Source organism: Vigna umbellata, chromosome 1 (assembly GCF_029865625.1).
Source record: "Vigna umbellata cultivar VRB3 chromosome 1, Vumbellata_1.0, whole genome shotgun sequence".
Taxonomy (NCBI): domain Eukaryota; kingdom Viridiplantae; phylum Streptophyta; class Magnoliopsida; order Fabales; family Fabaceae; genus Vigna; species Vigna umbellata.
Window position 1 is genome coordinate 55315484 of NC_142165.1, and position 144179 is coordinate 55459662.

Sequence of the window (144179 nt, forward strand, 5' to 3'; positions counted from 1 at the left end):
CCTCTCTGCAAGAGTATTACCCCAGATGGGTCAAATCCATCCATATCTTGTGCATCATCATTGAACTTAAATATTTTCAGATTCCCACAATACTTTATGACCCGGTCAAAAATATTTGCTGCTATTAGTGAAGTATATATAACCATGATTAGGGGGTAAATTTTGTTGAATCCTTTCCCGAAAAAGGGAACGGCGTCATTGATTCTTCCCATTTTCTGCACAAAAAACAATTAAGTATTTCAACAACACTAGAGAAGAGGTCAGGAATCTAATTAGCTCAGGTGAAGCTATTTTGAATAATGTGCAGTAACAGATTTGATGTTAAAATCATTGCAGAAATTTTCATGTTATCATTCTTATGGTTGTTTGATGGAAACACTGTCTTAAGTTTCTTGCTACTGTTTTTATAAGAGTTAGAATACATAGTTTCTCTAGGTATATAAATTCAACCAATCCATTCCTTTGTTATCCTCAAATTTGGATGAAATTCCTAGACAATTATCATTTAAAGAAACAATAGACAAGAAGAGAAGATCATGACTTTAGAACAACAAATTAGGCACCAGTAAATAGTAGAAGTACTTTCTCAAAGACGGTTTTTCTATTCCCTCCAATATTTATGAGATTGAGAAAGTTGTAGGAGATGGGTGGAGCATATCTTGCAATCATCCTAAAAAAAATATATGCAAAGGTAAATAATTTAGAATGATTATAAACTTTACACAAATGATTAAAAAATGGAATATTTATAGAAAGCGACTTACGAGCATATCATAAGCAAGCTTACTGAGCTTGTTTGTTTTGGAGTGAGTGAGTAAAACATCATCGATCCCATTTTAAACAAGGAATAATATGTACAAATACACATATACATCAAGGGGATGAAAGCAGCAAGCTGCGAAAAATTCAAGCAGTCGTTTATCAGGAAAATGAACAAAGAAAACTATTAATTTCATGCATGACTCTACTTAAGCTGTATGTAGGTGGCAAAACCGAAACTTCTACAAATGCTTCGTCTTTCTGATAGGAAAAATTGTCTTTTCTAAACAAAATTATCTCATGCACAAATGATTTATTACTATTTCTTTTAAATTTATTTTTTAATTTATGAATAAACAATTTTTTTTAAATGTTTAGGTAAATAACAATAAACCTTCTACAATGAATATTGTTGATGATAAGATATTAAGTATATTATTAGAACTTCTTAAAAGTTTTTAGAAGATCATAGAGCTCTCTATAATTATTCTTATAAGGTTAGTGTTCCCTTTGTACAGATATTGATGCATTGTTTTAAACTAATCTATTGAATAAAAGATTTATTTCTTTTATATTAATCTTAGGTACGGTTATTTTTAGAGTTACTTAAGTGCCATTCTAGTATTCCAAGCGTTCCACTTGTATAGGCTTTGCATAGTCACAAATCTCAATGTCATACTTTTTTTATAGCAACATGAAGCAGAGAGTCGCAAGTGACTACTAAAAAAAAAATTTCCTCTCGAGGATCCATTGGTCATATTGAGGGAGGTTGGTGCATCTATAAGTATAAACCCAATAGAGATTTCATGGGATGTCACTATTTTTAGAAGACTTAGTGGCATATACGAATCTGATTTGAATGAGATCTTAGCATGCAAGAGTTAAACATATCTATTTGTAATTATGGATGTTGTAAGTTAATTTTTAATCTTTTTTTGTTACCTTATACGCATCGAGGATGTTATTAATGTATAAACTTTAGTTACTTGCATGGTTTGTGCTTGGAGCGAGGAATGAAGATACATGAGTTCATACACATGCAATCAATCGGTAACTCTTTTATAAAAAGACAAATGTACATGAACAATACCATACTGGATGGAAATAAACAAATTTACATTGTTCTATATATAGCTTAGTAAGTTTATCATTATTTAATAAGTTATAGTTTTAGATTTTTAAATATGTTTTTAACTAATTTTGAATGCAGTGGTCATTGACAGCTACTAGTATTGATAGGAGGAGTCTAGACTCCACATATATTAGTTTTCGATGATGAATGATTTAAAATGATTAAGAAATTATTTTAATCATCCTTGCACAACAAAATGACATAACAAGTGTTTAAATCATTAACATGTTAGTGCTAGATGTATTAATCATAAAATGATTAATTAAATAAGCCTAAATAGATTGAAAATATAGGTTTCTAGTAGAAATAATCAATTACATTAGTGATATAATCCATTAGATTAAGCTAGAACACTTTGAATGCAAAATAGAACAAAATGCTCTGTTATAATCGATTATAAACAGATTGAAAATATAGGTTTCTAGTAGAAATAATCAATTACATTAGTGATATAATCCATTAGATTAAGCTAGAACACTTTGAATGCAAAACAGGGCAAAATGCTCTGTTATAATCGATTACATTAGTTACCTCAATTAAAATAGAAAGAAAAACATAATAGATTACACTATTAATATAATCAATTAAACTGTGACAATATTTGATTTTTCTATCTAAACCAAATTTGAGACCTGACTCTTTAACATTTTCATTGGCATATACTAACATTCTCTCTGAGTTTTGAGTACAGGTTTTCTCAAGAAGCATTCTTGGAGGATTTCAAGCTTTATTGGTGATCAAGCAATCAAGAATTCATTCAAGATTCATTGGACATCAACTGTTCTGATTATTTTGCACTATAGGAGTGTTATACAATCGGGTTCTTGTACCTTGTATTTGATTTAGCACTTGTGTTGGGTAGGTCAGGTTAGAGAGTGAGTGTTTCCTCTCTTGTATTGTTAGAGATTGAGTGTATCATCTCTTTTGTTGTTTGAGAGTAAGAAAATCCTCTCTTGTATTTGTTGTTTCATATTTGAGAGGTGTGAGGATATCAATTGAGAGCATTATTGTATTCTTGTACTCAAGTATTGAATAGTGGATTGTCCCCAACCTAAAGTTGTTAAGGAAAGACTAGATGTAGGCTTGAGAAAAGATGAACTAGTATAAATCTTTGTGTGCTTTGATCTTTCTTTCATCTTTCTTTGTTTGGTTGATTCAAATATTTTTGTTTATTGATTTCAAGATTAAAAGATCTTCAAAGATTTCAATAAGATTTTAAAATCCAATTCACCCATCTTGACTTGAGATATAAGGACTACATTTCTAACAATTAGCACCATAGCAAATAGTTTAATGTTCGTCCTCACGAGTATTCGTTAATCATAAAAAATTAAAATTAAAATTTAATTTATATTTTATTAAGTTAAATTTAGTTAAAATTTAATTTATATTTTATTAGATTAATTTAATTAAAATTGAAATGTAATTTATATTCAATTTAATTTATATTATATTTTATATTTTTTTGTAATTTTATTTATATATTTTTAAAATTTATAAAATATATATTTTTAAAACCCGTACATATATTTTAAATGGATATTGAGTAATAGATTGAATTTTTTTTCTTTGGTTTCAGATAATGCATAAAGTATTCGTGTCCGAACTAACCCATTATTATTCTAATTATATGTGGACTTTAGTTAACAAATTTTTTTGTCAAAGGTTTTTTCAGTAAATAATTTTATGATCTCACATGCGAGCTAGAAGTAATAGATAGGAGTAATAGATATTCGTATTCATCACCTTGAGGGGATGAATTGTTAATAGGATATTATGTATATTACTAGAAGTTGTTAGAAAGCTCATAGATGATTCTTCATATCTTTGTAATTTTTACTATATGTTAGGGTTTTCTTTATATATATAGGTTGATGTACTGTTTCAAATTAATTAATTAAATAAAAAACTTCTTTCTTTTATGATAATTCTTTCAAGTAATATCAATAATTCGAACTCACAAAATCCGATGGAACTTCATTGAATTATGGTATTAATGACTAAGTGAAACTTGATTATCATAGGAAAAAATATAGCATTGACAGCAGAAGAAATTAAGAAAATTACTTTATTTCAAAGAAAAGTATATTGGAACAAGCCTACATAAATTACCTGCACAAGCACTTCTTGCTGTCCAGCAGCGTGTACTAGGATAGAGAAAAGGGATAAATCAACTCCACTGGTCAGTATGGTAGCCTCTGCTAATAGAATTGCAAATGACATGACGCCCAATATAACAGCCAATGATTTCTCAACATGTTTCCATAATATGCATTTCCATAGAAACTCTGATAAATTTACATTTCAGTCAGATATAATGCTTCTGTTTATTACCTAACAAGAAACTTTTTGTGCACATCCAAACTCTAATACTTTTGTAAAAGAAAACAAAATGACTTCATTGTGATGTAGAACATCTAGATAGCTTTTATATTTGGGGACATAGATTTTATTGTAAAGAGATCAGTTTTAATAATAAAGTATAACCAGTGAGTCTATTGGTGACAGTACAAACATTTATCAGAAAAAGAGTAGAAATAGCTCTCATAAATTTAATAAGCGGAAAGTACCACATGTTTCCAAAAATGCACCTACTTTGCCTATGCGTTCAGGCCTAAAGCATGAAGTATATTTCCTGCAACAGGAAGAAAAAATTACTTTTAAATATATCTTTAATCTCACAATAAATAGCAGATTCTCTCTCCCTAAATAGCAGATTCTCTCTCCCTATATTGCTTTCAAATTTGTTGGCTAGAAGAACCCTTTTGTCTCACAAAGTTTGCTTACTACTTGCATAATTTGTTCACTGTCAAAAGAACAGACCATGAAGAGACTGAAAAATGAGAAAAGTGTAGGTTAAGACAAACCATCCTGTAATATCACGACGCTCATAATTCTTTATGGTATCCTCCAGCTCAAGGGCTTCTAAAACAAATTTTGTGTATTCACTGCAAAAAGATAACAATAAAGATAATAATAGTAAGATATTCATAACACAGATTTACTTAGGACATGCAGAGAATATGTATCTATTGAAAATAAGAGTATTTCAGTGAAGTATTATGGTATGTTGTATCAAATGGCATTTCAGAAACGAACACATCATCATATAAACTAAACTGTGTACAGCACAAGAGGACATACATGTACAAAAGATCAACTCATTAACCTATATTTTGCTAGCCGTGTTGCATTCAATTGTCAAGATTTCATGCAGTTTCAAGGTATTTCAATGAGGCAAAGGATTTTCTTAGAGGAGAAGTCTTGCATAACACTGGACCAACTTCTATGTATCAGTGGCTACCTTCTATATCGGTAGTATTGTTCACGAGCTCTCTTAAGACGACGTCTCAGTGATGCCATAGATTTTTCATCTCTGTCATAATCCATGTCACTTTCTCCGAGTCTTCCACCCTGTGGTTTGAAGGAGGGGTCTTCCTTCAACTGGAAAAACCAGTTATTTGAACATGTATATATCAGCACAACATTTTGAAGCAAAATAGCAGCATGTATAAAAATACTTTACCATCTGAAGCAACATTCTGTCAATTATATTCATGTAGGGTCTCAAAGAATCCCGCTTGGACATTTGCTTTGATGTTGCCTGTGTGATCTGACAATGGCACACCATGAAAAATCATATCTGCAAAGAATAAAGGATAAAAAAGAAAGCATTTCTCTTTATCATTGCAATGCAGATTTGCTTTGAATGTTACTTATCAAGATGAAAGAATGGCAAACTTTCTACAGGTTTATTGCAGTCCTCAAATTGAAATTGGATCAATAATGATTGATATTGCAGGGCAGGATACTTAAAATTACATGGAAAGAGACAATGAATGCAAATTCAGAAGGCTTTACAGAAAATGGAAATTTAATTGTTAGAGGGTCATTGATTGTAGACAAATGGTACGAATGGCTTACAACAATAGCATTTGAAAAATTACGATGAGCATCATCTAATTTGACTGCCATTTTTGCAACTTTATGTGAAAGAACCTTTTGCTCAATGTTCCAATCTGCATTCAACCAAATGCCCTTTGGAATTTCACTCAAACCAAATCCAAGTAGAAATGCACCCGTAACCAGTCCAAACGTATTGGAGCAAGCCATGGCAAAACCCGAAATATTACCACTCCTGAAAATTATGTAACATAAAATTTGCAGATAACTAGAAGTGTTCACATCCAATGATTCAAGTAAACAAATGAAAGATAACAGAAATATAAAAGAAAGAAGCAGACCAATAATTTTTGTGTAAAGAAATCAGTAAGATGACTCCAAATAGTGCTACAGAACCGACAGACAGATAGAATACAAGGTTGCCGTGTAAGCTGGTCCTCAATCTTTCTTTCACTGTGAAGTCTCCAGCATCTTCATAACCCTGAATAGTGGGAACCACAGCCCTGTTTAGAGAAATAATTTAATACAGAACTATGAGTGTGTATTTCTATTCACCTAGCTGCCATAAACATCCTAAATATTGCACAAAATTTCATATCAACTAGGATAACTCATGAAAAAAATCAAAATGTTGTCAATTACAAAACTAATGGAAATATTCTAAATGTCGGTCTTATAGCTGCTACTGCTTCTTTCCTCCATGTGTGTGAGTTTATTTGTATATTTAACATGCTATAACTAACAAGGAAACAAAGGGTAGCTTAAAAGGAATTTGAATTTGTGTAGAAGACTTGATGGAAAAACATACACAAACATCATATAAAGCTATTGAATTTCAGAGGAATTAGAGTCAAGTGGGACCAGATTATACTGAAGCAGCTTACCATGTAAGTAAGAAGGTACTCCAATATGACAAACTCCATAAGAAGGAAATTGCTCCACTCTCATAATTATTTAGTGCCTATCAATGAAGGGAAATGACTTGACCAAGTTGCAGTGAATCAAATACCGAAAAGTAAATATCTGTTAATGAAAGAAATAAACTCTATAACTTCATTCTATTTCTTTATTGATTACTACTCAACTAGAAAGCCATTTTCTTTTCAATGTTTAACTCTATTTCTTGTCTCATGTACAGAAACAACAAAAACCATAGAAAACTGACATATATGTGTATGAATTGACAAATTTGCATAGAAATACCGTCCAAATGTCTGCAGGGACGAGGATGATGATGGAGACAGAGCAGAACCAGGTGTATGCAACGGTGAAGAACACATATCTGGGTACATCAGGCCCAGAGAAATAACTCAAAGTAACAATGACCATGCCAATAGCCACGGGCAATGAGAACATATAGAACACCCACATTTTAATGTTACACTGTCTTAGGTTTCACGTTATGCATGCATGCATGTCCCTTTTGTTTTTTTATTTTTTTATTTTGTATGTCAATAGTTTCCTCTCCTTTTCCAATTTGGAAAACAATGCAGAGAAGATGGGAAATTGAGAAAAGAATGTTATGTTAGGACCTAAGTTGAAGAAGAAGGAGAACCGGTCAAGAGGACCCCTATTTTGCTCTTCACTACCTCATTTAGCATGCTATTTCTCACATGTTTCATCTCATTTGTAAATTTTTTATCATTTAAACTGTGTAATTCTATAACATTTTATGTCATTTTATAATTATGACATTTAACTCTATTTTAACATGATTTTATTTTTATTTATTTTATTCCATGTTTTTTATATTGTATAATAAATATAATTACATGATCGAATGTACTCAAGTTGGATAAATGTAAAAACAATTGACAAATCCAAACATATCTCAAAATGATTAATATTCATGTTTTAAATCTTAACATCTCTTAAATTCTAACTGACCAATCGTTCATCCCTATAATTTATCAAAGATGACCCATTATATATAATTGGTGGCAATACTGCTAATTATTTTTGTCTGTGTTTTCTTTAACAGAACCCTTTTGAAAGATGATTGGTCTATATCATTTCATGGGGTAAAAGTCTAGTCCTACTTTGTGATTATTGTTGACCCTGATTGTTTTCCCACATAACATAAATTTAGGAGAGATGTAGCTCATATTTTAATCACAAGTCAATAAATATATATAATAATAAATAAATAAAAGTTTGCATATTTCAATTTCGTCATAACAAATATTTGAGTGATTCTTCCTGCACCTCACTCAGTTCATCCTACACCCCCAAATTTATCTGTTTGTCCTTCATTTAATAAAAAGTCAAAACGGTAATTAATGAATTTAATTTTTTTAACTCCAACTATTTTCCTAACTCCCAACCACAAAAATATTTGTTGGTTATAAACCCTGAGGTGCCCTGTTCTTCGTTTTGCACTGTAGCACTTCACTGGTTTACTGTATTGTGTATTGAATTGGATTGAGTTGTGGTTAAAATTCTCGGTCGGGGTGGTGATAGTGCTGTTGGAAGATTTGGAGATATACTGTGACTGCAGGAGGAAGAGGAAGAAGACACTGTGAGGTCCGGCGAAGAACACAGGTACGCAACCGCACTTCGAGGTGCGGAAAGACCCAGCCACACTTCGAAGTGCGTTTTCTATTTTGAGTGCGGTTATGTGTTTTTTTATTTGCATGCTTATTTTATTTTGTTTAATCTTTTTTTGTTTATTTGATGCATTTTTTTTATTTATAGTTATATTACTACATTATTAATTATTTATAGTTATAGTTATATTTATAGTTATATTACTACAATTGTATTATTAACATATTATATACAAAAAAATAATTAATAATGTAATAAAAAATATTCAAACAAATAAAAAATAATATAAAAATTTAAAAAAATTACATATATAATAATTAAATTATTACAAATAAATTCAAAATAATAATTATTATTTATTTCAATAAAAAAGTTTAATTATTATTTCAATTTAAAAAAAATTAAAAAAGTTAAATAAAATTAAATACATTATTATTATTAGTATCTACTGGTTCACATTAGTATCTAGTGACTATATAGTGTCAATAAACCATTTTACATTAGTATCTACTCATATAAAAAAACCATTTTACAGTAGATATAGTGTCAATAAAAATTGAAAAAAAATCATAACCAATATATATGCCAACAAGCACATCAAAAGATTTCAACCACACATTCAATTCAAATAAACAAACTAGTGTCAAAAGCCTATTATTCTCTATACTGGATATCAGATCACATACATACAGAGATATTTAATTAAAAAAACTAAGTTTCAAAACGAAGGTTCAAAACGACATTTGAAAAACGCAAAACGCAGTTCTTCTTTGCCGCAGATCGAAACGCGGCGCTGTGTATGTGTGCCACAGATCGAACTGCGGTTCGTGCTTACCGCAGTTCGAAATGCGTTTATCCTTGCCGCATATCGAAATGCGGTTCTGATCCGTGCACCTCCAACGAGCTCCGAATACGACCCAGCAACCGAACCAACCACATATTACAGCAAACAAATATAGTAGATGCAAGCTACTAACCTGGACGCCAGCTCAGATCTATGAGGAAAACGAAGGAACGCGAGCAGCTTGGGATGGCAGAGACAACACGGAGAGAAAAAGAGGGAGGAAGGAGGGAGTGTAGGTTAGGGTTTCACTGTGTGAGATGCGGCAGGGAAGAAGGGGAGTTAAAGTTTAACTAAACTTTTTAAATTTTCTCTCTCCTCGTTGACTGTGACAAGGGCACACTTTGGAATTAAATTTTTTTTGGAGGTGCAGGACGAGGGTAGTGAGGTGCAGGGAGAATGACTCCAAATATTTAGGACCTTTTAACAACACAATAATTATGTTATAAGTTGTAAGGTATTTTTAATTGTACTAGATGTCATAGGACAAATGACTATTTTAGTCTCTGTATGTGTAAATCGATAACAATTTAATCCATGAAAAAATATAAACTAAACATATTTTAGTTATACAACATCTTTCAACTTCTTATATTTCCTACTTTATCATGAATAATAGAAGCCTACACACTAATTTTTATTGTTATTTACACATCTCATTTCATTCATTAGTAAAGCTTGAAGGATTTCGCTCTATGATAAATCCAATTTTCTTTGTAATCTGTATAGTTTGTTGTAAAATATTAAAGAATCTACATGTGATCTGATTTCACAAAAAAAAAATTCGTAGCAGCAGCTGTTGTTGTGATTCTAATCAACTAAGGGCTAACACTGAAAGGCGGCTGTGTAGTGGAACCATCTTCTGCTTTCTGTACAACTCTTGATTGTTATCAATGTCATTCAGTTTCTTCAAACTCATTTGGCCACAAGAAGGGCAAGAAAGTAAGAATTGTTTCGAAGCCATATATGCAGAAGAAAGTGTTGGTGACCAGAATGTTATGGTTTTTCACCCCATAGTGCACATTACTTCCTCTTTCCACAAGCCAATCTTCAACTCAATATTGGCCATGACGTAAATGTTATTTTTCTAGCCAGTACTAGGCCTAAGGCCAGAGCAACTCCAAACAAAGCATGCAGCCTTACACAGAAGTACTTAGCCATGAAAATCTTATTTTTGTCCTGAAAGATACAACTTACGTTTAGCAAAGTACAAGAAATACACCAGGGAAACAAAAACTCAGCACCAGTCTTTCACTTGCCTTGTGATTGTCTTCGACAAATCTAATGACCAGGTTTCCCATTGGCAAGGTCAATGCACAAAGGAACTAGTACAGTCATATTCATAACCAGAAGAACAATCATTAGTGCATGGTCCAAATTAACACAAACAACAACTATAACCGTAAAGAAGGGAAAATATCATAAATGAGATGCAAAAAATGACTAAGGTTAGAAGTACATACTATACAAGTGAGAGGAAGTGCCTTGCTTAGACCAAAAGCAGCCAAAAGAACATAAAGCATCAAAACTGCCCCTTTCACTACCTCTGCACCTTTTTCAGTGCCAAGTCTAACCTGAAAGAGAAATGGAAAATAAGTAACATAGGTAGATTTACATTGTTAACTTGAACAAGAAAAATGTTAAATTAAACGAAGTGCATGTACCAATGGTGACATTTTCCCAACCTCTTTATCTCCTTCCACCTGTGGAGTTCATAAAAACATGCCACCTAATCAATGTTACTCAAAACCATAAAATAGAGAGTTCAATTACAGAAATGAAAGTACCTGATGGAAATGACTGCAAAACAAGATAAGAGATGTTGTGATGCCAACAAGAATTGATGCAGAAAGAACTGTTCCACTTAAAGGGACATGATTCATCACACTGTCCAAAACATTGAGAATCAAAACCATGAAAAATCAAAAGTTAGTTAGGGAATTCTAATTAGGTAGCTGAAGTAACCTTGCACCGCCATGTAGTAAATAAAAAGCATTAGTAGCAAAGGGACCAAATGCTGCAAAGCACAAGGGCTCTCCCAGCCCCTGGTAGCTTAACCGAAATGGTGGACACTGCAACGAATAGGGCCAAGCAGAGAAATTTAAAGTTAATGACTCCTAAATAATTTTCCAACACTATTCTGAAGTCGGTAGAAACTTATACCTGATATATATAGCCACAAATAATTGCACAAACAAGAAACAACATTGAACGAATGTTTTTTTCTGCAACAGCAGTCCAAGTCAGCCCAGCGAAGCCAAGAGCAAGGCACAAGTACGCAGCAATGAAGGTTCCTTTACGACTGCCCAAATTCAACATGAGGAATAATCAAGCTGAGTTATTTCTCTGTATTAAATACAAAAGCAAAAGAAGACAGAAAGCACCAAAACCAAGTCTGAGAAAAACTCACCTACCGACCAGGTTTACAACTGATTCCTTTTTGTTCTTGTCAACTCCAGTGTCAAAATCATGAACATCATTGCTGTCATGGCCATGCATAAGAAATTAAGAAATATTAGTATATTCCTTTTATGAACATTAAGTATTTGATAAGAATGATCCATAAGAGTAATGAAGCGGGAGCGGGGGCCAAAATTGGTAGTAAATTCATAGTAAATTAGTACCTGTTAAACTTGATAGAATGAATGGTTGAAGAACCACGTAAGACATTTTGTTAGTGTCCATGTTTTTACAAGTTTTCAACAGATATCTAGCCTGTCATTTGGGTACTAGCAGTTTATATTACATTTTGACTGAAAATTATGGCTTCCAAAAGTTCGAATGATTTTGCTACCAGAATCCATTTTCATTACATATATTTAAGAAAATATGGAGATTTTGTTGTGTTGAACAATCATTTACTTCTATTTCGCATTCACTCATTCCATCCGTCGGTCTCAAACAGTATTGAAACTTACCTTAAATTGAGCCAGGTAATAACAAGAACCGAGGAAGCCAGGAGAACAAAATAACATCTAGCTGAGAAGATCCCTGTCTGCAAATACGCTGCTGCACTACCTACCTATCCATAGAAACCAAGATATAAATTAGAAATTCTCTTGCTCAGTTTCACATGCAGGATAATGATGGAAGAATCCAGAGAAAGACCAATATCAATGGAACATAAGTCCAATTTATATAAGGGATTAACACTACCTCATTTCTTCCTTATATGTTGCTCAATATTTTCATTTTTCACTTAACGTAAGACTTAGACTGAAGTTTGAATTTCCAATAGATAATGATATAAAACAAAGCCTTTAAGATGGGGCATTGCTTAAAATGACATGAATTCCCAATGAGAAATATGATAATCTCTAATTCAAATACTATAAGCTATGGAGATAGGTTCAACATTAACATGGGAAAGGGATGGATGGCCACTGGAGGAAAATCTTCTCTAGAAACTTAATATGCTTCAAAATATCCTTCCTTCTGCCTAAATAACTAATATCAGCCTTCTTCCAGAGGCAAGCAGAAAGATGTTACTCTGCTAAAACAGAATGACCTTGTGCACAGAGATTTACCTATGACTCGCATTCAACATTTTTAAATCCATAAGAAAAAAACTATAACACTTGATAATGTTATTATTCATGTAGTATTAAGTTGAAATCATCGTGGTCTCAAACTACTAAGTGTGAACTCCTATCTCAAACTCATGCTCCTGAAAAACCTTGTTAGAAGCTACTCTTGTTCAACTTAAAAGTTCAGATTCTCACAGTGAGAGGAACGAATGCAACAGAGTAAATTGGCAACTTGATGGCTCTCCAAATCAATGTTTCCTTTGCAATATCCTCCTCAGTTTCATCGCCAGAGTCTCCAATGAAAGAAGGGGATAACTCCACTCCTCTTGCACATAACACATGTTGATACTGTTCAACTTGCAACCTTCCTCCATATCTCCTATGAAAGACTTTCACAACACTACATGTTGATCTCTGCTGGCACCTGCAAATCAAAGTTCTGTTCAACACGGCATTACAGAAACAATTGACCTGCTATCTTTCACTTTCCCATTTTTGTTGATGAACAGATAGAGAAAAAGGAAGCTACTTTGTGAAGTAGCGCTGCAGTAGAATGTGGTCATTGAGTCTGTTGAAAGCAGAAGAAGCTTGGGTTACTGCCATGATCATCTCCAGAAGGGTCTCTGAGAAGGGGCGAGTGAATACTGTGATGAGCTACTTGAATTTGAGAAAAGCAGCAGAAGAGAAGTGATGAATAACTGAAACTGAAAGTGAAAACGCTTTTCTCAATCTTTTTGCATTGAAGAATCCTATCTCCTTACAAATTGCAATCTCTACATGGACCACTAGAATACTGCCATCTAAGATTAAGCTTAACGGTGGGGCCATATTCTGGTGACAAGACTCACAGGACATTATTAATTAATCAAAACAAAACAGTACTGTGTCATGTCTCATTTAGTTAACAAAACTAATAGCTTATATTTTTTTTTTTCACTCTATACTAAATGATTAAACATATCATAAAAAAAATTAATACGTCCTCCACGTCATAAAAGAACAACCAAAATATTTATAATTAAAATATCTAATAAAAATGTACGGATGAAGTTTGAACAAATATATTTCAATATTTTGATGAAATATTTAATATCATCACTATTTATTATTCAAACCAACTAATTTAAAATTTTATGCGTTAAGAAGATGACCTTTTATTTTAGGAAAATGATACTTGAACAACCTCTTTTGACAACATTTAGACACGGGACAGGTGTCTAAATGGGATTGGTCCACGTGGAAAATCAAAATGAAAATGAAATCTGACGTGGAAAGCGGGTGTGCAGGGTTTTCAAGATCTGCGTTTCAAATTTGAAATTGATTTTGGAAGAATTGTTGAGAGAGAAGCGCGAAGGTTGAGAGGGAGACTGTGACCTAGAGAGAGAGGCCGAGAGAGTTGGAGAAAGGGAGTTCGAGAGAGAGAGTGGTCCGACGAAGTGCTTGCCGGAGTGCCCGCCGGACAACGTTGAAGGGTACCGATTCACGGTCGCCGGTACCGATTCACGACCGTTATCGATTCACGGCCGCCGCAGCTCCGAAGTTGGCCAACGAAGCGAAGACGGAATCGTATTCCGTCCGGCCCAGCGAAGTAGGGGCGCGTTCAAGGTCTCGCTTCGTCCCACCTCCTTCCGTCCCTGTGTTGGAGTGCCGCCGGAGCATCGCCGGAGAATCGCTGGAGTGTGGACTGTTCGGTGGACGAAAAAGAGGGGTTTTCCGGGTTGTTAGTCCAACCCACACAATTTTTCTTCGTCTGTGTTCAAACCGGCACACCTTGTGTTCACTCAAGGTTCGTTTTTTTTATTCGAGCGGATTGAAGCTTTAATATAATATATGCATGATGTTGTTTGTAAGCTGTAAAAATATGACTTGTTGGATGGCGGTGGAATGTTGTTTATGTATGATGGAGGTGGTTTGTTAATAGTATTTGTTGGATAAATTAAATGTGTGGTGATTGATACTATGGACATGAGAACATAAACATTCTTCCTTTGACGATACTGAAAATGTGTCTCCAAAGTGGGAAAATTTATGGAATAGACTTTTGTAAGTTTTCTTTAAATTAAAAGATTGATAGACAGTCTTGGTTGCATCTATTATTTCATGAGGGGTTAACTTTAGTTGGAGGGAGATTTGTCTTATTTTAGATGCAGTGTTAGTAGTAACAATTTATCTTACGTAAATAGAAGGTGCAAGTGAAATGTCTTGATCAACTGCAGTACTTATCAATTACTATGGGTGCACATTAATAGAGTTTCGAGCTACTGGATTTTGATGGTATACATTGGAAATAAGGAAAAAATTGTTTGATGTCACCACTGTTATTATATTTAAAAGCTAATAAAAGATTTAAAGGTTAACGAAAGGTCCCTCACGGAAAATGATTTATTTAAAATAAATAAATTAAGCTTATGGTGGTAAGACCTTTAATGTATGTATCACTTTAAGTAGTGCTATATGTATAAGTGTCTGATTGAAAAGTAATTGTTAAGAAGTAAAACAGGGTCTTTATTTAATATTATAAGGATAAGAATATTCAAGTGTTCTTAACTAAATGATGATATCATGTTTAAATTTTAGATGAATGATATTAATTTTAATGCTTTAATTATTGTATTTTGATATGGTATATGCTTTGTGTATAGGTGGTAAACGTTAACTCACCCATACTTTTCTGTTTGCTTATCTAGAGATGGAATCAAAACCCCTCATACTCACACCATGGAGCTTAGGCCTTATATTGAGGAACCCATTTCAAATGATGCAGCATCTTTAAACTTTATGTCTCTTGATCTTCGACCAAGAGTCATACATGATTTTACTGTCTAATAGAGATGCAGTCAATGAATGTTGGAAAACATTAGAGTATCACTATGCTACTGCTGATCGAAAAGCTGCTTCATTGCATTTATTGGATCCCTGGTCCATGAGGTAACCTACAAGTTTATCTTCGGTGCACAATTTCAATATTTCTCAATTTTAATGCCTTATTTCTTAACCAATATTATATTTTGATATCATGGTATCAGTTCAAACTCTGAATATGGTAATTGTTTATTGTTAGAGAGAATGATCTATTTGTTGCTTTTAACTATCTTAGAGAGAGAGAGAAAAATTATTGTAAGGTGTTCTAAATCTCATTGACATTGTAATTGTAAGTCTTGGAATTGATGTGTACTTTGTATTTATAAATTGATTTAGTAGTTTGGAAAGTAAAGTTGATTTTGGCTTTTTGCAGGCCCATAATCTTGAATTGTTTTTTGGACATTTGTTTAATCGTTACAAAGACAACAAACCGTTCTTGTAGGTTCAACACGTGCATACTTCAATCCAACCGAACTCGTAAGTTTTTAATCTTGTTTTTTTTTTAATTATAATATTTGTTTGTTTCATATAAGTAACATTTCATTATTTGTATTTTGGACTTTTTTTGATGTAGATATGATTGTGGAGTTATTTTTTTGAAATTTATGGAGTTGTGGGATGTTGTTCAGAAATATGAAGGCAAAACAATATCCAATTACACTAGTGTAAGTTATCAACATTTTCATGGTGTGTCCCTTTGATTGAACATTGGCATTATATTGATATTGTGTGCATTTTTTTCTTTGTAGGAGGAACTACAAGAGGTTAGGGAGAAGTATGTGTGTGATTGGATTTTGGATGTTGACATTGTGTGGAGGAATGAAGTGTTGCAACATTTAGGGTTGTTACAAAATGGATAGTACGAATGTCATTTATGGATTTCTTATCACTATTTGAAATTGTGATGATTAGGTTTGAATGTACATATTTTTTGTTACAAATCATCAAAGAAATGTTCAATAAATGACATAATCAATGGTTGAAGATCATTTGCATGTCCAATAAGTGTTAAAAAAAATTCATTAAAAAATCAATGTCATTTTGAAAGTTGAACTATCTCTGCAAAAACTTTGCCTGATTTCCCCACTTATTTGGTCTTTGCTACCAATGTTGTTTCTGTACAACGATTTTTACAAAGAATGGTTCCTTGGGCATTGTCAACACTCAATTTCGTCCGGGTTGATTAATAAATTTACTTTCATCATAAAGAAAAAATAAAATAAAAAAAAATAAAATAAAATAAAATAAAAAAAAATTAATAAAAAAAAGAAGGAAGAAAGGACGTTCGGCTTTTGACTGTTGCTGTGACCGTTCGTCCTCAACTGTGAGCCGTTAGGACGTTCGGTAATTCTCGGCTTCTACCGCTCGTCCTGACCTATCATCCTCACCAACCGATCGTCCGCTGCTGTGCATCCTTATTCTCCAAACCTTTAGGACGGTCGGCATTTCTAAGCCTCAACCGTTCGGCCGCTGGTCCTCAACGATCGTCCAATCATTATTGACGTTCGGTTTCTCCCACTAGGTGCAACCGTTCGTTCTTCTTGACCAATATCAATGACGTTCGGCAATCATTAGACTCAAGCGTTCCTGCACTCGATCACCCGACTTCGCCGTTCGGTCATCCTTGGCCCATGTGCTTAAGCGTTCTACCGTTCAGCCTTGCAGAGTTTGGTTTTGAGCGATCGGTCCAGTATAGCGTTCGGCAGATTGTGTGTTGAGGCGCTCATCAAAACAGAGTCAATCTCGAGCGTTCGGTCTGTGTGATAGTGATTTTTGAGCGTTCGGTTTTGGCGTTTGGGGGACTGTTAGCGTTCGACCTGGACCAGTTTGTTTTACCTTGTGAACGTTCGGTATGAGCGTTCGTTCATCTTCGAGAACGGTCGTTCGTGTGGCACTCCCGTATTTGACCGAGCGTCCAAAAAGTAGTGGTGGCTTTTAAAATCGGTCCGAGCTTTCCTGCCACTGTCCGCTATTAGCCATCTGAAGAGCCACTCATAATATGGGTTTCTGGCAGCGTTTTCAAAAAAAAAAGGGGGAAAGAAGAGAATCAAGTTGCTGGACTTCACCTGAGTCTGCCTCCCATTCACCTGGCTCCCACTCACGTTCAACACCCTGCCTCCCACTCACCTCTGCTTCCCACTCACCTTCGACACCCTGGCTCCCCAATAATAAAATGTGAATGCATGATGGATACCAGGAAAACATCATGGTATATCTATAGTTGAAAATTTCTGCTACAAAAATGATTCTAAGACCTCATTTATTAGATTAATTTTTGCTGCAACAGGACTATAATACGAGTGTTGATCCATGAAACAAAGAATTCAAAGAGTGCCTGACAATCATTAATCAACTAGCACTGGCTCAGTTTTTTTCAGCCTATTTTGAAGCACTTTGAACAACTTGTTAAATGGTAGGTGTAGTTTTCAAAACTCTGATCAATAATATGATATTCAGAGAGCAATAATTCAAATCATCAATAACAAAAGAAATTTTTATGGAAATATAAGAAATTGAGCACACAATATTGGTAGAGTTCCTTACAAAAAGTTCACAATAAAACTACTTACTAAGCATGAGGGCCAACGTCAATACAAAACATTAATAAATTCGATAGGACTTGAGTTCCAAACTTGATTTATTGGTACAATTCAGAGAAAAATTAAATAAATTAAATAATAAGCCAAGTGAACAAACAAAGCCAATATCCTGGGATCAGTGACTGACTAATAAATTTAAACAAGTTAACAACAACATGGTAACACTGACTGCCTCATGGTTGTTTTGAGGATGAAGAAGCAATATCCTTTTGCCTTTTTTTGAAGCGGGAGTATTGCCGAATCTTTCGCAGCAGAAACAGAACGAGTGCAACAAGAGAGACAACACCACATGAAAGATATAGGCCCCAAAAGCTAATCAAGTGAAGCTGATAAGGCTTGGAGTTGCTTGTCCTTTCTTCAGGACAACCCATTTTACAGAACCACCTCTCCTGTATCCTATGACGACCTTGAGAAAGAAAAAGAAAACAGAAACTATTAGACTTTGGAGTAAGTTGTTTCATTACGATTTTTCTTAAACAGGGTTAAGAGGCTGAACTTGAAAAACAACAAAATAACATGGATTTTCAACCCCTCTTTTTCGTCCACCGAACAGTCCACACTCCGGCGATGCTCCGGCGGCACTCCGGCACAGGGACGGAAGGAGGTGGGACGAAGCGAGACCTTGAACGCGCCCCTACTTCGCTGGGCCGGACGGAACACGATTCCGTCTTCGCTTCGTTGGCCAACTTCGGAGCTGCGGCGGCCGTGAATCGATAACGGTCGTGAATCGGTACCGGCGACCGTGAATCGGTACCCTTCAACGTTGTCCGGCGGGCACTCCGGCAAGCACTTCGTCGGACCACTCTCTCTCTCGAACTCCCTTTCTCCAACTCTCTCGGCCTCTCTCTCTAGGTCACAGTCTCCCTCTCAACCTTCGCGCTTCTCTCTCAACAATTCTTCCAAAATCAATTTCAAATTTGAAACGCAGATCTTGAAAACCCTGCACACCCCCTTTCCACGTCAGATTTCATTTTCATTTTGATTTTCCACGTGGACCAATCCCATTTAGACACCTGTCCCGTGTCTAAATGTTGTCAAAAGAGGTTGTTCAAGTATCATTTTCCTTTATTTTATAATTCATCTACCTATATCTTTAAGCTAATTTTTAACATTAAGATTTGTTTTCCTTTGTAAAAACGTTTATTCTAATTCTATATGTTAAATTATAATATACATTTTTCTAAGAAAAAATTTACCTGACCTATTTATTTTAATATTTCATTCTCAATATAAAAAATACTCTTTTAAAAGAAAATTGCATTATCTATTTTTGAATTAAAAAAATGCAAACAGATTGTTTCTTTCATTCTTTTTAATAATTTCCATAACGATCATCAATAAAAAAGCTGCCATTAGGACAGAAAATATTTAATGACTTTTTTGAATAAGCATGAGAACGCTTGTCCTAATAAAAATACTTGTAATAAAACAAAATTCGACTTCACCTAGTGATGTGTTGTAAATTTGTTAATAGTTGCATTTAATAATGTGTATTTTATATTTCTATAACATTCAATAATTTCACATCGAAATTTAAATATATTTTTTCTTTTAAAACACTTTTTAATAATAAAATTGTAACCGTTTCACACTAAAAATGAACAATATATTTAAAAATATTAAAAAGTTTATTTGTTTTTTCTTTCGTTCCAAAATATTAATTAGTTTATTATTTTTTTTTCCGTTTCTAGATTTTCTCAAAATCATATTCAAGTCAAAGATTTCTTTGCTTTATATATAAATAATACATAAACATAAAGTTTTTATCTTTTTCTCTTATTTGATTGTGTTTTCTTTTTGCCTTCTCAATATCCATCTATCCTAGAATCTATGATATCTTTGTTATCTTCACAAGATTTTCGCATGTCATATCTTTTCATTGTCTACTTATCTACCTTTGATCATCCGAGTTGCACCAACTATGACAGTTTTTCTTAGTTGTTGGTGTGATTGATCAATTGGATCAATCTTTGAACCCTTCTAGCCTCTTTGACTTACACCTTAGGGAAAATTCAGGTCTTACTCTTATTTCTCATATTTTAAATGAAAATAATTATTCTTCTTGAAGCAAGAACATGAAAAGGGTTCTTCACCAAGAATAAGCTCAAGTTTATAGATTAAGGTATCAAGAAGCATCAAAGAACCAATCACTTGTTTGATGTCTGAGAACGGTGGAACATGATGGTTCTTTCTTGATTATCAAAACTCTTTCTCCACAAATTGCAGTAAGTGTTTATGTAGAAAATACTAAAGATTTATGGGATGAGCTAAAAGAAAAGTTCTCCAAAGGAGATTACTTCAAGATTTCAAATTTGTTTCAAGACATTCACTCGAAACAAGGTGAAAGGAATGTAACCCAATTTTTAAAAAGTTTCTAAAAGGCCTGAATGACACTTAAAACACCATGAGAACACAAATTATTTTAATGGAACCCTTCCAAGCTTCAAATGGATCTTTTCCCTCATCATGTAACAAGAAAGGTAAGAAAGACAAGTAATTAACATCATCAATCAGAATACAAAAACACAATTTTGGCCAACACTGTTGATAAACAAAATCATTGGAAGCAAGAACAAAGATGAAGGTCTCAAGGACCTGGTACTAGCTCGTGTGGTCAAGAAAGAGGAAGTGGAAGAATTCTCAATTATGGGAAACAATCCTCCAATTGCCATAAAATGAACCATATTGCGGATGAATGTTACTCCACACATAGTTATCCACCATGGTATAACAACAACAATAATCACAACAATTAAGACAGAAGGGAACAAAATAACTAGAGTTATGCTAATGTTTCCAAAGGGCATTATGCTTCTATAGAGCCCAAACCATCCAATAAGCCAAAACTCAATATTTCAGTTCCTTCACTCCAAAATAGATACAAAAATGGTTAAAGATGTTAGAAAACAGGGACAACTCTTCTTACTCACACAACGTCAATCAAGTTCAATAAAATACACTAGGAGACAAACAATGTATTTTTTCCAAGATTATAGACATAAGGACCTCTAATCATGTGACTCATGAGAAAAAATATCTATCTCATCTTTATCTTTTATCTTTAGTTAGTTTGTTATTATATCTTATTTGTATTTTAAGTTTAGTCCATATTTTTTCTATTATAAATAGAAAACTCTATCTGTATATTCAACACAAAGAAGATTAATCACATACATAATTTTCAGTCTATTAAAAAAAGTATATTTTGTCATAAAATTAAACTCATATCTATCAAATTACCAAATGATTCTTTTGTTACTGTATAATAACAACATGTAGAGATCATTCAATTTTCCAAAAATTTTATTATTTTTAGTGTCTTATGCATCCTGATTTTTTCCTTAACTTCATAAGCTAAATCACATTAAATCATGACGTTTTAAATACTATCCTTTTAGTAGAAAAAAATATAAATTTTTAAAAATTATTATGAGGGCGAAAGTTTGAATTTTTAAATAAGTTTAAGATTTATCATAATAAGTTATAATTTTTAAAATCATTATATGAGTTAAAATTTTAATTATCAAGAAAATTTAACACCTAACATAATATTATATAATTTTAATCTTTAGAATTTTCGTATGAGTAAAATTTTTATTATTAAACAAAATTAAGAAAGGCATGATAATTTAATGATCTATACTTGGAAAAAAATATTAATAAAAGAGACTTGTACACTAACTTCATAACCAATGAAGGCGAATGAGTTATATACATGTTATCTATGACAAAGATACACATAGATATATCATGTATGCATCCAATCAAGTTATTTTAGAAAGCGTATACAACAAGAACATGTATATATTTACTTTTACCTTAACACATAATGATATATATTAGACAAATTTAATAATTACCATTTATTTTTAAATTTTGATATTTCAAACCGTAAATTTGTTTGTTGATGAAGCTGCTGGGCAGAGGAAATTAAAATCCCACAAAAACAGTTCAGACATTTCATTTACTTAATGGGAGTGCAGGTAAAACATTGGGGGTGCAGGAAGCAATAGCGGAAAACAGATCTTTTCTAATATCTCGATCATTGGGCTATAAGTAATTAAAATGGACAATTAATTTCCTTTTCCTCTTATAGCTTTACAAATAACTTATGAGGAAATTTTTCAATTAAATTTATCATATTTTGAATAATCATTATTGAAGTTCAAAACTATAAAGCTAAAAGAAAAATACTGATATCTTTCACTGATGATAATAAATTAAAAAGGAATACATGTTTACTACTTAAAAGATATTAATAAATTAATGATTACTTGATCTTGAAACATAAAGGAATTGAAATATAAAAAAATTAATTAAGTAGTACGTACATTATAAATTAAACTTCTTAAAATATTTTTTATTAAAAAATTGTGTTTTATTGAATACTCAAAATATTTTTTTATTTTTGTTTAAGTATTCTAATATTGGATTTACTATGAGCATAATGAAGTGATTATTATTTTTTGTTTTCTCATATTTAATTTCCTTCAATTTGTAATTTATTTCAATTCTTTAATAGACTAGTTCTTAAAGAAAGATAACCTGTGTCATTAAAGAAACAAATTAATTGACGAGTTTGAGGCAAAATTATATAAAAATAACAATCATATCTTCCTAATAACTACAAAAATCACATGAAAAAATATTAAGACAAAAAATAAATAAAAATTAAACACTTAATAAAACAAAATATTTTAATAGAATATCAATTAAATCAAATATAAATAAGTAACAGTATAATAATGAAACTAATTTAGTTTTAATGAAACTTAATTTAAAATGGTATGAAGCGTTCTTTTAAATAGTTCAATTATAAATACAATTTAAAGTGCTTTAGTTTATTTTAATAAAAAATGGTTCAGTTTAAACAAGTTATTTTGTACACTCTAAACTAGTGTTTATAGTTTGATACATATAAAAGTTTTCAAAGATAATTTTGAACCACTATAAATAACACATTTTTCTTATAAATATTGATTTATTTCCAATTCCACATGAAATATTAGAAAAAGAAAATTCATATATTCAGCTAAATTTATTAACATGTCTTAACGATATTATATATATATATATATATATATATATATATATATATATATATATATATATATATATATATATATTTGGTAGAAATGCTGTAGAAGTTGGTGTTGAACATTGACTCTTATTAATGGAATAGTAGTTTCTTTGATTTGCCTAATTCAATAACTAATTATAATTTTGGCTAAATCCTAACTAAATTCTATCAACTTTCTCTTCTTGCTAACTAAATTACTGTTCCTATGCATATGAAGTTAGTTGGATGTGGGTGAAAGATTATTTAAAAGAAATATATTTTTTGTAAATTGATCAAGTGAATTTATTTCTCTGTATACTTGTCAGAATTTTTATGATTGCTGTTAGATTTAAATAACATCAATTGCGATCGACTTAAGAAGCATCTATGAATTTTTTTTCAAATATTTATTGTTATAAATCTCACTAATTTTCGGTAATTATACACAATCATGTCAATGATATAATCACAAAGAAAAAATAAATAGTAACATTCTCTGATATGCATTTTTTAAACAATATTAGTTAAATTGGTAAATACTAAATTTGAAACTTCACATAGTATTTAATATTTTATCATCTATAAATTTTAATAATTTTTAACAGATAATAATAATCATGTATATTATAAAAATATGCTGATAACCTCATCCAAAGCAGAAAACTGTGACAGCCGCCTAATGCACGGATAAACTCCGCCCCACCTGCTATATATTAATTCATTCTTTCTTATTCCCCAATGTATAGGATAATTCAAGTGAAAAATAAAACTAATAATAATAAACCATAAAATCTTATTTTGGTGATCAACCTTACAAGATATATGTGTAATTTTTTTTTAAACAGTTATAAATTATCTATCAACTTTATTAATATATGATTTGTGTTTTAGATTTATAATTCTCACATATATTAAAATATTTGATGACTTGTAGATTATATTTAATAATCTGATTGTTATTTTTTTTCAGTGGACCTTCTAAATAGTATGTTGATATTGAATTCTTAGTAAATTTATAATTAATTATTGTAATATATGATTCTCTAGTCAACTTAGATAAAATAGTAGTCAAAAATATTAATAAAATCATTCATTGATCAAGTAACTATACTATATAAAATTAACGGTCACATTTAAACAATGATTAGACTTAACAAAAATTAATTTATGTAAAAAATTATTAACACTAACTAATCATGATTAGATAGTTAGTAATTCAAATTTCACTTTCAAAATCTATAGATACTAGTTTAAGGTAAAGAGGTAGGTGATTGGATTTACTACGCATTAACTATTGAATTCATTGAGTCTTTACTAACTTTGGTATCAAAGTACCTTTTCTTTGTAAAAAACTTTCTAATTTGATTGAACAATGTGAAGAACAAACTTCAAGATACTCAGGACTTAATGTTTACAGATAACCTCGACTCCATAACCGAAACAATTATAAAAAAATCAGAGATATAGTGATAAATGTAGAACATTAAATTATTCTTAAATAATGACTAATATTAGTAAAACAAAATAATTAACCACTATAGTTACTAATTTAAATACCAAATATAATGAAAATAGTTTCTATCATAAATAAAATATTTTAAAAAAATGGTCTCTAATATTAACTATTAAGGTTTTAGTTATTAAAATTAGAAATAAATTTCGTTAGTAACTAAAACTTTGACCACTGATGTTAATGACAAATTTCGATGATGAATTCCTAATCAATTATAGTTTTTTATTTATAATAGAAACTATTTTAGTTTTCAATTATTTTTTTTACAAATTGGTATCTAAATTGGTTAACTAATTTTTTTATTATTGAAATTAATCATTATTTAATATTTTTTTAATTAACTTAAGTTATTGTAACTTTTAACAAATTAGTTTAGTTCTGTTCTCAAGTTTAATTATTCCAAGATGTGAAATTTATTGTCATAGAAGTTGTGAACTTAACCAAATAGAAGATTATATCACATCTTGGAATTATAATAAAAAAAACAAAAATTAATACAATTTTGATTCCTAATATTCATGTTATTGTATTTAAATTTGTGCTTCCTTAATCTCATCAAATAATAATAAAATAAGGTCTCTTAATTTGCTATCCAAATTTAGTTTTAGTTTATTCATATCAAATACTCCTTGTTAAATTATAAGGGATAAAGTAAGAAAAATATATTATTATTTCTTATTAAATTAAAAAAGTGAAGTAAAAAACATACATTAATGCGGTTTTGGTGTTTTAACTTGTGTAATATGCTTTAGTTTTGAAGAAACTAAAACATATAATAACACGATTATATTTTTGAAAATTTTGTGAATTTATAGGTTCTGGTTGAAAAGAATCAAAGTCATTTATCTTTTTTTGATGTTAATTAATAGAGAATCGAGGTTGAAAGGTGCACTTAAATTTTCAAAATGTCTCAAAAATTGTGTTTTTTTTAACCAAGATCAGATATATCTCACCCAAGATCGAATACAACTCGACTAGGGTCGACAAAACTTGGCCAAGGTCGATTACATATCTTTTTTTACTTTGTTTTTTTTTTTCTACACAGGTCATATGGTTTGGTTATTTCACCAACAGATGTCATATCTACTTTTTGCTTTGGTTTCCCAAGCAACCAAGGCCAAAATATTGATTAAAATTTCAAAATTGTCACTGTTTTTTTGAATAAGACATACAGTTTCTGTTTTTTGAACAATCGATGTCATATCTTGATAGAGAAATATCTCCTGAAACATATATGAGAAGAACTTAAGGAAGAACATTTGCAATTCAAAAGATCTATGACAAGGTCTAATATCAAAACATGTCTCCTTGAATCGTATAATGTTCCATGAAGGAGGGAATTTAGAGAACATGAAGATCATAAGCACAATTGAAGAATAATTTAGGAAATTAATTAAAATTGTAATTTTATTTTAATTGCAAACAATTTGTTTCTGTTTTAATTTTTTAAGTTATTTTTGGACCCGATGTCTTTGAGCTTTCTTTTTGGATTTCTGAGGTGTCTATATATAAGGGCATCAAATACATATGTAGACACTTTTGAGTCATAATATATGCATTTGAATTTTTGAGAGAGGATTCTCTTAGTTCTTGGATTAGAACTTTGATTCTTTTCAAAGATTAACATCTTTGTGATGAATCTCCACTTGACTTATCAATATGCTAGATTGTGGCGTCCATCTCTGTCTTGTTATGCATTCTTCTTTGATTTATTTTTGTTGTGCCCCTTGAAGAGTCAAATTTAGAAAAGATCGTACTTTTTTTTGGACAAGGTCGTAGCATCTGGGATCTAGAGCAAGGTTTTGGCTTGAATATCCTTTTTTTATCTTATTTTTCTATCATATGTTGCACTATTGTTTATGAATCTTAATCTATTAAATTATATTTCGTCTTTTTTCTAGAGTCTTTGCGTTGTCTCATTTAACTCTTTTGGTAGTTCTATAATTTTCTAATTTTATTATTTTGTGTCTTTTAAAAATTCCCACTAGTGCAATGAAGGGAAATGACACCGGTTAATTTCGCTTATACGCACCGGTTCTGCAACCGAGGCATATACAGACGAGGTAAAAAATGATAAGCTTTATGCCTAGGTTCTGAACCGAGTCAAAAAAATGTGTGCTTATGCCTCAGTTCACTCCACCCGAGGTAGTATAGGGATGGGTGCTTATGCCTCGGTTCAAATCTAACCGAGGCAGTAAAGTGATTTTTTCTTTTTCGTCATCATCAGCTGATATTGCAAGCTCCAAGCAAACATCAAAAGGAATAACTCTTCAATTAATCCCTTTCTGGCGACCTCACTTCAAAAATCGAAATATGCAATAAAAGAAATGTATAAGTAGCAATTATACAAAAGTTATAGCAGAGAATCGAAATTCATGTATGAACATATATACATCTTGAAATCCATCAACCTTTCCACCCAAAGCCTTGTTTTGTCTATGCTCCTCTAACCACTCACTTACAAGACTATCCATTTCCTTGGTAGTGTCTTTCATGGCCTTCTCATGGCGTCCAAAATCAAACCATCTCAACCAAGGACCATCATCTCCCACTGTGAACACCCCGAAAAGACGCATGAACTCCTTCACAGCCTTCACACATCTCCCTGCCTTCTCATCATCCACGGTTCCTAAACTAAAATATCGCTTTCCCAAAACCATTTGAAGAACAACGTTGAATATCAAATGAGAAAACAATTGATGGAACCCTGAACTTCTAACTCCACTAAGGCATAGCCACAATCGAAATCAGAGAACCCAGAGAATCAATCAAACAAAAAACACAATCGAAATCAGAGAACCGCAATCCGCCACGAAAGCTTTCGTCTCCTCGTCGGCCTCGGCCACGACGTCAACCGCCGCTGCGGGGGAGGAAGAGGAGGAAGGGAAGTTGACGTCGCTTTCCCATGGAGCTCGCGTCTTCGGTGTTAAGTCCTCCAGCATCCACGACGTTTCCCAAGCCTCGTTCCCGACGAAGCCTCCCTCTCAGCAACATGATCTGGAGCGGCTTGGCGACGGCGATCTGGAGCGGTGGATCAAGAGCGGCGGAGGCCGGCAGCAACGACGGAGGGCTCGCTGATCTGGAGCGGCTTGACGATGGCAATCTGGAGCAGTGGATCTAGAGAGGCGGAGGCAGCGGAGGCAGCGGCGGCAGACGCAGCAACGACGTGGGCTTGCCGATCTGGAGCGGCTTGGCGATGGCGATCTGGAGCGGTGGATCTAGAGCGACGAAGGCAGCGGCAGAGGACGTACAACGACGGAGGCACGAGGGGAGTGAGAGCACGAGGGGAGTGAGTACGAAGAAGAGAAGAAGAATGAGAGACCACAAACAGAGAGAAGAACTGAAAATGAAGAGTTAATGTGAGAACCGAGTTAGGTGGCAGGAGTTGTATGCCTCGGTTTCGTCTAAAACTGAGTTAGTAGTGCCCTTTAGGCATCGGTTGCTGGGCAACCGAGTTAGTAACTCTTATCAGACCCAACAGCGGTCAGCGGAGCAGGTTTGGACAGAGTTTTATGCCTCGGTTTTACGTAGAACCTAGTTAGTAGCATGCTTTAGGCACCGGTTATGGGACAACCGAAACATATATTTAAGCTATTATTACAACTCTGCCACCGCACTATTATACGCTTCGGGTTCGCTTAAACCGAAGCGTATACTGCGCTTTCTAATCCCATTTTTTTACTAGTGTCCTTAAACTTTTGTCTAGAGTTTTTTATTTTCTTTGACCTCTTGAGTCAAAACTTAGATCTCGTAACGTTTTTTCCATTGTTTGTTCAGTCTTTGCTTAAGCCATTGGAGTTTTCTGCCAAGCATTAAAGGGAAATTGAGTGGAAAAAGACAATGGAGTACTTAAAAAAAGCCTATTTGTGTGATACATGAGTGACATTGAGTGAAACACTTAGATAAGCCGTGATGATTAAAATATATTCTGTTATTTTGTTTTCCTAACCTTTTGGAGGATTTATCATTATTGAACAATGCAACATATTGTCACAGAGACATCCTTTTGGAAGTTGTGTGCTCGTGAGGTCTTGGTGGAGAATGTCAATGCCTTGGTGTCTAGAATTATAAAGTTGAATGATGAAATTTTTAGTATTAATTCCCAAGGGTTAAATCAAGTGCCATAAGATGTTCCAAATGTGAAGGTGTGGGCATGAAAATCATCAGTGTCCTAATTGGAATGAAAGTCCAACACTAGTGCAACTAAAGGATACGACAACAGTTGTTTTGGAGTTATGACAATGGTTGCAAAACTGAGGTATATTCAGGCGAGGTAAAAATGTGAGACTTTTCGCCTTGGTTCAAAAATCGATGCACAAAAGGTTACGATTTTGCCCTAGTTCGAAAACCCCAAAGTAATAAACCAAAAAAAATTTTGGATCTATTGCCTCGGTTTTGGTTCCAACCGAGGCCATAGACCTTTAAAATTAATTAATTAAAGGGTCTATGGCCTTGGTTGGATCTAAAACCGAGGCAATAGTCCCTTTTTCACCTCAATTTTTACCACAATCATTGTCAAAAGTCTCTTTTTTAATAAAATGATCTTTCTAGTTTTATAAACATTCCATATCACATAAATACAGAAACACATTAATAGACCTGCACATAAAAACGAGTATCCACAACCCAGAAATACATTCCTGCATATAACTATTTACTTGTGATTTTTGATTTTGATAGCTATGATTATTATTTTTGAATGACATTTTTTTTACCACTTTTTGAAACTCCTATTTCAGGGGAAAAATTTCAGGAGTCCTTATATTGGGTGAATTTCAAGTTTAAAAATTATTTGGATTCTAGATCTTTCAATGATCCAAACATTCACTCTAGTTAACAGTTTTTGCATTATTATATATAGATTTGGGGTAGGGCACATGGCAGGGCACTGCCACATTCTAGTGTCAGTATTAAGTGTTATTGTCTTGATTTCAATTTTGTCCTTATATTCGTCTCATTGATTTAATTTAGTTCCAATTTTTCTCAAAAAATGGAGCAATATTGTTCTCTCCAAATTAAGACAAAATTTGTTATTTGTATAAAAGTTATATTGATATTTTTATTAAAATTAACTTTTTAGCATATTGCATTATTGTATATTATTAATCTATCATTTGTTAATCATGACTTTAACCACTAAATTTTGATATAAATATTAGTATAACATTTATACAAATATTGAATTCGGTCCCAATTAAAAGAGGACCAAAGTTATTATTTGTATAAATGGTATTAATTTATTTATTTTTATAAAAAAATTAAATAATATTATATTAGTTTTAAATAATGTTTTCTTGTAAATATATATATATATATATATATATATATATTTAATATGTTTTAATATTATAAAAAAACATGGATTAACAAAACATGAATTGATAATAAATAATAATGTAATATGTTAAAAAATTAATTTTAAGAAAAAAAATGGGTTAAATATGTTTTTAGTCCCTAAACTATTGGTCGTTTCTGGTTTTCGTCCCTCTTTCAAAATAAGGTACAATTTGGTCCTCATTCTTTTCGAAACGTTAGTTTTAGTCCTCGGAACTTTGGTTTTAGTCCTCGTTTTGTTGACTAAATGAGGACCAAATTTTTAACGGTGTTAGTTTTTGAGGACTAAAACGAACGTTTCGAAAAGAATGAGGACCAAATTGTACCTTATTTTGAAAGAGGGACGAAAACCAGAAACGGCCAATAGTTTAGGGACTAAAAACATATTTAACCCAAAAAAAATCAATATAACATTTATACAAATAATAAATTTTGCTTTACTTTGGAAATAGACAATATTGCTTCATTTTGAGAAAAATTGGGACTAAATTGAATCAACGAGACAAATATAGAATCTAATATGAAATTGATACAATGACACTTGACACTAACACCGACACATGAGAGTATCCTGCCATGTGAAACTAACAATGCCATGTGTCATACCAGGGGCTTGACATGTGGCTGTTAAGACAATGTCGTCTATAGACAATAAACTGTCTAACATCTCGATGTTTTAAAGTTTAACAAACAACATTTAATGAAATATCATTTAGAGATGTATATCGTCTGAACATTATGCATATCAGAACATTCTTACTAAATGCTTATAAGACAAGTCATGACGTGTCAAGTATAAAAGAATAAACAACATTGGACAAAAACGCGTCTAGTGAAAGAAGCAATAAACGTTGTATCTTATCAATTGTCACTACTTGAAAAAGTTCATACTTACACTAAACACTTACTATATGAAACATGCTTCAACACTCTATCAATGTATAAATCATTAAATGCAGTACGTATTGTACCTTGTCTGCTTTGTTTTTTCTCTTTATTTGTGCAGATATTGACAACACCAAGATATACTCAAAAGCACTGCACGAGGATCAGAAAGACGTGAGATAGAAAGATATTCTTGGAATGTTTTCTAAAAGCTTTATGTCATACCATAGCCGTACAAGCTCTAATTACAAAAGCAATGCTTCTCTTGTCAACAAAGTCAACTATCTCTAAGTAAGGGTCATCTATCGAAGAAAGCTATAAAAGGAAGACTCACACAAGAGAATACAAGAACTTTTGCTATCATTGTATCGTTATGCTTATTCTCTCATAAGCTTACATCGTCTAAGTACATAGAATAAAAGAAAAAGCTTCACAAGTTCTCATATTTCTTTGTATTGCATTTATCCTCTAACAGAGACTTATCATAATATGTACTTGTAAACCAATGTTGTTTGTGTTTGGAAATTTTGAAGAGAAGAAAACATTTGTACTGTTTAGCTTAAGAGAGTTAAAATTTCTCGAAAGTTGTCTAGGGTTGATACTAGGAGTGGTTAGAATACTTGGATATCAGGAGTGACTAAACTCGGACTAGTTAGAATTGACTAGGGGACTAGAAGTAGTCAGAACACTTGGTGTATACCGGAGTGGTTTGTACCCCGTTGTAATCTTAGATAAGATTAGTGGAACCTCTCAAGTTCTTGAAGAAGACTGGACGTAACTCAGGATTGAGTGAACCAATATAAAATACTTGTGTTATTACTTTCTCTATTTAAAACATTTTCTAAATGTTTACTTAACAATAGAAACATCTAACAACTATTGCATATTATGTTAAACCCCTCAATAGTTATTAAGTGTTAGTTTGTGAAAAGTTTTAAAAATATTATTCAATCCCCTTTCTAGTGTTCCCTTGTGAGTTTAGTGACAGTAAAAAGTTTTACAAAAGAAATTATTTTTTTAAAAAGTTTTAAAAACCACAAATTGACAGGTGACATCGATAATTCTCCAAATTTTCATATTTTTTAGTGCTTAGGAGTCTAGGATAGTCTATTTTTGTTTGTAATTGTCAAGAATTAGGTTAGTTTTAGGTTTTTCTATTATTTCTTTAGTTTTTATAGAATTTTAGTTAAAAATAGGTTTTTAGGTGTAATTTTTAGTTTTTTTTAATAATTAGAAAATTTATATTTGTTTAGAAAATCTTTTGATAAAAATATTTCTTTAATTGTTAAATTTCCTTTTCTTTTCTTTAATTTAGGATTGATTTTTTTCTTTGATGCAGAAATGAAATAAAGTGGGCTGCTACACTTGGCATTTGGGTCGCTCATGTTGATTAAAGAAGAGTGGGTCGCTATTGCCCCACTTGGGATATGCCGTTGATTGGAAGTAATTGGGCTGAATTGGACCGCTGCAAACGCTGACACCTTGACCTGAAATCCAATTAGTGAAACACAACGTTTTTGTAAGTTGTGTGGCTGAAGAGCTTTGCGGGGTCATTGTGCACGAGCACATCATTTTGGTAACAAAAGAAACACTCGAGCTAGGGCTTGAAGTGAGATGAGAGAGAGTGAGGCGAGAGGAAGAAGAGGAGAGCTTGATAACACTCTAGATTTACATATTTTTCTAGGTTAAAAATCTTTTAGGTTTCTTTAGTTTTTAATTATTTAGAAATATACTAGTTTAGGGTAAAAAGGTAAAAATAGGAATTTGATAGAAATAGAGTTAATTTGCTCTTTTTAGCTAAATAAAATAGGTTTTTAAATACATAGGTTATTTTCCATTTTAGAGAAATACTTAGATAATAGAAAATAAAATTCTTTTTGTTGTTATAGGCTTTTAGTTTTTCTTTTTACTGTTTAAACCTTCCTGGATTTCTTTCTTTTTGTAGTGGTGCCCCCTGGACTCTTTCGGCTGTTTGAATTGAAGATGATTGGAATTAAATTGGGTTGTTGGAAGCTGATGCTGAAATGGAAACTGCATTGAGCATTGGGTTGGTGTTGAAGAATTGGCTAACTAGGCTGCTAAAGACGCTGTTGGGCTGCTACTACTGCAATGGGACTCCAACTTTAGTAAAACGACGTGTTTTGACCTGGCTGCAGCTTTCCATGGGGTCCTTGCTTGTGAAAGTCAATTGGGATGAAAGCTAATTCTCGAGCAATTGGAGAAGAACGGAAAGCACCCAAAAGTTAGGGCTTGATAGAGAAAAGAAGTGAGAGAGAGAGTGCAAAGTGAGACGAGAAAGAAAGAAGAAGCTCGCGACCCTGACCAGTGAAGATGAAGAAGCTGATCGACGAGCAAATAGAGCTGACCGGAGATACCACGTGGAGGGCGAAGATTAAAGCGTGTCAAGCAAGGTTCTCCTCCCGATTTTTCTTTCATTTTCCAACCCTGTAAAAAGGGTTCCGTCATGTAAATATACATATACACACACTTTATACACTTTCGGAGACATATATTTTTCAGTTTATGTTTTTAGTCTTAGGAATAGATAGAGCGAACGTGAGAGCTTAGGGTTTTATCGCGCTTTCAGCTTCGAGTTTCTTGCGTTCTTGCTCGCCTTTTCTTCGGTATATTCTCGTGTAATCCTTGTTTTCTTGTGAATAAAATTTTTTCTGTGATGTTTCTATGTGTTGTATGAATGGTAATTTTGTTGTTTTGATTTTTCCCTTAATTTTGTGTTTTGTTTGATGATGTGAGAGTCTTTCTCGTTGTATTTTGTGAAAAAAAAATCTGATTTAGACTCTTTGACTCCACAAAGTTGAAATTTCTTAGGGAATTACATTCCTCCACAGTGAGCATGACATACCGAGATGTCTTCTCAAGTTTGGATATGAGTCTAATGAAAGAAAAACACTGTAATTAGTATTTTGTTTCTATTATTTCATTTTGATTAGAGTTTTGCATGTTTTAGAGTATATTACATGTTTCAATTGCATTTAGATTAGGTTTTGCATCTGGTGATGATTAGAAACATGAATTAGGAATTGAACTTGCCGTGATTTGGTATAGTAAGTGGACATTTACCCAATCTAGGTTCTGATTTGGAACTTAATACCACACAGTGGGTATGACTGTCCAGGATGTCTTCCTGAGTGGTAAATGACTGCTTTTCTACACTAAAATTGGCACTTTTTATTCTGATTCACGATTCCAATCAACCAATCTCTTTCTACTCATTGGTTTAGGAGTTTGCTTATTTGATTTCAGTTTTATTTGAGAATAATATTGGCATGTTTGTTATTAGTTACTTCTATTTAGAGTAGGATTTGATGATTCATTTTAGGTTTTATGTTTTACATTCTAATTCAGATTTAATGCTTAGTTTAGAAATATATCTTGATTGTTAATGCATTCTTTTAGATTTAGGTTCTACTTCTGTTATGCATTTTTGTTTCAAAGATTTTTTTTCCTTATTCATTTTAGCATTTGAGTTCTATTTAGATTGTAGGAAGTTGTAGTAAATAGATTTTGTTGTTGTTCTAATACTGTTATTTTCTCGTCTTTCATTACATTTCAAATTCTTTATTATTTTAAATAGATGTTAGTTTAGATTAGTTTCAATTCTTTTATTTTAGTTTTATTCATTTTAAATGTCCCCACCTGTTTAGTAGTTAATAAGTAATTAATTAGTAAATAAACACAAGACCTTAACCCTACACTTTAATCTTAATTAGTTGAGTCCTAGGATTGATACCTTGGTTGTCCCTATGCTACATTAGTGGGACCAGACTTTGTTCTGCCTTAGGCGACTAAGAGGCAGTTTAATAGAGCTCCACTGGCATGATCCTGCCCGGAGAAGAATGAGTGGAAATGACCATTGTAAGTTATGAAACATGAACTTTAAGACCCCAAAGTGGGCTTACTCTTGTCAGAATGTCTTTCTGAAGTGTAATTGACACTTTATACTCAATCATTTGCACATTTAAATTCTATTATATGCTTTTGTTGAATTTCTTGGTTTAGTACTTTAAATTTAGAGTATGATTCCCTTGTTTTCAGATTTTGGTTCTGATATGTGTATAAACCATTCTTTCTCATTAACTGCTCGATATTTTCATTAGTTTCCATATCCAGTTACTTCTAGTTTTCTTGCATTATAATTTCATAGCATTCATAGGTTAGTTTAGCTACTCTTTGTATGCATAGTTAGATTCCATATCTTTCCAGTACTTTAGTTTAGGTTTCAATTCTTATTTTTTTTACATTGTATTTCCTTATTTTTCTTTTTGAACATATTTCATTTGTTTACTCTTTTCTTTTCTTATCTCTTTTACATCTAATTTCTTTCCCCAACTTGTTTTAATAAATAGTTAGTAAATAACAGATTTAACCAAATATTCTTAAAACTTAATAAGTTGAGTCCAAGGATTTGACCTAGGTTATCCCTATACTTTATTAGTGGGGAAACCAATTTTGTTCTACTTTAGGCGGCTAAAAGCAGTTTAACAAACATGTCGTTAATGCCATTAGTAATTTTTGTTCAAAAATAACCTAATTGAAACACTTTTTCAAAAGTTAGGATGCAACTGAAACTTTTTGAAAAATAGGGACCAACTTGATGCACTATCACCACGGTGGAGACTATTAGACTAATTAAACCTTTTATATTTAATATATATATCATAGGGTTAATCATTCTGATAATCTCTATGTTGGGTTTTCTCAAATAGGCCCCTTTCTTATTTTTTCTGAATTGGGTCCCTAAAAGTGAAAAATCAATGTAATTGGATCCCTACCTTTAAATTGGGTTAACGAGGTCAAAATTAAGCTGAGTTTTCACTATGAGACAGAATCATTAATTGACGTTGAAGATGTTGAGCATGTTACGTGGAATGTGTGTAATTAAAAAAAAAAAGTGTTTCTGAATATTGAAATTTTAGGGTTCATGAAAACGAAATTGAGAACGAGAATGAAGAAGGTTCGAGATTGAACAACGAAATTAGCATTCATAGAGCGTTGCTGCAATTCTGTTTCGATTGCTTGATTTCTTTTTGCAAGATTGATGCTTAGGGAAGAAGATGAAGCTCGCAATGAAAGGGATTGATTTCGCAGGTTTACGATTGGGTTTAGAAGCGCGATGACGACGCGATTCTAAGGGTTTTGGTTGGTTTTGTGTTTGGCTTTACTTGCAGGTTTTGGTTCAATATGAAGACGTGACGACGACCTCGTGGTGGCTGACACTCACAATGCACGTTTGAAGAAGATGAAAGGCTGTGGCTTTTGGATGAAGAAGATTGTGTGTGATGAATAAGAAGGAGTTTTGCGATTTGGGTGCTTTTGTGTTTTGGATGCTTCTGGGTTTCTGGGTTGAAGGAGATTGACTTGAGTTTCTACAAGTCTCGAATTTGGGATTTGTGCGAGAAGGGAGAAAAGAACTCGCCCAATGGTGGCACGATTTTAGGGTTCATGGATTGGAGATTTTTCTAAATTTCTACAGGTTCAGACTCGCTGCAGAGCTCTCGTGATCCTTGTGGTTTGGGTGGCTTCATGGTGCGACGATGAAGAGGAAACGAACCTAGTTTGTGGTGATGGTGCATGGAGGTTGACTAGCCATGGTGCTTCTGTTGATGCTTCGCAGGTTTTGCGATTGTGCTAGGAAGATGAACATGATTTTGTGATAATGATGGTTGTGTGACGGTGCATGGAGGCTAGGAGGCTAGTGGTGGCGTTTTTGGTGGCTGTCATGGACTGCTAGGGTTTCTGATTTGGGGAAAGGTTGAATGTGATGACAACTCAGCTTAATATGATGACCCTACATCTGTCACGTCAATGCCACGTCAATTAATGAATCCAGCTCACAACGATAACTAAGCTTAATTTTAACTCTGTTAACTCAATTTAACGCCAAAGACCTAATTACGCTGATTTTTCACATTTAAAAACCCAATTGAGACAAAAAAGAAAGAGAAAAACCTATTTGAAAAAACCCAACATAAATAGAGACTATCAAAATGATTAAACCTACATTATAATTCACTTAAGTTCACAGAAATTTTTTAACAATAATTTTCTTTCTTAAACTGTTTCACATACAACAATAACATTGTGTTAAAGAGGCTGCTTTAATATATTTTGTTTTACATTTTTGTTCAATTTATATAATAATATATATAAATATAAAGTAGTAATTTTTATATTGAATGTTTTATTTCTCCTATGATTATTTGATTAGTTAAAAAAATGTCAATAATAATAATAATAAACTGTTTAGTTCTAACTAAAAAAATTTAAGTTCTTCTAAATACATGTTCAATTAGTGAAAAATTATTTATGTTTTAAATGAAATTATAAAAAAAAAAAAAGCATGCAGCTAGAAAAATGATGGAAGTTATTAAATATGTAGAGGAGGAATATTGTACTAGCCATAATAGATGATGTTCCTCTCTTTAAAGATGCTAAAATGATCATGGAAAATTTTATTTTTTAAATTCTTTAACACTTTTTTTATAAGATCATATTATATATGCATCTTTATGAAACTTTGATATTTTATTTAATTTGACACATTAAAGTTTCATCAATCACATACTACAGGATGAAAACTCGTAAAAAAGAGAATATAAATAATGAGAGGAGCAAATAAAAACTGATGGAAAGAAAAAACAAATTAAAAAAACTAACAACAACTAAACTATGGGAGGCTTATATGATTTTTACAAGAATGTGATCAAACTAAAGAAAATGCACTTTATTAATAATGTGCAATGCTAAGAACATCAACATATTTATTACTCTCGTAAAATATATATGGAAGAATTTAAAATCTATAACTTTTTATATATTAAAAGTTTTCTGTTTCCATCAAACAAAATAAAATTTTGTAAAGGAGTAACATTCAAACTAAACACATATATAAAAATGACAAAACAGATCTAAACTTGCAAACCAGACTACTAATCTGTCCAAATTTGGGTCAAGTTAAAGATTTCAATTCACTAACTCAATTTGATATTCTCGTCTGCTAAATTGGTAAACTAGAGACAAGGGACAAACCAACTCATAAATCTGTTTTTTTTTTTATTAAATAAAAATTAAAATAAAGAATAATTCAAAAATTTAATTTTTATGCATTATATTACTTAAAAAATGTAAATATATCATAAATGTAATAATTAAATAATTAATATTTTTAAATTAAATTTTAATTATTAATTATAATAAAAATATTTAATATTTGTAAAAATAATTATTATTTTAATTTATTTAATTAGATACATTAATTAATTAAACCAAAAAAGATTTATAACGTGCCTTTAATATATATATAATAATAATAATAATAAATTTTGAAAGTTAAAAGACTAAAAAAGAAATCAAAAAGACCCGCTAGACCGCCTTTGAAGGTTCCTTTTTTTGAAAACACCCGGTCTCACCTTGTTTTTAGTTGGTTAGCAACGAGAGACAAGCCAAAAATGAAAGAGTCACTGGTTCGTTTTTTCTGCTTTATAGATCTCTATGACAAGGAAAGACACTCATAAACTCAATCTAAATTTAATGTTAAACATACGCAAAATATCTCCATTCATTAATAAAATATCACTCATGTATAAATTTATAAAATATCTTACATATTATTTGAATATTTCATTTAACTCTTAGAAAAAAAGAAATTACTTTAAATCTTCTAAGACCATTTGATCAGCATTTAATCTAATGATTAATATTTAAGTTTAGAGATAACTTTCGAAAACTGAACGATCATTAATAAAAAGTTATTAATTAATTGATAATTTCTCTAATATCAATCAATCTTACAAATTAAATATGACTATAGATAAAATATGTTTATCAAATTTTTGAAATGTTATTAGGCTGATATAAATAGATGTTTTTTCTTTTATTTACTTAACGAACTATGTTCCATTTTTTCTTGTTAAAGACTCTCAAACTATTACAAAATTACAAAATGTGAACTCCTTTCTCTTCTCATTGCGGTGGCTTTCCACGTGTGACAAAATAACGGTCACATCAGAACGTTTCAAAACTGCCACCGGAACTTGACCCTTTTAAGCTAATGTGGACAGTTCACATTGAACGTAATAGTAGTAAAGACTGTACGTACCTACCATTTCATCTCACTCTTCAAATTATATATGGATCCTAGTCACATTTCTTTCAATCAACTAAAAACTTCTCTCAAACCTCCACATTTTAATTATGTGCCAAAAAGAAAAACATGCTCCAATGACATCATGTAAGTGTCAAAATTTGACTTTCAAAAGAAGGTGAATCACGATGGCTGGCGTGAATAACGTAACAATAAGCATAAGAGAGCATCAAATTTATCTACTTATGATGATTGAAGAAGTGACAAGACTGTATTTATAAATATGCATATAGTATGTATATTTATGGTATTTAAAAGTTTCAAACATCGATAGCTTATGCAGAAGCTGTTCTATCTATATGCATGAATGCATGAATTGGTTAACACAAATCTAACAAGGAACGCAATCACGTGCTTCCAAAAACTTCGTACTTGTGTCTTCTTCTCTTATCCTTAGGAGCAGTAAACGACATATTACCTAAGAAACTTAAGCGGATTATGTTAGAAAACAAATGTATGAAATTAGTTTTGCTGTCTTGTATTCCCTGTATAACATACTAACTACTTCCTCAGCAACCGTATTAAAAATTATTTAAGAAAAATATAACTTTATACTATTATAATAATTTTTTAACTTTTTTTAATGTTCTCAATTTAATTTTATTTAAAAGAAAAAACATGTCTATACAATCTCTATTTATTAAACTTTTAATGTCGGTGATATTAGAATGTCATATCATATTCACTCATTTAAAAGAATACATACGTACCAAACTAATTAAATACATCCGACAATGTTTATATTGAAAGTTCACAATTCATCATACTATAACCTCATTATATAATGTATAAAAATATATATTACGTCCTTTACATAATTTATATAAATATAAATAAAATATTTATAATATAATTAACTGTGCCTTCAATTCAGTAAATTATTATTATTACTATTATTATCATGTATATAATTTTTAAAATAAATTTATTATATATTTTTTTTGATCCAAACTTCTCTATATTTGTGTAGAGAATTCAATATTAACTTTTTATGGATATTTTTTTTTTCACTTTGTAAGGAAAGTAATTTTTGGTGATGAAAGTTTCTTGGTTAGGAAAGTTTAATATAAATTTTTTGGCAAGTCTCTTTTGTATTTATGCTGAAAGTTGTTTACATTTATTAATTTTACTTTTCAGTGTTTAATTTCAGGGCTTATAAAACCTAATGTATATTAAAAAAAAAGATTAAGAATATAAGTGTGTATATGCTATTTAAATTGAAAATTAAAGGAATGCAACTGAAACCAATTATTACGGTTTATCATTTACAGTATCATCAAACCAAACAGAAGTGATTGATTCAATCAAAACAGTAAATTGTTAAGATGGTCTTGACCCACATGAACAATATATTTAGAAATACACTGTTTGACGTTTTACTAATAAATTCTAGTAAAAGATAAGTTTACAAGATATTTACTAATAAATGAATGAGGTTGTGGATCTGACAATCTTAAATGATGCCTTCAAATTTGTTCCCTTTGAAGTAAAATTCTTACTCCCACTCTTAATTTTTCTCTAGTATGTGTCACAATCTCCATCATAAGCACATTTTCCCACTCATCTTCTAGTCTGAACAGTACAGCAGACCGCAACTATTATGATTTCGATTAGATCAACCGATCGCATTCAAGTTTAATTACACATTCTTCATACATTTATAACTATATTCTTATCCGTTTTTATCTCATTAGTAATATTATTATTATTATTATTATTATTATAATTTATCAAGGAAGAAGTTTTTAATCGAAACATTATATGGACATATTTTGACCCTAGGAAGCATTTGAAAAGTTCAAGGTACACGTGGACGATAAAAGATTTGGTGTTAAGTTTATAAGTGCTGGTTTTCATTACGTGCCCTATATATGTAGTTTGTTGGCTTTGCCATTCTTCACAGTTTGATGTTTTCACTTCACGTAGAAAACAATGGATCATGCTTAAGCTTTCTATATCTTGATAACCAAACAAAGACATAGCAGATAGTTTAGCAACAGATAACAAAAGAAGGAAGAACAAATAAGAATTACCATTATCAGTTCGAGTTGCGTTCACTGTGATTTTCTCATGCAAGAAGAAAATATTTTAGAGGAGAGCAGCAGAAATAAACCTACTCCGCATATGCTCATAGCAGAAGAAGGTATTTTTCCACACAACCGAATCCTTCTTTCCATTCTTCTTTTTCAATCATTTCACTCATTCATTTATTCATTTCATAATCTACTTTGACATGGATATAGAAATTTCTTATTATAGTTTAATGTTTTGTACCTTACATTACATTTCCATCTATTGGTAATCCCGATGAAAAATGTGGTGTATAGAAACCTCTTACTTCCCTGCACAGATCGAAAGAACTCTAATTTGCATTGAGCAAGGAAAACTAAGAAGATTTTTATCATTTATTATCATCGGCTCTTACTTATTTTGCATCCATCTGAAATACATATATATTCATTTTATTGTAATTTTATATGGTTTCTATTTTAGTAATTTTGTTCGTAGGCAGAAAAGGTTAAGCTTAAGATGAAAGAAAAAAAAAATTATTTTTATGAATGGAGGTCTTATTTAAGATTTAATTTTATCATTTCATATCTTTTAGGTAAATAATCTTAGGTTAAGTTTAAAACCTTAAATGTGATACCTTTCAGGAGATTTTTGAAAAGAAATATTTTATAAAACTCAAAACTTGAACCTAAAATTAGAATTTAAATATAACAGATGAAATAAAAATAGCTTCAGATTAGATTAATTTTCTAATACAAAGGTGAAATATTTATGTTAACTTTCTTCTCTCTCTTCGTTTCTCTTCTTCACAATAAAATGACCAGACTAACTTCTAGTTGATTCGGTTTTAAACACTAAAAAGAAGGATCTTCCTTTCTTTTCCTTTTGTAAACCAAAGTCATTATCCATTACATTTTTCTCTTTCACCATAAATTATGATCATACCGTAGCAGATAGTGAATATGAAATATTACCAGTTTTTTTTTTTTTTTATTCAAACTATTGGGCAAATTGATATTGGGGCAATACGTGGAAGACTCTCATGTTCTTCTTTTAAAAGAGGTTCAAAGGAAGAGATTGATCGTGTAATCCACATTATCAAACTTTGTCTGTTCAAGGTTGTCCAGTTCTGCAAGTTGAGATTACGTGGACATAACTTTTCTTTACCAAATGATAATAATTGACATTTTCTCTATCAAGTACATCAAATTCAGACAACTGCACTGTACATAAATAGTATTTGAATAATAAGGTTGCTGATTTTTCGGACGAGTTAGTAGAAATTCTTTTTTCTTATGTTTTTTTTACTCCCTATATGGTTTACATGATATTTTTGTGTTTTTCTCCATTCTCTCAAAAATCCTTATCCTAATATTGTGGATATGCTTAGAAAAGTTATCTCAACAAACTTCTACATAGAAAAAGAAAAAAAGAATTAAAACCAATTTTTTGATAAATAAGTTATAGATGTTTTTTAACAAATTAATTTTAACTTGTAAAAATTTGAAAATTTTTATGCGGCGCATTGTTCTCCGTGGCTGTTTTGTTGAAAATTAACATGGTCTGTGTGCATTTTCAAAAAATTATTTTAGGAGAATCATGATAGATATTAAAAAACTTTGGAGAACCAATTGCATAAAATGTATTAAAATAAAAAAAAAATACTTTTATTTATATAATAATTATATACATATAAAAGGAAATTGGGAAAGCCAAAACCTTCCGTGATCCCGTCAATTGAACATGGTCAAACAAGTTATCATTTCAAAATAAACTCATGTTAAAGAAAAAAAATTATCAGTCCATAGAACGCAATCAAAAGATCATAACATAGAAGAAAAATTAAGAAGTTTTTAAACTTAATAAACAAACTGGTACAGATTCAAATTTTAAAGAAGTAGATGATTTTGATTCAAAAATTGATAATTTTTTAAATTAAAGGGTTGGTTTTAATTAAAAAATTTATTTTTTTAAAATTAAAAGATGAACAAAAAATTGGTAGAAATTTAAATAAAATGATAGTTTTTACTAATAATTGATAATAATTTTAAAATTGTTTACTTTTTAAAATTAAATAAAAAATCCTATTTAGTTTGTGTAAATAATTGAAGTAGAAGCGTTTATATAAGAATTGAAATAAAAATATATATTACAATTGAACGACAACATGATGCACATCTAAATAAAAATGTTACAATATGTTTAAATCAAAGCAAGTTGCACAAGTACAGGAAAGAGGGGAAATTTGTTAAGGTGAATTTCACATCTTTAATTTCCGCTCCCAAATGTGAGGAAATAAATAGTGCATTTTGAATTAATATTAATGAATTAATTCTGAAATGACCATATTTATGTTTAGATATTTTTATTATGAAAGAAATCTACCAATAAAATTCAGTATAGAGTTTTTTCATCAACTAAAAAATAGTTCAAAATTGTTTCATCTTAGAATCAACAGTCTAGAATCATAATCTACTTCTAACTCTTGGCAATTGATTATATTATAATTTTTTTGTTTCTGTACTTTTTCTTTATTTCTTTTACACTAAAAACTGTTATTTCTATTATAATTTTTATTTACTCTACTTATATTTCCTATTTACTACTGTCTCGTAGGTCAAATAACAAGAATATATAATAATATACCCTTAAGCATAAGACCACTTTTAACATTTTTCCGACATGATGGTTGGGGAATAAATGTGTACGGCTAAGATTTTCCTTGTTCTTTCAACCATATCAACTTGTTTGAGTTGGAATGAATATTGACATTGTCGAGTGTCTCGTAAATCAACAATGAATTTATTTTGTATTTTTCGAAGCTCTCGTTGTTTAAATCGCCTTATAATCTGCTGTTACTTCATATCATGTTCTATTAGAACAAAATAAAAAACTCTCCTCTCTAATCATGAGTTGTTGTAATTAACAAACAACCTTTGTTTCTGTGAAAATGTAACACTTCACATCAATGAATGAAAATACCACAATACCACATTCATTTCCTCTGCATGGAACCATCGAGTCACGTTGCTTAATCACTCTTACGTTTGTTCGTCCACAACATAACCCACAAGTTTTAACCACAGCTGAAGGTGATGACACCAAGTCGATAGAAATGAGTGTAAGAGTTCAGGGAGCGAAGGAGGACATAACAGTGACATGGGAGAATTTGTGGGTCACTGTTTCAAGTGGAAAGAAAAAGAAGCCAATTCTGCAGGATCTTACAGGTTATGCTAGCCCAGGGAGGATTCTGGCCATAATGGGTCCTTCAGGATGTGGAAAATCTACCCTTCTTGATAGTTTAGCAGGTGATTATACTGACACACTCTAGTGTCTACAATTCCTTCATTAGGGTAGTTTTAATGCCATTTTCACATGTTCCATTATTGTGATTATTATGGATTTCTTAGTATTCACCAACTTGCTGTTATGCTGATTGCTTTATCTGAACATTACCTGTAACTAGATATAAAAACGTAAAGTCTTATGATTCAAACAATGTTGCAGGAAGATTGAGCTCACCAATGAAGCATTCAGGGAAGATTCTAATAAATGGCCAGAAACAAACACTGGCCTATGGGACATCAGTAAGAAAATTCTCAAAATGTACAATACCTTAAAAGAAAAAGTAGCATCTTTTTTCGAAGGAAATAAATAATTGTTTTAACCACCATGTGAAATCAGGGCTATGTAACACAAGAAGATGCTATGCTGTCAACTTTAACAGCTGGGGAAACTTTATACTACTCTGCTCAGCTTCAGTTTCCAGATTCCATGTCCACAGCAGAGAAGAAGGAACAGGCAGATATCACACTCAGAGAAATGGGTCTGCAAGGTGCCATTAACACAAGGGTTGGAGGGTGGGGTTCTAAAGGTCTGAGTGGGGGACAAAAGAGGAGACTTAGCATCTGCATTGAGATTCTAACACGGCCAAGACTCCTTTTCCTTGACGAACCGACAAGTGGACTTGATAGTGCAGCTTCCTATTATGTTATGAGTAGAATTGCAACTCTAAATCTAAGAGATGGAATTCGAAGGACTATTGTTACTTCCATCCATCAGCCAAGCAGTGAAGTCTTCGAACTTTTTCATGATCTCTGTCTTCTGTCTTCAGGCGAAACTGTATATTTTGGTCCAGCCTCTGGTGCAAATCAGGTGAAGAACTCAAATCCTACATTCCTAGAAAATAAACACCTTTTGATTTGAAGATGGCAAAACACAATGTAACTTTTTGATTCATCGCAGTTTTTTTCTTCAAACGGTTTCCCATGCCCAACTCTCCACAATCCTTCTGATCACTACTTAAGGATCATAAATAAAGATTTCGAACAGGTACATACATTCTCAACTTTTACTATCTTAGATGAAAAGAATCACTTTATCTTCCAAAGTTTACCCTATCAGCCATTTCGTCCTTGACATTATATTTATATATAAAAGAACTAAATTTGGTTACTGATTTTAATAATTGCCTCCCTATGGGGAATGAACTCGACATTGAGTTGTTAAGTTTAAGGATTGATATCAAAAGTTATATTAATGTTTTACTTTTTGGGACAGTTTTTAAGAAAATACAGTCAAATTAAATTGATTCATCTTATTGTTCTCAGGATGTTGAAGAAGGCTTTGGTAAGGGAGTTGGTACAGAAAAAGCAATCGATACCCTTGTAAAGTCTTTCAGGATGTCTCAAGTAAGAAAACAAGTTAAAAGCGAGGTGAAAAAAATAGTTGAAAGTGTAAGTTTCATGTTCCACTCTACCTACCAACACTACAAAATAAAAAAGACTATAATTTCACAAACGCAAAGACTTACTGCACACACAAAATACTAACTTTTGATGACTTCAGGATTCTTGTGAAACAAGGAAGAACAGGATTCATGCTGCATTTCTTACTCAATGCCTTGTTCTTACAAGAAGATCTTCATTGCAATTCTTTCGTGACATAAGCAATTACTGGCTACGTCTAATTGTCTTTATTGTAATAGCTATAAGCATTGGATCTATCTTCTATAACATAGGCACAGACAATGGATCTATACAGGTAACTAGATAATAAGCACAATGCTTACCTTTTATAAACAAACCTTGAAGAGTAATACAATACCCTCATGAATTTTTCAGGGGAGAGGTTCTCTGCTCATATTTTTTGTTTCAGTTCTGACTTTCATGACCCTTGTCGGTGGATTTTCTCCACTGTTGGAGGAAATGAAGGTAAGCTTTCTGTCATTTTGTGCCATATAGTGAACCAGCTTTCATTTCTGGAATCAACAACTGTTTGAAGAAACTAAGAAACATAACATGATGCAACGCCTCTCCTTAAACTAGATTAAAAAGATTAATTAAAATGGTAATTTAGTGTAATTTGTAATGAAAATGTTTGGTGGTATGATGTCAGGTATTTGGACGAGAGAGATTGAATGGACACTATGGTGTGACAGCATTTCTGATAGGCCACACATTCTCTGCTGTTCCTTACATGGTACTGATCTCTGTTATTCCTGGAGGAATAGTGTACCACCTTTGTGGATTGCACAAGGGAATAGATTGTTTCTTCTACTTCACTTGTTTGCTATTTTCCATAGTGATGTGGGTTGAGAGTCTCATGTTGGTGATCGGTAGCATCTGCCCGAACTATGTAATAGGCATGTTCCTTGCTGGTGGAGTTGAAGGACTCATGATTCTAACAGGTGGATTCTACAGACTGCCAAATGATCTTCCGAAGCCATTGTGGAAGTACCCTTTCTACTATGTTTCATTCCTCAAATATGCGCTCCAAGGATCCTTCAAGAATGACTTTGATGGCCTAACATTTTCAGTGAACCTAGAAGGAGGAGGAACTGCAAACATTAGTGGTAGAGAAGTTCTATCAGAAACATGGCACGTGGAAATGGGTCACTCTAAGTGGGTTGATCTTGCAATCATGTTTGGAATGATTGTTCTGTATCGAGTTCTGTTCTTGCTCATCACTAAGTTCAAGGAGAAGTTCAAGCCTTTTCTTGCCTCCATTACTCTTCGACCATGATATCTCACTACAATCAGTTAGAGACACTAGAGTCAAATGATGCTCAATGTGTTAGTTTTATATGATAATCTTTTGAATTTACTATCTCAATTTCCCTAGATGAATCCATGCATGTAATTTCAAATTATTTTAATGTGTAATTATTCAAATTTGTTTATTTATTTATGCCCCTATCTCTCTATGCCCATGTGCATTTTTTGTGCTATATATGCGTTTTCATTTTCATGCTTGTGTTGGAATTCCATGATGATTCTTAGGACTTGATTGTTCAACCTTTTATGCTCATGTTCTTCTTGAAATATCTGACTTGGTGTCTTCTTATGTGTCTATGTTGCCCAAATTTTGATAAAATTTTATTCTTATTCTTCACAAATTACTCTTGACTAAAACTTACCTAAGAAAATGAGGACTAAAACTTACCTAAAACAACTCCAAATCTCGATTAAAGCAAAGTTTTATCTGAGCTTATTTTCAATGTTTTTCTAAAACTGAAAATTGTTTTTGTCCATATTTAAACATTTTAAAAAGTTGTAGAAAACAAGAAAGAAAAGCTCTTATAATCTATCTTTTTAACAAACTACTTTCGAATGATTGGTTTTAGTTTCAATAAGAGCTTATAAGACTTATGCTAGAATGATTTATTTAAAGTGTTTAATACTCTAGGTTACTCAAGATTATATAGTTTCTTTATTTTACATTTATCTTTTATTTAGTTGTTGCACAATATTATTAAATTATAATTTAACTATTATGGATTAAATTGAATTTTAGAGTATTATATAATGAAAGCTTACTATAACTTGGTTATGACTTGAGGGGAGAAAATTTCTAAATTGTATTGGACTAAAGCTTTGCCTACTAAAGAAACTATGAATGCTATCTATATGCAGACATCCTTGTTAATAGTAGACCGTCTAGAAAATAGACTGTCTAAGAAACTCAAATTTTGAAGTTTAACAAAAACATAAAAAAAAATATCGTTGTGTATGAGAAGTTGTTTTAAAGAAATAACATGTAAGAGAAAAATATTTTGCAACATCTGTTTTAGACAAAATCAAGCTTATGAATAACCCTTTCTAGATAGAACTGTTTGATGAACTAAGTTTATGAACTGCATCTAAGAAAAGAAAGCATCTCTCTTTTTGATACATGATATGAGTAACAAGCTAGCATTTTATGACAAGAAAGTCTACCTCTTTTATAACATTGAAGCTAAAAGAAAGGTTTATTAAATACAATGTTAACTCAAGTAAAGCATTTTAACAATACATTGTCTAATGTATGACCGCTAAACGCTATACTCAAAGACCATTGATAAAGCATCTAATGGTTTACACCATATGATAATCAAATATATGTATGTTTTACCAGACGATGCATTTATTAATGATATGACAAATGATAAAATGTTTTGAACATACAATATGGCCTAATTCTTATCCATGTTCATAATATTTAATGCATGTACAATAAAGTGTTTCGTTGTTTGTATACCTTGTTCTTGATATTTGTGCATATCACTAAAACAGAAAGATATGATCAGAATCACTGTAACCAAGAAAAAGACGTTGTTAGAGATGAAGAACATTTTGGGAACCAAAGAACCAAATTATTTCTCTTATAGACTTAATAAATAATAGAAGACAAACTCTCACCATGACGTTGGGACACTGAATACTCACTTATCTTAAAGAAGGAAGGTCTACATTCCAAAACCTAAGGAAGAAGAAAAAGGAAGAGCCAGGAAAGAGCAAGGAAGACTACAAGAGAACAAATACTGGAAAGATAAATATAAACTTTCTATGGATTAAATATGTTTTTGGTCCCTAAACTATCATGTGATTTTAGTTTCCATCCCTCTTCGAAACTTTGATCAATTTTCATCCCTTTCCTTATAAAAAGTCTCAGATGTAGTCCTCCACAACCAACAGTGTTAGTCTTTTTCTGACATGGCTAACGGTGTGCCACGTCTTCAAGACACGTGTATTGGTGACTAATGAATGGTTGTTACTTCATTATCTTTTCTATAGAAACCTTAACACCATGAACCACCGTCAACCACCACACGACATGAGCGACTATTTCATGAGCGACCATGAATCCTCAACCACAACGAATCATGACCACAATGTTGGGTACAAACAAAGTCCCGCATCGGTTAAAATAAGAGATGAACATGGGTTTATATACACATAAGATACCTCCATTGGTAAGAGGCTTTTTGGAGTGGTACCAAAAGCAAATCCGTAAGGGCTTGGCCCAAAGCGGACAATATCTTACCAGTGTGGAGATCTATGTATATGTGTGCATTTGTTGACCCTCCCTACAAATGGTATCAGAGCCTTGTTCAGGTCTGGTGACCGGGCTCAAACGAGTACGTCCCTCCATGATCAAGTGAAGCCTTGGCAGGTGGCCGACAAATAGCCAGATGAGTCATGAGAGGTGGAGAGCAAGAGATGCTCAGTGTTGTGACCATGGATCGTGAAAGAGAGTCAGTGTTGTGACCATGGATCGTGAAAGAGAGTGTTGACCATGGTGTACTCGAGGACAAGAAAAGACTTCTGTTGTAGGGGAGGTAGAAGAACCATAGTCCTTTGTTTGAGGGGAGGATATTGGGTACAAACAAAGTCCCACATCGGATAAAATAAGAGATGGACATGAGTTTATATACACATAATATACCTCTATTGGTAAGAGGCCTTTCGGAGTGATACCAAAAGCAAATTCGTGAGAGCTTGGCCCAAAGCGGACAATATCTTACCAGTGTGAAGATGTATGTGTATGTGTGTGTGTGTTGTCCCTCCCTACAAACACTAATGAGAAATTCTCACAATATATGCACTCTGATATTTTCCTGAAATTGAGTCCCAACAAACTCCCCTATAAACTTAAATTCTTCCTTCTTTTGTTCAGCTTTCCATGTGCATCATCCCACACCGGATTTTCTTCTTTCAATCAAATTTGAGTTCTTCTTTTTCCCTATTGCTCTCCTTTCTTTTACCTTGGTTGACCTCTTTAATGCTTTGACTAACTTTGTTATGTCCTACTTCTCAATAACCTTGACCAACTTGTTTCTGACCTTAGGCGATTTCTCAACCATCTTGTCCAACATCTTCATTGGGTTCTTCTCAACATCTTCATCTTCCTCTTTGTCTGGTTCAAGAACACTAGATGCTTTCTCCTCTTTTTCAAGAGCCTCATTCTTCAGCTCCTCAAGCTTAACCCTTTGTTTATTCATAATTTCATTAGCTTCATCTAGAAGCCTCCCTATCTGTTGAATCTCTTCATCTTTTTGTTTGAGTTCTTTCTCCAGGTTTTCCTTCTCCATAATTGTTGCATCCTTTACTAAGATCACTTCATCCATTGTTGGGATTGGGCTCTCCATGTCCATTGCATCCAAGCTCTTTGCCATCAACAGAATTCCACACTCTTCTTCAACATCTTCAGTAACGAGATTCGTCTCCCCCTTTGTCTCGGACTTGCAATACTTTGCAATATGACTAACCTTGCCACAGTTGTAGCACTTGCTTGATCTACACTCGTTTGCATAGTGGCCATACTTGCCACACTTAAAACACTCAACTCCTGACTGATCACCTTGGCCTTTTCCTTGTCCTCGGTCACCCCAATTCTGCTGACCGGTTTGCTCTTCACTATCATTCTCAAAATTACCTCGGCCACGTCCACCTCGTCCTTGGCTTCCTTGCTCTCTACCGCTAGGACCTCGACTCTGAGTAATCTGAGTTTTATTCGAGTCAAACTGTACCTGTAGTGCTTGATCATCGGGTTCCTTCTTTTTCTTTTTCTTCCACAATTCGTGGGCTTTTAATGACCCAACTAACTCCTCCATAGTGAGAGTTGACAAATCTTTTGTCTCTTCAATAGTGACCACGATACTTTCAAAATCATCCATTAGATTTCTCAAGATCTTTTTCGCAACCCAGTTAGGAGGAACCTCTTCTCTGTTCATTCCAAGTTGGTTGGCCATATTCTGCACTCGAGTTATAAACTCGACAACTCCCTCATTTTCATCCATCTCCATATGTTCAAACTCTCTTCTGAGAGCTTGTACTCGAACCTGCTTCACGTGGGTATCTCCTTTGTATGCCACCTTCAGAATTTCCCATGTTTCTTTTGTTGACTTTGCATTAGCTATTTTCTCGAATCCAGATTCATCCACTGCATTATACAAAAAGTACAAAGCCGATCTGTCTTTCACTCGTGTCTTTTTCAATGCAGCAATCTGCTTCACTATCTGATGCTCATCATCCGCGGGTTCATTGTACTCGTCCTCCACTATGTCCCATACATCTTGGGATCCAAGAAGAACCTGTATCTGCAAAGACCAATTATCGTAATTAGTATTTTTCGACAATTGTGGCACACTCATCCTATTGACTACCTTTGTCATCTCTCTCACAAAAAAAATCAAGCACTCACTTTTTCTCTCACGGTGTTTGACTCTCTCCTATCTCTCTTTTTCTCTCTTTCGGTACTCAGAGCATAAAGCTCTGATACCACTAATGAGAAAATCTCACAATATACGCACTCTGATATTTTCCTGAAATTGAGTCTTGCTATTCATTGATAATTGAAGGGCTTTAAATAGCCATAGCACTTACAATACTACGGGGAATAAAAATAAAATATCAACTATCTTAAAAATAAAATTGGCTTAATTTATCATAAAATAATATTGTACCTAGATAAACCGAAAATCATAACTACGTATCCCTATTTTATCTCTATTAAATCAAACTAAATATTACTATACCCAAAAACAAATAAAATAAGATTTAAACAAAAATTATTAATAAAACCCTAAAATTTAAGTTTATCCCAACAAACTCCCCCATAAACTTAAATTCTTCATTCCTTTGTTCGGCTTTCCATGTGCATCATCCCACACTGGGTTTGCTTCTTTCAATCAAATTTAAGTTCTTCTTTTTCCTTATTGCCCTCCTGTCTTTTACCTTGGTTGACCTCTTTAATGCTTTGACTAACTTTGTTACGTCCGACTTCTCAGTAACCTTGACCAACTCGTTTCTAACCTTAGGCGATTTCTCAACCATCTTGGTCGACATCTTCATCGGGTTCTTCTCAACATCTTCATCTTCCTCTTTGTCTGGTTCAAGAACACTAGATGCTTTAAGAAAAAGGATAAGATGTTAAAGAAAGAGGATAATATATGAGTATATTATTGATGATAGAAATAATCTTTAAGAAAGGTCAAGATATATAGGAGATGATGAGTTTGATTAAAAAATAAGGATAATTCTTACTTTTTGATTTAGGCATCAAATCTATCTGTTATGCCTTAGAGGCCTAAACTTATTTAGCAATTGATTTGGTGTTGTATTCTTTATTTGTCATGCCTCTTCTTATAGTGACTTATTGCTTTTATAATACCATAAGTTAACTATGATTGTGCCTTTTAAAAATGTGTTTTGAGAATTAGGGGTGAGAATCTCTTAAAGTAGTCCTCACCCTTTTAATGAGATGATGAAATAATCAGTATGCTAACTACATTTGCATGCTAACATGCTTGGTGAAGCTTGGGGACGTTCTGTAAGCCGAAAGAATCTTCTCATAATGGAAATCTAATTTTCAAAAGTATGATATCAAAGTCTCTAAAGTTCTTTTGGGTGTATATGTGAGGGATGGATTAATGGAAGAAATTGAATCATTACATCTCCACACATTGCAAAAGTGTGGTTGTCCAAACTTAAGACAATGGAAATTCTGGTAGAAAGATATGTGAATTCAAAAAAAAAAAACTATTGAGGCTTTTATTGCAATGAAAAAAACTTTGGCTTTGACAAAAAAATTCATTGAAGACTAGCACATGGACTTGTGTTGGCCATTGTGGAGATTTTGTAGAAAGTTGAGAATCTTGAATATGCAAACAATTATATTATACATATCCATAATTTTCGTAAGTTCCATCGGCAGCAAGCTTTTTCTTAATCACATTGATTTTCAATACCTAAAATTTTTGAACTTGTTGAAATATAATTTTCGTAATTATAGAATAGTAGTTTCAGTATGGCATGGCTCAAGTCCATTTCTTTATACTTTGAAGAAAAAGTCTTTCATAGAATCACACCATTGTTCACCCACTTGCAAAAACCCAACACAGAATCCAGAATGTTCGTCCACCATAGGGCCATCTTAGGTAACCCCAAATTGAAACCTTAATCGTGAACGACTATTTCACACCTCCATCGTCTTCAACATCGCACTAATTGCAGATCAAGTCGTGTCACCTAAATCTCAAATCGTGCAATCAGAGCGAACATACAAATTAAATCAGAACCCACACGAAGACGAAAACCTCAAATTGTGTCTCCTCATAACTAAAACAAAATCACAAAACGCCACCAACATTCTCATCTGCAATCATGGAAACCTTAATTCTAGGTAAATGAGGGAATTTGAAATGTGGTAGTCCTCGTTGGACAAGTATCAAAAGTTAATTTTAATTCAAAAAATAAAATTAAAAATGTATCACCACGTGTTATTATATGTTGTAGGTTATGTGGCACACTGTTAGCCACATTAGAAAAATACTAATGTTGTGGTGGACTACATCTATGATTTTTTAAAAGGAGAGCGATGAAAATGGACTAAAGTTTCTAAAAAGGATAAAAACTAAAATCGCATGATAGTTTATGGACCAATAGAAGAGAAACTCCCACCATGATGCCAGAACAATGGATACTTACTTATGATAAAGGAAGTTATACATTCCAAAACCTAAGGAAGAAGTAAAAGGAAGAGCCAACAAATAGCGAGGAAGACTATAAGAGAACAAATACTGGTAAGATATCATAAGACATATGTTAAGATATCATAAGACTATAAGAGAACAAATACATGTAGCATCTTAGTTAAAATATCATAAGACACATTGTCTGAAGACACCCAATATTGCACGCATAACGTTTAGGACACATCGTCTAAAACATTATATTTTTACATTGTATAAGACAAATCACCTATGGACACTATATTTATGCATAAAGTTTGGTGCATAGAAGCCTAACTAGGTGGCCTTATTAATTATCATCTAGGAAAAGAAAAAGAGATTTCAAAATCTCCATGTCAACAAAATCGTACAACCCATATTAAATGTACCATGATTACCTTTAAAACCCTGACTATTCAAATTCCAAGAAACCACCTTTATCCCTCACATACATAACTACCAAAGAAAACCAAATGTTTTCATGCCCTATATGTTTTCTCTGAAATCCTGAGCCCTCACACTCACTCTCAAGCATTTTCTCTCTAAAACACTAAAACTCTCATAATCCAAACCCCCTCTCTTCTACTATAGTTAGAAACCAAAACCAAGATGATGTCATAACCCTAGAAGACGTATGAGACTGCTCGAAGAGTCTCTCATGTTGGCTTGTTGAAGATAATACAACAAGACTCTATCTTGAACACTGGGTAAATCTTTAAGAGTTCAGAGAATATGGTTATGATGTCCTTGTTGATACCCATCATTGTGGCATCAATCACTACTTCGATTAGAAACAATCAAACATTGTTCTTAAAGGTTAGTTTGTGATTAAGTAGAAACAGTCAGATAGGCCAGCTTGTGGCCGAGTAGAAGTAGTGAGACATTGTTTTTTCAAAGTCAACTTATGATCTAATAGATCACCATTAGCTTCCGCAGGAAACAAATGGTACTTGTATAAGACATGTAGTCCTCGGCAAACGACACCAAACTATCAGCATACTCACTCCTAGTTGGCAACACATAGCTTTTAGCAAGTGACACACAACACTAAATAGAGAGCACATAACCTTCGACAAGTAATACTCAGCCTCTGACATGCAACACATGACTTTTAATAGACAGCGCTAAAACTTCGACAAATAATACTTAGCCTCAAACATGCGATAAATTACAAAGAATTCAAATTCCGAATAAATTGTGTTACTTCAATCAATGAAAAACCACAACATGTTATATGGAAAATTAAACACGTACACAATACAATTACTCCAAAAGTTTCTCAATATATGTATATTCAAATAATAAATATATTCTAAAAAACATTATTTTATTAAAGCATACACATGTATTATAACTTATATATCAAATTACGTCTTACAAATATTGAAATTCAGTTTATTTAGAGTTTCTTGAATTTTAAAAAAATTATATTATTTATTTTTTAACTTTTAAAAAGGTCAATTGTACATTTGATCGTAGTTGTTAAGTTTGTTCAATTTCATCTTTATTTTTTTTTCAATTTAATCCTTTTGTTTTTTAAAATAATTCAACTTGGTCATTTTTTATAGATTGAAGTTAATGTCATGTTGATACATGTCACAAGTTAATTTTTATTTTTTATAAAAGAAATATAAAATTACAGGTCAAATCTTACCTTTTCCACGTTAACGTGGTAGATCGAAGTACCCATTATTATCACATAACTTTGGTATTTTTAACGTACGAGAGGGCTGCATTAATGAGTTGGAGTTAGTTGTCAAATCTTTGCTCCTTCGATTCTAGCGTTAATTTCTCTATAAACTAGGCAATACAATAACTCACTCAGTGTATGGCACGCTTTCCATACTCAATGCAAAACTCTGTTCCACCGTTAAGTATTGCCTAATCCTCTTTCAATCTGTTATACATCGTAACGCAAATGAAAACTTATTTTCTGATATTTAAAAAATATCATTTTAACTACATTGCAATTGGTTCTTCTCTATAAATAATCACCTTCGTACCAGGATGTAATCAAAGTGGTATAGAGTGCACACACATGGAGGAAGAGAACGACATAACAGTGACATGGGAGGATTTGCAGGCTAGAGTTGCCGGTGGAAAGAATAGAAAATTAATACTGAATGGTCTAACTGGTTATGCACAACCAGGGAAGCTTTTGGCTATAATGGGTCCTTCTGGTTGTGGCAAATCGACACTTCTTGATGCTTTAGCAGGTATGATAAGTTGTGTTCGTAGTTGAGTAAAATTAGAAGAAGTTGCTTTGTTTATATGTTCTAGTTAATCTATAAATATAACAGTTGTGATCATACGATTGAAACACGATGCAGGAAGATTGGGATCGAACATAAAGCAAACGGGGAAGATTCTAATCAATGGCCTGAAGCAAGAACTGGCCTACGGAACATCAGTAAGAGCTATACTGATCCTGAAAATAGATAATATGATTTTGGTAGAAAAAAATAATAAGTGTGAAAAATGTGAAAGCAGGGGTATGTGACACAAGACGATGCGATGCTGTCATGTTTAACAGCTGGGGAAACGTTGTACTACTCAGCTGAGCTCCAATTTCCAAACAGCATGTCTGTAGCTGAGAAGAAGGAACGAGCAGATGCTACACTGAGAGAAATGGGTCTGCAAGATGCGATCAACACAAGGGTTGGAGGATGGAGTTGTAAAGGTCTGAGTGGGGGACAGAAACGGAGACTCAGCATATGCATTGAGATTCTAACACATCCCAGACTCCTCTTCCTTGATGAACCAACCAGTGGCCTTGATAGTGCAGCTTCCTTTTATGTTATGACTGGAATTGCAAGTCTCATTCTAAAGGATGGAATTCAAAGGACTATTGTGGCTTCCATCCACCAGCCTAGCAGTCAGGTTTTCCAACTTTTTCATCATCTTTGTCTTCTCTCTTCAGGAGAGACCGTGTATTTTGGACCAGCCTCTCATGCAAATCAGGTTACAGACTATAATCCCTTGCAGTTTCACCTATATTTTCACTTGCTGTTTCTGTATATAGTCACACTTTTCCTTCTGTGCAGTTTTTCTCTTCCAATGGTTTTCCCTGCCCACCTCTCTACAATCCTTCCGATCATTACCTAAGGATCATAAACAAAGATTTCAATCAGGTACATTTCTGGCCAAACTTAGATTCTGTCCTCTACTTTTTACATGGATACTTTAGGCACTTAGATACTGTTTTGTATTTATTTCTTACATATAGTAATAATATACGAAAGGTGCAGATAAAAATTTGACTTTGTTGAGTTGTTTTTCAGGATGCCGACGAAGGAATTACCACTGAAGAAGCAACTAATATCCTTGTCAGTTCTTATAAATCGTCTGAATATAGAAATCACGTTCAGAATGAAATAGCAAAAATAAGTGTAAACGTAAGTTCACATTCAATTTATTCCTTCCATTTATAACATATATAGAGAGAGAGAGAGAGTTGAAACTTATGGAAAATAATATAAATTAATTTAAAAAGGAGTAAGATATATAAGTTATCCATTGTTAATTCATATTCTTATATATGTCAAATATTATAGTTTTGGAATCTCGATAAGTTGTGATTAGACTTATCATTTAGTTAATTTTGCATGTATGCGTCTAGGATTCTGGTGCAGTTGGAAGGAAGAAGATTCACGCTGAATTCCTCACTCAGTGTCTGGTTCTTCTGAAAAGATCTTCGAAGCAAATCTATCGTGATATAAGCAATTACTGGTTACGTCTGACTGTCTTTATAGCAGTATCTCTAAGCTTGGGCTCTATCTTCTACCACGTTGGTGCAAGTATGAGATCAATTCAGGTAAAACTATTGAGAGAAAAAGCTTGTTTTCGCTCATAAAGAATATAAAATATCATCTATTTAATCCTAAAGTGATTACTTGTTTTTATGAATTAATTTGTTTAAGTTTGATGAAAATATAGTTGATATAGAAAGCTGATGTGGGTATGTGATAATATTCTCTCTGCATGGTTCAGGAAAGAGGATCGCTGCTTTGTTTTTACGTTTCGGTTTTGTGTTTCATGACACTTGTCGGTGGATTCTCGCCGTTAATCGAGGAAATGAAGGTAAGTAATAATTGATCCATAACTTTGAAATTTTGCTGCATTTTAATCATAAACTTGACTTTGGATAAAACAATTTTTGATAGCAGAGATTGTTACCTTTTACCTTGTCAGGTGTTAAAGAGAGAAAGATTGAATGGACATTATGGTATAACAGCGTTTCTGGTAGGGAGCACATTTTCTGCTGTTCCTTACACAGTATTGGTATCTTTCATTCCGGGAGCTATTGTTAATTATCTTTCTGGACTTCACAAAGGATTAGAGAACTTTGTATACTTTTCTTCTGTCCTATTTGCTATTGTGATGTGGGTTGAGAGCCTCATGATGGTTGTTGGGAGCATTTTTCCAAATTTTGTTATGGGTGTGATCACTGCTGGTGGGGTTGAAGGACTGATGATTTTGACAAGTGGATTCTACAGGCTGCCTAATGATCTTCCGAAAGCATTATGGAAATACCCTTTGTACCATGTTTCCTTCCTCAACTATGGTTTCCAAGGATTGTTAAAGAATGAATTTGAGGGATTAATGTTTAGTTCAGATAAGGAAGGAGGAGGCATAAGTCTCAGTGGTAGTTATATTCTGTCAGAGACATGGCATGTGCAAATGGGTCACTCAAAGTGGGTTGATCTTGCTATCATGTTTGGTATGATTCTTCTCTATAGAGTTCTATTCTTGGTCATCACTAAATGCAAGGAGAAATTGAAACATGTTCATGTTGGCACTAAGGCTCCTCAGGCAAAAGTTTTCTCCCGAACCAACATCAATGATATTTAGACAAGTGAAATGGAGAATTATGATGCTCAAAGTCATTACCAGTTTGTGTTAGAGATAACCAGTTAATATGAAAGTTATATTAACACATCCAGAATGTTAAGTAACACCTACCCAAAGAAAGAATGAGAGAGAAATTGTAATATAAGTAATAAAATCTCATAAATGTCAACTTTATTTTATTATGTTCTTCTTTCACTCCATGTTTTAATTCCTAAGTCAATTCTCTTGCTTTTTATTTGATATTGATCAATTATTATAATTTTGTGGAATTTTTTTTAAATGTAGCAATGTATTCGTATCCAAAATTAAAGCAAACTAATAATTAAATTTAATTACAATTTGTAACATTCCAAAAATATAGTCTAAAACTATATAATAGAATAATCACATTAAATAATAATACAGATCAGTCTTACACTAAAGTAGAGCGTACGATTATGGCCGAACGACCTTACAGAAAGAGTTACAAATTTAAACTGTACAAGAAGCAAGTCTGACCGAACGATTTACAAAAGCTTATACCAAACGGTCGAACAAAAACAAAGGGAAAAGGTGATCGAACGACCACCTTACTATCATACGAAACTACTGACCGAACGTTCTACTGTTCGGTCTTAACTTCTACCTCGACTAGGTTTTCTTCCTTCAGTGCCTCTTCCAGCAGCTCGTCTCTTTCTGCTCACATCCACATGGATGATCATTGCAACAGAAGGACAACCGGACGTACAAACATAGACAAGACAGGAAACACAGGGTAAGCTTATGTAATTTAATTCATGTATAAACATATATTCCACACAATCAACCAAACAAGATAATTAATCATTCATTCATGCAAAAGCCTAAGACTAGACTGACTGTCCGGATTGTATGAAATCTGTGTAGCTACGACGTTCGTGCATCCGGGTGATGTAGTAATGTTAATCTCTTTGGCAAGTGCACCAAATCGTTCAAGTAATAAACCATGGTAAGACCATGTATCGTTTTCCCAAGAGACTCGTAATACTAGAAAATTGTGCGATTAACAACTCATTTAGACTCAAGAACAACTCATCATTTAAGAATATGTGCAAAAAGATAAATTCACAAGTAATTACAAGGTTGGACTTTGGTACTGAAGGCACTTGGAAATGGAAAATACTAGAAATGGTATGAAATGACATTGTTAAGGTTAGTTTTCACCAATGCACTCTTGTGTATTGCCAATTTCATCTCTTCTCTATCAATTTACTAAAGTCAATCCACTAAAACACTCTAGCCCTAATCCCTTAGGTGAAAGAGCCTAGGTTTTCCTTATCAAACTCCAATCCCTTGGACAATCTAACAAGCAAACCTGCATTAAGAACTAGGATGTAAGACAACATGTGAATCATATCCCATCCCTGGCTCAATGACCCACAAGGACTCTTGTTTCAGTTCAAGATTTCATATCCCATCCCTGGCTCAATGAAACCCCAAAATCAAGTCATGAACGTCCCCATTACATGCAAGCTTTAAGATCAGAAACAAGAATACTAGTAATAGATAGAAAAGGCATTTATAAATACGAAACAATCATTCATTACACAAGAGTTCATAGGCTACATCTAACCCTAACAAGATGAATCTGGTTCTCCATTTCCATGGAAGATGGAAGAAGAAGGAGACCCAAAGGAAGAGGAGGAGATGTTCCCACAAGCTCCTCGCGCCCTCCATGAGCTCCAGACGTGAAATCGCGCCTCCAAAGAACCAAAGACCCTTTTTCTTTCTGCCTCGTGAGTATATATACTGACCGAATTCTCGCTTAAGCTAAATTATTCTCGCTTAAGCGAGAATAAACTTCTTGGAGAAGATAGTCATTCTCGCTTAAGCGAAAATGACTTTTAAATCAATGATTTCCTGGATCACCGAGGCTCTTCAATGTAATGGAGGATTTTCCTAACATCGAAATAGATAAAAAAAACAAGAGATTAGAGTATTATTTACTTAATGTAGCTCAAAATATAGATAAATACTAAAACTAAATAAAAGAGAGGATTTAAGCAAGTAATAAGCTAAAGAAGAGTTGATTTTGCTACTAAAATGATGCTTAGATAATGGTAAGAATTAGCATTATCAAGTAACTGGGATACCCTCAACAGTTGCCACCCAAGGTTAGTCCTATCTGTCCAAATTAACCATAAGGACTAGGACCTCCTGTCGTTCCCACACATGACCTACCCTCCTCTACGTGAGGACGAGTACTCACGGAACATCAAGATGAACCGCCAGCTTAGCATGCCCACATTCATACTTTACCAATTTCAATATTCATTTATGAGTCATTCCTCCCCGGAACGCTCGTCCATAATCCAACACATTTCATCCATATCATATTCTCTTCATCTTTCATTAATAATCATCTCACTTAAACATTTCGCACATAGATCCATAAGGATACCAAATACCGAACATTCAACCCTAACTCATAACGAGACCGACCACTTGGAGCGAGACCGAGAGATCTCCAGCTCTAGAACAGATTAAGACCAAGAGGGTTACTATCGGGTTGAGAAAGAAACCGAGTACAATCATATATCACGAGAACGATTAGAATGATCGTTACTTACAAAATGAGCCAATTAGATGAACTAGCTCTTGAGAGCTCCAACCGAACACCGAAAAACATGCCAAGTACTAAGGCTCTAGGCCGGAACCAATGGGTACAGACACTTCAAGACATTCAAAGAATAATACTTAGAAGAATTCACATGAAGAAACCGAACGCTTGTGAATACTTAGCTTGTTTGAGTTTAGCATCAAGAAAACCGAATGCCAGTCAATGACCGAGCACGGTAGAGAGAGAACTCCATTGAATTTGGACGAACGTTATTTTCATCAAGATATATTATAGGAAAGAGAATGAGCGCTTGATTTAAGACCGAGCACTACTCAGTACGAGCGCTTGGTGTAAGACCGAGCACTACTCCGTAAGAGCGCTTGGTGTAAGACCGAGCACTACTAAACTTATATTAGAAGGCTTGATAAATATAATAAGATACTATTGAGGTAGTGTTTAAGAATAAACGAAAATATACAAATACATATATATATATATATATATATATATATATATATATATATATATATGCTTAAGTTTATAACTGAATACCAAGAACCAACTATGCTTGGCCGAACGCTCATGCACAATATTTCGAAACGAAGACGCTCGTCTTCAACTAGGATTCTTCCCAAATGAAAGAATTCAATTCTAACCAAGTTTACTAGAAAAACCGAACGGCCAAGGACCATTCAGTTACGAACGTACACTCTTATAGGAGAATTTCATACCAGAATCATTTATATTCAAACTCATTTCTCAACATATATCTTCATAATTTCATACATTCATATCATAGTCAATTTTCATACTTCATACAATCCAAACATAGCAACCATCATATATCATATTAATTCAGTCAATTCAACGAACATTCATGCAATACAAGTAACATACAAATTAAATTAATAAGCTTCCCTTACCTCTGAATGTGACCGAACGTTCACTGAGGCAGAAATGGGTTCACCCTATATAAGTCCTTCTACCCTCAACGCTCAACAATTCTCCAAAGCTAAACCACACAAAAGACCAACCATGGATCAGAATGAGATGAACTCAAGCAACCAGAATATTGGTTTAGATGTACCAGATAACGAACGACTAAAGAGAAGAAGAACTTACCAGTTCAGAGCTCGAAATCGATCGGTTCAAACTGAAGTCTTGACGCCGGAAGTGCTTCTACGGTGGCTGAACGGAGATCGGAAAAGAGAAAGGGTGAGATTTCTTAGAGAGAACATGAAGGAGATGTAGTGACAAGGAGGAGAAACTGAGATTTTTCAGAACTGGGAAGAAGGGTGCATGCAGAGAGTGTGACGTGAATTTCTGAAAATCAAGTTTTGCTTCCTACGTCAAAACGAGCGTCCGCTCATCTGTCGACACCTGTCTTCCACTATCTGATTTTCAGGTCCTCTTCGCTTGACACCTGACGTCCGTTCAGAGGGTTTTTGGGTGCGTTACATATTAAGTTAAAACATGTAAAAGCATTTATCAGATTAAATTTATATATAAGCTAAAAAAAGGATAATACATATTTTAAATTATTTCAAATGTTAAAATTTATAAATTACAATTGTCATTTTATATTTATATTTTTACTATTTTAGAAAACTATAAGTTTAAAATAGGGCTTTTAATTGAAATACAAAATTAATAAAATAAAATTAATTTCAATATTTACGTACATTAATTTTATGTATAAATTTTAATATATATATATATATATATATATATATATATATTAGCATGTACATATAAATTGTAATTAAACTTAATTATTAATTTGATCTTATTTTAAAAAGATATATTGTTTTATTTTTAAAAGAAATTAGAAATAAATTTAGTCAAAATTTCAAATATAAGGATTAAATTGAAAATAAGACACTGTCATTTAACATTGATAATGACATGTGCATTTGCATGAACACATGATACTGCATGTGATAACCTAGAAATTTGAGTATTTAAAATAGATAGGAGTTTTATTTTAATGAGACCAACTTATTTTAATAATAAAGATTTTATAATATAAACAAAAGTTTATATCGCGTCTCATTATCTAAAACATAATTTATCTCTCTAAAAACTCGTTCTTTGAGTTTCTCTACCTTCTCTCTAAGATATTTGACTTTTGAATATTCTGTTTGACGATCAAGAAGTGCCTAAGAGATCACGTCGGTGAATATTCCATTCTCTACCAATCAATTTCTAGTTTAGAGCAAGTAAGTTTCACTCCCTTTCCCTTTCGCTTTAGTTTGAGATCATGCTTAGTTTGAGATCATTATAAGGACCCTCTTTGATCACATTTTTGTGTTATGTAGGCGTTTCTAGGATTCTTTTAGCTAGAAGTGAGATTGGTGAGATGTTTAGAGTTGTTATATTCTCTTTTAAGGTAAAATAAGCTAGTGACCTTTGTTTCTATTTTATTGTTGTAAATTGTATGATTTATGAATTGGTAGTAAATTATGTTGATTTGGTTGAAAGATAAATATCAGTTTTAGTACTCATGGTAATGGAATGATTCTAACTAATCTTTGGATGTTTGAGGTTGTGAATAATATCTCTGAAATGTGATGATATTGTTTGGATTTGCTTTGATTATGAATTTTGTATGTTATTGGATGTTGGTGGAGTTAAATGTTGCTATATTATTGAGAAGGAAAGATTAGTTGAAGCAATAGGTCTTTTTAGTGAAAAGTGAAGGTGTTGATAAGTGAGATTTTGAATTAGGAGTTGAAAGGGTAAAATTGAGTCAAATATGGTATTTGGTGATCAATTAAGACTTGTTGGGGGCAATTATTTGATAATACTATGTCGTATGAGGTGTGAGTATTCAATAAATTGAATTTAGAAGGTTGTTAAGTTTATTTTGGGATCTAGACTGGTAAAGGTTTGAAATATAGGTTTTGTGTCAAAATGGAGGATTTAGAGTATATTGTTAAGTCATTTATGACTTGTTAGAGTCCCTAGTTTGGTTATTTATGAGTTAAAATTAATATAATTGAATTATAGTCTATAAAGTGAGGTTTCAGTGGCTTTTAAGTAAAAATCTTGTGGTAGAACAATTTAAAAGTTGTTTAGGTTGATTTATATACTTTTGGTTAGGTCCTTTGTAGCTTAGAATTTCAACTTGAAGTGGTAGAAATTTGAAAAAGTGCATAGGGCAGGTTATGAAAAGTTGAGGGGTGCAAATTTTGTAGAATTGATATTATGAAGAATTATGCAGTCTCGTTGAGAGAGTGTAGCCGCTAAGTGAGTGTAGACGCTGAGTATCTATATGATTATCTATATGATTATGTATATGATTATGCATATGATTATGTATGATATATGATGATGATGAGTTTTGTGTTCTTTTCTGTGATATGATTTGTTAAGCATGTACAAAGGGGTTCCATGGGGAAAACCCTCATGTTTTTGGTTGTGTAATATATTGGTGTAGGAGCTTTGAAATGGGAGAATGTTTTCTGACTTCAATAGTTACCCGATCTCAAGTAAAGTGAGGTAGTTATGTGGTGAGGAGTAGTAGATGGTGAGGACTAACCTTACATGAAAATTGGGAGGTATGTTGGAAATTTGGTGGTATGTTGTTTCACCACACATGTGTAGGTTCCCCAATTATCCAGATGGTCAAGTCTAGTGTTAGGAATGTGTGTGTCAAATTGTGCTTGTTCAGTTGAGTTGGTAGTAGAACTGCATGTTTTATGATTTATATTAAAGTATGTATAACTTTTTTTATCGTTAGCTTACTCTTGCTTTTGTCTTTGTTTGTCTATGTGTGTTTTCTCTTTTGTGATGATAACTTTAAATGGTGTGAGCTTAGGGAGAACATGTTTTCAGTTGTTTAAGTTCGAGGTTGAGGGTGAAACAACAACATAGATAGATTTTTGTTCTTCAGGTGTGAAATCTTCTTCGTTTTAAATTTGTAGTTTTCCTTGGTAATTATTAGAGTTGTCAAAACGGGCCACCTGGCTCGACTAGGCCCGGCCCACTACGGGTTGGTCACTTAGTGAGCCAACCCAACCCGGCTCATTTATTAGCGAGCTAGAAAAATTCGAACCCGGCCCGACCCATCACGGTTTGGTGGGTAAACGGGTTGGCTCACTGGCTCACTTAATTACAATTTTTTAAAAATAAAAAAATTACAAACTTTCTATAATTCAAATATGGTTTAATCATCTTGGATGTCCCTATTTGTGCAGAATTATCTCAATTAGGTCCTTGTATTCTTTTTATTCCAATTAGGTCCTTTTTTGTAAAATTGAGTCAATTTTGACATTGCCGTTAAATTTAGTGGACGACGTTAAAATTTGTGTTTGGTGGCATGCTGACTGGGCAATGGTTAAGCACGTGGCAGTGGAACTTCGTACTACTCTCGACTCACTCAAATCCCTAAAATGTTCAATCCTCAAACCTCGCCACCGTCACCGCCGACCCTTCTCAACCATGAAACCACATCATCGACCTTCCCAACATCGAGGACGAATATGATTTACGTATCCTTAATTTCACTCCTGCAAACACTTCATTTGGAAAACGAAAAAAGTTCAGGGAAGAATCCTCCAACATACCAAAAAATGAGCTAAATAGAAAACAAATGATAATTTCTTTTTAACAGTTTTTAAAGTGAATTATTCTGGTGCTGGTTCCAGTTTGTAGGGTTGACGACAGTGAAAGCAGGTGTTCCGTTCAAGTAAACAGAGATGAAATTATTTTATCAATCATAGTAACTGCATATATTTTGTTCAGCTACAGAGAAGCCTACAAATAATGGAAAATTAACAGAGATGAAACATGAGAAAGGTTAAACAAAAAAGAATATATGATTCAATTGTCAATAGAAAAGATCTGAAATTTACAAAATTGGAACAGTGATGGTGAAAGGAAAATGAAGAATCCTAATAGAAAGGGGTGGGAGGGGGTGGAATGGTCCCAAGGTGAGAAGAAACGAAGAGAAGGGTGCGGAGGATGAGAAAACGAACCTGTCTAGGAATAGGGGCGGAACGGAACATTGCTCCACCATTCTCCGCCACCGCCTCAGACTAAGTCTGAACCCACGGTTTCTCCACCTCCCAGATCTGTCGCATCTTCTACCCAGCCCCCAAGCTCTTGGTATGCCTTCGCTATTTTCACTGTGGAACTTCTGGCTAAAAGGGTTGTTTCGAGATAACACATTTCCAGCAACATTTTCAGGTGAATAGACCTATTAACATTCAGGGCGTCAATGGCAGCCTCATCCATCACCATTACTGCCACCACCTCCATCAACATCAGGCCCCTTTTTAATTAGGGATTCTCTCAAATTAGGTCAAATTAGGGATTTAAGAAAATTCCATACTTTTTATTTATAACAGGCAATCAGGTATACAAAGAAGAATTTGAAGAAGAATCAAGAGCATAGGAAGGTGGTCATGGAGGTGGCCATGGAGGATCTACCGAGGAAGGGGATGAGAAGCTTCCTTTCTCTTTTGCTTTTTCATTTGTAAATTACACGTAATGAGATGATTCTATGACACGTCATTAAAAATTACACAGACAGTAGGCCAAGACACACAAATTTTAACGTCGTCCACTAAATTTAACGACAAGGTCAAATTGACTCAATTTTACAGAAAAAGGGACTTAATTAGGATAAAAAAAATACGATGACCTAATTGAGATAATTCTGCACAAATAGGGACATCCGAGAAGATTAAACCCTTCAAATCTAAACAAATTTGACTTTCCAACATGGATGTTTAATTAATTTTGAAAATAAGGAACTTAAATAATTTTTTCAAGCAAAAACAAAATAATAAATATTTTTTTATAAAATTAAAATTAAATTTTAATAAAATAAAATTAGATAGGTGGGTTAGTGGGCCAACCCGGCCCACCAAGAGTTCAACCCGCATAAGCCGGATTTAAATGAGTCGGGTTGAAATCTGACCCGCATAAAAAAAATACAATTTTTTTAAACCCAACCTGAGTCAACCTAGCGGTTCAAACCTGTGATGGGCCAGATTGACCCGCAGGTTGTGACCCATTTTGAGAGCTCTAGTAATTATCATTTTTGTTATTCATATTTTAATGGTTTTATGCTGTTAAAATGGAATGTTATATAAACACATAAAAATATAAAAAATTAAATTAAAATAAATTAAAAATGTATATACAACATTAACAAACATCAATTAAAAAAGAAAAAATCTAAATAAATCATTTTAAAAAAATTAAATAACTTAATTATACCAAACAAAAATTACAAAATCCAATTAAATTTTCGAAATAAATTAGAAGACAAAAAGATAAAATTAAATTCTTCGTTTAATTATAACTTAATTATCATATATTTTTCTTTCAGTAATTATATTCTAAATATTTAATAAAATATTTAATAAGATTCTAATAATTTATATTTTAAATAAATATAAACACAAATAATAAAAAGATAAAGGTATTATTAAAAATATATAAAAAAAGGGATTATAAAAATAAAAATAATACAAATTCAATCTCTTCATCTATTATTAAATATGATATTAATATCCCAAAATTATTGGTCAAATTTCTAATTTTCACCGTTGTAAATCACTATTTTACATATTTGTTTTTTAGCAAACAAGAAAATTAATCACACAATCCTTTCGGTAACAATGTTTTCCATTACTAAAGAAAAGTGTAATCAACAGAGACAGAGACGACCACACCCAAAAGTAATTTAAGAGCTCTCTCTTTCCTTTATCTGCAGAAACACGTTAGTATAGTTACTCTTACGTTGGAATTTCACTTTAATGTTTACGGAGATATTTATTACTTCATCTACTATATTGCACTATTCAAGACCATTTATGGCACCTCGTCTGCAGTGCACTTTATTCTCAATAATCATATTTGTTATCATTCTTTATTTATTGTGAGTTATCAAATTTCTATTTTCTACTTCTTATTTCTTATCAAAATATGTTTTCTTTTATAAATATATACTACAATTATAAAAATTTATTCGTAAGTTGTCTAATTAATTATATTGTAAGGATGAGTTTGTGGGTAACATATGTAATGATTTACATGTAATTAAATTTTATTTAATTTTGATAAAAATGAGATATAAAACACAAATTTATATATATACCTATAAATTATAATTTGAGACTTGTTTAGCATCTTACTACATAAAAATATGACTTGTAATCTGATACCTTAAATTTTGAAATGTTGTTGATACGATGCATCTTATTTTTCATTAAATAAGTATAAAATGATTTCAATTTTATATATAAACATGTTTTTAACCAATTCTATCAATTTGGATATGTATAAGGGGTATCAAATTAGAAAACTCATGTTGCTTTGATATAATTATTTATGTATTGCTTGAGTTTCATTATGAATGTAATATTATTATTTTAAAATATATAATATTTTTTATTTTAGTTTATCTTTATCTTTTTGTGTCTATTTGTTTGTATAGTATAATTTTTTTGGTGATGATCACTTTAACAGTAAAAAAGAATGTCTAAACAAACAAGTGCTAGCTAATAACTGAGTTAAAAATCTAAAATATAACTTAATTGTCCCATGTTGTTTAATAAATATTATATCATATTTTTAGTTAAGTGTTATATATTTCGATAATGTAAAATGTGTATTGTTATTATATATTATTTCTAAATAATTATAATAACAATTTATATGTTTTTTTCGAAAATAATTGTTTTATAATATTAAAATTGTAATAATTTCTATAATAGATTAATATTATAAAAAATTGAAATATTAGAGAAGAGACAAAAATTTCTATATAAATGAAATATAAATAATTAACATAAATTAATAATATGATAATGTAATAACTTAAAAAATCATTTTTAATAAAGAATATATAATATTTATATAAATAATATTATTATTTTATTTTGAAAATTAAAACTAAATTAAATTAATAAAATATAAAAAGTAAATTAAAATTAAAACAATAATCTCACACGTGATATTATCTGATAATGCTACTCATCAGTGAAAATAAAATTTTATGAATTTTTTTAAAAACTATAAATTAATAATGGACCTACCATAACTTGGTTAATATTTTTCTAAAATAAAACTTAATTAAAATAATTTTTCAAAATTAAAACACAATTAAAAGTCTTTTAAAAACGGAAACCAAACTTATTAAAATTTGGGATCCGACATATAGCACAGTTCACCTAAAGGAAATCTGATAGTCTCTTTCCTTTCTTAATAGAGACACACGTCAGTACAGTTACTGGAATTTCACTTTAATGTTTACAAAGTTATTTATTACTTCATCTACTGCAAAATTTCAATATTCAAGACCATTTATGGCACCTCGACTGCAGTGCACTTTATTCTCAATGATCATCTTTGCCGTCATTCATTATTTATTGTGGTATTTTAGTTATATCAAATTTGTATCTTTGTTTCTTATTTCTTATCAAAGATGTTTTTGTTTTAGGATGTGTTGGTTTGGAGGATGTAATTTGAAGAAGAGTAACTTGACTTTTTCCCAGGGATAATTTTTTTTTTATTTAAGTGAATTTGGAATTAATTAAAAGTAGATTTAGAATAAAATTTATAAAAGTTAATGCAAGATTTAATTGATGTAACAGATAAAATAATTATTTAATGGATAGAAATTAAAAATTATCAAAATATCTCTAGTTATAAAAATAATAGAAAATAATAATTGATAATGTTATATTTAATTGTAAAAGTGATTATAAAAAAAATAAAAAAAAATTAATTATTAAATTATAAAAAATTGTAATTTAGTAAATTGAAATAATAATAATAATAATAATAACAATTATTATTATTATTATTATTATTTAATATTATTATTATTATTATTATTATTATCATTTTTATTATTATTAGCATTTTTTTATTATTAGCACTAAGAGAGTAGAGAATAATGTAGGTGATAAAGAAGAGCAACAATGAGAGGGTCATGAAAATGTCATATATATATATATATATATATATATATATATATATATATATATATATATATATATAGATAGTTTAGTATATATAAAGATAATAGTGTGGTGTATAATGTCATGAAATAAGTGAGACAAAATAGTAGAATTTGGATGATTGTATTTTCTATGTCAAACCTGATAGAGATTCATGACATTACAAGCAAAATAGATAATTAGAAATAAATAGAATGAAAATTAGTCTTACTTTAAGCCCCTTCGCTATGACTTTCCTCGATACCTACTACTGCATAAGACGACCAAATCCGGAAAATTTAACATCACATTTATTGTCCACTAATTGACCAATAAATAATAAATTGGAATCAAGTCCAAGTGAGATAAACACATTCCAATTCCAAGAATCAAGATTTAGGTCACCAATATTAGTGATAAAAAGAGTATTACTATCAATAATATGTATTTTTTTAGCACCATTATAAAGACAATGGAGAGGTGTTTACCATAACCGTTGTTAAAAATGACATTTTTTTTAAATAAAGCATTTACAAATTCGTTCTACAACAATCCTACATGAATTTTGGACAAACACATTCACAATGATACTTTAAACAGTTCAATTTCTAACTATAACTAACTAATCTTTGAAAAATAAAGTTCATAAAGATATAAAAGTATAAACCAATATACTCTAACTTTTCAACTACTCTAAATTCTTATATCTAAGTATTAAGAAAGATCATCTAGGAAAACTTAGTTTTAAAGTTTAACAAAGCGTTCAAAAGAAATATTGTTGACCAATGTGAACTGTCTAGGATATTAAACGCTATATATTAAAAATATCCTAAACGCTATAAGTTACTCAAACATATAACACCTATGTGATAGTACACGTATAATGCCTAAATGACTATATAATGCCTAAACATTTAGTCAAAAGATTTGAGTAACAAATCTTTTTCAAAGATGCCTATATAAAGAGGACTCTATGAAAAGAAGAAGAGATCTAAGAATAGAGAATTATTTATGCATATTCTCCTACTATTGTTTTCTCTAAAGCTTCCATTGTCTAACGCTTATTCTTTGAAAAAGAAAAGTCTCTTTACAAGTTTTCAAAATCTCTTTGTATTGATTTCAAATCTTCTCTACAAGGGTTACACATTATGTTAATTTATAAAATATTTTGTTGTTTTCTTTCAAAAGTGAAGTAAAATACTTGTAAGGTTAACTCAGTGGAGTTAAACCATCTAGGAAGTTAGACTAGTTCATACTAGAAGTGGTTATACTCGTCCTAACTAGTTGGGTTAGCTGTATACTAGTAGTGGGTAAACTTGTTTGCAATCCTTTGTGATTAATGGAACCCCTTAAGAGTGCTTAAGAGAGAATTGGACGTATCTCAATTTGAAGTGAACCAATATAAAAATAAGTGTGCCTTATTACTTTTGGTTTTCAAAGGCTTTCTCTAAACGTTATGTTAAATACTTAAGTGTTTAATAACTATTGCAGACTGTCTAACCCCTGTAAAAGAGATTAAATATCGTTTTGTGAAAAAAAAAATTAAAACTTTATTCAAAGCCCTCATTTCTAGAGTTTTCTTGTGTTACCCTAAGAAGAAAATACATTGTCCATGTTTTCTAAACATAGTCTAATGCTTTTGATTCCAATGGTTATACGTCATCAAAATTCTACAAAAATGAATTAAAGTTAACATTAGTACATATAAAGGTAATGAATTATTTTATATGTTTAATAGCGAGTTATAACATATTACATCATCCCAACCACTTTCATAATTGGCTTGCATAATGTTTGTGATCTGTGACGTAATAGTCACACACACTCCAATTATTTTATTTCCCTACACCGATAGTAAAATTATGTAGATAAATACCTTAAGGGACACCCTTGTGACTTTTTGAGTTGTGACACTTGTTCTACTACTCAATATGTTATGCCCTCCAAAACAACTAAAATAAGAATATTTGATGTTGGAAAATATGACATTGTATATTCAAGGGCAATGTAGTAGTAGGCGTTTCTTAAAATAGACTTACGTATCTACTATATTTTTCAAGTAATTAAGGAGATTTTGATGCAAGGATAAAAATCATGCAACGATACAATCTGGTACTAATATAAGTAGTAGCCGTCAATGATGACTATATTGAAATTAATTAAAACATATTTAAAATTACAAAAGTATAAGTTATTAAAAAAGAATAAACTTATTCAACTATATGTGAAGCAAAGTAAATTTGCTTATTTTGACTCAATAAGGAATTTTTTTTGTACATTTGTGTTTTTGTTTTTGTTACCCACTAGGTCATGAATTGAGGGTTTATAAATCCATATGCGTCATCCTTTTCCGCTTCCAAATATAAATCATGCAAGTACTTAAATTTGATACATCAGTAACATAAAATAAGGTAACAAATAAAATTGATTTTAAAAGTTAACTTACATGATTCATAATATAAAAGATATGTTTAATTCGCCATCAAATAAATTTTATACATGTATAATGGAAGCTCACTATCGCTGCTAAAAATAGTGACATCCCTGGAATCTCCACTAGGTTTATCTCCATGGTTGTAGCAACCTCTCTCAATATGGACAGTCAATCCTTGACAAACAATATTTTATTTTTATTCACATGTAACTCCACTCCATGTTGCTACACACAAAATAAACATTAACATTAATTAGAGTCATGCTTTGTGATCTCATTAGTATTCTCTTAATCACCATCTTTGACCTTATAATATGACAAAACACACATGGGGAAACTTCTTACCTCTGCAAACACTTGTTTATGCATAATACAATAATCAAGACATGAATGAATATTTTGATATTCCATACCCATAGGACAAAGTATCTTTTTTTCCTTCTAGTTTTGATCAAGTAGTGTTTTACTTTCATGAAACGTTTCCTTCAGATATTTTGTAAAGCTTTTATCAATCCATTCATTCAATGCCTTCAAATTCATCAACCTTAACACTGTTGATAATTTTGTGAAGTTAGTTGAACTAGGATAGAATGAAGTCTTTGCATCATTAGACATAATTTCATACATCGCTTCAGTAAAAGACTATACTTAAATATCACAGATAATGTCCTCTAATCTATCATTCATTGTCCAATCAACATATTCCTGTGTTTCAAACACACTTGACATGTCTAACAATTCACTATGCCACGTCCATGTTGTGTAATTCTTCAAAAATCCATCGCACAAAAGATGTTCTCTAACTTGCCAACATTCAATCTTCTCCTATTCAAATAATTCACACAAGGACACCTCGTCCTTATTATGTTTTCTATATTACCAGCATTACGTTAAGTGAATTGTATACACTCTATCACCCTTTCTCATAATCATCACTTATATGTGATAAATTAATAAAACTTTTATGCATATCTATGTTATGTAGATACATGATCAAAATTAGTTTTCTATGTATGCAAATCTCATTTTTTTCTTATAAAAGATATGAATTTATCTCATTATGAAATATTCATTTTTATTATAATTGAATAGTACATAAACTGTCATTATCACCTCTTATATTTTACAAAATTTTGACATCATTTCACATTGATCTTCAGGTGATACGAAATGAAAGTGATGAATCAAAATTTGTAGGGTCAAATATGCACACAAAATTAATATAAAGTGCAATAAACCAAAATCAACTAATATATATATATATATATATATATATATATATATATATATATAATTTATGAACTAATAAACTAATAAAACATTATTACTGTTCTCAAACTATTTAACTGGAAAATTCAAAATTTAAAACAATTATTGTTAGTATAACCTCCATTACTTTTCATATAAATTTTAAATTAACATAAAAAAAGATATTTAAAATTGAAGGAATACTACGTGAATGAATGTATTAAATTTTAAATGAGAAACTAAGAATTACTCAATGAAGTAGTGTAACAAATAAAAAATAATAAATAATAATTGTCAGGGGATGGACACTGAAGTGAATACCAACATGTTCCATAAAACAAATATTTCTAATCTAACTAGGAATTGATAAAATATAACCACATTTATTGAGTCCAACATAAATATGACAATGCATTCAATAAATTCTCTAAATAATAAAATGGATTAAATATCTCTAAATGATATATATATATATATATATATATATATATATATATATATATATATAATTTTATAAATAAAAATATTAATTAAATAAAAAGAAGAAGCCAACTTATGTGGAATGAAGAGTAGCATTAAGAGGAAAGCCATGAGAAAAATGAACAATGTACGCCAACCAAAGTAATCCCAATGGAGAAATGAGAGAGAAGAGATTGATGGCGAAAAGAAATGGATGGACTTACAAGAAAGACACGTACAAAAATGTGTGTGCACGAATGATAGCGAGAGCAACAGTGACTTCCAATGTTGTGTGAGCAACAACTACTTCAACTGACGAGCGAGCAATGGTGGCATGGGGAGACGTCGCATGCGAACAATGGTGCGGGAAAGACAATTAGGCTCACCGCATATGACAATAGACGGAAAAAAAAACTAAAGAAGACAATGACGAACCCTAATGTGAGTGGTCCAACAAAGAATGATGCTAAATGTGCTCAAAAAATGGCTTTGATCACAAATTTTGGGAGTGCAGTGTTCATCGACAGCGAGAATACGAGGAGAATAACTGTGCATGCATGAAGAATTAAAAAGATTAAACATTTTTAATAAAGATTATTGCATGCAACTGTTGTTATTTCTTAGTTTTTAAAAATGATTAAAGGTCAAACTGTCGTCATTTTTAACATTTAAATGATGGTTAATGGTAAAATTGTTGTTGTTTCTCCCATATTGAAATTTAACGGCAATTAATATAGGAATCATCGCAAAAATGTTCATCTTAATTACAGTGTTATCACCATGTTCTTATTTGAATTTGCTAGCTCGAAAAACGTCATTAATCAGTATCGTGAAAAGACTTTTTTACACTAGTGAATATATATAATATGCATGAGACCATGATCAATTTAAGATTACAATTTGCATAAATAGTTACACTAATTTTATCAAAACACACTATAATATAAGTTGAGATTAGATGATATGTTTTCTATGTTGGTTTCCAAGTAAATATTCATCAAACTTTTAATATTAAGTATTAAATAAAAAAGTAAAAAACTATTATAAGAATAAAGAGTTGATTTGAATATTATCACAATTCAATAAATTTTTTGGATGTACATAGTTGTGTGTTATAACTTTTTGGTTTAATGTATCTGTAAGTCCTTATTTTTGTTCAGAATCTCAAATAGGTCTCCTTATTTTTGCGTCTCAATCGGGTCCTTATTTTTGTAAAATTGAAACAATTAGAGGTCTGCCGTCAAATTGGACAAATGACTGTTTAATTGTGCGTTACGTGGCATGGCAGTGTTTTCACTCATCACACTTGGAATTAAAAAGGAGTTTTATATTAAAAATTATGAAAGCACAGAGGTTAAATCAGCTTTAGGAAAGGGCATAGTGGGAAAACTTATTACGATTCCTATTACAATTCCCACTTCAGAGATTGGTGTTCCCCTTCTCCTTCTCCTTCTCATACACAACCAGAGTGGCGGTGGCGCTTCGGGAAGCGGAGTGTGAAGCTGCACTTCTCCTCAAGTGAGTCCTGCACGATCTCAACATGGTGCGTCCATGTGCCGCGTTGGCCGCGGAAGGCGTCGTGGACGGTGTGGTTCGGGGCAACGGCGAAGGAGATGCAGTTCGAGGAAGGCGAGCGGAAGAGTGTTAGTCGGCGGCACGCGGCGCCGGGGGGCGTGGTTTACGGCATTGAGGTAGAGGTGAACGTGGCGGTAGATGTCGTTGAGGTCGACGCCGCAGTAGCCGTTGAACTCTGGAATCTCAAAATAGGAATATGGAGAAAGCAGATCTTGCAGAGATTCGTATAAGGAATGAAGCAATGAGAGAAGCTGGGATGGGAGAACGTTTTGGAGCACGGTGAGTAACCCTAACAGAGTCCACATTTGTGATAATATCTCCATTTTTGTGTGATTTAGTGTTTTTCTTGATTGGAAATTGGAAAATGGTTTTGAATGGTTCTGGGTCCGCTGGTGGACGATTCTGGAAAGTTCTACAAGCCACGGCACCGCCCTCGCCGTCCCACCCTCCATCCGTCCCTTCTTCCCGGCATTCCACGGCACCGCCGTCGTTCCTGCCTCTGACGGCTCCGACCCCCACACCCACCTTCTCCTCTAGGACCTCATCGCCCCCTACACCAAACCCTCCGTCATGGACGTCAAAATCGGCTCCCGAACCTTGCACCTTGGTCACTCCGAAGACTACATCGCCAAATGCCTCAACAAAGACAAAACCACCTCAACCATCCCCCTCGACTTTCGACTCACCGGCATCAAGGACTCCCTCTCCTCCTAGGAACCTTCCAAAACCTTCCACCAGACTCTCTCCGCCGAGGGTGTCGCCCTGGTCCTCCGCAAATTTGTCTCCTCCAACTCTGACGATTCTCGTTCCAACCCTGATTGCAACTTTGTAGTGGAGGTTTTTGGCGCCATCTTGGAGCAGTTGGTGGAGCTGAAGGCGTGGTTTGAGGTTCAGGCTCTGCATCATTTCTATTCATGTTCTGTTCTGGTGGTGTATGAGAAGGAAAAGGGGAATACGAATGACTGAAATGGGAATCGTAATAAGTTTTCCCAGTATACCCTTCTCTAAAGATGATGTAACAACTGTGCTTTCATATTTTTTAATACAAAACTCCTCTTTAATTCCACGTGTGATTAGTGAAAACATTGTCCATGCCACGTAATGCCTAATCAAACGACGGTTTGTTCAATTTGATGCCAGACCTCTGATTGCTCAAATTTTATAAAAATAAGGACCCAATTGAACCGCAAAAAAAGAGACCTATTTGAGATTTCAGACCAAAATAAGGACTTAGAGAGACATTAAACCTAATTTTTTGTTGTTATTGTATTTTATGTATGAGAATGTGTGTATGTGTTTTTTGTTTTTATTGTATTTTATGTATGAGAATGTGTGTATGTGTATGCTTGTGTATGTCCTGTGTATACATTCTTTTCAAAATACTTGAATGATGTAAACCTTTATTTAAGATATATATTATAAATAAATTGTGTATATGCAAATATGAATATGGGTTGCTACATTCTTAACACCACCATTGTATCTCATTGTTTTGTTCATGAAATCCTACAGACCAACTTTTCCAACACTCACCACTAACAAGTATATTTTTGTTCTTATCAGTAAGACCAATTTTTTAAGAAATTAACTTGGGTTCAATTCTTCTTTATTAAAGATCTCTTCCATGATAGAAAAGACATTATCGTCCTTTGTATCTTTCTTTATCTATTTTCACTAAAAAATATTATATATAGTGAATGTTAATTTGGGGAAATTACAAAAATTTTCACAAATTAACATAATTTAGGATGATTATGATAGATTGTTAAAATGAAAATTATTATGGAGATTTTAATTCTTTTTTGAAGAGGTTTAAAACCTACTAAAATTATAATATATTCTTTATTTTCATTCTCCCATATTTATAGGCATTTTTTCTCAAAATTTTACCATTACACTTTTTTTTTTCAAATTCTAAAAATACTGTCTAAACCAATTTCTCCCTCCTTTCATTCCTCCCAAATTTCCCAATCTTCCGATTAATGCATTTGAGATTTGCAAAGTGTTCATTTTCTTACGCCAATTTGCTCTTCTCTTCAGCCCTCCCAAATAACATCTGAATTAGTAGTTTTTCACTCTTGGGAGGATGATGAGATATTTGTAGGTTTTATGCTTAACAGTAACAAGTCATCTTCTAGTTAAATTTAATGAAATTTGTATGCTCTGAAGAAAACTTCATTATTACTTTCGACAAATATGTGATTCTTATTAACTTGCTATATCACAACTTTCAAAGATATTCAATGTATTCTTTTATACCTACAATCTAGATTGGTAAAATGTGTAAATATTTTATTTATTATGCTTTTTCTAATGTAACATAAGTGCATATTTATTATATAATTATAACTTTAACATTTAGTTAAAATAAATTCTGATTGGTTATAGTTTAAGTTAAATATGTTATTAATTCTTAAATTTAAAAATTATTTTTTATTAACAATAAGTCTTTTTTCTAGTGAAAAAACTTATTTGGTTTTATTATTTTTTAATAATAACATTTAATAACTTTAAACTATCTATTATTATAATATGATCTAGAGTATAGTTTTGAATTTCCTTGTAAGTTTGATCAAGTGTTTAATTAAGAGTACCAAAGACTCTACTTGGAAGAATATGAGGAATAAAAGAGATGAATTGATTTGCATGACAGACTAATCAAAATATATCATTTAGTTAATGAAGACAAAAGTAAAATTTGAAGATAACATATGATAAATAACAATTCGTGTGATTTACAATAAGTCTTAATAAACTGGAATCGAAATTGTTGAACTAAAGAATTGACATACTTTATTTTTAATGCAATAAGAAAATAATTATAATATTAATACAAAATTTTTAATTCCTTTAATTCTGTTTGAATTTAGTTAGTAATTCAATATTTTGTCTTTAATAAATATTATGTGTGATTTATTAAAGGAAAAAAAAATATAGTATACAATTATTCTTTAAACTTTTTATCTTTTGTTTTTTATTTTGTAAATTTAAAATTTATTAAACAAAAAAAAACATAATTAGTTGTACAAAATTCACAAAAAAAGCAATTGATTTGAAACATTTAGTTAGTTTTTGGATTAGAGAGTGGATGTGAGAGAGAGTGAGTGGATGAATTTGAGAAAATAGAGAGAGGATTCTAGTGTGTTTGAATTATGACATTTGAAGGGATGAATGAACGAATTTGAAGAAAAAGATTATAAGAGTTTTAGAATGATGTGACATGTGAAATAAATTAAAAAATGTTTTAATTGATAGAAATAAATTATTACCAAATTTTTCTTGTGTTGAAATTTGATATAAATTTAAATTTACGTACACGAAATTATATTAAAATGAAATTGAAATTGTTAATGATAAAAAAGAAATTAAAATTGAAAAAAAATTAATGGACATCCTCCAACCAAAGAAACGCGATTTGAGCTCAACAGACTTGGTTTCACTGGTCAAGCTCGACAGTAGAGGAGAAGGTTGTCAAGCTCGGCAACAGAGGAGAAGCTGGCCAAACTTGATAAGTAAGATCAACAACCTTGGTTTAGCTCGATAAGGTTAGCAAGCAAGGTCAGTTTAGATTGGTAAGGTCGGCAAGCAAGGTCGGTAAGCTGGGTTTAGCTTGACAAGCTCGATTTCAATGGTCATAATTGATTCCAACAACAATGGAATTGATTCCACCAATCCCATAATCACTCCCAGAATTGATTCTACCACACATTGAACATAAACATAATCTATTCTATCACACCATAATTGATTTTACCAAACCATAATTAATTCTATCACTTCAATAAGACTACATAATTGATTCTACCAATTTCATCTCTCTCCATATTATCGATTGATCATTCTATTACCAAATCATAATCGATTCCATTCCTCACATAATGGATTACATGCTTACCCCACTACACAAAAACTGCCTTCCTTATTTGAAAGAATCAATTCTCTCTCCCCATAATTAATTCCAACCCATGCATTGACTCCAAGGAATCTCTCCAAACATCTTCAATTTTTTGCAAAATAAAACAAGAGTATTTTGATCTTTTCGTTTAAATGAACAGAACAATCTCCCATCTTTGCAACTTGCGTGGATTACTCCCACCATCTTTCACACAAATCAGATCTCTAAAATTTCTTTACATGCATGGAAACAAAAGTGGATAAAAATTTCGTCTTCACATATGCTCAAATATGAAAATAAACCAGCATTAAAAATGTATACGAACTTTAACTTTTTTCTTATCTTGTTACTCCTCATTAATGTTAACTTGGAAGATTCACATTAATTGAAAAGTATTTTCAAAACATAAAGAAGTAAATAAAAATTACTAAAATTTAATGGTAAAAAAGTACTTTAAAAGAAGGAAAAGTATATGATTCCATCGTAAGCTACTATGCATGATACTTTTATTTTTATTTTTGCATGATACTTTTATTTTTATTTTTGCACAAATGAAGTTAGCCCAGTGTAAATAGGGCCTAATTCATCCAAGAATTTAAATTGGCCCTGTTTTGTTTTGAACATTCCATATTCGAAATCAATTGTGGCCTTTTCTTACTGCACCCCATAATTTCTAACTCACCGAAATTTCTAATCACAGCTTCATAATTTTCAAATTAATTTTATGTTTGGTAAAGTGACTTTCGGATTATCCGTAATAAAAATATTTCATAATAAACTTTCAAAACTTTATGGAATAGCATATTTGAAATAAAATTCTTGAACTCGTGAAAAACATTTTTAAAACAATGTTTAAAGAACATAATTTATAGAAGAAGCTTTTATATATATATATATATATATATATATATATATATATATATATATATATATATATATATATATATATTTTGAAATAAACTTTTTGAAACAAATAACTCCTAAATATATTAAATGCATATTAAATAAAATTTTTAAAACAATTTCTTTCTCTTCTTCTTCGGGAGATGTTTTTAGGTATTAATATTACAAAATATACTTTTTTGTTAAGATAAGATTGTTTAAACTATAGTTTTGAAGTTTAACAACGAACTAACGTTTAATAAACAAACTGTCTAGGATAAAAAAGCTAAATGCTATATATCTTAAATATTGTAAGTTATTCAAAGAGATTGTGTGTAAACGCTTACTCATGTGCAAATGTCTAAACGATTAAGATCGTTTAACACTTTAATGCATGTAGATATTATTAATTACTCTTTTATTTGTTGTGTTGTGTTCTTTTTTTATGACACTCATGCAAAATATATTTTTTATATCGATTTTTTATACGGGTTAAAATTCATCAGGGTATAAAAAGTGTTACGGTGGCAGTTTTGTAAATATGAAAAACTTTTTTACACCTATTATAATAAAAACAAGTATAAAAGTGGTACGATGACATTATTGTAATAAAATTATTGATCTATACCGTTAAATATTATAACTGGTATGAATTATTTTACATTTCTCGCCGTACTTTCTCTTCTATGAAAAAATTCGCCATTGTTCTCCGTTGAGGTTGGGTGAAGTTGCGTTTAAAGTTGTTCCTCACATCTTTTATCTCATTCACTCACTCAGGAAGGAGCATTCACATCTTCTTTGCCTTATTTTCTCTCTCGCAAGCATTTCTCATTGTGCGCGTTGTCTTCCTCGAGATTTTAGTGGCTCGAGAGGTCATCCTTCACCATCACAGAGCATCTTCCTGACCTTCAGGTTAGGATTTCTCCCGCATTTCCTCAATTTCTCATCTTTGACCGATTGAAACTTCATTTAAACACTATTTCACCTTCAATCTACATCTTCCATCGATTATAATCACATTCTACCGGTTTCTTTCTGTGGATGGTTTCTTTTTTAGATATTCGACTTGGAACTAACTCCGATTTGTATGCTTTTGGTAGATTTATAGGACGATTGGCGAAAAGTATGGTGTGGAATACTCGGAGGATGAAATACTGTTTAGATACAGAAGAGCATATGAGCAGCCTTGGGTAAAATCTCGTCTCAAGTTAACTTCTTACTTCTACTTTTATTTTTACTTTTTATCGTTCATTTGAAAATAGTTAGATTTTATTACTTGGATATGACTTTGGATGAAATAGAGTTTTGGGTTTTAAGTTTTAAAAGTTTCGCATTAATTGATTTTGGGAGAAATTGTAGAGTAATCTGACCGCAACTTGTGATGTGATTGCGGGACAAACAAATTTTGATATTGTGATCGAAATGGTACTGCTGGATCATTTTTAAAAATCTTGATGTTGATATTGGTTGTTGCTTTTTGAGTAGGTGTTTATTAATTATCATGAATTGCTTTCACGGGATTGAAAATTTCGCAGTTTGGATCTTTTTATATATCTATCTTAAAATTCAAAAAGAAAAAGAAACTTCCATAGTGAACTAAATTCTATAGTTTCAAATAAATAACTCAATGCTCTATAAACTTCAAATGGATCATCAAATGTTCTTCGCTCAAATCTCTGACTTAAGACAATTTGTGGATGACTGGTATAATATACAGTGAACACATGTACCTTGTTATCAACCTCAATCCAGTTACAACTTGGACTCTTTCGAATTTTATATTCTTTCAAATATAAAATTTGTAAATTATACAGGGATGAGTTGCCCGTGCCACTATCACAACATATCCTGAAAATTATACTTTTACACCCCCAACTTGTTTTATTGACACTCTGTTATTTTGTTTGTTCAGGTGAATATCGTAATCTTCAAAATAGTCACTTATTTAATAGGACTAGTTCATATGTCCATTGATTCTATGTAAGCAGATACAAAAGATTAGATATGCAATAACAAATGGCATATGGGATTGATGTCAGATAAATTTATTCAATGGTAGGACGATTACATTATCTTGTTGAGACTATTGCATTTCAAGCAGTATGGATATTTCATTTAGATGAGAGATCTTCAGTAGGAATTCTACTGATTGGTTTATCTTAAAGGTGATGCTGGTGTGGTTCACGAAATTGTAATTCCTTGGCAATGTTTTTTATGCTTAATTCCTTGAATCTATGGAACTACAGTGTTACCTTAGATCTTTCTTAGACATTTATCTCCTCGAAGGTACTCACCAACTCAAGATGCAAGAGGCCGCCAAAGAATGTGTGGTCAGACACAACTTTATAGTTCTTCTTGCTCCTTAATTTTAGTGTCATTTATTAATTGGTTGTACCTTAGAGGTTCATCTTTTTTGTCAACTACATATTTATTTTTATTTCTTCACTGGCAATTTTATGCTTTATGTTCTTAGGTTGGTGTCTTCATTGTTCAAACCTTGAATGGTAGGTAAAATTTGAAGAAACTAAGAATTAAAGACTAAAGAGTTTTCCTGTTATTGATTTTATGAATCTCTCAATAGAGTTCGGGTATTTATAGTATAGAGATTACAAGCATTTAGGGTAACAACAAGTAACAGAATTGACAGTTATGATAACAATACAAGCATTTAGGGTAACAACAAATAATAGAATTGACAGTTATGATAACAACAAGGTCTTTGGAGAACAAAAGGTAAATCAAACATGAATCATTATGGATACTTTCGTATACATCTTTTATTTTTTTGTGGGAACTAATGCTCTATTATTGTTCTTCTTCCATGTATATATGTTAAAATTAAAATGTCTTTCTTTTGACTGTGGAATATGCCTTTCTTGGAGCATATGTTATTTCACTTTTTTCTTGGAGCATATGCCTTTATTCATGTTTTTAGTCTAAAATAAATATCATTAATTGTTGTTGCAGGGACAGAAGACATAGGAGAAAATAGGGTATTACTGGTCAAAGTGATACTTGAGGAACAAGTTTGGAAACTCTCTTTAATCTTTCTATAGCAAAAAATATGTGGAAGATTCCCTAGTTTGTTATCGAAAATTGCATGTGTTTTTATAGTTTTGTAACTTTTGCAGCTGAAGAAAGTAGATTTAGGTATCAGTGCTCTACAGAACCGAAAATTCCAGCTAGAGGTTAGTTTTATCTCTTATAGTTGCATATGATGTCTTGATATTGAAATGTTGTTTCATATGATGTCATGGGGATACTGATGAAGTCAACCTTCCAGTTAGATTCCCTAAATTTAATTTGAAAAAAATGTATAAATTCTTATTTTTGAAGGTCTACCTTGATGAGAGTATTCAAGAACTGGATAGCCTTAATTCTATAATTCAGGAGCTTGAAGCTCAATTATACGAAGAGGATGAGGAGTGCAAAAGGTACTGGAATGTTTCAAGATCCATATGTTGATAGTTTTTGTTAACTGTCACACCTCTCCGTTAATTTGGCATTTATTGATAACATGATGTTGCCTTTCCTGACATTTCTCTATTCTCTCTGAAACCTTAGAATTACTTCAATAATAAGGAAATTTGTTAGAGTTCACAATATGTCAGAGTTACAAGATGAGCTAAAGAGGCAAGTTTCTTTTTTACAATTTACTTTGCTTTGTAGACTTCTAGTACACATCAATGTCTTTTAATGTTTCATTTTCTTTGTGTCTTTCTCTAGCAGCATACAATTTTATTCATGTTTGTTTCACCATTTTATTCATAGATCTCAAGTCCAAAAGTACCTCTTATAAGCTTTTGAAAAGGGAAAAAAGCAAGCGTACTCAACACCTTATTTACAATAATAAGTATGTAATTTTTATTAATAAAATTCTATTTATATAAATGTTATTTAACACTATTATTATAACTTGACTCAAACTATTCATTGTGTAGATATTTGATGACACGTCTCTAATGGAATAACATGTTATAAAGGATGTTCGGGAGGAGTGGGCTGCATTTCTTTTAACCGTTTGTAAATTATTAGATGTTTCAATATTACATTTTGAGTTGAGGAACTATTTTATGTGTAATTATGTTAAGTAACTATGTTAGGTAAATATATTTATGAACTTTGTTGAGTAAATATTACATTTTGATGTGTTAATAGAAACAATATTTATTATTTTGCTTATTATTGATTATTTAGACTTTATTATGTATGGGATTGAATTTTATGCAAGTTTGGATATAGATAGTAGCACATACAAATCCAATACTCTAAAACAAACATCACTTTGTACACCGTTTATAAGATGACTAGGTATAAAAGTGAGACTCTTTTATACCTGTTCTAGCACTAGCAAGTATAAAACTGATATTTTTGCCAATGACGGGGAATATTATACCTGCTTTCGGAATATCAGGTATAAAAACAAACTTTTATACCTGGTGTAGATAGAACCAGTGTAAAAGTTAAACTTTTTAATAACAGTTCTAAGTCCGGTATAAAAATTTGAAAACTTTCTATACTCCCTACTTTTATACTGCAAAAAAATCGATATAAAAAATCTTTTTTAACAGGTATAAAAAACCTTTCTTGCACTAATGTGAATTCCAATACAAAACTTTTATTCAAAAGTCTATGTCAGAATTAGATAAACGTTAAGAGATAATATACTCTAGGAATATTTCTTTCATACCTTTTGTTTGTCTCTTCTGTACATGCAACACTGACCTCTAACTAAAAGGCTAGATTCCTCCAAGAAAGTGAAAGCTCTTTCGAAGAAGTTTATATAAATTATATTGCATGGAGAGAAGACAATAACAAGAATTATATTGCTTACACTCACGATGTTGTTTTCTCTTTAAAGCTCACGTCGTTTAAGACTCTTTGAAAAATAAAAGTTTTCTTTACAAGTTTTTAGAACTTTATTGTATTGATTTCATATCCTCTTTGAGAATAATCTTCTATAAATGTATTTCGAAAAGCAACTTGTTGTTTTTTAGATTAAGAAGTGAATTCAGACATTTGTAAGTTTAACTCAGTGGAGTTAAAAGCAGTAATCAATTAGACTAACTTTATACCAGAAGTGGTGAAATTCGTTCTAACCATTTGGCTTAGTTGTAAAATCAAGGGTAGTTAAAATCGTGTTTTAATCTTTGAAGATTACTGTAACCCTTTAAGAGTGCTTAAGGAAAAACTGGATGTAGCTCAATTTGGAATGAACCAGTATGAAAATAAACTTTCCTTTTTGCTTTCGTTTTAAAAGTTTTCATAAATGCTCTTAGTAATACTTAAGTGTTTAATGCTTATTACAGGTCTTTTAACTCTTTCAGAAATACTTAATCACTTATTTATGAAAAGTTTTAAAAACCCTAGTTAAACCCTTCCCTTTCTAGAGTTTTTATTGTGTTTCAACATTGATGGTTAAGTGACGAGTGCTGATGGAGGTGGTCGCCTAGGACGGCCTGAGGGTGTTGACGGAGGTCTGGAAGAGCGTTTTGGCCGAGAAGAGTCGGTTCTTCGTGGAGAAGTTTCATTGCGACAGTCGGTGGAGATTAATGACTACAACGATGTGGAAGTGTACCTGGAAGCTATGGTTTTGATGTACTACGAGGATCTCAAGGCTAAGTTGTGTTCCATGGGCGATGGAGTTCCTAAAGTTTTGAACTTGCTTAAGTTTCCTAAAGTTTTGAGCTTGCTTTGATGTTTGTTGTTTTGTATATTCTTTTTGTTCTTGTTTCATGACTGCAATTGGTTTGTTATGTTCTTACTTTTACTTGCATTATTTTATAGGTATTAGCAACAATCATGTTTGATATAGGATTGTGTCATGCCTAGAATATACGAAATTTATTCCATGGAGTGAGGATGAACAGGAGGAAGTGTATCTCAGCTAAAACATCTGCAGATTTATGACTCTACAGCTGAAGTTCTTCAAAGAGTATCATCGGATCCATCTATTGCTGATAGGTCTGAGGACATCTTCTTGAACCTAAATAAAAAATAAAAAAATCTGATGAAAAACACAAAAAAATTAAAAAAAAAGTTATATTAAATACCCTTCATTGCCTCGGTTGCATTTGAACCGAAGCAAAAGCCTACCCCGTTTTACCTCGGTTCATAACTAAGGCAAAAAGTCTACCCCTTTTTGTCTCGTCTATATATACCTTGGTTCGTCAACCGCTGTGTATAAGTGAAAATAATCATTGTCGTTTTCCTTTATTAACACTAGTGCATCTTACATAAAACGAGTTTGACATAAACAACGTTGTTTTAATAAGAAAGATAGTCATCACACAATTTTTACATAAAATTTTAGACAGCTAGACATTAAATATGTGACGTTTTTTTGTCCTTTTTTTTTCCTCACTATTGTCATTTAATGTTGTATGAGTTTGAAGGATTACAAAGTTATTTGTCCAAGATGTAGGTGATACAAGCCAAATACAAAACACACTTAAAAATCATATAGATTATCATATGTTACACACCACACATGTCTATCTAATTATAGTTAATTCATTACAATTAAAATTTGTGGAAAAAGTAATAACGTTTATAACTAAGTATTTTGTGAATGCGAAGGAGTGGCGTTGGGGTTTTCCATAATTTGTGTTGATCTCTTGGAAGACAGCGGGACAACAACGGTCTTCAACTTCTCTTCAATCTTGATAATAACCAAAAATAATACTCGATACAGAACAATCATCCCCAGCAAGATTGCAAGATTGACCCACTTTGAGTAACTCATGTCAACTTGCCACACATTTCTCAAAACCTCTTCACCAGTGATGTAACTGTGTGAGCTTCCTCCATCATTTTCTGCTTCAAATCTTAGTCCTTCATACTCGTTCTTGAACATTCCTTGGTTGGCAAAGGTATGAAAAGCAACGTAGTGTAAAGGGTATTTCCAAACTGGCTTGGGAATATCGTTTGGCAACTTAAAGAAGCCACTCAGTAAAAGCATTACTCCTTGAATTCCAGCACCAGTTATGATGCCCATTAGATAGTTGGGAACAATGCTCGCAACTATCATCATAAGACTCTCCACTAACATCAGACTAGAAAATAAAACACAAATGAAATACACGAAATGTTCGAATCCATTCTGAAGACCAGGAAGGTAGTAAGCTATAACCCCAGGAATTACTGCAACCAATACCAAGAATGGTATAGATGATAAGGTGTTTGCAATCACAAATGCAGTGACACCATAATGCCCGTTTTCTCTTTCTCGTTGAAATACCTAGAAATTCAAAATTCAAAGTGAATTCAAAGTTCCACATTGATTAAAATGCTATTTTCTCACTTCTGTCAATGACATTTTAGAATGTGAATAGCTTATAATTTGTTACGGAAAAGAAAAATCTAAGACGATGAAGAATTTGTGAATTACCTTCATGACTTCCACAAAGGAAGGGAATCCACCAATGGTCATGAAAGTGAGGAATCCAACTATGAAAGCAACAAGAGAACCTCGATCCTTAATGGAGTCATAACTTGTGCCCAAATTATGGAAAACAGTGGCTAAACTTATACCCAATGCAATATATATGACAAGGCGCAACCAATAATAGCCCAGATCACGAAACATGTTGACGAATGATCTTTTGGTAAGAGCAAAGCACTGGTTAAGGAAGCCAGCATGTACTCTCTTCACATCCAATGAACTTTTCTTCTGAAACCAGTTGAAGTTAATGTTAAGTATTTGCAATGTGAGCATTTATGAATGTTAGAGAAGCATTGAGGGTTACCTTCTCAGATAGTAAAGCTACTTCACTTTGAACTTCTTGATTCCTCTCAGAGCATTTGTATGAGTTTACAAGGATGTGAATTACTTCTTCTGTAGGCAAGTTTGTAGTTACTGCTAAACCCACCTCAATGTCCTATATAAGATCAATCATAACACGTTTTAATTGGATTTTGTCGATTACAGTTGTGTTTATCTTGTATTATAAAGAAGAATAGAATATGGAAACTTGGTCATTTTATTTACCTGATCGAAATCCTTGTTTATAGTTTTCAGTAAATGATCAGACGGATTCATGAGAGTGGGACAAGGATAGCCATATGAAGCGAAAAACTACATAAGCATAATAAGAAAGGGGAGGCTTATGATTAGAAAAAAAGAAATTGGTAAAACACACTAACAATGGAATAGAATACATAAAATCTGGTATTTATTTTTATGCTTAATTGAATAGGGTTCCACTTTGTGGGGATGTGTATAGTGGTTCTGTAAATGCTATTAATTAATTTATTTTTATAAAAAAACATGGATTATGATATATTAAATACTTATTTTTTCTGTAAAAATATTTATACTTAATTAATTTTAATTTTATAAAAAAATATAGATTAACAAAATAAATTAATAATATATGATAATTAATAAGTTAAAAAATTATTTTTAATAAAAATATTAAAAAGAACATTTATACAAATAATATTTTTTTTTGAATTTGGAAAGATAATATTTTTCTATTTTGATAAAATTGTGATTAAATTGAATCAAAAATTAAAATTAAAACAATAATATTTGATATAAACACCCACACGTGACAGTAACTGATACGTGACAAAAACTTTGTTAAAAAAATTAAAAAGAGCATGAATTAACATGTAGGATATTGTTAACATTATTAGTGATTTTTTTAAAAACAAAATCTAATAGAATTATTTAAAAATAGAAATCTAGCTAACTTTTAAACACTGCGGAGTTATTACAGAAGTAAGTAATTCTTATTTTTATTACCTCAGATGCAGCAGAAGCAGGTCCAAAGTAAACTGTTTTACCAGAAGACAAAAGACAAAGGTTATTGAAGAGTTGAAAAACTTCAGTACTAGGTTGATGGATTGATGCTATAACAGTCCTCTTAATGTGATCATTTTGAGCAAGGGAAGCGATTCTTTTGATGACATAGTAGGAAGCTGCACTGTCAAGTCCACTTGTTGGTTCATCAAGAAAGAGAAGATTAGGACGTGTAAGAATCTCAATGCAGATGCTAACTCTCCTTTTCTGACCACCACTGATCCCTTTAACACCCCATCCTCCAATTCTTGTGTTAATGGCATCTTGAAGACCCATTTCTCTGATTGTAAAATCTGCTCTCTCTTTCTTCTCTTGTTTTGACATGGTGTCAGGTAACTGCAGTTGAGCTGAATAATGCACAGCTTCTCCAACCGTTAAGGTTGTCAACAAGGTATCATCTTGTGTCACATACGCCTGTCGTCACAACATGGATACAAACAATGTTAAGATTGATGATGATATAGTAATTAGTATGTTGATGATGAAAGTAAGATTTTGTACATACTGAGGTTCCATAAGTCAATCTTTGTTTATGACCATTGATCAGAATCTCCCCACTTTGCCTCATCTTTGAACTTAATCTACCTGTAACAACAATTTATTTAATTTGTTCAAACCCCTAATTTAGTGACTGGTTAAAGAATAAAATTATAACTGGAGTGAAGAATCGTAAAAGTGTTTTATGTTTGTTTTATTGAATATGAAATACCTGCTAAAGTATCAAGCAGTGTAGATTTGCCACAGCCAGAAGGACCCATAATTGCCAAGAGTTGACCTGGTTTAGCATAACCAGTGAGACCCTCGAGAATTGATATGCTTCCATTCTTTCTGTTAGAAGCAGTGACCCATACATCCTTCCATGTCAAGCAGATACCTTCCATTTCCACTCTGCTGCCTTCGATGTTCATCACACTTTTCTCCAACACTGCTTCTGAACTATCCATATCACCTGCGATTCAGGCTCTGTCAATGAATCATAGCCTCTAACAAATGAACCCACATATATATACAAAATAAGGATGCATGACACATGTTTCATATTTTAATGTCAGTTTCATATTTAAACATGTGCTTCTTGGATCCATTTGCTTCAAAAATTTAACACCATTCGAAGTTAGGTAGAAATATTAATTGTGGGAGAAGAGAGGCAAATTTTGAACCACAAAATATAGTGGTACGTTTAAGGGGACGCCGCACCAAACATGATCTTGTTTTTTTCACGGATTAATCGAGGTTCTCATTCTCACACTTGGAAAATGAACATAAATGTGACGGAAAAACTCCAATAATCATCGTTTTTTTCTTTCTGTCTTCCTGCGTTTATAGTATTACTTAAATGATTTTTTTTTGTTAGTTGAATATTTCATTTCGATCAAGGGGCCTCTATAATTTCAACCGTAAACACTATTTCCTTTATATTTTTTATTCTTTAAAACAAATTATAATAACTTTGAGTATTAATGTCAATAAAAAAAAGGCTACGTAGTATACTCTTATGCCATAAATCTTAACACCTAAAAGTCGTTAATTTCCATTTTTTTTTGTTTTTATTTTTCTTATAAATAAAGTACACGAATAAATTAAGAGGGAATATATAATAAGAAACTCCTCTAATAAATCAAATCAAATCAAATTACTCGATTGGTAACCAGAGCTAACAGTTCGTGAAGCATAGATAGATATAATCAGCAGTTAAGGAATTGTTGGGTGTACGAAATTTTTTCAAGTGTATATTTCTAGAATATCTTTTCAAGAATAATATAAATATGTTTAATACGTTATATATATATATATATATATATATATATATATATATATATATATATATATATATATATATATTCGTGTAAAACTTACATTTTAAATTTCTTTAAAAGAAAGATAATTAGTGAAAAGATTAATTATAAAACAATTATAGAAAATATAACATCTTTTAAAACTATTAAATAAAACATTATATAATTGATAATCATCCACAAAAACTAAGTAAATGTTTACTAAATTACAGTCGTCCCAAAAGATATGCTAAATTATAAATAAATGCATATATAAAACAAAGAGACTATAAAGACTATAAAGTTTTTTAAAAAGATAACAAAACCCATAATGCTGCTAAAGAAAAGAAAAATTAGATATACTTGCACTTTAATTTCCTTCTTGAGTAAAATCAATACATTTTTTCATCTTCTCACGTTAATAAAGGTGTTCATTGCAAATGAAGAAAAACAACACAAGAAACACAAATACAAGAAAGGATATGCTAATTTACAAGAGGAATATGCATGTAACAAACAACAAATTTCATAATCAAGCCATACAATTGACATAGTCACGATGAAATAAAACATAAAATGCAAGACTCTTATAAACTCAATTATCTAGATACATGCATTGATATCAGATTCAATGGAGACATGCACTTGTTTGGTAGTCTACTAAGTCATTACCAATGGGTTTCACCCTACCACATATAAGGTTAATCTCGTTCGCGTCTTAGGCAAAAAAACCCTTAGACTATGATCTTTTCTTACTCTCATCACATAATTCATTCTACTCTATATGAGTGTGAATTATTATTGGAGTGTCATGATATGTCCTTACTTAAATCTATACATCAATGCATACACACTAAAGAAAACATAGCAATAAGATTTTCTCCATGGAATTCCTTGGATTTCATCCATTCATATATATATATATATATATATATATATATATATATATATATATATATATATATATATATATATATATATACTACAACCTTTTCAATATCAATTATTTTCACCATTTTAAAACCATGATTAATATTAATATCAACCATTGGAACCATCAAAACTAGTTAAAATGTAGAAAACAATATATCATAACACACAATCGAATTGACGTCCAACAACACCTAAGGCATGCCCAACATTGGTGTGACAAAGGCTCACTACCTATGGAGAGCCCATCATCCTAAATTGGCGTCCAACTTTAGAGACCCCTAAAACTCTCTGTAATGAGCGTGCCCAGCGATACTATTCAACACCCAACATTAGAGACCATTGTAACTCCTTGGAGGAATGGCGCCTAAGGATGAAAACTTCTGCCCAACGCCTTGTCATGAGTTATAGATCTCTGACTTGAAATTTTTGTGCTAGCAACCAACGCTCTCTAGTGCCTTCTAGCACCGTGGCAACATACTTAAAATTATGTAGATTTTTAACTTACCAATTGATCACATTGGTACTTTTCCTTCTTTAATTCAATCAATTGAAAAAACATGTTTTTCTTTGTACCAATTGGACCAGTTGCTTAAGGAAAAAGGTCCAATTCAATCATACTTCCAAATTCACAATTTAGCTCCAATGCACTTGATTTCACATAACTTCCCAACAACAAAATTGAGCACATATACAACACATATACCATAACAATGTCAATACTCAAATTCAATACAACTCCAAACAATAACCATTTCAAATTCCAACTTCACAACATCACAAGTCAGAGTCAACTATATAAAAGCTCTGATTAACTTCCCTCACTTTGATTGACAACTCACATAAATCTAAAAAGTATAAACAACTACAATCCAAAAGATGTTTTATCTACACATAAAAACATCACAAGAATGATAAGAACATATTATTATGATTACTGATCAATAGAGACTCATATTGATGAGAAAAAGAGCACAAGCAAACTGAGTAGGCTCACACGCAAGAGACAAACTAGTTTGGACCTACTAAAGAAAACAACTTACTTGATGAAAGAAACTAATTTGATGAATAGAATGAGCTTGTTGAGAGGATTATTCCATGGTCTTAGACCTTTAATCAGAGTAATAGAGGATGAGAAATTGTAGAGAGAGGTTAGAACAATATAAAAAAGTGGTTTTTAGAGAGATAAAAATGTTTTTAAAGTAATAAAACTCATTTATAAAATTTCTAATTATTACTCAAGTTTTTGAATAATAAAATAATTGAGTGTTATTATTTTAAACAACTATCAATTCTAAGATAATATTTCTAGGTTCTTACCAAGAACATTAATGGAGTGAACCTTGCACTTAACTCAATTTTATTAAAGTCGTTCATTGAGAGGAAGTGTGGCTCACTTATTAAACTTTAAAGACGTTGTGCATTCACGTCGAAGATATTGTGCATAGAAATCGAGGGGGCATAATAACAAGTTGTGCGATAAGCTTAAATCTCAACTAGGATATACTTTGAGTAATAACAAGTTGCATGATAGACTTAAATCTCAGCTAGGATATACTTTGAGTAACTCTAACATCGTATTAATATAGTATAACTTACATTGAATTCAACCTTAATAAATCAACTTCAATATGGTATCAAAGTCATTAAGAACCTTTCTTATAGTTGAGATTTAGGCATATCATATTATCTGTTGTCATAGTTATAACGATTTCCAATTTGATGTTATCGATTTGAACGCATAGTTCCATCAACACGAGTAAATATGTTGGAGATTACATATTAACTATAGAAACTATATCATATTATAATATATAATTGGGAACAATCGTACCTAGTTAAGTTGAGGTTGTGTTAAACTTAAATTTTACTACCTTAATAGAAAATATTAAATTTTTTGAAATAATTTTTAAAACATTAATACCAAATATAAAAATTGAATGTGTTCAACATAAGCACTTTTTTAACAAACATATTAAAAATATATTTTTAATATAAATTAAAAATATAAAATTTTTGTTATGCTTATTATATGTTTTTTAAATACTTTTGTGTACTTCTCATTTTTTTAGAAAATTTAATAGAATAACTTATTTCTCAATTATTAGTAATGTGTTAAACTTGGAGAATATTATCTTTAGACTATTTTATTTAATGGTTTTATCTCAATTGTCTAATATAGATCTATTATAATTACATACGTTTAAGTTATTTTAACATTATTACAAGAACTAAGGTCTAATATGAAAATAAATGAACATGACATTAAAATACTTAAAATCATATATGCAAAGGGATAACTATTTTTTTTTTCAAAATTGATTTATCAAAAATATGCGACGTGAAAAATAAAAAATAATTGTTGTGGAGTTTGAGTCTTCTAAAATGAAGAAATGTATTTTGATACATAAGTTATCACTATTTGTTGATTAGAAAAATTAATTATTTAAAATTTTGATAAAAGCTAGAGTACACCATATATAGATATATATTAATTAAAATTCATTATAATCACAATAATAAATTAATTAAAAAATTTATTGTATTTTACTTCTTGAAGAATTTATTTATTTATTTTAAAGAGTTACATTATTCATAACGTATTCTCAACATATTCTTTGCAATTAGTGAGGTAATGACTTACTTAGCATTTTTATCTAACACTTGAAAAATGTATTGATATATATCATAGTTTTTTCTTTAAAATATAATGTTAGTTTAAAAAAGAAAATAGCGATGTATCATTCTTCAACTGGAAAAACTTACAAAAGAAAGTGATTTCAGCATATGAAGTGTAACACCAAGCCAGTATATTAATTATTAAAGATTTAATGTTCGAAAATTTCAAAAGTAGTTTAAGAAAATTTAACCCCACGTAAATTGAATACTACCATTTATTTGAAAATATAAAAGAAATATCAGAATTTTCTTTCTATTCATATAACAATGAGAGAGATCACATACAAAAGGTTTATTACGTTTCAAACAAGACCAAATTTTAACACATAAGAGTTAATTACAATTAATGAACTCTATACGCCCAAAATACAAATAACAAGAACGTTTCCCTCTCTTATATTTCAAAAATGATTATTTTCTACCTTACTCCTTTTGTCGTGTTAGTTTTGTTTACGTTTTGGTTTTTCAATCTCAAACGGAACCTAGCTTCTTTATTTAAATAAATTGGAGGCTCAATAAATGGAAAATATAGATTGATGATATGATCCACCAAACAAACATGGTGGTGAGGGTGGAGCATGTGATACTCAGATTGCTAACCACGGTTATGACCTTGTGAAACACATATAATCAATGTTTAATGATACAATGTACCAATTTTCTCATCCAATCAATTATATTTTTTTAAAATATTAATGTTGATAATTTAATAAAATAATTTATTTATTTGGAGAATTTGAATTTTTTTTAAGTAATTAAAGATGATAAAGTGGGACGGACGGTTTGCAGGTCTACAAAAAAAACAGAGTGATGCTCCCTCCACCACTCCATTTTTTCTCTACACCTTCCCAATCTTTTTAAAATTTTAAATTTACCCTTTTTATTTTTACCAATTCTACATTTTATTTTTTAAATCTCTAATCTCAGTCCCCTCTCACTTTATCATTTTCCCTTTCACTCTCACCAGCAAGCCCCCACCCTTCACTGTCACTTTCTCTTTTTCTCTTAATTTCTACTTCTGTTAACACAAAATTTAACAGAAGAAGCAAATTTTGCATGGTATAAATTTAAAACATTTATAACTTTTGATGAGTTTTGAAGTATTATGATTCCATAATATAATCTACTAAAAATTTCTTCCCCACTTTCTTGTCTTTAAATAACAAAACTTGAAAATCTATGCTTAGACTTGAAACTCTGAACCACCAGGAGATAACCCTTGTCGTTGTAAACCAAACCGTTTAGGCCGCAGGAGCTGAACTTCTCTTCGATGATCACTGGGTGTTCGGTGAATCTCGTGAAATTTGAAAGGAAATGGAAAATGTTGTGTTAACGGAAGTAGAAATTAAGAAAAAGAGAGAAAGTGACAGTGGAGGGAGTGGGGGGCTTGCTGCTGAGAGTGAAAGGGAAAGTGAAGGTGAGAGGGGATTGAGATTAGGGTTTTAAAAAATAAAAATTAAATTTAGTAAAAGTAAAAATTAAAAAGGATAAATTTGAGAAATTTAAAAAATATTGGAAAGGTGCAAGGAGAAGATGAGATGGTGGAAGGAGCATCACTCAAAAAAAACATGGGGTGGGTTAAGATTTCAGGTCAGTCAGCCCACATTACTTTCAACCTATGTAGGCTTGGGATGAGCAGGGCAAGCTAGCCTGTGACCCGTATGAGAAAAAAAATTAAGAATGTAATTCTAGAACTTGGTAGCATATAGCCTCCGTAAGTCAAGTAGGATGAGCTTCTACATAAGATACTTTCCCTCTTTCCAATTGTGATTTTAGAACACCATCCTCTGCTAGATTGAGAATGAAGATGTCATCAAATTTGTTCTTCCCATTGCCTAATCATATGGAAACACAATTTTTGGTGGCAATGATGTGGTCTTCTATGTTTGACGATTGTAAGAAATAATTTTAGATAGCAACACAATTCTTGGTCTATCATTGTCTTGCATCGTGACCTTTTTAACACTTTATTTTTGTCTTTCAACTGAATGTCTGATTTAGACAGATCGTACTAAGCATGGAAAGGGTTTCTTCATTGCCTTGTTTGTTAGGGAATATGTGATATCTTCAGAGTGTTCAAATAAAAATGAAACTAGAAATAACCCACATATAAACTTGCATACCAACGCTCTGTTAGACCCCAACACTAAAACCCACTATCAAAAACTCAGAATCTTGACAACATATAAAAGACATGAAGATAACTTAAACCTATGAGGTCCATTCTTTGAATAACCAAAAACCACCACAACCTCAAAAACTAATCCAAGATCTATTACTCTCAGCCATAACACCAGTCCTTCTCTGAACCCTATATGAACAATACGACTATTTTCAGGAAATTAAAAAACAAATATTGTAGGTCATGACTTGTGCGGGGCAGACTAGACTATTGAGCTCACATTTCAAAGCGGGACAAGCTAGCCCAATATGTATTTTGCGGACCAAGTGCGGGATGGATCTAAACGGCCTTGGTCAAAGATAGAGCTGAGTTGGTCCTAACAAAAGGTTGAGTCGAGTTTCCCTCGTTGAAGGTCAAAATGACTCAGTCATGACTAAAATTTTAAACCAATTTGAAACACAGGAAAACATTAGGAAAGGGTGAGGGGTTGAATAATGTTTTAAAACCTTTTTGCATGGCAACATTTAATGACTTTTGTAGGGGTTAGATGGTCTGCAATAGTTGTTAGATACTAATGCGTTTAAAAGAGCGTTTAGGAAAACATTTATAAAGGAAAGCAATAAAACACATTTTTATACTGGTTCGTTCCAACTTGAGCTATGCCTAGTTATCCTTTAAGATCTTTTAAGGGGTTTCACTAATCTTTATCAAAGATTACACGAGTTTCACCACTCTTGGTTTACAACAAGTCTCAACCATTCCTAATATCAACAATAGTCAAGTGATTAAATTGTTTAACTCAACTGAGCTAAACACCAAGTGTTTTAATTCACTTCTAAATTTATAAGCCAACCAAAAAGGTTTTTCAAATAGGACACAAATTTGATAAGTCTTTGAAAGAATAAATTTTCAATATAAAGCGAATCTGAAAGACTTCTAATGATTTTCTCTTTAAACGAGAGCGTTAGACAATATAGAAAAAAATAAACAAAGTAACAGCAAGCTTGTTTATATGCACATATTCTTCTTGTCTTCTCTTCATGAAATCATCTATATATAGCCTTCTTCGAGAAAGATCCATCAGATTGAGAATTGACTTCCATGTAGACATCATAACCTTTTTGGGTAGGTAGTCACACTCAGGTCTACGTTGCAGATCTACTATGCTTTATTAGAACTTTAACAAAAGTAGCTTGTACAATTCTACAAAGCTTGAAGCTTTAATGAAACATTCCTAACATGTCTTCCTATCTCTTAACATCTTTATCGATCTTATGTAGAAATTTGAGTAAAGTTCTTGTAATTTCGTGATCTATAAAACATTGGCAATCATTTAGGCGTATTACATATTTAAATCATTTTTGCACATGTCAGCTCGTTGAGAAAAACATCGTTTAAGAAGCAAAGCATTTAATATATGATCGTTAGACAATATAACACGTTAAACACTTATGTTATAAAAATGTTCATAAGTTTCATTACATTGTTTAGTGAGCTTTTCCTAGATGATTCTTTTGTTTAAGCGCTTATCTTGTTCAACATTATAAGTATAAAACCTTAAGCGTAAGTATTTTATTTAACCGTATAGTTAGGCATTTCCTTTTGTTAGACGTTGGTTTTTAAACATTGTCTATTAGACAATATATGTTAGAAAATGTTGTTTTCGCAAAACGTTATTAAATAGACGATTTATATTGATAAACGCTTATTTCGTTCAACGTTGTTTGTTAAACTTCAAAACAGGAAATGCTAGATGTTGTTGTTTCTTTAGACGATCTTGTCTTAACATAATTGGTCCCACTTGAAGGTCAAGACAAGAAAACCTAGGTAAAGGTTATGCCGAAGGTCCAATAGAGTTGGTCTAAGCTGAAGGTTAAGCTGAGTTGACTTTGACCAAAGTCGAGGTGAGTCAGTCCTAGTCGAATGTTCAAGCTGAGTTGGCTTGGGCCCCAAGCCAAACCTGGCTGAAGGCCAAGCCGAGTCGATCCTAGCATATGTGTTGATTATATAAAAAGAAAACAAACAAAACACATAAAGAAAGAGTGTTAAGACAAGATTGTCTAGTGAGACTAGATTGTCTAGCAACTCAAGTTTTAAAGTTTAACATACAACACTTAATGAAATATCATTTAGTGAGTAAAGCGTCTAATTTTGTTCTTTGAACAAGAAAAAGTATTTCAAGTTATCAAATTTCACTACATTGAATCTTTTAGATATATTATCTTTATCTTTTATTTTTAGTTAGTTTGTTATTATTTCTTATTTGTATTTTGGGCTTAGCCCATATTTCTTCTATTATAAATAGAAGACTCTATGTGTATATTCAACACAAGGGAGCTTAATGACATACATAGTTTTTTATTATATTCAACATTGTATCTAAAGCCTAAGTTTCTTTTTGAGGAAAAATTGTTTGTTGGCTCTACCACTACAATTGTCGTTGTCGATGGCGACGCCATCTACCGTCGTCGATGGCGTTGTCGTTTACCAACATTGTCTACTACCATCATCTACCACTATCGTCTATCGCTACCACTACAAGAGTTTCAGTCTCAACCGACGATCACACAGTTTTGATCCTCTCGGCCAGACGACCATTGTGTCACCAACAACGCCTTCATCAGAGCTATTCCGTACTTTCAATGCCTTTTAAAGTTTTCGATCTCTCCCATTTTCATCGTGCATGGTGTCACATCTCGTAGCAGTTTGGAGCATCGAGGCCACTCTTTTTCCTCTTTGAGGTTCATCATGCGTGGCCGCACGTCCCATCTTCTCTCAGGCAGGTATTTAGAGGATTGATGTTGCTCTTTTTCCTTTTTTAACTGCCTTGATTGGAGAATCTTGAACTTTTAAGGTTTCTCTCTCTCGTTCATAAATGGCTTCTTTCGTTCCTGTCTCTTTTGACTTCCCTTTCATTATCATTGTGTTTGAATCGTTCATATATGCTTTTTCTCTCGTAGCAAATATTATTTTTGTTAGTTTATTTGTAGCCACGGTTGCTCTTCAACAATGACCTCTTTATCCTTTGGATGTCAACAATGCATTCCTTAATGATAATTTACAAAAAAAGATTTACATGGAGAAACCACCCAGATTTGTTGCTGAGGGGAGTCTTTTGGATTAATATTTCATCTTCTATGTTGTGTTCACAAATCATTAACAATTTGGTGTTACTCGAGTGTAAAAGAAGATATTTTTCACTAAGTTTTTATGGATTATATTAGTAACAAACTTAGTACATACAATTTGTATGCACAAGTTTGAGAAGGAGTGTCAGATATATTATCTTTACCTTATTTTTATCTTCTATCTTTAGTTAATTTGTTATTGTTTCTTATTTGTATTTTGGGATTAGCCCATATTTCTTCTATTATAAATAAAGGATCCTATGTTTATATTCAACACAAGGGAGATTAATCACATACATAGTTTTTTACTATATTTTATAGAATCGATCATCTCTTTGAGAGGTATTTGAATCTATACATGTACTCAAAACACAGTGTTCATATTCAAAAGTGAATTCAAACACTTGTATTTGTTTAACTCAATTGAGTCAAACGGTCTAGGTAGTTTGTCTAAGGTGGATACCAAGAGTGGTTAAACTTATTATAGTCAAGTAGACTAGTGGGAACCATAAGTGGTTAATAATACTTGTATACCAAGAGTGGGTTGTACTCATCGTAATCTTGTTAAAGATTAGTGGAATCCCTTAAGAGGTCTTAAGGGAGAACTGGATGTAGCTCAGATTGGAGCAAACTAGTATGAAAATACCTATGTTAATCGCTTTGCTTATTAAATGTTTTCCTAAACTCTTATTTGAAACCACAAGCATCTAATAATTGTTGTGTTGGGACAAGATCGTCTAGGAAGACTAGACTATCCAACAACTCAGGTTTTTAGGTTTAACAAACAACACTCAACAAAATAATAATCGTAGGATATAATGTCTAAACGATTGGTTACAGTAAGGGACTATGCTGGATGAAACATGTGTCTATCAAAGATAACAATATATCTAGTAAAGATAAATGGTTATAGAGAATACAATACTTAAAGTAAAATTCTATCTGAAAAGAAGCAATGTTTGATTAAATAAATACACAATCTATATAAACTCTGAATTAAATGTTGTTGCTTAAAAATTCAACTTACAAATGTGAAAAACCACCAAGCGAGCGTTTGACAGAACGTGTTATCTAACATATCGTAATAATGCACTAAACGCTCTCAAGGAATACATGATAATCTAGTATCTCTTAACATCTCTTAACATGTCCCAAGGTTAAGTCGTAAACGGCGTCAAACACTATAATATTATAAAGTATGAGAAACTACTGAAAATTTCAATCTCCCATTCACTTTAGTACGTAAACATGCAAACTTAAATAATTGGTTAGATTGGATGGTAATAATTTCGAAAAGACCATGCATAACACTATTTTGTAGAAAATTATTTGGCAGTTTCCAAAGTCTAATTGGAGCCTAATTGGATAAAGATAAACTATGGAGTTGCCAATCTTGTTCTATTTGTGTGTGGTGGTATTTTTAGATGAAACAAAAAGAATATATTAAGAGTTTTTTTGTGTGCTTTTTAGTATACATGATTTTGTTTATGAAGAATTTATGAAAGCCATTTGTACATTATTATGTGTTTTACTAGACTTTGATTAAAATGTGATTTCTCTTTAGTTTGTCAAGCTTTTTCTACTTAAAAGATATGTCATGGGCACTACGTAATATTTACATATTTGTAAACGAATCCAATTTAAAGGTTAACATATTTTTTAGAAAGAAAATTATTGTGCGGATAAGTTCACAAATTTGGGTGTGGAGAAGAGAGAGTTATGTCACTTTATAATTTCATGCCTATATAATTAGTTTGATTTTTTTACCAAATAAATATCATTTGTCTATATTTGGTGAAATGTTGATTTTTGTTTTTATCTTTTTGTATTATTTTATCATAGGTTTGGTGCAATATCCATATTTTATACTCTTTAATTATTTTTTATTAATAATTTTTTATGTAATAACAAATTATCATATACTTTGAACTTTAACTGTTACCATAAATGAGGTATTCATATGCATAATGATAAAATGAGCTCAAAATGAATATGTACTAGAATAATGATTTCATTATATATGTCATCAGTATATTGTTTTTAAATGCTCGTTATTTAAGTTTTAATCGTTTATAAATCTATATAATTAACTGGGTTTTACGCTTGAATTTTATTTATTATTAATTTATCTAACGGGATGTTACATTTTGTAATTTTTCTAAACCAAATATAAATAAGTATTTTTTTTACTCAGATATATATTCAATGAAATGGGTTTGTTTTCTTATTTTCTTTAATTCAATCAATCAATATGTCATCATTTTCAATGATCATCTAAAAAAAATGTAACTTAAAAGTCATATTAGCACTGTTATTTTTTTTAGTTTTTTAGTCGATTATTGTTTGTATCGGTTAATAGTTTCTTTTGAATTTCAAATTAAAAATAGAATAAAAGCACAGTAAACTAAACAGATAATTACATTGACATACAATATATACAATCAAAAATATTTAATGACTAATAAACATATTAGTGTTTATTGAAAAATGTTGTAATGTTTAATTACGTTATACTTACATTATATTTATAAGCATGATACAAAATTTATATGGTTGTTTTTAGTAGTAAAATGATATAATTTATTTATAGATACGAGAGATGTTTAAAATTATAAATATGGCAATAATTATATAAAGAAATTAATAAAATATTTTTTTCTTTGAAAATTTCATAACTTTTGTAAAAGATATTTAATAGCTTGTAATAAGAAGAAGAAAACTTAATAGGAAAACATTTAGTTTTTATTTTATATTGAGTTAAATCAAATTTTATTTAACTTTTCTTATGATAAAGGGAAATTTTCACTAAAAATATTCATCTAGAGACCTATGATAAAATTTAATTTTAAGATTTTTTTAAAAAACAATTTTCGAATGTTGATATATTAAGACTAAAAATGACATATGAACACAATTGTTTTCCTTAAAAGAGTGAAGAATATTTTATTTTTATGACGTATTTATTAAAATTCATTGTTAAAAAAAATAATGAATCACGTGGTTGTGTTGAAAAAAAGTGTGGAGTGCATGAATTCAGATGTCATACGGCATGAAAAGTTTGAATTGACCATCTTTCCTTCATATCAAGGGAGCATATCTGATGTGTACGTCTATCAGGAAATAATATATATAGTAGTTGAATGAATGGATAGTATTAAATAATAAAACTAAATAAGATAGATAATAATAGTCCAACTATATTAAAATTTAAAATTAATAAGTATTTAATTTACATTTTTTTACATCGCCCAAAATTTATTTATTTTTTTAAACATCTATATTTATTTTTCAAGTCAAAAGTCTAAAATTAAAATTATATTTTCTATTATATATTTTTTTATATTTCAACAAACCAATAAAAATATTTATTCCTAGATATATTATAAAATCAGGTTAATTTTTAAATTATTTTTTATTTTATTCCTTCTTTAAAAATAATTAAAATTTAATTTTAATATGTTAATTGATTATTTTAAAATAAATTTATCTTATTTTCATTTTCATCTTTTTTCATTTTTTCTCCCATCTTAAAAGAAACTAAAAGCTCATAAATCTTGCAAAAATTTGGTTATATGAGGAAGTTTCCGAGACCGAAAATACGAGTAAGAGTTTCATTCAAGAAAATAACGTGCAGTTGATATTCTGGAAAAAAAAAAATCTTAACCAGAATAAATAACAGGTTTATGAAATATAATGTATTAAATAAGAGGAGGAGATTATTTGTGATGTCATTGTTATTCTTATATTTCTGGATTGACCCACATGTCCTTTCATATGTTGAAACCTTCACTTATTACGTATCTTCTTATATAAAAATGACATATAATGAATAAAATCAAACATTAAATATAAATGAAAAAGAGAAGTAAAAATAAAAATATTCATTATCAATAGTTTTAATAATAAAATATTAATAATTAGTTAACAGAAACTCTTTTCTCTTTCATGCATATTTATCATAGGTGTCAAAACGTGTTACCTAATCTGACACGGTCCAATCCACCACGAGTTGGTCACTTAGTGAGCCAACCCAACCCAGCTCATTTATTAGCGAGTCAAAAAAATTTAAATCCGACCCGACCTACCACATGTTGGTGGGTAAACGGGTTGGCTCACTAGCTCACTTAATTACAATTTTTTTTAAATAAAAAAAAAGTTACAAACTTTCTATAACTCAAATCTTAATAAATTTCACTTATAAATTTCACTCTCAGATAGTGTTTAATTAATTTTGAAAATAAGGAACTTAAATAATTTTTTAAAGCAAAAACAAAATAATAAATATTTTTTTACAAAATTAAAATTAAATTTTAATAAAATAAAATTAGATAGGTGGATTGGTGGGCCAACCCAGCCCACCACGGGTTCAACCCGCATGAGCCGGGTTGAAATCTGACCCACATAAAAAAATATAATTTTTTCAAACCTCATCCGACTCAAACCCGTAGTAGGTCGGGTTGGCCCGCGGGTTGTGACCTATTTTGACAGCTCTAATATTTATGTTGAATTTCAACACCAATATATATTGGTCTATTCTCAATCCTTTTACACAATCAAATCAAAATCACTTCACTATAAATAAATAAGGAGAGGGGTATTAGATGTGAGGAAAGATTAATGGGATCCTTTATCTTTTCCTAATTCAGATTCAATATAATAAAGGCTTAATACCCCTGATGGTCCCTATTTTTGTTAGGTGTGTTCGATTTGGTCCCAGATTTTTTTTTCCTGTTCAATGTTGTCCTAAAGAATGTAATTTTTGTTCAATTTAGTCCTTTTTGCAAACAGCATTTAAATTGTTAACGACAGACAGTCCAGGTGTGCACAAGACTAATGAGATGACATTTAACTTCTGCCACGTCACCCTCTTCTTCAACCTTCAATCCAAAATTAGGGTTGTGCATTTGGGGAAACCTTCCTGCGCCTGTGTCACGAGAAGAAAGAAAATGCAGCTCGCGGTTTTGCTTCAATGGTGGATGATTTCACGAATTGTGCTGGTCATGGTAGCATGAAGAAGACGAACCTAGTTGTATAAGAAAGCACTCATGGTGGTCGATGGAGGCAAGAAGCGGCGCAATTTTAGGTTTCTTTGATTTGGGATTTTTCTGGATTTCGTTGTGGTTCTCTACAGGTTGGTGAAGATGATGGCCTTGAAGCTTTGCGCGACGGCGGCAAGGATTGTCGCGCTGACGATGAAGCTCTTGATTTGGATGATTCATGGCTAATGCGCGAGAATGAAGATTCGAATGGAGTTCGAGATTAGGGTGGCTTGCGACATTATTGACGGTGAAGACTTAGCGGTTTGGGTGGTGCGATTTAGCCTTCTCTGTTTCTGGCGGTTTGGGTGGGCGGCTTGAGAAAATCTTGTGATGGCAGAGGCGCGAAGGTGATCTAGGTAGCGCGATGGCCTGAGGAAATTTTCGTGATTTAGGGGAGATCGCAACTTTGATGGTGGTGGTCATGGAGGTTGCGCGTGATGGCTGCCATGGTTCTCTGCAGGAGCGGCTTCACGACGACATGGTGACTTTGGACGATCTCTGTGGCAACGTTGGCATTAGGGTTCGGTGGCGGCGCTAGGGTTTCAGTTTCTGTTTGGGCTGAAGGTTGAAGAAGATGATGACGTGGCAGAAGTTAAATGCCATCTCATTAGTCTTGTGCACACCTGGACTGTTTGTCGTTAACGATTTAAACGTCGTTTGCAAAAAGAACTAAATTGAACAAAAATTACATTCTTTAGGATAATATTGAACAGAAAAAAAAAACTAGGACCAAATCAAACACACTTAACGAAAATAGGGACCATCATAGGTATTAAGCCTATATTAAAATACACATTGGATAGTTGAATTTATTAAATTAGTGAAATATATATCACTTAAATTAACATAATTATTTATTCATATTTAATGTGTATTATGTTACCTATTTTAAATAATATAATAATTTAACAGAATTGTTTGGCCTTGACGAATCTCAATCTTGTTCAGCCTCAACGAATCTTAGCCTTGTTTGGTCATTATAGATCTCGGTCTCTTTCGACCTTTGATGGCTCTCTGTCTTGTTTGGCCTCGATGAATCTTACCCTTGTTTGGCCACACCAGCTCTTGGCCTTGTTCGGCCTAGATAAATATAAGCGCCTGATAAGTGTGATAATTACTTATTATTCTCACTTATTAGATGCAAACTTGTATATAGTTTCCATAGATAGAGATAATTATCTATTTTTGGTTTATTTTACAAGAAAATGAAAGATTGGAGAAGATTAAAGAGATGTTGCGAAAATTCACTCGCTCAACGAGTCATCAGCACTCACCCAATGAGACTTAGGCAACACTAACCCAGCCAAGCAGCCTAGTGAGTTGAACAAGACAAAGTGTCAAAAAAGCTACCTCTCACCCAACGAGAGGATATTCTGGCCTAGGGAGATAACATTTTTTAGTCAATGGTTTAAAGTTTCGAGAGTGAAACAAAATAATAGTTTTTAACGTGAAAACAAACCAAAAGCTCAAGAGATGGGTTAAGGCATTTTTAGGGCTCAAGGACTCCATTTTTCTCCATCTTTTTCATCATTCCAATCTCCTCTTGTATTCTAGATGTATAGGAGTAGCTAAACTCCATTTCATTGGGGTTGGATGTCTAAAACAACCAAGATGTTTGGTTCTAGACAAAGACTAAAGATCTTGGTCATTCTCGACAACTCTTGACCTTGTTCGACCTCGACAACTCTCAGTCTTGTTTGGCCTCAACAACTCTTAGCCTTGTTTGTCCTCGACGGCTCTCGGCCTTGTTCACCGTCTAAATGTAGCCTTATGTTGACTTGGAACATCTCAACCTATGGTGGCCTGACACATTTCAGTCTATAATGATCTGCAACATCATGGCTAAAGATGGCTTGGAACATCCTGACTTATGATTGATTTCTTTTTAACGAGACATTTCATCTATAAAATAAATGTTCTCACTTTCAAGCTTCTATTTGAATACTTTGCAGACAAGAAAGTTCTTTGTCGGCTATAAAGAATATCATTGTGGAACCTTTCATGTAGTTCCATGCTGCCAACCTAGGCGGTCCTAGTTGAACCTTCCAAGTAGTTCATTGTCGCCTACTTAGGCTCTACCGCCTACCTAGACAGTTTTTGTTGAACCTTCCATGCAATTTCTTCTCAACTACTCAAGCGGCCTTTATTGAACCGTCATGCAGTTCCTACCACCGACTCAAGCGATCGTGGTTAAACCTCCATGTAGTTGCATGTCACCTACTTAGGTGTTCTTGGTTGAACTTGTCTAGCAGTTTTGTGCTAGCTACCTTGTCAGCCTTGCTTTAAACAAATTTCAAATTCATGTCCCGCCTACCTTGCCAACCTCAGTTGAACAAATCTAGTGTGCCTCCTACCTTGTTGGTCTCAATTGAACAACTCTTGTGTGTCACCCATATTGTTGGCCTTAGTTGAACAAATCTTGTGTGTCTTCATCTTGATCGGTCTCAGTTGAACAAATCTTGTGTGCTGCCTACGTTGCTCGACTCAGTTGAACAAATCTAGTGTGTCACCTACCTTGCAGACCTTAATTAAACAACTATCATGTGTTGCATACCTTGCCAACTTAAGTTAGACAAATCTCATGTGCTGCCATCTTTGTCAACCTTAGTGGGAAAAATATCTATGTCGCCTACCTTGTTGGCGTCAGTTGAACAACTCTAGTGTGTCACCGCTGGCCTCGATTAAACAAATCTCTTGTGCTTCCTACCTTGTCGGCCTTAATTGAACAACTCCTGTGTGTCGCCTACCTTGTTGGTCTTGGTTGAATAACTCTCAGATTCGTATGCTACTAGCTAACCTATATGACCATCACTACCTGACCATAAGCCAATTCGTGTGACTACCTCTTGAACTAACAACGGTAATGCATATTACTTTGTAACTTAGGAGAATCTGGATTAAACAAGTAAATGGGTTATTGGGCCTACCTAGGGCTGTATAGGTGAGAGTCCAAACGAGTCATAATTTTCATATAAATAGTACAAACATCGAGGTAAATAGTTTAGGTTCATTATTACAATATTAACTACTATCTAACACACCTGAGTACCTTGGGCGTCAGAGTGTCTTCTACAAACACTTGTTTTTTGTCTTGAAGATACATGGACTTAGAACATCTAAGTTTGAAAAGTAAGGAATCAAGAAGTTTAAAGAGTCTTCACAGGGTGTACTGGGCTTTGTAAGAAAAATGGTGACTATTGTGGGTTGAGGTATAAATTGTGAAGAAAGAGTTACATGATCCTTAGGAAAAGTAAGATTACAAGCACAAGATAAGTTGGACATCCCTCTAATGAGATGGTCATGCTAATGCAATGCAAAAGTAATTTCTTAATACCTCTCGGCCTTGTTCGGTCTCAACAACTCTCAGCCATATTAATCTTTGATGCCTCTTGACCTTGTTAGGCCCCGATGGCTATCGACCTTGTCCGTCCTTGACGACTCTCAGCTTTATCTGTCCTTGACAACTCTCGGCCTTGTTTGGCCTCGACAACTCTCAGCCTTGTTCGACCTCGACAACTCTGCACCTTGTTCGGCCTTGACGACTCTTGGTCTTGTTCAGCCTTGACAACTCTCAACCTTGTTCGGCCTCAACGACTCTTGGCCTTATTTGGTCTCGACAGCTCTCGACCTTGTTCTTTCTCGATAGCTCTTGGCCTTGTTTGGCCTCGACGGATCTCGACCTTGCTTAGCCTCAACTTCCATGTTAGGCTCAACTTCTCAGCCTGAGCATCTCGGCATTTATCTATCTACCTCAAACTTTCATCCTTGATATTTCACCCTCTAAATGTAGGCTTATGTTGACTTGGAACATCTTAGCCTATGAAGGGTTGGTACATCTTAGCCTATAGAGGGTTGATACATCTCAGTCTATAATGACTAGACACATCATGGGTTAAGATGACTTGGAACATCACGACCTATGATTGACTTCCTTTAACAAGACACTTCATCTATAAAATAAAGGTTCTCACTTTTAAACTTCTATTTGACTATTTTGTAGGCAAGAAATTTCTTTGCCACCTATTAAGAAGATCCTTGTGGAATCTTTCATGTAGTTCCCTATCGCATTCCTATGTGTTCCTGGTTGAACCTTCCATGTAGTTCTCTACCACTTACGTAGGTGGCCTTAGTTGAACCTTCCAAGCAGTAACCTACTGATTTACCTAGGTGATCTTGGTCGAACCTTCCATGTAGTTTCCTACCGCCTACCTAGACAGTCCTGGTCGAACCTTTTATGCAATTTCCTATCACCTACTCAAGTAGTCCTGGTTGAACCTAAATGCAATTCCTTACCACCTATTTATGTGGTCCTAGTTGAACTTTTCAGACAGTTCCATAGAGGCTATATTGTCGGCCTCATTTGAACAACCCTCGTTGTCTTCTAACTTGTCGACCTTAGTTCAACAACTTTTTGTGTGTCGCCTACCTTGTTAGTCTCTATTAAACAACTTATGTGTGCTTCCTACCTTGTGGTCTGAGTTGAACAAACTCTCATATTTGTATACAACCTACCTTATTAGGCCCCAAATGAGTAAAAGTGGATTTTTTCCAGCTGTCATTTAGGGAATTGTACTTAAGCAAGGTTATGCTCGACTACATATCCATTAGTCGAAAAACACAAGTTATAAAAGGTAAAAGGAAAGAGACGAGTACTAGTACTGAACAAAAGACAACTTCCAAGCAACTATTCACCAATCACATCTAATTAGACCTTACATACCATCATTCAAACCTCTTCGTCGCTACACTTCTCAAGGTTGGGGGCTACTATACCTGTAAGGTTACAACCAAAGATAAATTTTCTTTGTAAAACTTTGCTTGACGACTATCGAATATCGTATCATGGTTTTGAAAGTCAGATAAGGACTAACTGCTACTATTTTACTAAAGTTCTTTACATGTCTTCAATTCATGACAAAATTGGGGTTGTTGTACTGTACATGGTCGAGTACCCTTCATCCTTATCAACATTAATCTCTTTCTGCTATAACTTAATGCAAAACACAGCCTGAGTGCCATGCCTAAGGCTGAGTACTACTTGCCAAAGGTTAAACACTGTCATTTGTAGGTCATATGTCGCATGTCGAGGGCTGAGTGCTACCTCCTGAAGGTTAAGTGTTGCCTATTAAGGGCTATGTGCCACATGTAGAAGGCCAAGTACTACCTACCGAAGGTTACATCCACTACAAGAAATCCATTAATTACCGAAGGCCTTTTGGCCGTCGATAATATCGATTTACCGAAGGCTTTACCGAGGGGCATGTGAGGTGGTAATTACCGAAGGATTGTGACCGTCGATAATGGTTGAGTGATTTTACCGAAGGCTTACGACCGTCGGTATAAGCATCGACTTAATGAAATGCGAATTTGGGATTTCCCTCTCCCATTGTCCCAAATTGTTTTCGTGCAAGTCTTCCTTTCTCCCATTACCCAAACTTTCTTTCTTCGAACACTACTCCCTTTCTTCATTCCCCAATCCAATTGAGTCTGAGAAAATTGTTTCTCCTTTGCTCCCAATGAACATTAGCTTCCTTCTTCGATTGGTCGTGGTGAGGTGAGGCTTGGAGCTGGTTTGGTGCTGTTGCTACGAGAGGCTGGGTGGTGTGTTTCTCTCATCTTCATTAGGGGTTTTCGTTGACGGCTATTCTACTGTAGAGGCTTACTTGCTGCCTTTTGTGCCACTGTCGAGGAGGCTATGTTGGAGGGAGGGTGTGGACAATCCCTGCGGTGGAGGTTTTGTGTTGCGTTTCTTTCCCTGCCGTCAAGGTAAGTAGGTTTCTTATTGAACCTGAATGTGTTTAGCCCCTATTCTTCGTAAGAGGGTGTTTAATGATTAATATTTGTTGGTGTTACGTTTTGCTAATGTAATTTGTCCATTATTCTACAAGGTTTTAGGGTTTTGATAAGGGGCTGAGTCACAGAACGTGTAGAAGGTTCCAACACAGTGGGTTAAAGCTGGTTGCAAAAGGGCTGCACTGAAGTGTCCAACAGTTATCATTTACAGGTAGGTAAAGTTCATCCTGTTGTGTTTGCCATTCTCATTGTGTTGTGTTAATTGCCTTATGAACTGAGAGCCAATTATAATTGAATTTGGATTGTTTAGTTTGCAATTTGAGCAATATGAGCATGTATGAATTGTCTATTTTGATCATAGCCTTGATAGGAAATAAATTGTGCAATTTGAGGATCCAAGTGCTATGAATGCAACTGCAACTTTACTGATCCTTTCTTGTTTTTCTGAATTTGTATCACATGGCCTCAAATAGCTGTTTTCAGGGAAATTTGAGATACATAGGCTAGGATTGCCGAAAAACGATAGAGAGGAATTTATAAAATTTGTTAGCCGTAGTGGAACACGACCTTCAAAAGAATTATATGAAATGTTGAACTCAGATAATGAACTGAGCTCATCGAGAACTTGTATACTTCCTGTGAAATTGTTCCAAGATAGATCCAGTTTTATCAGATTCTTCAGGTTCTCGATCTCCCTAGGAAGCTCACCTATCAGCCCATTAGCACTTAGATTTAGAACATACATCAAATCCACCAGTTCTCCAATTGATCTAGGAATGCTCCCTCCAAACATGTTTCCTCCAAGTTGTAAATCATTGAGCCTTTCAAATTCTGACAAGAATGCTGGAATACCACCATCAAAATTATTCTCCGAGAGAATTATAGTATTTAATTCAGTCCAATTCCGAAAATTTGATGGAAACGAACCATTCAAGAAATTGAATCCAACATCAAAGTTGATCATTTTGTTATAGTTTGACAATCGATGTGGCAAAGGGCCTTTCAAAGTATTGTGAGAAAGAACCAATGTGAACAGATTCACAAGGTTTCCCAGCTCTGAGGGTACAAGACCTATCAAGCTGTTCACGGATAAATCTAAAAGAGAGATATTTGTGAAGTTTCCAAAACTTGATGGAATTTCCCCACTGATATTGTTGTTGTTGATGTTCATATGAAGGAGATTTGGGTTAGTTTCAAAATCTGGAAGTGCCCCAGAGAAATTGTTTCCTTCAAGTCTGAGCCTTTCAAGAGTTGTGCATCTTCCAAGATCAGGTGGTATGCTGCCATAAAACTTATTGTTAGCCATATTCAACCTGACCAATTGCTTTCCAAAGCAAACATTTGGTGGGATGGGACCGGTGAAATTATTATCCGTGACGTCTAACACAACCAAACTACTATTGATCCCTAAGCTTTGAGGAATGACTCCAGAGAACTGATTTTCAAAGAAGGAGATATTCTTAAGATGTTTAAGCTCTACCATCTCAAGAGGTAGCTCACTTGAAAGGTTGTTAATGTATACATGTACCTGCTCAAGTGTTTGAATTTTCAAATGCCAAGTGGAATTTTTCCTGTCAAATGGTTTTCAAACAACATAAGTTCGCGTAATATACTCAAGTTTCCTAATTCACTTGGAATTTCTCCTTCGAGTTCATTGAAATTCAAATACAACATATCCAGTGATTTGCAATTACCAATCTGTGGAGGTATTTTCCCTGACAAACTGTTCTCTGGAATCACTAGAACAAAAAGGTTGGTAAGGAGTCCTAAGGTTGATGGTATACTGCCAACTAAGTTACTGGCTGTAGCATAAAACTCTATTAGGCCAGTACAATTCCCCAAGCTTGGTGGTATACTGATGAGAGGGTCGCACCTCCCAACAAAAGTTGTGCATAAAGAATGCAGTATAGACTAGGAAGTGACTCCTAGGTCGTCTCTCAAGGACCAAATGTGGTTCGAGTCTCAGATCAAACACGTAGTGGGGGGGTTTGTGAAATATTTTGTGAATGCAAATGACGAAATTAAAAATGAAAATTAAACACAACCGAATACAATTGGAAACATTAAAGTAAATGAAAACAGAATGAGGACCGACGGTCCTATAGATGAACGCTTCTACATTGAGATTGAACGGTTTCTAAAGTAAGTGAGGAAATTGGAAATACAGGAAGATAAAAAAAACTGAACGAAATGGACAACATGATAAACGGTAAAACTAGACTCAACAATGCAAAAAAAATAAATATTCAAACACAATTAAAATTATTAAAATGCAACACTTAAATTAAAAAGATTAATGCTCATTTCAGTTTGAAATACAATTTCGAAGAAACACCTTAGAAGCGAACAAATAATCAAAGGCATAAATTATAAATGAAGTTGCTAAACCATAAAACACATCTCTGGACTTCTTCTCCCGTGAACATGGCATCCGTATGCATTCCAACCATGAATCAACAGTTTTTCCCCAAAATCGAATGAATGCAAAGAAAAGGAATGTAATCACCGATACTTGCTTCTCTTGTGTATTTCCCACTTTTCCTAGCCGTGACCTGCACATTAAAAGAAAAGAGAAAAGAAACGTGTTGTTCTCTTCAAGCTCAACGTGTGCATGCTTCAGCTAACTATGTCCGTGTGTCACCTCCAGCCAAATGAAGTGCAAGATGTAATTTAAGGAAACAAAAACGTTCTCAGTGTGCTAGACTATTCTTCAATCAAATAGTGCGTGAAAAGCAAAATGAAAAGGCAAGAGTGAATTCAGCAACATAAAATTAAAGTGAAGCTATTTTCATTCCACCGTAACAACATTCACACTTTTTTTTTTCTTTCTTCCAAAATTAAAATGTTCCCAGCACCTATTCTCTAAGAAAAGAAAAAAAATGAAAACTGAAATGAAAACTGAGAGCTGCTGGAAGAGAGAACCGAGAGAGACCCCCTCGTGGGTGGCTGCTCACTCCAACCTAATTCCCCCCCAAAACGTTAGAGTGGCGGCTGGATGCCCCCCCCAAAAACCTGCACCTCCTGGACCTCTTTCTGCTAGCTGGGCCGTGCTTCTTCTTTTCTTTGCAGGGCGTGATGTGCTTCCAGAACCACGTCCTCACTGCTGGGCCTCCCGTGTGCTGATGTGGATGCTTCGTGTGTGAGCGTGAGTGTTGCTTCTCTGGACACCCCCTTTGCTGGATGCACCCCCCTCTTCCATTGTGGCTGCTGGAGAATGAGGAAAACATTTTGGACGCGTGGCAGCTATTAAGCCCAACGTGCACACCATCTTTGCAACGCAACCTGCTGCTGTGTGCTTCTTCTTTCAATTGAATGCACCCTTTGGCCGTGTAACTTGCTATCTTCCAACTAAATTTAGAGAACCGTGAGCATTGGGTGGAAAAACAAGTCAAAAATTGTGCTTCATCATCCTAGCTGGACCGTGGACAATTAAATGCGCAGCTTCTTTGCCACCACATGCTGCTGTGTGCACCCCCGAAAATGAAATCCACACCTCCTCTCTATCTTAGTTTAAAATAAAATTGATGTGGCAATTTCTTTTGACCTCCAAATGTCCCAAATAATATCCAACAATTTCCCTACAATTAATAATGCAAATAATTAGTCCAAATAATTCAAATTAATTAAAATAAGAATTTTTGGTCAAATTAAGCACAATTAGCAAAAACGGAAAAATACCGGACATTTAAGCACAATTCCCTAATTAAATTCGGTACAATAAGCTAAGTGAAGTGAATGAAATATTGACTCATCAAAATAGACCACACTTAGTCTTTTGCACTCCTGGGCAAAATCAAGACGCAGATCAGGGAATAGTTCAAAGGACATCCAGGGAAGTGACACAAACTTGGCACACGGAAAATAAAGACGAACAAGGAAAGAAACAGAATTACACAGTTCTCAAGGAATCTGGACCAAGAAAGGAAGTAGACAATATCCAACACAGAATCAATCAGAGAAAGCAGATACTCATGAAATCATCCAAGCAATTCAAGACATGGCAAAATGATCAATCAGCTCAAGAGGTTAATCAAAAGTAACAAAACCTCACAGATGCACTATCAGTGTTTCTCTCAAGTGTATAAGGTAAAGAATTTCAACTCAATGCACTCAAGAAAGCAAACAACAACAGACTTGGCAAGACTCTAATATCAACACTCAAAACATATGCATGTTCAAATCAAAAGGTCTTTCCATGGTTGTAATGGGGCCAAGGACAAGGGAGGGTATATCTGGATAAGAAGCTACAAACCATAAGGAATAGAGGAGCAATGGGGAACAAGTGTAAACACATTCAAACACACCCACAACCTCTAATTCCATCCTCTTCTTGACTCCATTATTCACAATTATTGACCCACATTTTTTTTCACTATTTTTCTGCTCTTCTTTTTTTTTTTCCATCCTGTCTCTTTTCTTTTCTCTCTTTTCAAAACAAAACTGTAAAAGACAAGATACACATATATTTACCAGAACAAAACAAGAAGAGGAACCAACTAGCCAACTCATCAGAAACCCCAAGGAGACCACACTTGTTCCCAAAACACTTCCAAAGCTCCAAAATTCCCTAAGGTAAAGGTACTCATGGTTTTTCACTTAGGGCTAGTGTATGAGCTTCAAAACAAAGAAATGGGGGAAAGTATAGGCTCAAAAAGGGTTTTCAAAGGATTAGAACAAGGTAAGCTTATTTGGCTAGAGAGGCTCAAGAACAAAATTGCCTTTATCACTTCCAAACATGCATATCAATCAAGAGTTATCAACAAGAGTCAAGCCAAGGCATATGCGCAAGCAATCAAGAGGCATATCAAACACAAGAAAGAACATAAAGTGGCTCAAATCTCACACAGGGTAATTGTCACAATCAATTCAACCTCTCAAACATCATAATCATCTTCCCAAGCAGAGAAAAGCAAGGATTTCAAACAAATCAGAGTATCAATGAAGTGAAAGACACATCTACAACCTAAACAAAGTCCAGAAATCAAGAGAAACATGTAAAACTGTACACAAGACATGACAAAAATAACCTAGAAAAGAAAAAATTTAACCAAGAAAACAAAAACTAACAAAGAAAAATAAAAATCTCCCCCAATAGACCACACTTAAACTACACAGTGTCCTCAATGTGTCATAAGCATAAGATCAGAAATCAAAACAGCCAACAGATCATGGACAAGTGCACTAAAAGTAGGGAAAGGGGGAGAAGAGAGAAAGGAAACTCCCCTGATCATGGTGGCAGTTGCCAATTTTGGACTTTCAGGGAGATGTCTTCCACCACAGTATCCAGCAAGGAAGTTTTGAGGAAGAATTGCTTCATCCTCCAGATTTGATCTAGCAGGGAGATATCATCCACAACTGGATCTAAGAAGCAAAGATTGTTGATGAGCAGGTTCAGCAGGTACCCGTTGATCTTCAAACTATTGTGTATGTAAGCACCCTTGTCTTCCACTGGGGGTGCATGTTGGTCAAATTCATATGTACCTCCTGCAACATGGTTAGTACATTGTGGCTCCAAAGAATTGACACACAGGGGTATAACACCTAATCCCAGTGTAACAGGCTGAACAACAGATAAACTCTCAAAACATGAATCAATTTCAAATTCAGAAACAATATCAACCACAGACTCAGATTCATGTTCAGTGCATGGAGAATAAACATACGAATTTGATATCAAAAATTGATTCTCATCATGCAGAGAGGAAGAATTAAAAACAGACTCATCAACAATACAATCATCAGCATACCTCTCAACAACGTAATCATCAACATAATCAAATTGAGGTATGCTTACCTCCTCTTCCTTGAAGATTGCTAAAGTGTGGGAAGATGAAGGTGGTCTACCTGGTTCAGGATTACTGCTTATTTCTGCCTGCTCCTCAAAATACTCATCACTATCCTCAGGTGCAAGGGTAGGGACATAGGATGATGGGAAAGTAGGTGGCGCAACAACAAGCTCATGACTCTTCTCCCCATCTTCTATGTTGATGCCACTATCATCATCATCTGGAATCTGAACAGTCTGAAATGGTAACTCTGAATCTTGAGACTGTTCCTCAGTGAGTTGAGTGGCCATCTGCCCTATCTGATCAGTCATACTCTGAATGGCAGCTCCTATTTCTTGCTGGAACTGCATGTTCTCTTGTTGGAACTGAAAGTTCTGCATGGTCATCTGCTCCAACAACTCCTTCAATGTAGGCTCAGAAGTAGAAGGCTGAGGAGCTATTTCGGCAGGAGCATTATACTGCTGACTCTCGTATTGCTGGACTGGTGGAGGCATAAAAGTACTTTGGAATGGTGGTTCTTGATATTGATGATGTGGACCATCATACCATCCCAAGGTAGGGTCATTCCATCCAAGACCGTTGCTGTAAGCATATTGCACAGGGGAAAATTTGCTCAGAAACTGATGCTCAAGATATCCCCAATCGGTAACGGATCTCAGAGGAAGAGAGTCATTCCAATCCTTAGCTGCTCCTTGTAATGAATGCGGAAATGCGCTCAAGAAAATGTAATCAAGAGGGACATCTGGAGGTTTCATTGAAGAGCACATGATGTGGAGCTCCTCCAAATGTCTGTGTGGGCATTCTCCTGCAAAACCATGAAACTTAGGCAGCAAATGTATCAGTCCAGGGGTGAGATCGCAATGAAGATCATCCTCCTTAAGTGAAACCGGCTCACAAAGAGCACTCTCAGAAATTAAAGGGTGAGTCATATTGTTCTCAACATAGAAATCAGCAGAATATGAATTACAATCAGAGTAACATGCAGAAGGAGAATCATAATCAGAGGCACTAGCAAAACAAGCAGTATTCACGAAATCGGAATAGGTAGACATGGAAAAAGAAAAATACTACAAATTACGAAATAAATAAAACACAACACATTTATACATGCAAACACGCACACACAAAACAGAACATCACATCACATCACAACACAAGACAAAACACAACACACACAAACACAACAAAAAGACCTAAGACCGAACCATTGGTCCCCGGCAACGGCGCCATTTTGATGAGAGGGTCGCACCTCCCAACAAAAGTTGTGCATAAAGAATGCAGTATAGACTAGGAAGTGACTCCTAGGTCGTCTCTCAAGGACCAAATGTGGTTCGAGTCTCAGATCAAACACGTAGTGGGGGGGTTTGTGAAATATTTTGTGAATGCAAATGACGAAATTAAAAATGAAAATTAAACACAACCGAATACAATTGGAAACATTAAAGTAAATGAAAACAGAATGAGGACCGACGGTCCTATAGATGAACGCTTCTACATTGAGATTGAACGGTTTCTAAAGTAAGTGAGGAAATTGGAAATACAGGAAGATAAAAAAAACTGAACGAAATGGACAACATGATAAACGGTAAAACTAGACTCAACAATGCAAAAAAAATAAATATTCAAACACAATTAAAATTATTAAAATACAACACTTAAATTAAAAAGATTAATGCTCATTTCAGTTTGAAATACAATTTCGAAGAAACACCTTAGAAGCGAACAAATAATCAAAGGCATAAATTATAAATGAAGTTGCTAAACCATAAAACACATCTCTGGACTTCTTCTCCCGTGAACATGGCATCCGTATGCATTCCAACCATGAATCAACAGTTTTTCCCCAAAATCGAATGAATGCAAAGAAAAGGAATGTAATCACCGATACTTGCTTCTCTTGTGTATTTCCCACTTTTCCTAGCCGTGACCTGCACATTAAAAGAAAAGAGAAAAGAAACGTGTTGTTCTCTTCAAGCTCAACGTGTGCATGCTTCAGCTAACTATGTCCGTGTGTCACCTCCAGCCAAATGAAGTGCAAGATGTAATTTAAGGAAACAAAAACGTTCTCAGTGTGCTAGACTATTCTTCAATCAAATAGTGCGTGAAAAGCAAAATGAAAAGGCAAGAGTGAATTCAGCAACATAAAATTAAAGTGAAGCTATTTTCATTCCACCGTAACAACATTCACACTTTTTTTTTTCTTTCTTCCAAAATTAAAATGTTCCCAGCACCTATTCTCTAAGAAAAGAAAAAAAATGAAAACTGAAATGAAAACTGAGAGCTGCTGGAAGAGAGAACCGAGAGAGACCCCCTCGTGGGTGGCTGCTCACTCCAACCTAATTCCCCCCCAAAACGTCAGAGTGGCGGCTGGATGCCCCCCCCAAAAACCTGCACCTCCTGGACCTCTTTCTGCTAGCTGGGCCGTGCTTCTTCTTTTCTTTGCAGGGCGTGATGTGCTTCCAGAACCACGTCCTCACTGCTGGGCCTCCCGTGTGCTGATGTGGATGCTTCGTGTGTGAGCGTGAGTGTTGCTTCTCTGGACACCCCCTTTGCTGGATGCACCCCCCTCTTCCATTGTGGCTGCTGGAGAATGAGGAAAACATTTTGGACGCGTGGCAGCTATTAAGCCCAACGTGCACACCATCTTTGCAACGCAACCTGCTGCTGTGTGCTTCTTCTTTCAATTGAATGCACCCTTTGGCCGTGTAACTTGCTATCTTCCAACTAAATTTAGAGAACCGTGAGCATTGGGTGGAAAAACAAGTCAAAAATTGTGCTTCATCATCCTAGCTGGACCGTGGACAATTAAATGCGCAGCTTCTTTGCCACCACATGCTGCTGTGTGCACCCCCGAAAATGAAATCCACACCTCCTCTCTATCTTAGTTTAAAATAAAATTGATGTGGCAATTTCTTTTGACCTCCAAATGTCCCAAATAATATCCAACAATTTCCCTACAATTAATAATGCAAATAATTAGTCCAAATAATTCAAATTAATTAAAATAAGAATTTTTGGTCAAATTAAGCACAATTAGCAAAAACGGAAAAATACCGGACATTTAAGCACAATTCCCTAATTAAATTCGGTACAATAAGCTAAGTGAAGTGAATGAAATATTGACTCATCATATACCCCCACTGAAGTTATTGTGAGAAAGAGACAGAATAGACAACATTTTACAATTTCTAGATCCCAATTGAATAGTATAAACACTTACCTTCTTGCAGCGTGCAAGAAGAGCAAAGATTTTGGTGTTTTCTGGTTTTGGATTCGTGAACACTGGATTGCAGGGGTTATGTGCTTTTTAATGATTTAAATTCACTTGTGTAATGAGTCAAAAATGGTTGAAACAGAATCCCCTAGCTTTTGCCAATCCAAATTGCAAATTGAAACTTTTTAAGTGTAGAAAACAGCAAAGAAATTCATACTGCACCAAAAATGTGCAAAACGAATGACAGTGTATCCAAGGTTCCAATTGTATGTCAAACAAGTTTATCTCATCAATTTTGGTGTGTACAAACACTTAGACAGCAAAGAATGATACTACAGCAGCAAATCAGTAGTGCACTTCCCAATGTAGACAGATTTGATGTTTTAGGAAGTGATTTGGCACAAAGGTTTAAAAATGACCAAATGAACAGTAAAGATGAACTTTGATGCATCAAATATATGTATATAGACAACCAAATTGTGCCAAAAACCACTGAATCAGTATATGACTAGTTGAGTTTCAAATTTGAAGCAAAAAAAATGGGAAGTCAAACTATGCTTTTGAAGATTTAATGAAATTGGATCAAATCAACAGTGGTCAGAAGTTTCAAATGACTAAGTGAACTTTTTTAAATGCTCACACTGCACTGAAATACAGTGATGCATCAAATCACTGTGACAGTTGCTCAAAATGCAAAAAATGCATTAATCATTGATGCAGAATTAGAAAAACAGTTGATTCAATGGTGGCTGGTTCAATGAAATGTACAAGAAACATCCTAATCAACTAGATCTAGTTGCTGAATAAGAACTAGCAGATTAATAATTGTCTTAAGACATGGCAAAGATGCAGCACAGTGCAAAGCTGACACAAAATTCTGATACAGCAGTAAAAACCAGATTTAAATCAACTGAACTACATTTTTTGCAGATATGTGATTGATTGTAATGACTATCACTTCAGACATGCTTAATATCACATAAGAAACTTGTCTCAAGTTTTAGATACAACAAAACTCGCAGAAATAGTGTGCACCACAGCAGACCAGAAACTAACTTTTACTACATAATGTAAAATCAGAGTTGGATGAACTTAATCACATATTTTGAATGTCAGTGTGTATTACTAATTGTTAATACTTGAAACATATATGAAATCAACAAACAAACTTGTTTGAAGCTTGAAATTCCAGAAATCTGAACTGAAACCTCAAAAGGTCTACTAGAAATGCACTAGAATGGTCATTTTTTGATAACTGCACTAAACTAGCCTAAGAAACATCAAACAAACTGTCCTAACAAGTTTAGGATGGTAAAACAATGCTAATTAGAAAGTCACACTACAAAAACAACTTAGAACTCAAAATATGACACCCTAGAACCAAAAACTAGTTAGTAGAATACACTAAAAGTGGTCATAATGCATAGTGTATTAAAGTAGTAACCAAAACAGTATGACAAATATCTACACAAGTTTTAAAACATAAAAGAAAGATAGAAATGAGGGCACAATTCGAAAATACAAAGAAATAGAAGATTTGACTATTTATGGACCTAAAATCACACTACACCATGGTAAATTTGGTAAGAACGATGATGTGCAATCTGTAAAAGACGCCTAAAAGTTTCTACACAAATTGTTACCTCCTAGAAATGACTAAGAATGGACTCAATAATTGATTCCTAACACACTTTCTTGAAATCACTACTAAAACCTCAAAAGGTGTACTAGAAATGCATTAGAATGGTCAAATTTGGATCACTGCACTAAACTAGCCTAAGAAACTTCAAACAAACTGTCCTAACAAGTTTAGGAGGGTAAAACAATGCTAATTAGAAAGTCACACTACAAAAACAACTTAGAACTCAAAATATGACACCCTAGAACCTAAAACTAGTTAGTAGAATACACTAAAAGTGGTCATAATGCATAGTGTATTAAAGTAGTAACCAAAACAGTAAGAATTTGCAACCAGACCTAATGTACACTTATTTTAAGTAATGTGAACATCCTACCATGTTTAAACTAGTGGAATGAAGCTAGGAAACTTGTCAAAAGCAAAGAATTACCTCAAACTCAAAGTTTGAGTATTTAGAACCTAAAAAGTTTGGGTATTTTAACTAATGTGATTGTCAGTAGATACTTTTATAGCTATTTGATTGCCTAAATTATGTTAATATGTATTATATATCCATGTTTTTATAGATATTTGATTGCCTAAATTATGTTGATGTCTATATTGTATGTTCATGTATATTGTCTTTCATTTATTAGGCTACAACTTGATTAAGTTAAGTAGTCATTTAAAATCCTATGGTACTACACACATTCTCAATGCAATGAGAAGGGTAAAAATACTATAAACACTTAGAACCTACAAAATATTTGGAAGTACTCTAGACAAGAGAACTTCAGTACTAATAAGTTGTCTCCTCCAACTTTAATACACAACCCCTTAGGATGTCTAAGACACTTCAATACTGAGGACTTGTCTTTGCATGCGCTTATTGAATGCTTATGACAATAGTGTTAAAATTGCCTTCCATGTTCGACTTGAGTAGTAATAGGTTTATTACTTATGTCACATAGAGTGTTGCTGTTTTGGCTAAGTTTTTATTTGTTTGGCTTGTCACAGAACATGGCCCATTTTCCCAACCATCGTGGATGGATGTACGACCATTGTTATAGTGGAAGGAGAGGTTTGAAGGAATCATTTGTCATCGGAGTTGAAGAGTTTGTGGAGACGGCCCGACGATATCAATATTATGCCCTTGATGGAGGGATTCGATGTCCATGCATCAAATGCGAATGTACAAGGATTTTGAAAGATGAAGTCGTCAAACTTCACCTTTACCAAAAAGGGTTCATGCCTAATTACACGGTTTGGACATTTCATGGTGAAGAAATTCCTTCGACCTCCACTGCAGCTGAAAAGCGGCTTGCATCAGGTTTGAATACTATTGTACATACATCTGAGATAGATCAATTTGCCTATATGCAAGAGATGGTCGACAATGCTCTTCGTCACCATGCTGAACAAGAAGCAGACGATAGTCATGATGAAGAGCCTCCAAATGAAACGACTCAGAGGTTTTACAATTTACTTATAGAGGCAAATCTACCTGTATTTGAAGATTCATCTGAATCAAAATTGTCAGTGTGCATTAGACTCATGGCTGGCAAATCTACCTGTATTTGAAGGTTCATCTGAGTCAAAATTGTCAGTGTGCATTAGACTCATGGCTAGCAAATCTAATTGGAACGTTCCCATTCAAGCAGTGGACTTCTACACAAAATTGATGTTAGATTTGACACCACCAAACAATTTTATGCCGAAGAATTATTACCAAGCCAAAAAATGTGTTTCAAATTGGGATTGGAAGTCAAGAAGATTGATTGTTGTGTTAATAGATGTATGTTATTCTATGACAATGACAGTGGAAAAAATGATGCATTGTTGGTTGAATGCAAGTTTTGTGGCTTACCTCGATATCATTTGATGCATGCTGGACGGAGGCAAAAAAAACCAATTCCCTTAAAGTCCATGTTTTACTTGCCTATAATTCCAAGATTACAAAGAATGTTTACTTCAATGCAAACATCAGAACACATGACATGGCATGATGGTAACAAAACTGAAGGATTTTTGCGTCATCCTTCTGATGGTGAAGCTTGGAAGCACTTCAATCGTAAACATCCATCCTTTGCTAGTGAACCATGTAACGTCAAACTTGGTCTATGCTCTGATGGGTTTACCCCGTACATTCAGGCATCTGCATCACCATATTCATGCTGGCCCGTGATAGTTACCCCATACAATCTACCACCTGAGATGTGTATGACAAAGCCTTACATGTTTTCATCGTGTATAATACCAGGTCCATCTAATCCCAAATCATTGATTGATGTTTATTTGAAGCCTTTGATTGATGATTTGAAGAAGTTATGGAATGGTGTTTGGACGTATGACGTTTCAAGGAAGCAAAATTTCCTTATGAGGGCAGCCTTGATGTGGACTATTAATGGCTTCCCAGCGTATGGCATGTTATCTAGTTGGAGCACGCATGGTCGATTAGCTTGTCCACATTGCATGGAACATACAAAGTCATTCCAATTGAGTTATGGTCGGAAAATTAGTTGGTTTGACTGCCATCGACGATTCTTGCCCATTGATCACCCCTTTAGAAGAAACAAAAAGGCATTTCGCAAAGGGCAAGTTGAAACGGATATGCCCCCGCCGAAGTTGACTGGATCACACGTTTGGAGAAGAGTGAAAGACTATCCAAAAGTCACTGAATCTGGTCAGAATAGGATAGAAGGGTTTGGAGAATGACATAATTGGACTAAAAGAAGCATATTCTGGGAACTTCCCTATTGGAAAGACAACTTGCTAAGACACAACCTCGATGTCATGCACACCGAAAAAAATTTCTTTGACAATGTCTTCAACACAGTTATGAATGTTATAGGTAAGACAAAAGATAATGAGAAAGCAAGAAAAGATTTACCTTTGTATTGTGGACGAAAAGACTTAGAGTTGAAGGCGCAAGGTAACGGCCGATTATTTAAACCAAAAGCGAATTACACCATGTCAAAAGACCAGGCAAGAATAGTGTGTGGATGGATCAAGGAGCTTAGAATGCCAAATGGATATACTTCTAACTTGTCCAGATGTGCCAATGTTCAGAACGGCACTATTCAAGGGTTGAAGAGTCATGATTGTCATGTATTCATGGAGACTTTCATCCCTCTTGCGTTCAGTTGTTTGCCAATGCACGTGTTAAATCCACTGATAGAAATTAGTAACTTCTTTAAAGATTTGTGTTGCACGACACTCAAGGAGAATTCCCTTAAAAAGATGGATGAAAATATCCCATTTATTCTCTGCAAATTAGAAAGAATATTCCCTCCTGCATTCTTTGATTCAATGGAGCATATTCCAATTCATCTTGCATATGAAGCTTGGCTTGGGGAACCTGCGCAATACAGGTGGATGTATCCATTTGAAAGGTTTATGGGAGAATCCAAACGTTCAGTTAAAAGTAAAGCTAGAGTAGAAGGCTCAATTTGTGCAGCTTACTTGCACAGAGAGACAACGTATTTTTGTTCACATTATTTCAAAAACTTCATGTTGTCCCCCACTCATGTCAGAAATGAAATGCAATGGCAAGTTGAACCACGCGAAGGTGCATTATCAGTTTTCCGACAATCAGGCCGTCACGCAGGGAAAGAATTCACTCATTGGTTAACTGATGCTGAATTCAACTCTGCTCATGTCCATGTCTTAATCAATTGCAGTGAAGTAAAGTCGTACCTTGAGTATGTCATCATCCATCTCTTATCTTTCAAACGGTACAATTGTTATACACTAATGAATTTCATTTGTACCAGCTCATTTGTTGTGGCTGAGCAAGTCGCAGAAGGATATACTTCTGCTAGAATACACTCAGAGTTTCCCCATTGGTTTAGAAATCAGGTCCGTACTTTTTCCTACCTTTAGAGCAAGGTTAATTTGACTCTTGCTTTTATAATTTTGTTAGTACCTTTGTAGGTTTTTAATCAGGCATTAACTCCCACGGTTCAAGAGTTAAGACATCTCTCGAATTGGCCAATGAGATGTGTCAAAGAATGACACACTTACTTCACCAATGGTTACAAATTCCATACACATGAATGGTCTAAAGGAAAGAAAACATCAAATTGTGGTGTGTATGTGAAGGGCCTAACAGAGGGTTGTTATGATGATTTCTACGGCATCATTCATAAAATATATGAGTTAGAGTACAACAACACTACTTCTCCAAACAGAGTAGTACTTTTTTATTGTGAATGGTTTGATCCTTCTAGAGCTGGTACTAGAGTCGATCCACACTTTAATATTGTCGAACTCAACCAGAGATTAAGATATGGACCGTTTGATCCTTTCATTCTACCAACTAATGTCAAACAGGTTTATTATGTGCCATATCCACCATTCCGCAATATTGACAAGCGTGGTTGGGTCGTAGCAATACAAACCAAGCCTAGAGGCGACTCAAATGAGGTTGAGGAAGATGTTGCCTACCAACTTGACCAAATGTCACAACCACAAGAAATTATTGAAGTTGAACGTATAACCGCATTGGTCGACCTTGATGGTGATGGAGATGAATTAGAAGCATCAATACAAGGTGATGAAGAAGAAGAAGAAGAGGAAGAAGAAGAAGAAGAAGAAGAAGATGATGATGATGATGATGATGACGACGAAGAAGAAGAAGAAGAAGAAGATGATGATGATGATAATGACGATGATGAAGAAGAAGATGAAGATGAAGATCATGATGACGACGATTGAATGTTGGACATCTATTGTAGCAAATTGAACTATCATTTGAATAGAGTTATCTAAAATATCATCTTAAAAGTTGTATGCAATTATTTATACATTGACTTTAAAAACCATTGATCCTTCGTTATTCATTTATATTTTTTCGCTTTATTTGTAACCATTTCAATGCAGTAATGACAAGACAAGGTTCAGAACGTCCTGATAAAGGAAAGGGGGTAGCAAGGCCTAGAAAGAGGCAACGACAGGCACCAAAGTATGTACTTAGGGTGCCTGCTAGACTACCTACCACTGCTGCCGGCAGTACATCATCTGTGGGGCCTCCTCCTACCCCTATAATACAGCCTCCTACCCCTGTAGTAGACCCTACTCCTACCTCTGCAATACACCCTTATTCTACCCCTGCAGTACACCCTTATACTACCCCTGCAACAGACCCTCTTCCTCCTCCTATGATTATAACCCCCACTCCTCCCCCTGTGGTTATTACCCCCACTCTTGTCCTTGACCCTACTTCTATACCTTCCTCATCTATTATACTGCATTGAAATGTTCCTTGCCATCAATAAGATTCATATTCCCTCATCATCTTCCTCTGTAAAGAAATTCTTCTCCTTCTTCTCAACTTGAGAGTAGTTTACTATGTCACAGGCCTTAAGAGAGTTGTAGCATTTTTCCCATTTACACTCATTTGCTTAATGGTCGTTGTTATTATGGGTCATGGCCGACCGAACGGTAAAGGTACAGAAGAGTCTCTAAGTTACTTTGGGCTCATGGCCGACCGAATGGTAAATGTGCAGAAGAGCCTCTAAGTTACTTTGGGCTCATAGTCGACCGATCGATCAGGATGACATACGACCCTAAGAAACCGACGGTCAACGTGCAGGAGAAAGCCTCTTGTTAGATATATTATATCTTTTATGTTTATCTTTTAGTTAGTTTGTTATTATTTCTCATTTGTATTTTGGGCTTACCCCATATTTCTTCTATTATAAATAGAGAACCCTATGTGTGTATTTAACACAAGGGAGATTAATGCCATATATAATTTTCACTATATTTAACATGCACTAGTGCAGCGAGGGGCTTTTACCGCGGTTCATTTTCACTATACGTCGCGGTTCTTGAACCGCGGCATATTCAGCCGCGGTAGTAAGTCAGACACTTTAGGCCGCGGTTCTAACCGCGGTATATAGGTTGCGGAATATGCCGCAGTTGTCGAGGGAACCGCTGCCTAAATCCATTTTTTTTTTAAAAAAAAAAAAATACACTATATGCCGCGGTTCAACCGCGGCAAAAGAGTGAAGCATATGCCGCGGTTAGTGTCAAAACCGCGGCCATATGTCTCGTTTTTTAAAAAAAACGAATCACTATATGCCGCGGTTGTGGTTAGAACCGCGGCATATTCCCCTGCAGTTTTTTAAAATTGCAGGTCTGTTTTTGTGATATCCACTACCACAAAAACAGACCTGCATATAAAAACATATACACAAATTCAATTTGAACATAGCAAACACATGTTCAAATGTATTTCAACATCAAATAAAGTACAAAGTCTAAGAAAATTCTATCTAATCAAATGCATTGTTTAAATCTAAGAACTATTGTATAATCTAACTATATACTTCGCAGCAGCGTTCCTAATGAATAATAGTGACTTCTCAGGAACTGGTGTAGTAGTCTTGAATCTCTGCAAAAGACAATTCATTTTAATTAGTGTATATGAATTCAACATTTGTTAAAAAATCAAAATTTGTTAAAGTTAAATATTACCGTTTCCCAGCGACTTGTGATGTGAGAACGAACAATATGGGTCATCCAATACATTACATAGTATCCACACTCATATGACCCATTTTGTCTGTTACACTACAATATATCATCACAGTTGATAATAGTTAGTGAATAACATTTGTTATAAAACAATTATAACAAAGTATAGCATATGTCAAACCTTGAGAGAAATCCAAGCAATCTTTCTACTACTAACAATTGATCTCCCACCCATCATCATACTTGCTGGAATAGAACTGTATATAAAAAAAGGTTTTAGCATTCAGTTATATAACAAAGAAAGTCCAAACATTGAGGTTCTTACCAATCAATTGCTTGTTTGAGTTGTGTGGGAGGAGGCCTGTGCAATGAGCAAAACCACAAAGCATAGTTGTCTTGCATAGACATAACAAGAAGTTGCCAATGGCGCCTGAAATTCATAATAACGTAACTATTAAATATTAAAATCACATATGGAACATTATTATGTTAACAAAGTTTACTTACCCGGATATATAAGGCAAAAAGTATATTTTCTTGCCCCTTCCAAAACTTCTTATCAGACTCATGTTGATATGCTCAAAATCATTTGATTCATGAATTGTTTGGGGATCAATGAATCCATAATCATCAGAATGCCCCAACTTATTAGTGACCCCAGACATATACCTGAAATCAAAAATTAACTTTGATATAAGGATACTTTATATATAAATCAATTTTATATATAAATAATTTGTCATAGACTTACATCGTCCATAGTTGAATAATTGAAATATTCAACTCTTGTGTTCCCGACGCAAGCTCACGGATATCTTGGCTATTAAGGTATATTGGGACCTCAGAGCCATGCCCAAATACATTAGCATCATACTCAACCTCCAAAGGCTTATCATCAAGGATGTCAGCAAGTAGATGCAATGAAGAAAGAGGGTCATCCTCAGATAGAGGAATCTTCTGTTGTGCCTGCGTCTGTTGTTACATGAAAAGATAAGATAAGTTTTGACATCAAAAACCTTTAAAATTGAGAAGTGTAAAGAAGAATTTCATACCGAGGGGTCAGAAACTGGTTTAACCAAAAATTTAGGCCAAGTGATAAACGACTTATATGCTTGTTCCACAGTGAAAATCTCTTCCGTGGACAGTGGAACCGAGGCATCTGGTATGATCATTTCATCCACTGAGACCTTCACCTCATCCTCTAATAGTTGCATACCATGACATACAGTCGCTGACCTAAACTCTGTTCCACGAGCTACCAGCACCATCTCAGTATCTTCTAAAATGTATAGCAGACATGGACTACCATCGTCCATGTCATCCTCTGGGATGGCTGATGCGGAACAACTTCCTTTGCCGCTTCTCCCTGTCAGAGTAAATGTTAGATTATACAAGAGATAGAAATAATTGCACATAAATGTTTATTAAGTTTACCTGTGGGAGGGGGAGGGATAACATGTTCCTCTATAGGAGACTGCACCGGGCGCATGCTCTGAAACTGCTCCTGGTATAGCATCTGGAATTCAGCCCTCACCTCGGCCCTGATCTCCTGTATAAGGTCTTGTCGGACCTTTTTTGTGATCTCTTCTGTCATCCTTTGTGTATCGCTGTATGAATATGAAGGCTGACGAGAAGAGCTCCCAAAATAATCTGTAATTCCTACTCCAGGACCTGCAGCACGTACACGTCCAGGGTGCTCAGGTCGTCCAATTGCAGCAGCAAGAATATCCTGGCGACCCTCTGGAGTGAATTGGCCTTGGGAGCTCTGCTCAACCAAGGCGTCCTGTAACATTACAAAACACCATTATTCTTTAAATAGTTTAATGAAGTATGTATAATGACAATATTTATTATTTTAGGAACAGTGATAACTTACAATTTTTTCAGAAATCTCTCGTGCAGTGTCGGAAGAGTAGGTGCCCGATGGTCGCATACGGGCCAACTTCCATTTCTCATGTCTAGACGGTGGAGAAGGAGGCTGAGGAGGGCTACCACTCTGAGATGGTGGTATAACATCTGCCTTTTGCTTGAGGATTTTCTCCTCAAGCTTCCTATACCCACCACGAGATAATAGGTGGGGGTTTTTGTTCTGAGCACTTGTTCCTTGTGCTTTGCTTCTAATTGCCTGTCACATATTAATTAATTAGTTCATATGATATATATTTGTTAATGAGGAATTGAATAATATGAACTACACTAACCTGTCATTCCTCTGACATCCGACTCTCTTTAAAAAGCCGCCAAGTCTCCTCATCAATGGACTTATATGAACTACATGGACTTTTATGTTTAAGGTGTCCAAAGATGTACCTTGATGTCAACTTGCTTTTAAAGTTTCTGAAATTTTCTGCAACAGTTGACAAACACTTATTTCTAAGTGTTGGGACATTTGGAATGTCAAATGTCATCTGAAAAAAACATAATAAAGTTGTATTAGTACAAAATTATCAATATAAACAAATTTTAATTCAAATGCTATTAACTAACTTACCAATATATCTTGCCAAATAATGTTCCGATCACCCTCGGACACATGATCAAAAGATGGAATGAGAATGCTAATCTTATCACGTGCCACTACTCCAAGGTATGATCGGAAGTCATCTGCATGGGGGCCAGTTGCCACACCCGTGGTGACATTCACATTCACCGGAGTTCTTTCACCACTATTTTTCCTGATCAATAGTTGTTTCATCCTAGTGGGTCCTCTAGTGGATCTGGTTGGGGGAGCCTCATCCCCTGAAGAATGTGGATGATCAGCCATATATCTGTCAAAATAAATAACAACATTAAATTCACTTCCAAGACTTATGTAATATCATATAAATTAACAAAACATGTAATAGTAATCATAGGAAATGTATAAAAGGAAAACTTATGTTATATTAATAAAATACTTATACAGAAATTAAAAATTCATACATAAAGATATGGATTCATCATATGTATATTCCCTCATCATGATCTGACCGAATTGCATGTACATCATCGTCAACTACAGATTGGTCATCCAAATTTGTTGTAGTTTGAAATGAATGGTTGTCAGCAATATAAATATTAATCAGATTGTCTTCGTTAACTTCAATTTGTTTTTTGCCTTGAAGAGCAACATACCAATGGTCAGACGCAGGATCTTTGACATAAAAAACTTGAGATGCTTGATGTACCATGATAAACGGTTCGTCTCGGTAACCCACCTTGCGAAAATCAACCAGTGTCATACCCGAATCATCTATTTTCACACCACTCTTATTGTCAAACCACTTACACTTGAACAATGGAACAGAAAACTTGGTGTAATCAACCTCCCATATCTCTTCTATTATACCATAATATCTCATTGATCCAAGTACAGGAGATTGATCTTTTGATGTGGAAAATTGAAGTGACTCAGCTTCTAAACTGACTCCACTATTTTGTACTGTGCTTTTATCATCCAAAGTCTTCGTATAGAATGTGCAATTATTGACTTCATAACCTGTACAACACACGACATCAAACTTCAAACCATTTGCAAGCCACAATAAAGTTTCAGAAGAATGTGGCTCTTTGTCAATTTCAGATTTGAACCAAGACATAAATGTTTTGTTATGCTCCATCAATTGTCATTTCTCTGATTGTCTTGGATTTTTATTCTTAACAATGGCTTTGTGTGCTTCCAAAAAAGGGATCACCTCATCTGTGTTGTTCAATATATAAAGATGCGCTTGCAACAATTCTTCGCGATCTTTTGTCACCACATTGACACCTCGGATGCTTTTACTTGTAGAAAATTTATTCAACCATGCTGTGCGAGGAACTCCTATTGGATTCGTTGATGTCATGTAATCTGAACAAAACTCGATACTTTCTTCAGCAATATACCTTTCAATCATCGAACCTTCAGGACGATATGGATTTTTAACGTACCCTTTCAAAATCTTCATATAACGCTCAATAGGATACATCCATCTTAAGTATACCGGTCCGCACAACTTGATTTCTCTAACCAAATGAACAAGTAAATGTACCATGATGTCAAAAAAAGATGGAGGGAAAAACATCTCTAGTTGACACAAGATGATAACAATCTCGCCTTGAAGTTCATCTAACTTTGTAGGATCGATGGCTTTACTACATATTGACGAGAAAAATGAACACAACCTGTTTATGGTGTGCCTAACATTTTTGGGCAAAATTCCACGAATAGCCACCGGTAACAACTGTTGCATTAAGACGTGACAATCGTGAGACTTCATGCCAACAAGCTTTAAGTCCTGCATTGACACTAAACTCTTCATATTTGAAGAGTATCCTTGTGGTACTTTGATACTCTTTAAACATACACAAAAACTTATCTTCTCTTGTCTAGACATTGTGTAACATGCAGGGGGCAAATAAGTACGTTTACCAATCTCCTTGGGTGCCAACTCTTCTCGGATATTCATGTCAACCAAATCCAAACGAGCATTCACTCCATCTTTTGTCTTTCCCTGAATGTTGAGTAATGTACCAATCAAGCTATCACACACATTCTTTTCTACATGCATCACATCTATGCAATGTCGAACATCTAACTTTGACCAATATGGAAGATCAAAGAATATTGATTTCTTCTTCCAACGGGTCGTTACAGATGACTTCTTCGATGTTTTCCCAAATACATGATGTATTTTATTAACTTTTTCAAGAACTTCAAGGCCAGTAAGTGGATTTGGTGCTTCGTCCCTCTCTTGATCTCCATTGAATGCTTTTTTTAACCTTCGATATGGATGATTACGTTTTAGAAATCTCCGATGACGCAGATACACCGTCTTTCTTCCATGTTTCAATTGATGAGCTGCAGTGTTTTCTTCACATATAGGACACGCTTTATGACCCTTGACACTGTATCCTGACAAATTACCATAAGCAGGAAAGTCATTAATGGTGCAAAATAACATTGCACGCATCATAAAAGTCTCTGAAGCGAATGCATCAAATATTTCAACCCCATCAACCCACAAAACCTTCAAGTCTTCAACTAGTGGGCTTAGATAAACATCTATGTCATTTCCAGGCTGCTTTGGACCAGATATCATCATAGACAACATCATGTACTTCCTCTTCATGCACAATGCAGGAGATAAGTTATAAATTATCAATATAACTGGCCAACAACTGTGATTGGTACTCAGATTACCAAATGGGTTCATTCCATCAGTGGCTAAACCAAGCCTAAGATTTCTACACTCTTTACCAAATTCGGGGAATTGTCGATCAATATTTTTCCATTGCTTTGAATCAGCTGGATGACGAAGCAGCCCGTCAATTTTTCTCTCATCTGCATGCCATCTAAGATTTTTAGCATCTTTGGGATTCACAAACAAACGCTTAAGTCTGGGCACTATTGGAAGGTACCAAACTACTTTCAAAGCAGATCCATTTTTTTCTATCTGACCATTATCTTCACTATTGTTTTTTGACTTGTATCGTGATAAGCCACATTTTGGACACTTTGTCAAAAATTCAAACTCTTTCCTAAACAAAATGCAGTCATTGGGACAAGCATGTATCCTTTTATACTCCATACCCATTGGACAAAGAATTTTCTTCGCATCATAATTACGAGTGGGCAGTGTATTTCCATCTGGCAACATTTCATTCAACAACGTCAACAGTTCTGTAAAACTCTTATCAGTCCATCCATTGCTCGCCTTCAAATTCATGAGCCTTAACACCGCTGATAAACGTGTGAACTTAGTTGAACCGACATACAAAGGTGTTTCCGCATCAGTCGACATCGTCTCATACACATGAGCTTTGGCAAAATTTTCTGCTCCAACATCGCGGATCATGTCCTCCAATTTGTCTTCATCCGGTCGATCTTCTTCCATGGTGGAATCAGTAACATTTACACTTTGAGAGTCAGTGGGAAAATCCATTTCTTCGCCGTGCCAGATCCATGTTGTATAGCATCTTAGAAAACCATCACATATAAGATGTTCTCTAATTTGAGTTGCGTTCAACTTTCTCCCATTCAAACAGTTCACACAAGGACATCTAAACTTCACTTCATCATCACTTCTCCCCTCATTACGTTGCGCAAATTGTATAAATTCCTCTACACCTCTCTCGTACTCAGCACTAATACGTGGTAAATTAATCCAATTTCGATCCATATTCCTAAATATTACATAAAAAGATAAGCTACTAAAAATCAAACTTGCAATTTCATACATATCATTGAAACTTAGTGAATAATATTTTAAGGTTTATAAATAATACAAGAACTACAACACACATTACCAAAACTATAGCAAAAACCATACCATACATTACCAAAACTATACCAATTTCATGCATTACCAAAATTAAAGCAAAAACTATACCATACATTACCAAAAATATAGAAACTTCATACATTACCAAAACTCTATCATTATGCAAAAACTAATGAAGAAATCATCTTAAGAATGCAAAAGGGCATAAATACCTGGAAGAGGAACGGCGAAAACGCTTGGTGCAAAAAAAACGAAATCGCAGCGGAGAGGGAATGACGCGTTTCAAACGATTTTGATCGGCTCAAACTGTTTTTTATCGTCACAAATGAGAAAGGACCGAACAATTTCAAGTTTAAACGGTGAAAAATAGCGTATCGGAGATGATGGGAGTCGGAGGGAGAAGAAAAAACGCGAAACAGAGCTTGCGGGAAGAAGACGATCACTGTTCAAAGTTTTAATTTTTAACTCTGAACGGGGGAATCTACCGCGGTTCACTACTTAACCGCGGTAGAATATAGGTATATGCCGCGGTTTCACGCCCAACCGCGGCATATACTGATTAAATAAATAATCCTAAATGGCATTTTTGAAATTATTTTCAAACTATATGCCGCGGTTCAGCGGTCAACCGCGGCATATACCTCGAAATATTTCAAATTCATATTAAATTAATTTCAGAGAGGCGAATATGCCGCGGTTCTACGAGCAACCGCGGCATATACCCCTGTAACGTGCTGAACACAACTGTCTCCCCAACTGCCTTTTGGGGAATTTCAGTAGATGAGAGAGGGTATATGCCGCGGTTCTCTGGACAACCGCGGCATATACCCCTGTAACTTCTGAAATTCTCTGACTGGCAGAGAAGTTGAGAAGTTACAGGGGGTATATGCCGCGGTTGTCCAGAGAACCGCGGCATATACCCTTGTAACTTTTCAAATTCTCTGACCCAGTCAGCACCTGCAATAAATTGGCAGGGGTATATGCCGCGGTTGTCCAGAGAACCGCGGCATATACTCTGTTATTTAATTTTTTATTCATACGTGGCGTCAAAGGCAATGGTTGACTGGAGTATATGCCGCGGTTTGGAGCAGAACCGCGGCATATATGTTCGATTTATTTACAAAACTGCCACCACGCACCATTATGCTGCGGTTTCCGTTGAACCGTGGCATAATGTGCGCTGTAAAAACCCAATTTTTTACTAGTGATGGTATCAGAGTAGGTTTTCTGATCTCTTCCAGTGGTCTTTGCTGTCTGCCGGCAGCCCCTAAAAATTTCATAAGATTCATCGTCTACCGTTGTCACTATCGGAGTTCCTTTTTAAAGTTAGGTTTAATCCTTTACTACATCCCTATTTATGTACGAATGTCTCAATTGGGTCCTCGTATTTATTTTTATCTCAATTAGGTCCCTATTTTTGTAAAATTGAGTCAATTAGAACCTTGCCGTTAATTTCAATAGACGGCGTTAAATTTATTGAGTCGTGGCACGCTGACGAAGCAAATTTTAATGACGTGGATCAAATTCATTTCCACGTGGACCTACAGCACCGTCCAGTACTCTCCTTCTCTCCTCTCCTCCTCTCCCCCTCCCCCTCCCCCAACCGAGCTTAGACTGAACGACATAGCAACTGGCGTTGAAGGTGTCGCCGATTCGGATAGCCTCGGTGCCTTCGTCCTCGGAGGTGAAATCGCTGCTGTCGTCCAGATGGTGCTTGTCCCCCATTGCCTAACCCAGTGCCTACCTTCTTGCTGAATCTCAAACCTATAAGAAGCTTTCTCGGTGAAAACCCGAGTCGATTGGTAAATGGGAAAAGGGGCACTAGAATTGGTGCTAGCAACAAAAGAATTCCCAGTTTTCATTACAAGTGAAGAATGCTGTGAGTCAGGAACAAAAGTGCGTCCTTGAAAGGTGATGTTTTGAGAAGAACCACATGCAATTAGATAGCTATTAGGAGGAGTGTATAAGGAAAACGACCCATTAACCAAAACTAGAAAAACAACAACCAAGACCAAGGGAACCCATCTCATGAGTTCCATCTTCACCATTTTAGCTTCTTCAATAGTCCATAAACCGCCAGATGAAATCACCAAGACGCGTTCTTTCAAAACCCAAATCCGAAGGGGACCCAAGAATGCAAATCTCAAATCCCACAACGAAACCTGCAACAAGCACGGATCTATCAGGAGTAATGCACAGAAGAAGACTAGCCACCGGGCGGGGTTTCAACTCCGTCGCATCCTTACCGTTCTGGGCGTCGGTGGCAAACCCAAACGCCACCGGATCTGGGCGACCCAACCACCATCTTTTCCGATCTGGGCGTCGGTGGCAAACCCAAACGCCACCGGATCCATTTCCAACCGTGGCGCCGTCAGCCTTGGAGGCCGCCACCGATGGGCTCTCCTATTCTCATTTATCTATTTTCTGTTTCTGTGCTTGATTGTTTTGATTGGGTTACAGTGTAGACAAAATGGTGATGCTTTCGGTGGTGGGTTTGTCCGAGTGGTTCTTGATGATTTCCAGTGAATACAAGTGAGTATTGTGAGGGGTGGAGAATTGAATTTTCAGAGCCGTGTGAAAGTGAATGATAATGGTATTGGAAGTGAGGGGAGTGTGGTTGGGAGGTAAGGATGAAGATGGGGTGATGAGCAGAGAGGAGTCAGTTATGAAGATTGATGGAAAGGTGTTTCCAGTAGCCGTGAATGTTGGAGGTGATTGAAGAAGATAGGTGTTGGCCGTTCAGTGCTGGACGGTGCTCGGTTGGGGGAGGGGGAGGGGGAGAGGAGGAGAGGAGAGGAGAGTACTGGACGGTGCTGTAGGTCCACGTGGAAATGAATTTGATCCACGTCATTAAAATTTGCTTCGTCAGCGTGCCACGACTCAATAAATTTAACGCCGTCTATTGAAATTAACGGCAAGGTTCCAATTGACTCAATTTTACAAAAATAGGGACCTAATTGAGATAAAAATAAATACGAGGACCCAATTGAGACATTCGTACATAAATAGGGATGTAGTAAAGGATTAAACCTTAAAGTTATGGATTTGCTCCCTTCATCGGAGTTCTTTTTAAAGTTATGGATTTGCTCCCTTCATCGGAGTTCCTTTTTAAAGTTATGGATTTGCTTCCTTCATCGGAGTTCTTTTTAAAGTTATGGATTTGCTCCCTTCATTAGAGTTCCTTTTTAAAGTTATGGATTTGCTCCCTTCATCGGAGTTCCTTTTAAAGTTATGGATTTGTTCCCTTTTAGAGCATCAATGTTGCTCTTTTTCATTTTTCAAGTGTCTTGATTGGAGAATTTTGGATTTTTTATGGTTTCTCTCATTCATCCATGGCTCCTTCCACTGTTGTATCTTCTAACCTCTCTTTTGTCAATATTATGTTTGACCCGTCTATATATGTTTTTTTCCATATTTCTTCTATTATAAATAGAGAACCCTATGTGTGTATTTAACACAAGGGAGATTAATCCCATATATAATTTTCACTGTATTTAACACCTCTCAGTCATTCGGTCCCGACAATCGTTGAGCAGAGTTAAGGCACAATAAATGTGATAACGACTACCCTTAAACATTTAAGGTTTGCATTAATGACCATTAAGAGGTAAATTAATTTGTCAGATTCCTTTAAACTCTATAAATAAGGGTTTAAGTTCGAGGTAAACTCACTTTTTACTCATTACTTAATATAAAAGACCTACATATTACTTTCGGTGTCTTCTACAAGTCACCCCCTTTCGGTGTTCGATTAACTAGAGCTAGGAGAAACAAAATGCTCGGCACGAAAGATTTCCAGACCGATGAAAGATCAAAGGCTGGAGATCGTTCGACAGCGACAAGAGGACGTTCAACGGAAATCTTCATCCCATTTCAGCAGAAACAATCACGCTTACAACATTTAAAGCACTCCCTTTTTATTCGACTTTTTAGGCTCTACCTTGTCCTTGACTATGTCAATTCTATCGACCGATTTGTTCTTTGTTGTCTTCATGGTCATCTTAGTCATGACCTCAACTTTCCAACGAACTTACTCGACCTTTTCCATTAGGACCTCTAAGACCTCAACCTTGAGGGTCTTGAGCTTCTCCTTTAAGACATGTTGTGCTTGTAGTTTTTTATCAAGTAACCGTTCTTCTTTCTTCGTTGTTCGTGCTTCTCAAGTGACCCGACAAGTTCTTTCATTCGTTGACAAGTACTTGGACTCTCCACAGTGCAGACTATGCTTTCAAAATCATCTCAAAATTTTCCCACAACCTAGCTGGTTGGCAAGGGTTCTCATTCCTGACAAATTTATTTGTCATGCTCTCCACCACCCACCATGTTATGTACTTGGCTACTCATTCTCTATCCTCCATCTTCAAATTTTCAAATTGGCCTTTAAGAGTTTGAAGACAGACATACTTAACACGGTTATCCTCTTTATTTGCACTAGTACACTAAGAGGATACTGCACCGGTTACTTTTGCTTTTAGGCACCGGTTCTACAACCGAGGCATATACCGGCGAGGTAAAAAGGGGTAGGTTTTATGCCTCGGTCGTGAACTGAGTTAAAAAGAATAGGATTTATGCCTCGGTTTTTACGTAACCGAGGCAGTAACTTGTTTTTTTTTTTTTAAGCTTCAGGATGTTGTTGATGTTTGTTCTTATGCATCACCCATCTTCCACTGCCATCACCCATCTTCCACTGCCACCAGCATGATTTCCCACTTTCAGAGCTACCAACACAACAACGCAATTCCACATTTTCAGTGAAACAAGAATGATTCTCCACCAGCTTCTCTTCCTCTGTTCCTGGAGGTCTCAGCTCTGCCGCCACTCAAAAACTCCAATCAAAAATCCAAAAATTGAAACTCCAATCAAAAATCCAATAGAAAACTCAAGCTGAAACTCCAATCAAAAATCCAAAAATTGAAATCGGAACCCTAGACGAATCGGAACGAGAATGACGTGCTCCCACCACCACCTGCAGAGAATCAAACTCCACCACTCTTGCAAAGCATCAATTAAACATAAAACAACCCAAACAAAATTAGAAAAAGGAGACGGAAGGAAGTTTCCTCCTTCCCTGCAAATCAGAACAAAGAGAAGAAGAACGAGAATGACCGCCCTTGCGCCCCCACTGCGTCTTCGCCGTGCCTCAATCATGCCATTGAATATCCTTCATCGCGCCTCCATCAGAGCAGAGAAGAGGAAGGAAGGGAAACAAAAGAAAAAGGGAGAAAAGAGAAGAGCGGCGCAACTTCTATCTCTGTTTGCGAAATTTAACCCTAAACACATGTTATTACCTCGGTTATTTTTTTTAACCGAGGCAATAAGGGTCTACGGCCTCGGTTCTATAAAGAATTGAGGCCTAAACGCTCTCAAAAAAATAAAAAAATAATTACAAAATGTCACCGCGCCAGTTTTAGGCATCGGTTCCTTTTGAACCGAGGCATATACCTTTGCACGATAATTACAAAAATGCCACCGCACCAGTTTTAGGCATCGGTTCTTTTTGAACTGAGGCATATACCTTGCGCGATAATTACAAAAATGCCACCGCACCAGTTTTAGGCATCGGTTCTTTTTGAACCGAGGCATATACCTTGCGCGATAATTACAACAATGCCACCGCACCAGTTTTAGGCATCGGTTCTTTTTGAATCGAGGCATATTCATTTGTGATAACTACAAAAATGCCACCGCGCTATTTTTTGCTTCGGTTACAACTTAACCGATACCAAATGCGCGAGTTAAAATCTTGTTTTTTTACTAGTGTTGTCTTCTCTACAATCTCCATAGTTCTCTTGAAGATGTAACTTTTACCGTCTTTTCAAAGTTGAAACCATCCACTTTTGCTATCTATTATGTACTACATTCCATACGTCTTAAAATTAAGAAAATCTTTCATTTATAAATTCCAATTATCATAATAGGCTTTCTTCAACAACAATTATGACACTAACATATCATTTACTAGTCATCTCATTCACTTTCTTTTCTCAAACACTCTTTTTCTCTTTTTTTTTCTTTTTTTTTTCTCACTCGACAGTCAGATCACGAAAGCTATGATTCCAATTTGTAAAATGTAAATCCGAACACATTCTGATAATTGTACTATAATTCACTGTGTTGTCTTTTCATTGATCGAAATAGGTCATTAAATAGCCGCAGGTCAGTGATCGTGTACATAAGAAATAAAAACAGAAACATATAATACTTGACCGAGTATGTTATATGGCCAGACACAATAAAATAAAAATAGAACGAAAAACAAGAAATCAGAAACGCTGCAACTGCATAATGCGATCCCAGCAACAGAAAAACAGAAAAATAAAATCTAAACATAATTGCAAACAAAATCCCAAATTTAAGTTTATTCCAACGAAAATGAAAATGAGCATTCATCCAAATCTTGAACCTGGTTTATTAACTTTAAGTAACTTGAACTTGCTGAAGAGGAGTGGCATTGGGATTCTGCATGATCGATGTTGTTCGCTTGGTAGAAGTTCTTGACGACAAGAATGATACAATGATCGGTTTCAGCTTCTCAGTAGTTTTGATGTTAACTAAGAAGAGAACTCGATACAGAAAAATCATCCCCAGCAAGATTCCAAGATCAACCCACTTTGAGTAACTCATGTTTACTTGCCACGTGTTTCTTAGAATTTCTGCACCAGTAACGTAGGAGCCACTTTCAGCATTATCTGAAGCGAATCTTAGTCCTTCAAACTCGTTTTTGAACAGTCCTTGGTACGCATATCTATGGAAGGCAAAATAGAACATTGGGTATTTCCAAAATGGGTTTGGAAGATCTCTCGGCAATCTGAAGAACCCACCACTCAGCATCATCATTCCTTGCATTCCAGCACCAGTTATGATGCCCATTAGAAAGTTAGGGACAATGCTTGCAACTATCATCATAAGGCTCTCTACCAACATCAGACAAGTAAAGAGAACACAGATGAAGTATACAAAGTGTTCAAAGCCTTTCTGAAGACCAGGAAGGTAATAGGCTATAGATCCAGGAATCACAGAAACCAACAACAAGAACGGAATTGATGAAAAGGTGTTCCCAATCACATATGCAGTCACACTGTAATGTCCATTTAGTCTCTCACGTTCAAACACCTGGACGACCGATCACAAGGAGAGAACAAAAACTGAATAGTTTATAAATTTGAAAACAGCAAAATAGGACATCACAATTTCTTTTTACTACGATACTACTTCTCACTGCTTGTCAAACAGTGTCCAATAACCTTTTTCTAACAAAATATAATCTTCTTGTTGTCTCACTTGTATGCTTTAAGCCAGTTCATTGGATGAATACTTTACTACAATTCATTTTTATCTATTTGAAAAAAAAAAAGGGGGGGGTTGAATCACCTTCATATCCTCCACAAAAGAAGGGAATCCGCCAATGGTCATGAAAGTGATGAATGAAGATACAAACATAAGAAATGAACCTCTATCCTGAAATAATGAAACGTGACTTCTGATTTAGAAGACATTAATTCGGTAAAGAAAAGTCAAATACTGCACCGTAAGTTATATGAAGTTGTATATATTATGTCCTATTTTTCCTTTATTACCTGAATTGAGCGGTAGCTTGTACCTAAATCATAGAAAATAGTTGCTAAACTTATAGCCAATGCAACATATATGGCAAGGCGTAACCAATAATAGCCGAGATCACGATACATGTTAATTGACGATCGTTTGGTAAGAGAAAAGCACTGACTAATCAAGCCAGCATGCTTTTTCTTATTGTTTGTTGAACTGGTGTCCTGCAAATTAACCCACGAAAGTTTAACACTGATATTTTGTAAATTGAAATTAGCTTCTGATAAAATTTAGGTACATGGTATGAGATTTACTTAGCTATAATTAAAGATACCTTTTCAGCTAGTTGTGCTACTTCTTTCTCAACTTCTTGGTTCATTTCAGATGATTTGTAATAATTTACAAGGATCTCAATCACTTCTTTAGTGGGTATTGTTTCCTTCCCTTCTAACTCAGTGTCCTGATAAATAAAAGAGATTTCAATCTTACTTATAAGTGTTAATTAGACTACAATAATGTTGCAGAATAGAAAAGTTAAAGCATTAAAACACAAAATAGAACACTTATTCCATGGAAGCATGATCAAGTTAGATACCTGTTCGAAGTCCTTGTTTATGGTTTTCAGAGCATATGATCTGATGGATTCATGAGAGAAGGACAAGCAAAACCATTTGAAGCGAAAAACTACATTGAACAAAAGCAAAATTAATAAAGGTCAACCTTAAAATTAAAAATGAGCACAAGAGTGGTATATGAAAAAAGGTTTTAGTTTAGTCACTAACCTCACTTGCAGCAGAAGCAGGTCCAAAGTAGACAGTTCTACCTGAAGAAAGAAGGCAAAGGTTGTCGAAAAGTTGAAAAACTTCAGTACTAGGTTGGTGGATTGACGCAATAATAGTTCGGTGAACGTCATCTCTTTTATCAAGTGTAGCGATTCTTTTCATGACATAATAGGAAGCTGCACTATCAAGTCCACTAGTTGGTTCATCAAGGAAGAGAAGCCTTGGTCGTGTAAGAATCTCAATGCAAATGCTCACTCTCCTTTTCTGACCCCCACTTATTCCTTTAACAAACAATCCTCCAATTCTTGTGTTGATGGCATCTTGAAGACCCATTTCTCTGATTGTAAACTCTGCTCTCTCTCTCTTCTCTTGTTTTGACATGGTGTCAGGTAACTGGAGCTGAGCTGAATAGTGCACAGCTTCTCCAACCGTTAAGGTTGTCAATAAGGTATCATCTTGTGTCACATATGCCTGTGGTCACAGCATGAATTCAAAGAATGTTTAATTAATCATGTGCCTACTGATACTAAAAAACATTTCATTTGTTTGTGTTTTTTTTTCTTCATGAATTTTATAGTTTATACATACTGATGTTCCATATGCGAGGGCTTGCTTCTTCCCATTGATAAGAATCTCCCCAGTTTGCCTTGTGTCGGAACCTAATCTCCCTATAATATGAATTTATATCATCATTTAAGTTTTCCAAGACCACAAAAGTTCAAATCTTACAGGTAACAGTTCTTTGATCATGCTAGCATTAGAACTGATTGGGCTGATACGGTAAAATTATAACATATCTCTTAACATTAAACTATAACCTTTACTGGTATATATATATATATATATATATATACACACACTAGTATATATAGAGAGTATAAGTATGAAGACTAATATGAAAGACTTGTTTGAAGATTTAGAATAATTTTAATACTAATTAAAGTAAATTGTTAAATATTTTAAATATGGCGTGACATAACAAAATTTATGAAATTTGAGTTAAGCACCAAACAACTGGTGTACTAATAAACATTCATGAGCGTTTCTTTGCCAGCTGAATTCTCCTTGTTTCGGTTTCGGAAATTAAACAATGGTATTTTGACATTAAAAATACCCTTATTATTTTTCATTTGTAAATAGAATTTTATTCTCAAAAGCAAAATATTATTATAAACTTTTGTTTTGAAGTTATTGAGAAAACATAAACTTGTCCAAGTTGACCTAATCTCCAAGAGATTAAACCATGCAATGAAGGTTGATCAACATTTAACATATTTCTAGAGGTTTATAAGATGTAAATGTGATATGAAGAAGAACAAGAAAAATAAAGAAAAAAATTGTATAACATGAGTGTATAGAAAATTAAGATATATGAGTATGATTATTCTATATAAGAAATTAAAGTATATTTGTTTCATTTTCTTAAAAAATATACCTGCCAAGGCATCAA

At 33.5% G+C, this 144179-nt stretch overlaps 5 protein-coding genes, 2 long non-coding RNA genes and 4 pseudogenes across 10 annotated transcripts in view; 5 read left to right on the forward strand and 6 right to left on the reverse strand.

Moving 5' to 3' along the window:
* The window catches only part of LOC124832856 (uncharacterized), a 9508-nt pseudogene extending 975 nt beyond the window's left edge, over nt 1-8533 (reverse strand). Inside the window, exons 1-12 of the transcript XR_015783360.1 lie at nt 6998-8533; nt 6679-6755; nt 6136-6297; nt 5816-6029; nt 5418-5504; nt 5196-5335; nt 4759-4839; nt 4462-4526; nt 4004-4179; nt 765-895; nt 564-670; nt 2-215 (exon numbers count right to left, since the gene is read on the reverse strand). The product of XR_015783360.1 is annotated as an uncharacterized LOC124832856 (transcript). The remainder of the gene's footprint in view (nt 1; nt 216-563; nt 671-764; nt 896-4003; nt 4180-4461; nt 4527-4758; nt 4840-5195; nt 5336-5417; nt 5505-5815; nt 6030-6135; nt 6298-6678; nt 6756-6997) is intronic.
* A 1160-nt stretch (nt 8534-9693) lies between these two features.
* ABC4 (UbiA prenyltransferase family protein) lies at nt 9694-13418 on the reverse strand. 2 transcript variants are annotated; one of them, XM_088103807.1, is made up of 11 exons: nt 13239-13418; nt 12905-13133; nt 12101-12204; nt 11593-11664; nt 11346-11484; nt 11148-11254; nt 10970-11069; nt 10868-10885; nt 10646-10756; nt 10442-10507; nt 9694-10361 (listed from the first exon to the last, which is right to left on the reverse strand). In XM_088103807.1, exons 1-11 carry the CDS (start codon nt 13316-13318, stop codon nt 10233-10235), a joined length of 1155 nt encoding a protein of 384 aa, XP_087959933.1. In that variant the 5' UTR covers nt 13319-13418; the 3' UTR covers nt 9694-10232. The 2 variants fall into 2 exon arrangements, with proteins under 2 accessions (XP_087959933.1, XP_087959932.1); XM_088103806.1 differs by having other exon boundaries at nt 10847-10885; nt 13239-13417.
* A 1982-nt stretch (nt 13419-15400) lies between these two features.
* Nucleotides 15401-16560, forward strand: LOC148205799 (uncharacterized). Its single transcript, XR_015785758.1, has 4 exons — nt 15401-15637; nt 15945-16048; nt 16146-16236; nt 16321-16560. It is a non-coding gene; the product is annotated as an uncharacterized LOC148205799 (long non-coding RNA).
* Nucleotides 16561-18141: 1581 nt separating this feature from the next.
* LOC124840649 (uncharacterized) lies at nt 18142-18750 on the reverse strand. Its single transcript, XR_007029062.2, has 2 exons — nt 18701-18750; nt 18142-18577 (listed from the first exon to the last, which is right to left on the reverse strand). It is a non-coding gene; the product is annotated as an uncharacterized LOC124840649 (long non-coding RNA).
* A 22388-nt stretch (nt 18751-41138) lies between these two features.
* Nucleotides 41139-47254, forward strand: LOC124844519 (ABC transporter G family member 1-like). Its single transcript, XM_047321471.2, has 9 exons — nt 41139-41269; nt 44223-44444; nt 44644-44723; nt 44821-45291; nt 45382-45468; nt 45747-45872; nt 45985-46179; nt 46260-46349; nt 46534-47254. The coding sequence occupies exons 1-9, from the start codon at nt 41197-41199 to the stop codon at nt 47158-47160; spliced, it is 1971 nt and encodes a 656-aa protein (XP_047177427.1). The 5' UTR covers nt 41139-41196; the 3' UTR covers nt 47161-47254.
* An 8553-nt stretch (nt 47255-55807) lies between these two features.
* Nucleotides 55808-58946, forward strand: LOC124844518 (ABC transporter G family member 1-like). Its single transcript, XM_047321470.2, has 8 exons — nt 55808-56124; nt 56239-56318; nt 56399-56869; nt 56953-57039; nt 57190-57303; nt 57528-57722; nt 57899-57988; nt 58100-58946. Exons 1-8 carry the CDS (start codon nt 55947-55949, stop codon nt 58757-58759), a joined length of 1875 nt encoding a protein of 624 aa, XP_047177426.2. The 5' UTR covers nt 55808-55946; the 3' UTR covers nt 58760-58946.
* A 17260-nt stretch (nt 58947-76206) lies between these two features.
* On the forward strand, nt 76207-76976 carry LOC124844517 (inositol polyphosphate multikinase beta pseudogene; annotated as a pseudogene).
* Nucleotides 76977-87226: 10250 nt separating this feature from the next.
* On the reverse strand, nt 87227-90595 carry LOC124844515 (ABC transporter G family member 1-like). The gene is made up of 7 exons (XM_047321467.2): nt 90303-90595; nt 90099-90178; nt 89537-90007; nt 88778-88864; nt 88536-88667; nt 88178-88459; nt 87227-88027 (listed from the first exon to the last, which is right to left on the reverse strand). Exons 1-7 carry the CDS (start codon nt 90535-90537, stop codon nt 87344-87346), a joined length of 1971 nt encoding a protein of 656 aa, XP_047177423.2. The 5' UTR covers nt 90538-90595; the 3' UTR covers nt 87227-87343.
* A 20819-nt stretch (nt 90596-111414) lies between these two features.
* On the reverse strand, nt 111415-112557 carry LOC148205800 (uncharacterized). The gene has a single exon (XM_088105363.1). It carries the CDS (start codon nt 112540-112542, stop codon nt 111415-111417), a length of 1128 nt encoding a protein of 375 aa, XP_087961489.1. The 5' UTR covers nt 112543-112557.
* An 11496-nt stretch (nt 112558-124053) lies between these two features.
* Nucleotides 124054-125570, forward strand: LOC148205801 (uncharacterized; annotated as a pseudogene).
* A 15246-nt stretch (nt 125571-140816) lies between these two features.
* LOC148205802 (ABC transporter G family member 1-like) overlaps nt 140817-144179 on the reverse strand; it is a 3738-nt pseudogene continuing 375 nt past the window's right edge. The window contains exons 1-8 of the transcript XR_015783917.1: nt 144165-144179; nt 143318-143397; nt 142730-143200; nt 142543-142631; nt 142282-142407; nt 141977-142171; nt 141771-141857; nt 140817-141512 (exon numbers count right to left, since the gene is read on the reverse strand). The exon at nt 144165-144179 is cut by the window's right edge and continues 375 nt beyond it. The product of XR_015783917.1 is annotated as an ABC transporter G family member 1-like (transcript). The remainder of the gene's footprint in view (nt 141513-141770; nt 141858-141976; nt 142172-142281; nt 142408-142542; nt 142632-142729; nt 143201-143317; nt 143398-144164) is intronic.

What these genes read in the sequence shown, in the direction of transcription:
- LOC124844515 (XM_047321467.2), bottom strand. Translation starts at nt 90,537, where the DNA reads ATGGATAGTTCAGAAGCAGTGTTGGAGAAAAGTGTGATGAACATCGAA. An exon ending in TAAACAAGGATTTCGATCAG is followed by an intron (nt 88,668 to 88,777) that starts GTAAATAAAATG and finishes GATCTTATATAG; the next exon opens with GACATTGAGGTGGGTTTAGC. An exon ending in CCTTTGTGGAAGTCATGAAG is followed by an intron (nt 88,028 to 88,177) that starts GTAATTCACAAA and finishes TTGAATTTCTAG; the next exon opens with GTATTTCAACGAGAAAGAGA.
- LOC148205800 (XM_088105363.1), bottom strand. Translation starts at nt 112,542, where the DNA reads ATGGTAGAGCTTAAACATCTTAAGAATATCTCCTTCTTTGAAAATCAG.
- ABC4 (XM_088103806.1), bottom strand. Translation starts at nt 13,318, where the DNA reads ATGATCATGGCAGTAACCCAAGCTTCTTCTGCTTTCAACAGACTCAAT. An exon ending in GTTGTAAACCTGGTCGGTAG is followed by an intron (nt 11,485 to 11,592) that starts GTGAGTTTTTCT and finishes GAATTTGGGCAG; the next exon opens with TCGTAAAGGAACCTTCATTG. An exon ending in TTGGGAAAATGTCACCATTG is followed by an intron (nt 10,757 to 10,846) that starts GTACATGCACTT and finishes TTTCTCTTTCAG; the next exon opens with GTTAGACTTGGCACTGAAAA.
- LOC124844519 (XM_047321471.2), top strand. Translation starts at nt 41,197, where the DNA reads ATGCAAGAAGAAAATATTTTAGAGGAGAGCAGCAGAAATAAACCTACT. An exon ending in CACTGGCCTATGGGACATCA is followed by an intron (nt 44,724 to 44,820) that starts GTAAGAAAATTC and finishes ATGTGAAATCAG; the next exon opens with GGCTATGTAACACAAGAAGA. An exon ending in CAGACAATGGATCTATACAG is followed by an intron (nt 46,180 to 46,259) that starts GTAACTAGATAA and finishes TGAATTTTTCAG; the next exon opens with GGGAGAGGTTCTCTGCTCAT.
- LOC124844518 (XM_047321470.2), top strand. Translation starts at nt 55,947, where the DNA reads ATGGAGGAAGAGAACGACATAACAGTGACATGGGAGGATTTGCAGGCT. An exon ending in ACTTCTTGATGCTTTAGCAG is followed by an intron (nt 56,125 to 56,238) that starts GTATGATAAGTT and finishes AACACGATGCAG; the next exon opens with GAAGATTGGGATCGAACATA. An exon ending in CAAGTATGAGATCAATTCAG is followed by an intron (nt 57,723 to 57,898) that starts GTAAAACTATTG and finishes TGCATGGTTCAG; the next exon opens with GAAAGAGGATCGCTGCTTTG.